Below are 110,563 nucleotides of genomic sequence, written 5' to 3' on the forward strand. Positions count from 1 at the left end.
TGGAACTGAACCTAAAGGGCGATTTCTTTAGCAACATCTAGGACGCTGCTGTCTTCTCCCTCACTGCCCCATGGACTCCGCGAAGGACCACGTCTATCCTCATCACTTTATCCTCAGCACTAGCGCTTTGTTAAAGCACACAATAAGCGTTGGTATAATTTTTGAATCTCCAAGAATGAGTATTTCAGTGCATCAGAAATGGAAGAGAGCCGAATGGCGGTGAGCTGCCTTGTGAGGGCTGCCGTACAAAAGAGCAGTGCCTCTCTGCCCTTGGTGAGCGGCCAAGAACTAGAATCCGGGTGCGACTCCTGGGAACCACGGGTGATCGCCGGCGCTGGCCTCTCCTCCGCGGCGGTAGGAGGCGCTGTGTCCAGACGCGGCTGCCCAATCCGCGCAGCGCCGCTCTCTGGGCGGGGTGGAGGAGTCGACGTAAGGACCTGTGTGGACCTGTTTCGCTGCTCCACTGCCCTGGTGTCCCTGGGCGTCTGGAGGTGCGCGCAGTCCAGCACCATGGGGAAGAGGGATAACCGCGTGGTGAGTATCTGGCGGGGAAAACAATGGGCGGACGCCGGGCCCGCGGCAGAAGACGCCAGACCATTCGCTCTTCCCGGCCCGGCCTGAGGGTCGGTTGCGGGCCTGAGGGACCTGGAGCCTCGAGCCCCAGCTGTTCCCCCACCCCCACGCCGGCCCTAGATGCGCTTGCGCCGTGTACGCCGTTGGCGCCTTTGGATGGGCCCCGCATTCTCCGTTCGTTCCTGTCCCCTTTTTTTCTCTGCCACCCCCAATCGTGCCGCACCTTTTGGCAGTGCTCCCAGGCTCTTATCCCGTCTGTACTGGGGTCCACAGTGCCTTTTTTATTTTTATTTTTTTAAAGAACTGTAAGAGCCCAGGGAGACCTGTCCTCTCCAGTATGTTAGCAGAAAGGCTGAGGCCCGTGGAGGCGCCGCGACTCGCCCCGTCCTCGAGGTCTCGCATCCCACCTCTTGAGCTCCTCTCGTGCGCACCTAGGTGTGGTGGAGGCGTCCAACGCGGTCCCTGCCCCCGGGAGCCTACAGCACCCACAGTTCAAGGGCAGACATACTCCCGTTTGAGGACCAGGGTCGAAGCATTTGGCTCACTGTCCGCAACGCCCAGCACTGCCTGGCACCTCGTAGGCCCATGAAGGAATGAATGGCATGAAAATAGTTGACTTTGGGGTCAGCTTGGAACGTTGACTGTTTGGGATGTCAGTTTTGGTCCCTCGGGAGTTGCCTTTCCCTGAGCCTCAGTTTCTTCTGTAAAAGATCAGTGTTATCCTCAACCTAGTTGAGACACAGAAAGGAAGATGTGCAGACGAGTGCTTGGCTTGAAAGTTGTTACTATTCTGGTAAGTGAGATAAAGGAGATACATAAATAATAGAGTAAAAAGTGGTATCTGATAGAGATTTGAGGTACTGAGGGCATTCGAAAGAGAAGGGACTTTCGACAAGTGGAGATGGGAGATGACTACTCGGTAGGTTGGTTTGGAAAACCCAGGTTATGCATCAGTTGGATGGGCCATAAACTTAAAAGATTAGCAGTTAACTTAGGTGGCAGCCTCACAGTTCTGGGTTTACCTGTTGTGAGTTTTGACCACCGAGCAGCACAATGAACAAATGCAATTGAATGAACTAGCTTTTTCTTGACGATTATTTCCTTTGCTCATTTTTGGGGGGTGAAGAGTGCTAAATTATCTTTGATTTTATGAAATGATGACATTTTACATCTTCAAAACATTCGTTTTAATTTTACGTAGTCTTCATAAGTCAGAGCTGTCTAGGAACAACTGTAGTGAACCTTGATTACAAGGTTAAGGAATGTTCTTTTCTCCTGCTTCCGTGGCCGTGCGTCAGAGCTTGTTGTGGTTTCTGATTCTCAGAGTTGAAAACGTGTTCTGTTGGGACATTCTTAGGCTTGAAATGTTAAGAATGTTTTGGCTCTTTAATGTGATTGGGCTTTAGAAATTATCAGGCCTTAGGTGCAGTTTCATACAAAGGCCTGAGATGTTTTGTTTAATTGGAGAAGAGTGTTAATTTAAAGCATCCCCTTAAAACATTTGAAAAACTTTTCAAGTGAGCTTTGTTTACCCTGGAGCATTTTGATAACTCGGGGCTCTAATTATTCGGTATGGTGTCTTGGCACAGAGTGTTCCAGTGACATACTGTTCGCGCTAAAAGGGTTGTGAGAATGAAAACAGAAAAATAGGAGGTAGGATACAGTTTGTCAAATTCCGTTTCCCCATTGTATGAGGGAGGAGATGGAACTGTTAAAACTGGGACCCAGATTTGGTTTACCTGCACTTAGTTCACTACATCATAATTCTTGACTGTCAATAACAAAAAGAACATATTGGCATTTTTTTCTTACCTTGATGAAATTATAGTTTTAAAGATGACAGTTGCTTTTTAAAAAGACATTAAATTTCGGGTCAAGTTGCTTTTTTTTTTTTTTTTATGACTATTTTAGAGCAGTTTTAGGTTCACAGCAAGATTGAGCAAGAAGTAGAGTTCCCATGCACTCCCTGCCCCGACATGTACACAGCCTCTCCATTATCCACATCCTGCTGCAGAATGGTACAGTTACAGTTGATGAACCCACATTGATAGACCATTTTCACCCAAAATCCAGGGTTTCATTAGGGTTCACTTTGGTATTGAGCATTCTTGAACAGGTTGATTGGTTGGTTGGTTGGTTGGTTTTTAACTGAACATTTTAAATCTCTAGATTTGTGAAGGTCCCTTAAAATCATGGTCACCCTTTGTGCCCATTGTTTTCCAAAAGCTTCTTTCATGTTTTTTTCTGTTACTTTGTGCTCTCGAAATAGATGTATCCTAGAGTCTAGATAAAAATAGGTAATCAAAGTAGCAAACGAAGTTCTGCACATTTTGTCCTTAGCAGTTTTACTGCATTGTTCTTTCCAACCTGCCCACTTACATTCCTTTGAGCCCAGTTTGCTACCCTGATTTTAAAAAACAAATTTTCTATTACTCAAACTCATGCAGAAGTTTGAAGCCACAGACAATTCTAGTTAATATGAAAATGAGCATTTGACAGTATTTAAAGTGATTAAGTGATAGATGTTCCTAGAAATTGCACAGTTTCTTTAACTGATTCCTAACGGCTCACTCCCTTAATGTTTTTCACACTGATGTGCAGTAAGTGAAAAAGCTTTACCTTTGTAAGATAGGTTTTTTTTAACTTTCTGTTGTACATAGTACAAGCATTGCTGCCTAACAATTACGAGGACAAGCTATCAAGTGTTTTGCAAGGAGTCTAGCACTTTAGATGCATTTATTAAATAACTGAAATAAATAATGGAGATATTTGGAGTATACTGAAGCACACTGAGGGTAGTATTTGTGGTCAGAAGTTTGAAAGTTAAATTTATTACATGATAATCTGATGTAATTTTACAATAAATTGTATATAATAGTCCTAGCATGTGAATATAGTACTCTACTGTTCTATTTTCATGTGAAAAATAAGCAAGATAAGTTGGTATGTACTTTGGGAAACCAGTTTCACAGTAGATATTAAGACAGCCAAATGCTAATGTACTTTCAAGGTAAATTGAAGACTGTAAAACATGGTAAATGTGTTACAATTTGTTAAAATTAGAATGAAAAATTACCATTGCACTCTGTGAATTTTCACTTGAAGACAGTGGCTCTCTGAATTGCAGTGGCAGTATTGTGATTGAATTTTTCACATTTGTTTACCATTAATATTATGATAATGTTTGTGTGCAAATTGTTTGGTTTTGTTTTTCTTTTGTAAAGGTGATTTTTTTTTTAATTTCTCCAGTGTATGAAATGATGAAAAGTGGATACCTCCCTTTACATTTTGGTGCATATGCATGTAGGTTTTTAAAATTAGATAGCTATATATCAATATGGTATCTTATTTTAGGGCAACTTGGTTTTGCTTTTCCCTTGAGAAATCATGAACATCTTTTTATCTCACTATAGATCTGTTTCTTTTTAATGGCTACATAGTATTTTATTTTGGGTTATACTTTAATATACTTAATGAATCTTACTTTGGTAGCTGGTTGTGTATTTTTATTTTTGCCTATTTTAGTAATTTAGTTTTGAACATCCTTGTGTATATTTTCATTCTTTGGAAATAAACAGTTTTTAGTTTTAAACTTAAAATATTTTACCATTGGGTACTGCTAAAATTATGACGTGATACCCCTGTTTTAAAATGATGAACTTAACTTACACATTGTACTTGCTTCTGGTTAGGGTTGTCTGTGTCATTAACAGGGCCATTAATTCCACGATTGCAGCCGCTTTTGGTTGTCATATTTCCACACAAACTGAAATCCTAAGCAAAGGCAGTTGAATGAAATATTTGAGGGCATAACAGTTGATATCAAAAATACTATATGGCACTGTCTTTAATGTTACATTTGATATCCACATTTAGCCCTTACTCTGTAACATCTCTGACAATAGGAGCATTCATTTGTGCCTGTAAGGACAGTATGGTGAAGGTTTAACTTTTTCATCTCAAGTAATCAGGCAGTGTCCAGTCGAATGGAAACAGTTCTCAGTCTGTTGTTTATAGTGGTTTTATACTATTTACTCTGGCAGAGAAATCTAGAAATATATAACTACTGTTATGAAGGTGGAAAATATTGGTCATTTTTACAAGTTTTGTTAAGTAAATGCAACAAATATGTTGTCTCCTTTCATTTCTTTTGGGATGTTATGTATTAGGTTTAAGGCCTTAAAATCAACCTTGAAAATAGTCACTTTCAACCAAAAATCTTTTTATTTAAAAATAGAAGAGCTTTTATAAACTTTTGTTGACTTGAGTTAAATTTGGAAAACTGAACGTATGGACCAAGAGGTGGAGACTGAATTAATAACAGATTTTATACCAAGAACAAAGTCAACTTTAATAAAACAATATCTCTTTGCTAAACACTGTAATTTTAAAAACCTGCTTTATTTTGTCTCAGTATGTCTTTGAAAAATGTGTCCAAAAATGTGTTCTGCAATAGTGAGTACAGTATACAGAGCATAATTTAATTTTTTATAAATTTTTTTATTGAGCTAAAATAAAAATAAAGTTCACTGTTTTAAACATTTTTAGGTGTATAATTCAGTGGCATTAAGTACTTTCTCAGTGTTGTACACCTATCACAATATCCATTTCCAGAACTTTTTTTTTATCCTCACCCAAAGGTATGTTTATCAATTTTGGAGAGAGAGAGAAACACAGATTTTTTGCCTGCCATACACACTGCAACTGGGGATCAAATTCTCAAGCTAGGCATGTGCCTTGGCTGGGCATTGGACCCTATCCTTTCAATTGTGCAGGGATGACGCTCCCACCAACTGAGCCATCCTGCCAGGGCCATTTCCAGAACTCTCCCATAATTCCAAACGAGAAGCTTTGTACCTTTCCAAACTCCCAATCGCCTCTCCACCCCAATTCCTAGTAACCTCTACTTACTTTCTGTTGCTATGAATTTGCTTGTTGTAGGTATTTCATGTGAGTGGAATTCATGCAATATCTGTCCTTTTGTGTCTGCTGCATTTCACTTGGCATGTTACTAGGGTTTATCTGCATTGTAGCATGTAGCAATTACATTCCTTTCTGAGGCCGGGTAACATTCCACTGTATATACTCTCGTATATACCACATTTTATTTATCCATTCTTCTGTAGATGGACACTTGAATTGTTTCTACCTTTTGGCTATTGTGAATAATGCTGCCATGAGTGTGGTATAAAGTATGTTTGAGTCCCTGCTTTCAGTTCTTTTTCTGTTCCCATTTAGAGGTGGAATTGCCAGGTCATATGGTAATTATGTTTAACTGTCTTTGGAACCACCAAACTTATCCACAAGAGCTGCACCATTTTATATTCCCACCAGCAGTTTCAAAGGGTTCCATTTTCTGTGTCCTTGACAACACTTGTTATTTTCTATGTGTTTGATAATAGCCATCCTGATGGGTATGATGAGGTGACATATTGTAATTTTGATTCCACTTCCCTAATGACTAGCGATGTTAAACATCTTTTCATGCTATACTTATTGAACATTTGTATATCTTCTTTGGAGACATGTTTGTTCAGATCCTTTGTGTGTTTTAAAATTGAGTTGTTTGGGTTTTTTATTGTAAGATTTCTTTATTCATTTGGGATATTAATCCATTATCATATATATGACTTGAAAATACATTTTCCCATTCTGGGGATTGTGTTTCCACTCCCTTGACAGTGCACATTGTTGTGTGCATCAATCTTGAAGAAGCCCTATTTTTTCTTTTCCTTCCTGTGTATAATTTAATTTTTGATAACGATTTGTAAATAAAATTGTATTTTATATGGCACAATACTTCCTGAGATAAAAGATTTAGTAGACTAAGCAGTGAGTTTCGAGTCAGATCATCTTGACCGTCTTTGGAACTGAGTTTCATTTGCTGGAGAGCAGTGTCATCACCCTCACGGGGTCACTGGGATTTAGGTGGCAGTGTAAAGCCGCCTCACAGTAAGAAAGAGGTGTCATTACTGTTTTCATCAGATCTCTTGTAAAAACACATTTTTCATGAAAGCACAATGTTATTCATCTCCCAAACTTGAGACGCTTAATAATGAGCAGTAAATTTATTTTTTGTAATGAAAACTTGATTAGTCAGATTGTTCATGCTTGCTTGGACATATTATGCACTTATTTAATAAAAATTGATAAGTAAGTGAGCTTTTGAGTTTCTAATGGTTATTTTAATGGAGTAAATTTTTGTTCTTTCCTCAAGGCCTATATGAACCCAATAGCAATGGCCAGATCAAGGGGTCCAGTCCAGTCTTCAGGGCCAACGATCCAAGATTATCTGAATCGACCAAGGCCTACCTGGTATTTGTGAAATACTTTACCTATTTATAAAGTCCTCATAAATTTTTAAAAGGTTACTATTACAAATTTTATTGATTGCAAAGCAGTTGCCAGATATGTAATTTTTGAAGTAATATTTGATGTGTGTTTTTCGAATGTATGAAACATGCATGAGTATAGAGCGAACATTTGAGAACCCAACACCCAGAATAGCTAATGCACTACCAGGTATCCTTTTCATACCAGTCTCTTCTCTATCCCCTAAAAATGAACTTAACCTTGCATTGTTCTGTTCTGTTTAGAAATGGTAGATTTGAGTAATCACATCCTTTGCTGAGGTGTAACTAGGTGTTAGGAAAGATAATGTTAGGTCGTGTTTCTAGTTTTATCTGCTGGTTTTTCAGTGTTAGGATTCCCCATTCTTAGCTTTTTGTTTTAAGTTAATGTTTTTTGCTCTTGTTGGATGGTGCTGATCTTTTGTAAATGAAGCTCATAGCACTGGCCTTATTCTCTTTCTTATTATTAAATATCGTACTCCTGAGGTAACATATGACAAGTTTCAGAGTTGAGTTTCAGACGGCTCCTAAGTGCCTCTGAAAGCTGGGCAGCGGTAGTTGAAAGTTGTGCTTACACACAATAGAACCCTTCCTTTGACTTAAATAGGAAGTAAGCTTGTCCGCCTCTAACAGTGGCCATGAGTGCTATTGTTGACTGTTGCAGCATACCAGAAAATAAGTTATTCCAAAACAAAGTATATTTTGTCTTTAAAATTGAGGAGAAGGAATGAACTTTATAGGGGATGTGCTCAAGTAAGTATATTACATGTGTGTGAGTGGTCCCCAAGAAAACTCTGAGGTTAAGTAATTTACCAGGTCTTACAGGTAGTTGTACTCATGGATAAGGTTTATTGCAGTGAAAGGATACCAGCCACAGTTCACAGAGAAAATGCACATGGGTGGAGTCTCAGGGAGGCTGGGTGCTGGCTTCCAAGGCTTCCTCTCCTGTGCAGTCACACAGGATGCATTTAATTCCCTTCACATGAGTTGTGATAACACATGTGAGATGTTGCCATCCAGGGGAGTTCATAGAGAGTCTGTGCCCAGGGTTTTTTCTTGGGACTGGCCAGCCTCTACCTATTAGGTACCAAAATTCAAGCTCTCAGAAGGAGTGTATATGTTCAGCCTAAACTATAATGTTTGTACAAGTAGGCACAGTGAACCACTCTTATCAGAGATTAGTAAGGACTGTTAAATCCCAAGTTCCCAGAAACAGCCAGGGCCAGTCTTGTAAGCAGGCCTCTCTAAGAATAAAGTCAGGGGCGCTGTGTTCTCTCTTCTGCTCATGTGTGAGATACATTACAAGGTGGGTGATTTAGTAGTAGAATATAGTAGTCTAGGGAAATACACTTTTGTTACTAAGACTTTATCACTTTAGGCAGTTTTCTTACCTTCCCCAAGCTACAGCTTTTATCTGTAAAGTAATACTACTTTTTCTCAGGATTGTGGTGAGGGTTAAAGGAAAATGTATTTAAAACAGTGCCCGTAGGATGTATGTGCTCTTATGTTTCCTCTATTAGCATTTATAATCCAGGTTTAGAAAGGGAATGATTAGTGTTATCTGCTAGGCTTTATTATGATCATTGATTTACAATGATGTGAACACAAATTTGAAATGTATCAACACTGGAATGGAGGTTTACTAGAATATTGAAGAATTTGCTTATGAAATTTTATTGTATTGTTTGTAAGCATCCATCTCTAATTTGGATTGCTTGAAAACATTTTTTACATTTTACTTTTTAAGGGAAGAAGTGAAAGAACAACTAGAAAAGAAAAAGAAAGGCTCCAAGGCTTTGGCTGAATTTGAAGAAAAAATGAATGAGGTTTGTAAATAGTACCTTTTAAAAAAAAAGACTTAATACTTATTATAGGAAGAATGAAATAACTGTTTAATAAATCAAGATTTGGGCTTAGCTCCTTAGGTTAAAGGGGTCTGTATTTTATAGGTGTTTTTGTTAAATTGAGTACAGGTTTGTATGTAAATACATGATTTTAAAAAATGGAGAAAAATCACCTTAGAATAATTTATATCATCTGGAAGTTTTCTAAATGTTAGGTTCTTTACCTTATCTCCCATCCCCCGTCACCATTTTACCCTGAGATTTCTATAGTGGTATTTGCTTGTTTTTGATGATGAACATATATGCACTATTTCAGCCATAGTATAGATTAATTTAACTTACACTGTTTGGAAAAGAGAATCTAACCATCTATGTTAGAAAAAAATTCCTCAGCCTCAGTAATAATACTCTCTTTTTATTAAAAAAATTATAGTTTATTGATTATGCTATTACAGTTGTCCAGATTTTCCCCCTTTGCCCCCCTCTACTCAGCACCCTGCACTCCCTCAGGCAGTTCCCACACCACTGTTCATTCCATGGCTCCTGCATATAAGGCCTTTGGCTACTATGTTCTCTCTACCGTTCTTTATATCCTCATGGCTATTCTGTAACTACCTATTCGTACTTCTTAATCCCCTGACCATTTCACCCCTTCCCCCAGTTACACCCCCAGAACGTCTCTCCCCCCCCCCCCCCCCGCTCCCCGCTCCACTCTGGCAGTACACCCCCCTCCTATCTGGCAACCATCAAAACACTCTCTGTTTCCATGAATCTGTCTCTGTTCTTGTTTGCTTTGTTTTTTAGATTCAATTATTGATACGTATTTTTGCCATCTTATTATTCATAGTTTTGATCTTCTATTTCTTAAGTAAGTCCCTTAACATTTCATGAAATAATGGTTTGGTGATGATTAACTCCCTTAGTTTTTTCTTGTCTGGAAAGCTCTTTATCTGCCCTTTGATTCTAAATGACATCTTTGTTGGGTAGAGCAGTATTGGCTGTAGGTCCCTGCTTTTCGTGACTTCAATATTTCTTGCCAACCTCTTCTAGCCTGCAAAGTTTCTTTTGAGAAATCAGCTGGCAGTTTTATGGGAACTCCCCTGTAGGTAACTAACTGCTTTTCTCTTGCTGCTTTTAAGATTCTCTTTTATCTTTAACCTTTGGCATTGTAATTATGATGTGTCTTGGAGTAGGCATCTTTGATTCCATCTTGTTTGGGACTCCCTGTGCTTCCTGGACTTGCATGTTTGTGATGGTTCTGAGTGATGGTTGTTGTATATTTTAGTTGTGATTTTGATAATAGTACCTACTCTCAATATACAGGATATACAGTGGAGAATTCTCATCCCCTTATTATCCTCTTTGAAAAGAGCTGGTAGAGGTTCTTTTGGTGATAGAGTAGAGGATTCCAGCACTTGGAATATATTTTGTGTTTTGAGGCTGGGATGGATGAGAGGATGGAAGAAAGGAAACAATGGTTGTCTTATACTCTTATATTAGGTGTATTGGAAGGGGATAGATGTCCTTTCATGGTGTTTATAACCTTTTTGCAGAACTGGAAGAAAGAACTAGAAAAACACAGGGAGAAATTATTAAGTGGAAGTGAGAGCTCATCCAAAAAAAGACAGGTAATACTATTTTTACTTTACTGCTATCCTTAATCTCACAGTTGGGTTTTTATAATACTCCTTTGTACTATTATTAATATATATTTCAAAATTCACATCTGCTTACTTAGATTTGTACTTTTTTTTTGTTTGTTTGCTGTTAGAGAAAGAAAAAAGAAAAGAAGAAATCTGGTAGGGTGAGTAAAACTTTCCCATTTTTCTAAATGTTACAATTAAGAGCCTGCCAGAAAAGAAAGAATCATTTATGTAGCATGTTTGCTAAATCTAGATAGGTCAAAGAGCCCAGGGGTCCTTTGGTAGTTGTTGGGTGGTTATGTTGGGTGTATATTTATTTCTGATATAAAAGACAGGTGCCAACCTCCTTTTATAACCTAGTAACTGCTGCATTGCTATTAGAGAGGGAAATTGACTGCCATTACTTCGTTGACCCTTTTTTTTCTTCTTTTTTTTTCCTTTTTTTTTTTTGCGGGGGGAGAGGTGAGGAAATGTAACAGTTGACATTTTAATATTTAAGTCTTATGAAGATGGTACCTCTTTCAAGACCCAAGATTGATTTTGTTAAGTATTTGAGAGATCTAGTAAAGGAAAAATTCCTGCATCTCACAAGCTTTAATTGTTTTGTGCTTGGTCAAGTATTCATCCTCTTCTTCATCAAGCTCTGATTCTTCCAGCAGTTCTTCAGATTCTGAAGACGAGGTAAGGTTTGCCTTTAACGATACATGAAATACATGTAATTTCTTTAGGAAATACCAGTTAAAAATGTTTACTTCCAGTTTTTTATTAGTTATCTATAGCTGAGAGCACTGATACAAATAAATACCTAAATAGTTAAATATTGGTTTATCTATTTTTTAGGCTTCTGAATTTGTCTTGTTCATTTAAAAATATCTAGAAGAAATGGCTTTGAAAAATCTAAAATGCTATTTGACTAGTTGCTAGGAACTATGTGGGACTCAAATCACTTGACTTTTTATTTTTTTATTAAACAAGAAAAGCGATATGTTACATTTAAAATATTAAGTGAAACATGTTTATTAGCTGGTCCTTTGGTTAACTTTTGTTTGTTGATAAAAGATTTGATATTAATAAAAATGCAGCAATTATATTTTTGAAACAGAAAGCAAATGTTTCTAAAAATGTTTTACATAGGATAAGAAACAAGGAAAAAGGAAAAAGAAAAAGAAGAACCGTTCACATAAATCTTCTGGGAGCTCTCTGTCAGAGACTGAATCAGATAGTAAGGTAAAAAAATTTAAATTAGCAACACTTTGGATAGCAAAAACATGTAATTAGGTTTTTCCTATCTTAAATTGCTCTCAGTTTAAAAATGAGATACTGTTTTTTATATACTGTGATGTTTTGTGCCACTTAATGTCCTACATGTTGCATTTAATTGTTCTCTAAACACTTTCACACATATGTCTCTGTCAACATTTCCATAACAGCTTTATGATAAGTCTGGCAGACATTTTTTTTTCTATTTTCATAAAGCAGCCATAGTTCAGAGAAAAAAAAAATCTTACTTAAATTTATACAGCTAGTACTAGAATTTGGAGTTGAAATCTGTCTTCTATTAGCTGGTCCAGTGTCTTTACTACTATGCCTAACTCTGTTCTGTACTACCCAGAATTGTCTGGCACCATTTACTCTCAAATATAAGTGATCATAAGAAATATATGCACGTTGCAATAAAAATGAAGATTCTCGGGCATCATTTTCAGAGCCTGATTAGGCTCAAAAGTCTGCATTCTTAACAGATAGAGTCAGTGATTCTGACACAGGGATGTCCATGGACCACAATTGAACAAACGAATGTCCGAAGGTCCCAGGAGAACAAAGCAACTGTCTTGTTGTGGGGCAGATATCTACTCCCCTAGTGAGATTTCTTCCTGACAAAATGCCTAGTGTCTAGGAAATACTCAGTAAATGTTGGGTTTTTTTCATTTTTTGTTAAAGCAGAAGAGCCAGTCTAATGATTCTGATAGCTAACATTTATTGAATGCCTACTACATGTTATGCACAGTTCTAAGCACTTGACATATTAACTCAGTTCTCTTAACAACCGTATGAAGTAGTTACTTATTACCCCCACTTTATGGATGTGAAAGGCTCAGGGATGTTAATAGCTAGAACTGAGGGAGACAAAAGCAAAAATTCTTACCTCCCCTCCTTAAAAGGAGAGTAGGGAAATCACATTGGTGGATGTCTGAGCTCAGAGGGAGTTGAACACCAGTGCTTATGACCACCACAGGCAAAAATAGGTAGTGGCATAAAGTCATATTAAGACAGGTTGGGTAGTTATTACAGATGATGTCATTTTAGGTACACATAGATTTGATATACAGTCAGATAAGAAGCCTCATTTTCTTACAAGTATATATGTATACACAACATACATTTCTTCTGTATTTTTAAAATAAAATTCTGATATTGAAGTAAACTTTTCTCAGAAAACAAATCACCTTTTTTGATATTTTTGTCTTTATAGTATTATGCTGTATCTTTTACATTTAAAACTGATACATACATATATTTGTTTAGGATAGCTTGAAAAAGAAAAAGAAGTCAAAGGATTCAACTGAGAAAGAAAAGGTAATTATAATTTTATATTGCCTTAAGAGTCATACAATACTTCATTCACTTCAAGAAAGAAACAATAATGTGTTCTCCTTTTTAACTTGAGATTGATTTATTTGCTTTTATGGCATTTTGTTTGATTTAAGGAATTCATTATTGAAGGTAAAAGGCAAAGGAGTATTCCTGCAGAAAGTTTGAATTCGTGTAGTTTAATGCATTATCTCAGATAAAAATTCAAAGTAATGGAGATTAAACATTTCTTTTGTTTCCTCAAGTCATTTTAAGAGGAGGCACTTTTAATTAAAGAACACAGTCTTCTGGTTCAAATTCAGTATACCATGGATAGATTTTGAAAAAAACTTTTACTGCTGTTAAGTAGATATTTTATCCTGTGATTTAGCTATAATTAATGCTAAATTTATCTCTGCCCATGTTTCTGATTTACATTTTAAAATCTTATTCTAATTATTAAAAATAAAGCAATTACTAATAAAACTATGAACTAGTGTCACTATATTTTACTATCTTTTTATATTATTTTTAAAAATGGAGGTGAAAATCACATAATCTATTAATCATCTTAAAGTTACAATTTGATGGGATTTAGTGTATATACAGTGTTGTACAACAACTGCCTCCCTGTAGTTCCAAAACTTTTTCATCATCCTGTTTAAAACAACCTGTTAAGTAATCAGTTCCCATTGTCCCTTCTTGCCATCCCTAGGTACCCTCTAACCTGCTTGCTTTCTTTCTGGATTTGCATGTTCTGGATATATCGTATAAAAGCAATCCTACAGTATGTCACCTTTTGTTCTGGCTATTTTCCATTTAGTTTAATGTTTTCAAGGTTCATATCAAGTTGTAGCATGCGTGAGGGGGGACCCAAAAAACACTGAAATTTATTTATAAAACATTATATACTTATTCATACCTGTTTAAAACTTCACTCACCTACAAAGTACTCTCCATTTGATACAATATACCTACCAAGACTTTTTTCCACTGCTCAGTTTTTTAATTTGTCAATTTTGACGAACTAGTGTTTCTGCCATTTTTTTTTTCACCTCTTCCACATCGGTAAAACGTTTCCCTTGGGTGACTTTTTCATCCAGAGAAACAAAAAAAGTCACTCTGGCGGGATCACATGAATAGGGAGGATTGGGCATGGGGGTCCTGCCATTTTTGTCAAAAACTGCTGAACGCTCAGTGCAGTGTAGGCAGGTGCACTCATAAATAAATCATCTATCATGAAATGGGCAGATGCATTGAGTCTTCAAAAAAAACTCACTGAAACCGATGCAGCCTCTCACAACAGTGCCAGCTCCCACACTGATAGAGATAGGTTCCTGTGTCCACTATGAAGCTTTAATAAATCTTAACATTTTTTATTTCTTAAAATGTAAATCCCTAAATACTCTCTCTGCCATTGTCACTCTGAGACCGTCTCCTTCCCTAGAGTCAGACATTTTTTCATTATTAAAAATAGAGATTTTTTTAATATGAATTTAATACTTAATGCACTGAAGGAATTACTGTGTACAGATCCTTTTAGATCATCACAAATAATTACCCTTTGATTTTTCTTTTCTGCAGCACTAGGCCTGTCTGATCCAATATTGGGTAGAAACAAGAATTAGAATGCAAAGGATAAGCCATATACCATCTATATGGTTCCTTTTAACTTTTTAAAATCCTAAGGATGATAGTGTATCTATAGGGATATGTGGTTATTTCTTTTCAGGTTATTTAATAAAGGTATTACTTTATTGGAATTAAAGACTGAATCCTGGTAAATGTCACCAAAATTAAATATCTCTAAAAATGGAAATGGATAATTTTTATAATATTTTTAAGAATTGTTAAAGGAGCCCTGACTGGTGTGACTCAGATGGTTGGGCATAGTCCTGCAAAACAAAAGGTCACCAGTTCTTTTTCTTTTTTTTCTCTCTGCTTTATTCCCCTCGACTTTCACCACCCCTCTCCTCAGCATTTCCCTCCTTAGTTCATGTCCATGGGTCGAATGTGTAAGTTCTTTGGCTTCTTCATTTCCTATGCTATTCTTAAGCTCCTCCTACCTATTTTGTACCTACTATTTATGCTACTTATCCCTGTACCGTTTCCCCCATTCTTTGCTGTTCCCTCTGACATTTCTGTGATTCTTTTCCTATTCTAGTTGTTTGCTTAATTTGTTTTTGTTTTTGTTTTTTTGGTTCAGTTGTTGGTAGTTGTGAGTTTGTTGTCATTTTACTGTTCATAGTTTTTGATCATCATCTTTTTCTTAGATAAATCCCTTTGGCATTTTATATAATAAGCCTTGGTGACGATGAACTCCTGTAATTTGACCTTATCTGGGAAGCACTTTATCTGCCCTTCCATTCTAAATGATAGCTTTGCTGGATAGAGGAATCTAGGTTGTAGGTCCTTGTGTTTCATGACTTTGAATACTCCTTGCCAGCCCTGTTGCTTGATTTCTTTTGAGAAATCAGCTGATAGTCTTATGGGAACTCCTTTGTAGGTAACTTGTCTCCTTTCTCTTACTGCTTTTAAGATTCTCTCCTTATCTTTAATCTTGAGTAATATAATTATGAGGTGCCTTGGTGTGTGCTTCCTTGGGTCCAACTTCTTTGGGACTCTGAACTTGTTGGATCTCCTGGCAGTCTGTTTCCTTTGCCAGATTGGGGAAGTTCTCCTTCATTGTTTTTTCAACTAAGTTTTCAATTTCTTGCTCTTCCTCTTCTCATTCTGGCACCCCTATGATTTGGATGTTGGAACGTTTAAAGTTGTCCCACAGGTTCCTAAGACTCGCCTCATTTTTTGAATCCTTGTTTCTTCATTCTGTTCTGGTTGAATGTTTATCTCTTCCTTCTGCTCCCAATTGCTGGTATGAGTCCTGGTTTCCTTCCCTGCACTGTTGGTTTCCTGTATATTTTTCTTTATTTCACTTTGCGAAGCCTTCACTTTTTCCTCCATTTTGTGACCATACTCAACCAATCCAGTGAGCACCCAGATTAGTGTTTTGAACTGTGCATCTGATAGGTTGGCTATCTCTTTGTGGCATAGTTCTGTTTTTGGAGCTTTGACCTGTTGTTCCATTTGGCCCCTATTTCTGTGTCTCAGCTCACCTGTTACCTTGGAAGGTGCAGAGCCTTAGGTATTCACCAGGGTGGGGCAACCCTGGTTGCTGTGCTGTGAGGCTGTGTGTGGGGGAGGGGTCCGAGAAGGAACACTGCTTTGCTGAGCTTTCAGTCATTTCCCCTGCCACCCACAAGAAAATTGGGTCCTTCTGGTGCTGATTCCCGGGTTTGTATATGATCTTGGACCACCTGGGTCTCTCCGATGGGCTCTCCTGTGAGGCTGGGAGTTTCTTCTGCCCCAGCAACCCCCACAGGTTTTACCTCCAGAGGTTCTGAGGCTTTCTTTTCCCACACTAGAACCCTGGATTGTGCAGTCTGTCTCACTCCACAGCTGTTCCTCCGGTTTATCCACACGCAAATGTGGGACCGCTTGGTCTGCCAGCCACCTCCTTGCCTGCCTGGCCCTCAAGCAGCCGCCTTGCTGTGTGTCCTCTCCACTCCAGCTACCCCTCCCCGCCCCCTATTACCAGTCTGGATGAATGTTTCTTCTTTAGCTCCTTGGTTGCTGGACTTCCATACAGTTTGATTTTCTGGCCATTCTACTTATTTTTTGTTTTGAAATTTGTTGTTGTCCTTTTGGTTGTGCAAGGAGGCAAAGTGTCTCTACCTATACCTCCATCTTAGCCGGAAGTGCAAAAGCGCCCAAAAGGTCACTAGTTCATTTCCAGGTTGGGGCATACACGTGGGTTTCAGTCCAGGTCCCTGGTTGGGCCATGCAAGAGGCAGCCACTTGGTGTTTCTCCCCCTCTTTCACCCTTCCCCTTTCTCTAAAAATAAATAATAAATAAATTTTATTTTAATGTTGATAGAGCCCTGGCTGGTGTGGCTCAGTGGATTGCATGCCAGCCTGGGAACCAAAGAGTTGCTGGTTTGATTCCCAGTCAGTGCATATGCCTGGGTTGCGGGCCAGGTCCCCAGTAGGGGGCATGCGAGATGCAACCACACATTGATGTTTCTCTCCCTTTCTTTCTCCTTCCCTTCCCCTCTCTCTCTGAAGATAAATAAATAAAAATCTTTAAAAAGAAATGTTGATAGAATGTGGGAAAAAAATTCATGTGGTATAGTACTGTATCTTTTTGAGTCATGATACGTGTATTTTTTTTTTTAAATAGGACATTAAAGGACTGAGCAAAAAGAGAAAGATGTATCCTGAAGATAAACCTTTATCATCTGAGTCCTTATCAGAATCAGATTATATTGAGGAGGTACGTATATGATGAGACCTGTTTTCTTTACCTTGAAATGTTCAGTTATTTAATTTAAATAAACGTTAATTGAAAAAGAGATACTTTATAAGTATTGGATTTACTTTTCTAGTATGTACTATGAAAAGGAAAGGAAGTTGTTCCATTTCAGAATAAGTTGTATTTTTCATAAGATAATTATATTGGTATTATTTTGATAATTAGCCATATTCCCACATAACTTTCCAATCTGAATAAGTGTATTATTTTTACTCTTCTAATACTCTCTTTTATAAATTTTTTAATCTTTATTGTATTTTTTCATTACCATTTAACCCCTTCATACTCCCCACCCTCCAGCAATCTTCTAGTATTTTCTTTTTATTATACTATTATTTTGACTACCTGAAAGATGCTGTATGACGTATAGTGTATTAAAACCAAAGATTTCCTGTTTTTTGTTTGGAACTCCTATTTGGGGAGTAGAGAGACGAGGAGGCTGAGTGGTAATGTTGGCGAGAACTCAGTTTTTCTATCTAAACAGTGAAGGAATAGGATGAGATCATCTGTACAGTCCTTTTCATCTCTGTTATCTCTGTCTTAGATTTTGTGCTCTGTTGGATTTAGAATCCATTCTTACTTAGTTTTAGGCCTGTAAGTTATCGTTTGTTAAAGTATTTCCTGGAATTGGTTTCCTTGTTTTAAAATAGGGCCTATTGCTGTCATTACATAGTACTATTTTGTAATGCCCCTGAAATGAACTTGTAGCTTTTATATAAATACACATTTATAAATATAAAACCTACACAATATTATATTATATTTTATATTACTACCCCTGATAAAAATAGAAAAAATAAAAAGCATAATTTTTATTAAATTATATTTCAGTATGTAAATTATTGAGTATATCTTAAAACCCTGTACAAAATACTTCATGTTCCTAGTACAGTAAATTTAGCTTCTGTATTATAAATGTCTAGTGGGCTACTTAGAAGTCATGTCAGGGCTGTCGGGAATATCGCGCGACCGCATCTTCTGTCTTGGCCTGCAAGTGTGTATGCAACAGAGCCACTACCACTCCAGTCATTGTTGTGCCAAGGATAACAAAAAATAATTTCCTAAGTGCTCTCTAGACCACTTGCCTTAATATAAAATATGTTACATTTGGAGTTAACATTAAATACACATAAGCTTTACCAACTTTGGATTTAATCATTTGGTTTATACCGAGTACATTATATGTATAGCTATTATTTATTGAACACCGCAGAGTTAGAGAAATACCCACTTTATTCCAGGCACTTCCCCTGCCATTGTACAGGTGATGAAACTGAGGGTAACACATAACAGAGGTAGGATTCAGAGCTTGGTTGGTTGGTTGGTTTCATAGCTCATGTTTTTTATCCATTGGACCTCACTGCTTTTCTTAGGGTGCTGAAAGGGAATATAAGAGAAGCCCTTTAGAGATTTAAAATATTAATTTCCCTCCTTTAAATGTTTTTTATTTAATTCTCATTGTGATGTAACAGGTTTACGGTAAACAAGGCACTTAAAAATTTTTTTGGCTGTCAAAGTGTTTTTACGTATAAATTTTAAAGATACAAAGTATATTAGGGAATGAAAAGAAATGCCGTAAGTGCAAATTACATATTTGTCTTCTGTTCTCCACCAAACTTAAATTTTTTAGGTACGAGCAAAAAAGAAGAAAAGCAGTGAAGACAGAGAGAAAGCAACAGCAAGTATCATTTATGTTTCTACATGACAACAGTGTAGCTATTTTTATTTAATATAAAATGAGTCATGGGTTAAAAAAAAAAGTGATTGCATTGACTAGGAAAATATTTACTCTGATGTTTGGCAGTTTCACTTAATGGGCTGGAGAAAAACCGGCTCAGGAAAAAAGAAGAATTCCCTGGTAGCAAACATGTTCTGTTTCCATTTCAGTATTTTACTGTTAGAAATATAAGGTCAAACTTTTGCTTGACTTTTCCTAAGGTGTAATATGAAATAGGATATTAAGGTATGATGATTCCCTCTATCTTCAATAGTAGTTACTTCCAGATCATCCACACCTGGTCTGAACAGAAAAAGCCTCTCTAAACACAAGCTGCAGTGAATAATAAGCTGGAATATGACAACATAAATGATTTTACTAATAAAGATTATTCTTTTGATCATTGCTAAAGCCAGCTCTACTATTACGCAGATGGAGAAGTAGGAAGGGAGATGGAAGAGGAAGAAAAAGAAAATGGAAGTGGTATTTAAATGAGAAGTAGACTAACCTAGAGAAAGTGAATACAGATTATCAAAGAGTAATGTGGACCTTATCTGCAAAGTAACTTAGTACCAGTATGGACTTTGGCCTTTAAAGGCATTTTCTTAGGGAGAGGTAAAATAAAAATGAGAACCACATCATTTGTAGATTTGAGGGTAATTCTTATAATTTCCCTAGCTCTTAAAATGACTGTTCTTCTCTGATAAGAAGGTTCACTTGATAATGTATGATTTGATTCAGAATTAACCTTTTATATGCCTTCAAGTCCAAGGTGACATTTAAAAGACTTTTGAATGGAAAAAATAATTTGGGTGAAGACTGTTTGGTCTTTGGCTCAGATTTATTAATTAATTAAAATATAAGATTGCCATTTTGGATAATTCTGGTTTGTATTTGCGTACTTCACTGTTTTGTGCGTTTAGCTAGTATGTGTTTATTAAGCTCTGTGCAGGCACTGTTTCAGGTCTTGATAGATCTGTTATAATAGAGCACAAGAAAAAAGGCTGTTATGTGAGAGAGTGACTTCAGGGAGTGAAAGCCTCTCTGAGGAAGTAAAATTAGAAATCCAATTTTCAAGAAAGAGTCAACCATGTGAAGGTCAAAGGAGGAATATCTAGACAGAGAGAAGAGCTGAAGATCTATATGGGAATGAGTTTGAGGACCTGAAAGAGGTTAAGTTTGGCTTTTACTTAGTAGGCAGAGAGAAGTAGTATACAGTGAGGTTGGGAAGCAAGCAGAACTCAAATACCATAACAGAGTGTTGGGTTTTAATCAGAATGTAATGTAATGCTGTTTTGAGGGTTTTGAGTAAAGAGGTGACCCGAATCAACTTTACTTTTTAATTTTAGTTATTTTTTAAAATATTTATTTATTTTTAGAGAGAGGGGAAGGGAGGGAGAAAGAAAGGGAGAGAAACATCAGTGTGTGGTTGCCTCTCACACTCCCCCTACTGGTGACCTGGCCTGCAACCCAGGCACGTGCCCTGACTGGGAAGTGAACCAGCGACCCTTTGGTTTGCAGGCCTTCACTCAGTCAACTGAGCCACACCAGCCAGGGCTCAAGTTTACTTTTTTAAAAAAATGCTTTGGCAGAGGAGCTGAATGGACAGAGGTGAGGAATGTGCTGGTATTAACAGTGATGATCATGGAGAGGGACTGGCGTGATGGATTTGAGATGTGTTCTGGACTTAAGTGGTAGAACTTACTTGGTGCTCTGGATGTGAAGAATAGAGTTAAAGCACGAAGTAGAGTCAAAGATAGCTTATATTCTTTGACTAAAGTAAAATGTCAAATTAGTGATGCCATTTACTAAGGTGGGTAAGAGGATTTAGAGAGAAAAATTAAACATTTTTATGGTAATTTAGATATGCCTATTATATAGACAGGTGGAGGCGTTAATGAGGCATTTGCAGTCTTAAGTTCAGAGTGATGGACTGGATATAAAGATTTGGTATGTAAGTGGCATTTAAAGTATGTGACTGGGAGAGCAAGCGCAAGAAAAGGGAAGGAGGCCCTGAGAGGTTGAGCAGAGGACAAACCAGCGAAGGACATGAAGAGCTCCTTGTGACAGGAAAAAAGCAGAGTGAGGTCATCATGGAAGCCAAGAAGAGAAGTATTTTAAGGAGACAGTGGTCACCTGTCCTTTGATGAAAAAGAAATCTAGATGCAAAACTTACCTCTAAAAGCCCAAATACAAGAGTTTGGCTTGGGCTTGTAATGAAAAGAATGATGAAAGTTAGCTTAGAGCCACAAAATGGTAGAAGCCTTAGAGAGAGGAGGGAGGCCTGTAGAAAGCTCTAATAGATAAAGAAGTAGATAGGAAACTTTGCTTTTACTACCATTATGTCTTCTTTATTGCCTTTTATTTTCTTCCCTTGAACATCAACAACTGGTCTATCATTTGATACCACCTTTCCAAATATCTGTTCTAAAAGTTCTGCTTTCTCTTCTGTATCTGAAACAGTCGCTAGATTCAGAAATCAGTAAAATTCTAGCTCCCTTTGCCCAATGACAGTTGGACTACTTTTACTAGGCTTCAGTGTCATTTTTCTCTGACAGTGAGGTGTTTGTCTTACTAAGCTAAGAAGACTTTCCAACTACACATAGTATTTTGTACCAGTTAGTTGTTAACTAAATGCTCCCTGTCTAAGCAGTATGTAATATCTGTGTTTCTGTTTACTTAAAAATAGCAGATTTAATGTATCTGTCCTCTGAAAACTATCACTTTGCAAAAGTCATTGTTTTGCTGTAGTATAGGGATTCCTTTGCAGTAACTACAGTTATTTTACCTTCAGAAATTAAATAAATGAGATACAGCAATTGGTGCCATGATTCAGTTGAATTTGTTTTCTACATGAAATTTTGTTAAAAGCTACATTAATGTGCTAGTGACTTTAAGCTTTTCCTTATCATTTTGAAAATCAATAAGCACTGTTCATCCTCATGATATTGATGATTGAGACTTTTCAAGAAACCTTTTGAGGACCTTACTTGTCTTTGTGGATTGCTTGAAATAACTATGCAGGAGCTCAGAAGTACCATGGTAAACTGGTTGTTTTTAATTTGGCTGTTTTCATGTAGAAATGTCTAACATGGAACTATCTTTACAGGAAAAACCAAAAAAGAAAAAGAAGCATAAGAAACACAGTAAGAAAAAGAAAAAGAAGGCTGCTAGTTCGAGTCCTGACTCACCATGACATTAGGAAAAATCAGGATTCCCTTATAAAGTGCAATGTCCGAGGAGATCTTAACTGTGAAAATGACATATTTACTAAAATGCATGAATATTGTTGTTTCTATAATTATTCCTGGACTGTTCAGTAGCCCCTCAGAATGCCGCTGTGTGAAAGGGCCACAAATAGCTGCCTGCTGCCTGAACATCTGTCTTTTTCTCTTCCATTGCTTACTGACTTTGGGAGATTATACACTGCAGTCATACTAGTGGTTGTTATGTGGGGATAAAGTTAATATTTTTGACTAGAAGTATCTAATGATAAACCAACAGATAATTGAGTCTGGATGCGTCATTAACATGTAAACAGAAATGACCAGATGACTCTAGTTAACATTTTTGAAGGAGGGATTGCATTGATATTTCCGTATCCTTACTCTGTAGATAAGTGTATTTTAATTTTTTTCCCCTTGTATACTTTTATTATTTACCTGGGGAAGGAGCTTTTAGGGATGGGGGTGGTTTGCTATTTCCTTTAGCAGAATAGTGTGCCTTTTATCCTCATAATTCCTATTTTTGTGGACACAGTAGCCATGCTTCATGGGAAGGTCAGAGCTGGGTGCGGCAGTCTTGCGCTTTACTGAGGTTAGGAACATCCTTGGCCTCCGCCGTATGCTGCTTTGAGTGAACTAGAGAAATGGCCTTTTGCAGCACGAGAAAGCCCCGGAAGCTCTGGGATTTACCTCCACTTCGATAATACTGAATGATTTTTAGTATTAGAATGTGTTATAACATTTGAATTAATTTTGACTACACTTTGGCTTTGGAGAGGAGTCATTTCAAGTAGACACTGGTACTTTTTGAACTTGATAGCTAAAGATTCTAAGATGCATGTTTTATACTGTTAAGTTTTAACCAGTCAGGAAAATTTTATGTAACCAGTGATAGTTATTTTTTGTATGAATTTTGTTTAGGCTGTAACGTTTAGCTTTTATTAACTTTTTATTCTTGCTATCTTGAATTCCTTACTGCATTTAATGGCGTTCTTGCCAAGATATTTAGCATGTGAGAAGCAGGTTTTTGGTTTTGTTTTGTCTTGTTTGTAACAGCTTCATATTGAAGCTGAGACTCACCATATACAAGTTGAATGGCAAGCCTGTTATGCTGTGTCTTGTTACATAAAGCTCTTGCCAGAATCTTAGTAAATATAACATTTTAAAAGTTTGTCTTTGTATATTCATAAAAAAATTATGACAAGTTAAACTTAAGTGAGAATTACATTATTGCTCTTTCTGTGTCATTTTACTAAGATTTTGTGCCTCATATCTCCTGCTGGATTGTTTACTAGTTATGTTAAAAGGGATTGATAAGTCATTTTCACTTTACATTTTTATATAATCAGGTAACAAAATATAATTTGATGTATAATTTTGCTTGTGTGATAATTATAGTGTTATATGCACAAAACATTTTGGCATGACAAGAGGCTGAATAAATAGCTATTTTACTTAAAAATAGCCAAGTTCTTACCAGCTCCCTTTGAGTCACAAGTGAAGTTATAATGATTAAGAAACAGTACTAGGTGTTAAATGGTAGGAGGAGAAGACATGTCTTCAAGTTTTTAGCTGTAAAAATAACACGTTTCTTGGTTAGTTTCCTTAAATTTTATGCTTAAAGCTTCATACACTTACCTAAGAAAAGATATCTATATGCTAGTTTGAGCCCTGACTCACCATGACATTAGGAAAAAATCAGGATTCCCTTAAAAAGTGCAGTGTCTAAGGGGATCTCAACTGTGAAAATAAGGACATATTTACTAAAATGCTTGAGTACACGGCAAGTTTGAGGGACATTTTGTATCCAAAAAGAAGTTTCTCAGAATTAGTCATGAAAATGCTAAAAGATAAGTTTTATCAAGTTATTTGTTCATCAGTTTTGCTGTGAGCATAAAAGTGTACCTTTGCAGACCAGCCCAGTATACAATGATTGTGTTCCACTAGAGGCAACTGCTTGTTTTATAGACTGGAGAAGAGAGAGATTTGGCAAAAAAAAAAATTTAAAAAAAAAATTGTACTCTTTCCATACTATTGACCATCTGGGAGATAACCTCTTTCACTGTTTTTCTTATGGTAGCCTTACCCTTCTCCTAATAAGGTATGGGAAGGAAACGTGACTTGTGATGTTTTGTGCAAGTCAACATCTCTGACTTCCTCCGTTCACCAAATCACCCCTTTCAACACAGGACATGTTATTTGGGTAATTACGCCAAGGCAGCTGCAATGAAATTGATGAGTGTCTGGATTTAAAAAGAAGAAGAAGAATTTACAGCAGTGCTACCTCTTTCTGGTTGTTTTGGATTTATTTGGTTGTCCTTAATATATTTAGGTGTTTTAAATTCATAAGAGTGTCCTGAATTTATTTTATCAAGAATATGGGTTCATACATAGTACTATCAGTCAAGCTATGCTAAAAGCCTGTTGCCTAATTTTCTTTCATTTTGTGGAGAACAGTAGACTAATCTCAAAGAACCTGAGAACAGTTATTCTGCAGACTTATGTGACAGGTTTCACTTTTTAAAAATTGCCAGTTTTGAACTTAAAATCTATAGAAAAGTTTTGAGAAAGCTTTTTGTTCCCCAGTTGTATTTGCCTTATTTTAAAATTTTATATTTCATTAAAAAATTAGAATTTAGTGTCCTAAATTCTAAAAATTATTTTAGTACATTATGTTTTTTGCCTTAACCACAGTGAAGACCAGCAGACAAACCAGAAGCTATTTGTTTTCTATTCTAGTATTTGACAATAGGACTTAAAACAGTTGTTTTTTGGCCACCTTTGGCATAGTTACATGTTTTCCTACCAGTTTGAGATAAGTTGGAGGGATGAAAGTGGGTTTAATATTCCTCTAGGGGCTCCCAGGTTGAAGCCTCTTTTTGAGTATCATGAGAATGTACTTGGTTTGAGTTTTCAAATGAAGTTATAACCCTTGAAGAAACTTGTATGGCCTGGGAAATTATTTTATTTCTACTAAAGATTAACGCCTTTATAATCTTAGTTTTAATTAGGTTCAAATAGGAGGGAAAATTTTTCAACTGTACAATTTATGTTGAGGAAATATGACAATAATATCAAGTGCCACTTTAACTGGTGTTTAGTTAGACCCAAACAAAAGAAATGATAGACTTGCTGCAATATTTGAGATCACACTAACATTCATGAAATCACTGCGTCAGTACTGAGTGGTAACAATCATTGTTGAGTGTGTTTCCAGTTGCTTGAGAACTTTCTGTGTTTGATTGCTGGAATGTTGCCATGGTGACATTCTCTGTGGGGTACGGCAGAGTGAACTGTGGAATCAGTGGCATCCCAGGCTGCCCAGACTTGGAGCTAGGCTATCTGACAAGTCTGCAGTGTGTTGAAGCCACATTCAACATGAACCAGCTGAGGAGGCTGGTGGAATCCATCAGTAAAACTGTCAAGAGCTGTAAGTACTGACCATACATTCAGCACTGCCTGAGCATTTTTACTCAAATAGAAACATTGGTAGCCCTGGCTGGTGTGGCTCTGGATTGAGCACCGGCCTGTGAACCAAAGGTTTGCTGGTTCAATTCCCAGTCAGGGCACATGTCTGGATTGAAGGCCCGGTCCCCAGTGGGGGGTGCCCAAGAGACAACCACATGTTGATGTTTCTCCCTCCCTTCCCCTCTCTCTGAAAATAAATGTTTAACAACAACAACAAAAACATTGGTAGACATACTAGTTGGACATTAACAAGTGCTTTGGAACTTTCAAAATAGAGTTCCTTTGTTTTCTGTATATTTTGGTTACTGTAAAAGATAACAGGTGAACAATTATCCCTGCACTTGTGCTGAAAATAATTATCAGGTTTCCTAAAATATATTTGTGTATGTGGGAAAAAGCTTGAGAATTTGGCACATAAGTGCCAAAGGACTATCTGCCAACCAAGGACTGATTTTATTATAATACAAAATTTAATAAGATTTCAAAATACAAAGGTTTACTTTGACAGTTCCCTGAGTTCCTGGCACAAAATCCATAGAAGCAGATGATTGCTCTACCTCAGCGGATTGAGAGAGATACATAAGATACTATGGATGTTGAAACAGCATGGTGCTTTAAACATGGCAAGTGTTGATTAAAACTAATGTAACAGATTTGGGGGTTCCTTGCCCTGACCTTAAAAAACAATCTTGTGAATGGTTTTTTTGTCAGGCATGACCACATACTATCTTAACAATTTTGAGGGTGTTTTTAGAATTTGAGGAAGTTACGTTTCCTTCGGCCACTTTTACAGCCTCCTTATTGGGCACTTCCACTTTCACTTGTGTGTCCTCCCTTGTTAGGTTCCACCTTTCTATGCATCTCACTGTGCCTGGTTGGGGTATCCAGTCAGGGTGCATACAAGAGGCAACCCATCAATGTTCTCTCTCTCCTCCCTCCCTTCTCCCCTCTGTAAAGAAAAAAGAAGGAAAAAGAAAATGTGGGTACCTGGGTACCACCCTAGGTATATATAAAACTCTGGAAGTGGGGCCAGACACCCAGACACTAAATTCCTGACCAGAATCGTCTTTTCCAGGTGAAACTAACTTTGTCAGCCTAATGTCAGTTTCAATTGATAGTAAGTTGGAAATTGACCCAGTCTTTCACATGCATTGTTGTACCATAATTTTTCACTTAAATAGATACATGAACGTTTTTTTAAGGACCTGTGTGAAGAATTTTCAAACCTCTAGTGATTTCATGTTGTCTGATTCAGCTGATCATTTTGGCATGTAGATGCTACTGACTCATCCAGCATATTCTGTAACTTCTCCAATTTCCAAGTGGTTGATGATTATTTAGTGAACATTTGAGAGCCAACCATCTGCTCTGTAGGCTACTGAGTAGGTACTAATATTATAATGGTAAGAAATTCTGTCACGTGCCTGTTAAAATCGAAATACTTTGTGTACTGCATTTCTCTGTTCCACTCCTACCAAGAGGAGAAATAAATCTAGCGTGACTTGCCCTTTTGAATTCATGAGTCTCCTCCCCAGAATGTTCATGAGTTTTTAATGCAATCGTTCCTTCTGGCACTTAGCCCAGGGCCACCTCCAGGCCCACTAGTCCGGTATTTGGTTTCACTTCATTTGTGAGACATACAGTGGGTGTGCCTACATAGGTTAGTAGACATACTTCCTAGCTATGTCTGCTGAGAGGGTTTAGGGATATTAATACCCCAGTAGCCACAGGCACACCAGGTACCTAAACCTTGGTTTTGAAATAGCAATGTCCAATTTAAAAACAATAACAGGATTCCTTGACAGAGTAGCTAAAGAGTGTAGAGGAAAAGCCTGCGCTACTTTCTGTTTCTCTTTGACACGAGTGCCACACATGCGCGTCTGTCACTTCTACTGTTGAGGTTTCTCCCTAGTAGGAATTCTCTGACGCTACCTGGAGAGAGGAGATCTCACAGGTTAAGAGTTCAGTGCTGCCTCCCCCACTTCACATGCCAATTACAAGTCCAGGTGATTCCCTGTGCCACAGATTCTGACCAGCTGGTTGTAAATCTAAGGTTCCCACAACCCCTTCCTGGGATTCAATTAATTTGCTAGAGTGGCTCACAGAAACTTACAGAAACAGTTTACTTCCTAGATGAACAATTTACTATAAAAAGATACAGTCAGGAATAGCCAGATGGAAGAGATGCAAGGAACAAGGGCATGAGGGGAGGAATGCAGAGCTGCTTTGCTTGCTTTTAAGCACCTTTGTGTTCACCAGCACAGAATGTCCCCAAACCCTGTATTTTGACAGTTTTCATGGAGACTTCATCACATGGGAATGACCATTAATTAATTCGATTTCTAGCGCCTCTGAAGGATGGTGGGTGGGGCTCAAAGTTCCAGTGTTTTAATCATGGCCTCGTCTTTCCATGACCAGGAGCCACCAACAGTCACCTCATGAGAACAAAAGACATTCCTATCACCCAGGAAATTTCTAAGGGATTTAGGAGCTTTGTCCACAACTTGAGCCAAAGGCAAAAAAGATGCTCCTAGTGCACATGTCACTTAGAAAACCACAAAGGTTTTAGGAGCTCGGCTCTGGAGGCAGAGACCAAGAATCTTTTTCTTGTTGTCTCACAGGGATGATACCAATGAGCCTGGCACGTAGTGCCAGAAAGCAAGGAAGTGTGGAAAAAGCAGAAGGATGGGGACATGCAAGATAGGAACCAGCCTGAAAACTCCCAATGGCGGAGCTGGAGCAATTTGAGAACAAAGTAACAGTATTGCTATAAACTGCATGTAACACCATAGTGACATAATAAATGGGAAAGAGACATCTTACGAAAGAATTCTGAATCATAGCATAGACACCCTGTTCCAAGTTAGTGGCACCTCACTCCCTTTTCTTTGAGAGACTGGACTGTAAAGACTAGATTGTGGAAAAGGAAAACAGTAATTACTATGGAGAAACCAAGTAATTGAGACTGCATGTATGTCCCTGAAGTGTGATGACAAGAATTGCACTTTATCTTGTAGTCTTCCCCAAAACACATAACCACAGTCTAATTATGAGAAGAATATTAGACAAAACTAAATTAAGGAACATTCTTAAAAAAAGGTCGTGAAAAGCAAGGAACACGGAAAACTCAGATTGGAGGAAACGTGACAGCCAAAGGAATCCTGGAATAAAAAAGCAGAACATTAGTGGGGAACCTGGTAAAGCTGTAATTTAGTTGATAATGTGCCTGAGTTAGTGTATTACTTTTGCCAGATGTCCCATGGTTATGTAAGCTGTCAACATCAGGGGGAAACAGTGAAGAGTTCATGGGAACTCTCAATGCATGCCTTTTAAATCTAAAATTATTCTAAACTAAGAAATTGAATAACCTGGGTCAATCTCCAGCATCTCAACACCATTCTCACTATCCATGACTTCTCAAATATCACAAATTGTTCCTTGTCCATGTGTATGATAAGGGCTGTAGATATAATGACATGTGAGCCAGATGGGTAAACTCAGAAAAAGTCACCCACTGGAGATTGATTGCTTTGTTGGGTGACTCAGAGCAGCTTAACCCTCACTTTGTTCACGGATCAATTTAATTCACGCTACTCTTGCTGTAACATTCCCACTCAGGTAATAATTCTCCATCAGAATTGAGCAGGATAAGTGCCTATTACTAATGCACTCTGTAGAGTGTATCCATATCGGAGCTTCCTTTTTCTTCATATTCCCAAAAAAATAAAGTCCAAGTATTTGCCCTCAGAGCAATTGCATCCCTTTCTACCATGTAACCTTGAAAAGTCTCATCACCTGATTTCCACTGTACACTTAACCTGGTTGAAAGGAAACCGACACAAAAGTACTAGTTTCAAGTGAGGGAGACGGGCGCCATCTCCCCGAGGCTGAAATATCAAAGTCACATTGTAAGAAGAGCATATGGGGTGTGGTAGATTGTTTCAATGGTCTTTGGGAAAATAATAACCTGCCACATCTGTATTCACCACTCATAAGGTAGTTTCAAAAACCTGCCAAAGTGATCCTCCTTAGATGTAAATCTGATCCAGTTAACCTGCCAAAATTGTTCCGGAAGCTCCCCCATTGTCTGTAAACGTAAGCAGCTAGGCCCTTAGCCAACACTAAACCATCTGCAGCTCTCAGAACACGCCTCCGTGCATTCAAGCTTTCTCCTCCGCTAACACTTACTCCTTTGGCAGGCCCTAGCTGGCGACACCCCCTCTTTCTTAATGACTTACCCCCTATCTCCCCAATTCCTTCCTTTGGGTCACCTCCAACCACCATCAGTCATAGTGCTTATACTATGATTTATTGCACTTCCTTATCTCCACCAAAGTGAAACAATTTTGAGGGCAGGAACCATGGAGTAATCGTATCCTGGTTCATGGAAGACCCTTAATAAGTGCTTACCAGATGGATTAAAAAAGACCTTTGTTTCATATATCGGGGCTAATAGCTACAGTGTGAAGCTTGGGGATCTAATTCAGTTCATAAAATAATATTATTAGGTACCTTTGTAATTGCTTATTATCTTAGTTTTGTCAGTCATTGTCCTAAGAATCAAGTTGTTTTGACCACAGTGGAAACCCTATTGTTGTAAATGGCATATGTGCTATATATTGTCATTAATTTCTCTTGGGTTACCTAAAATCATCTCAAAGACAGCATCTAAAATAACTTTTTTTCTCCCCACCATCCCCATCAAAAAAAAAAAAAAAAAGAAAGAAAGAAAGAAAGAAAAGAGGGCGGACAAGGAAGAGAAAAAGTAGTAACCAGCTTTCTCCGCTCTTTTAGTTCTCTCAATCTTTGATTCAAAGTATTAGACTTTCAAAAACTTAAGGACTCTCTGAGATCATCTGGACAGACAACACTTAATTTATTTAGCTGAGGATTCTGAAGAATAAGGTACTATATGTCTTGTCTGTCTCTCAGCTATTTAGTCTCTCAGGAATGGGAGTAGAACCCAAATGCGTAAGTCTAGTACGCCCAACCCACAAAGTCTAATCCCTAAGTTCTCGAGCCTGCTGGTGCATTAGAATCACCTATTCACTTTTTGACTCTACCATTAGTTTTCTAAGCCTAGAGTAAGATCCAGGCATATGAGTGTTAAAAAGTTTTGGTTTGAAAATCAGTCACCAAGCCCTACCGATTTTTGGCAGTATCTCAGGCTCGCTCCCCACTTTGACCTCATTTCCACCTCCCAAGCCCCATCACTCTGAGCCTGCCCCCTGTGTCTTCAATACAGCCACTTTCTCAAGTCTTAGGGCATAGAAGAGTCAACATAGCTCTTGTTTAAAAGCTAACTCCTGGGCCCACTGTTAGCGATTCTAAGGTAAGTCTTGGGCAAGGCCTGGGAATTTGCATGTTTACGCCATGGTGAAGGGTTTGACTCTCATACAGATGGTCCAAAGATGACACCATGAGAAACACTTCCAGTAAAATAAATGTTAATCCTCTGACCAGGCATTCAGGACCCTCGGCCATCAGGCCATTCTCTTCAGTCTTATTTTTCACTTCTTTCCAACTTGCTGGCTCCCCCCATTCTACCTCTTTAGAGGCAGGAGGATGCATAAAAATGCTATGCATCCTTCAAGGCCCAATTCCAAGTCCATGCCCATGAAAATGGCCCAGCTCCTCTCTCAGAGTGAGACCCGTATTAACTGTGTAAGCTCTTAAGTAACAAGTCCATGTCATGCTTTAAAACTCACTAGGGCATCTAGCATCATAGGAAAAATAGCTTTTTAGTCAAATATTTTTAATTAGATTGGAGAACTCAATGAGAAACTCATATGTATTTATATTTTCACTTTACAGTCACAAAAAGTGAAGTAGAGTGTCTGATAATACTTTTTCATGGCTTGATGGAAAGAGCTGATGTGAGATTTGGTAATGTTGGACTAGACCGTAATACATTCCGAACAGCCCTCCACAGCTTATTTGGGATGACGGATGAGAAGCTAATGAATAGGGGTAAGAAGTCATAATAGACTGAAATGGGCCAAGCAGAGATGGCAAACATATATATGTATATAAATATATGGCAAGTATATACTTAATTTTCATCAAAGACTTTGAATGTTTTAATGCCAAACTAAAAAGACAATTCTGGTAGTGCTGACATGTCAGTAGTTGATTTTATTGTCAAGATGGTTTTTAGTATAAACTTGCCCAGGACTTATCTCTTAACTGTACCACTTTGAGAGGTAACCAGTAATGGTCTAATTAAGAGAGCGTTGTTTTTCAAAGATAAGCATGTGGCTTTTAATCACGATGAGTATGGATTCATATGCTACATTTTTAAATGACTTCTTTTTCCTCATAAAAATGAAAAATGTATCAGTACCAAAAAATGATATTCATTATACTGAAAGAAATCAAAGATCATTTATTTATTGTAAAATAGGAAGTCATTTAATGTGATCCATTTTCACTAACAGGTTTTTAGTGTTCAATCTGGGAAGTTTTGACATATATATGTACACCCTTGAAACTATAACCATAATCAAAATAATTAACATACCCACCACTCCCAAGAGTTGATAATATTTTATTCGCTTTGGGATAAACTAAGATTTCATTGGTAATTTTAAAATAATGTATTATATTGGTGATTTGCCTTTAGGCATTGTACAAACTCTTTAGAACAGAATTTTGCCACTTTTTAAGAATGAAAATAACCATATTGATTGGCTCCATCTTTGGACTCCTTGACTTGCAGTAACTACAAAATATCGCGAGTGAAGCTCATTGTTGATCATGGAGGAGAATGACACTTCTCTTCCTATAAAAATCTGGGGGGGACATATAAGAGTGATTTTGACTCTTTCAAGAAAGATTGTGGCAAAATCCTTTTTCTCCCCTCTGTGAGGAAATTTTTAAACATCTATTCTTACATACATGCATACATACTCTTGAATTATAGCTATAAATTATAATACACTTATATATTCTTTTTTCAGTATTTTTTGCATTTGACAAAGACAATGATAACTGCGTAAACGTAAATGAGTGGGTTGAAGGATTATCAGTGTTTCTTCGAGGGACTTTTGAAGAAAAGCTGAAATGTAAGGATTCTGTATGGGTTACTGGCTTAGCAGTATATACTGCCAGTTTGGTATTTAGTGAATGTTTAATATTTTTTAAAAATATAAAACTAGTGTTCTTTATAGCAACCTTGCAAAGATAGTTCATGACAACTTTAAAAAATAAAACCAGATGAAATGGGTGGCTTATTTCATAGGAGCGTCCCTAGTCCCTAATCCCCAAACACCTCATTCACTGGCTCTGTCAGCTCACCGGGTGGGCCTTTGGCTTAGGCCCAGGCTAGTGACAGAGGCCAAGGGTCAGGGCTTGTGCCAACTCTAATCAGCTTGCAAGGTGGAGGCTTCAGAGGCTGCCTCTGGGCTCAGCAGCAGATGGACCTTGATGTGGGACAGTACACACATCACAGTAGGGCCATTGCGTGTTTGTTTTTTTTTTTAAAAAAAGGTCTTAGAAATAGACACAAAACGAGGTAAAACACACATTAAAACACCAGATGTCAATGCTCCAGTGTTAGTGTAGGTGAATGTAAAGAGGGGAACGCTGAAGGACAGCGGAAGCCCAAAGCGGGGAGGACTATAAAGAGAGCTTCTTGCAGAAGAGAAACAAAAGCCTCCCCGTTCACAATTCTGTCTAGAAATAAGTCTGGTCTCACCTCATCTTAGCATTGGTGTGATGTGTATTTCCTATGTTTTACACCTTTGGTGCCAGGATTTGGGGGTGAGAAATCCTGGAAAGAGAGTTTTAAACAATTTTAAATAGCAGTTTTCAAGGAAACATTGCTTAGTGTCAAATTGCTTAAGAGAAGACTACAGTGTTTTAGGACGTAAGCAAATGTCTTATCCCTCCTTATCTTCCACTTGAATTCGGAGTTGGAATGTTCAAGAGAAGATCTCTTAATTAAACACATTTTTAAAGTGATAATATTTTTTTTAAATTGTCAATTTTCTGACATTTATTGTTTCTAGTTTTGTTTTTATTTTCTTCAGTCTAATTTTTTACCAGATAACATTTAAATATAGTTGCCATTTAAGCTTGTTGCCACATTCCTATTCAAAAGTCTTGCTGAAAAGTGAAGAGATAAGTTTCTTGGATGTAAATTCTTGCAGTAATTCTAATACCCGATGAAAGCAGTTGTGATGTTGAAAGTAGCTGTACGTGATAGAATAGCATCACACGGTCAAAAAAATTTTCCTCCTCTAACCTCTCTTCCTAAAAATATTTCATATATACTTCAAGGTATATTAATTTGGGGGAAAATACCACTTTAGTAAGGTTGTGATGCAAATTCATGTGTGCAACGGATTAGGAGAAACTCAAAAAGACAAAGCTAATCTGATAACTCTGGAGTTTTATACGTGTTTCTGTTGCTTTTGCTAAAACATTTAACTGGATTACAAAAGGCACGCGCGCTCTTTCACGGCTGTATTCCCGGGACCTGAGTAAGTCACCCGGGGATGAATGGATGAACTGTGATAGCTCTTAGTTCATGAGATGCAAGTCACTCCAGGGAGAGAGGGATCATATTGGACAGTGCGGATGGACAGGCCCAAGAAGAGGACAGACTCACAACAAAAACGTGCTGATGTTGTCAGTGACATAGCAATGTGTGTGCTTATTTTGTACTCTGCGTAAGAAGAGAATCATAACGATGAGATTTTATACACATATGTACTATGTATTATATGACCAAAGATTTAAAAATATGTATACCCTTTATTGCAGCTTCATAGCATTGTTAAACCCTCTATTTCAAAATCCTGAAGTTATAAGTCTTTCTTTTCACATTCCAAGGGGTACTTATTCTTGTGGAAAGAAATATAATAAAGGGCGCTTTATTTTAAAATCTCTCCCCTAGAGACCAACAATAGTAGGTTGTATAAATTGTTTTTATTCTTTTATATTATATATTGAAATAACTAAGATTAATGACACTGTAACTGTCCTTAGCCAAGTCTTTAAACTTCTTATGCTTTGAAAAGTCTGTTTTGAAGTTTATTACTTGAATGGTGATGATGGTTACATTTCTCGAGAGGGGATATTTGACCTGTTGAGGAACAGTCTACACCAACTGTCATCTGAGGAAGAGGCTGATGAAGGAATAAAAGAGCTGGTAGATATAACACTGAAGAAAATGGTAAGATGAAAAACTGTAACTCTTTATATCCAGTCAAGTGGCTGTTGAGTAAAGCTAAAGATGAAGAAACTATTTCCCTCCATAATAAATGTAACCTTTACAAGGGCAGGAGCTTTGTGAGCTTTGTTTTTCTCTGCTCTACCCTTTGCCTAGAACGGTGCCTGGCTGATAGCGGGCGCTCAGTGAATGTCTGTGGAATTGCTGGGTAATTAAGTGAATCGCTATACCAAATTAATGTTAATTTTGTATTTTAAAATATTTGAGTATCAGTAAAGTCCCATTAATTAATGGGGGGGTAGGCAGCAGCTTTAATTTGTACAAAACTGGATGCTATTCCAGTCTGTCTTCATAACCTTAGCCTTCCAATTCATCTAAACACTTAACTATAACAAAACAACATAATAATAAAAATAGTTGTTCCTTATAGAGTGCTTACTATATGCCAGGCCCTTCATAGAACTTTAATATATGAACTCATTTTACCCTCAAAATAACCCCGTGAAGTACAAATTATTATCTGAATTTTGCAGGTGAGAAAACTGAAGTACCAATAGGTGTACTCAGGGTTACACTAGAAAACCGGGTGCAGAATTCATCTTTCAATGGAACCAATAATATTGATTTATTATGGACCTAGTAATTTCTCTCCTTTTTCTAACCATGACCCTAAACTGGGTACCAGTGAGATTTGTGACCTTAAGGCAGCCTGGGACCCGTTACTCTGGAGTTCAAGAAAGGAACGAGTGACGTGGACAGCCGGGTCTCAGACTCAGCTAACACAGACTCGGGGGTCCTCTTCCACGAAACTGTTCTCACCAGACCCTGCCAGGGCTCCGTGCGGACTTCTTGAGAGACAGTATATTCCCTCATACCAAACCCACCCCCTCCTTTTTGAAAAGAAATGTCACAGAGTGAGACATCTTCTGACAAATTATTCCTACCTTTCTCTAGGTTAGACTTTCAACAACCCTGATTTAGTTATGGTCAGAAGTGAAGAAAACCATCAAATCAAATCCAAATTTAAGCATTAAAGGCATTCATAATCTACACACACGCTACCCCCGTGACTTGATCACCCACAGTCCCTGTCATCCATGCCCCACTCCAGGCAGGTCTCTCTCCTTCCCGACTCACTCTCCTGCTCACTCTTGTAATTCAGGTCGGGCTGTTCTGCATTCCCTCCCTGTGCCTCTGCACCTGTCTCGATGCCGTCCTCAAAGGTCTACATGGCTCTCGTCCACCTGGAACTGTCAGGGCTCTAACTCCCGGGGCCTTGCTCCTTAACTGAGGAGCTTGACTTTTATCCTTTTTATTGAATACATAATCGGCTTCCAAGTACAAGATCCTTTGAGGAACAAGTTCTACTTTGGAAAACCAAGCTTGAGAATTTTTGCCCTATGGCACTCATTTTATCACAAAAATAGCAATGTAATATTGGGCTTTCTCTAATTTTTTGTCTTATTTGTCTACTTAGAGTACAGGGCTACATTTGATATAAGGTAACTCAGGTGTTTATCTGCTTGGGCTGCTATAAAAAATATATATATGTGTGTATATATATACACGCATATAACCAGCTCTAGCCGGTGTGGCTCAGTGGACTGAGTGCCGGCCTGCAAACCAAAGGGTCGCCAGTTCTATTCCTAGTGTAGGGCACATGCCCAGCAGGGGGGCATGTGAAATGCAACCACATATTGATATTTCTCTCCCTCTCTTCCTCTCTAAAAATAAATAAAAATCTTAAAAAAAAAAAAACTTACCATACACTGGGTGGCTTACACAACAGGAATTTATTCCTCACAGTTCTAGAGACTGGGAAGTCCAAGATCAAGGTGCCAGGTGATTCACTTCCCTGCTGAGGGCTCTCTTTCTGGGTTGCAGCCACCTACCTCCTCAATATGTCCTGACACAGCAGAGAGAGGGAGCTCTAATCTGTTTCTCTACTTAAAAGAACACTAATTACATCACGACTGCATCTAAACATAATTACCTTGCAAAAGCCCCACCTCTAAATATCATCACATTGGGGGTTTAAAACACATGAATTTCAGGATGGGGGAGCACATTCAGTCCATAATACCAGGAATACCTATTCAGTTAATAGGAATTAAGTGGCCTCCTTAAATACTTTTTTAAAATTTATTGATTTGAGAGATACATCAGTTTTGTTCCATTTATTTATGCTCATTGGTTCATTCTTGTATGCGCCCTGACCAGGAATCAGGCATATTGGGATGACCCATTTTAGAGCCCTGTACTCTAAGTAGACAAATAAGACAAAAAATTAGAGAAAATCAACTGAGCTACCCAGCCAGGGCCAATAAGCACTTTTTATGTAGGTAGTGCCTAAAGAATATTAACTTAGTTTTACTTGGTATAACCTTTCATTCTGGCCGGTTATTTTCCATGCAAAGTTATAAACTACTCAGTCATTTATCACGAAATCATCTTCCCATCTAGGATTATGACAATGATGGCAAGATATCTTTTGCAGACTTTGAAAAAGCAGTGAAAGAAGAGAGACTTTTGTTGGAGGTGTTTGGACAGTGTTTACCAGAAGCAAAGGTACAGTGCCAACAGCCCAAATTGGTTGAGAGAACATTATTAAAGGATCTGAAAATAACACTTGCTAGACACTTTACCTTCAGCTCCCTGTAAGTGTAGGCAACCACGAAGGGCCCACCTAGCCCCATCCTAGTATTGTGGGAGCCAAAACAGTAGTGACTATTTAAGTAATTATATTCCAGACTTTTTTTTTTTTTGGAGCTTGTAACCTCAACTATACTCAAGTCCTGATTTCCTAAAATACTTGTTTGTTAATATTTTCCCAAAGAAATTCAACAGACTTTTATCATTGAGCTTGTAACTTCAGCTCTACTCATCCTGATTTCCTGTATGTTAATATTTTCCCAAAGAAAACCAGGGTATATTGATCTTGCTTAAGGGACAGACTGTGAATACAAAGAGTGGATTCAGCAAGAAATGCTAGGAGAAAACTTGATCTCTTTCAACCCAAATGTTGCCAATGAGAATAAATTTTTTAAAAATTTTGGACACATATATAGCACTTTACAGTGTTTTGTGGCCATAAAGGTTTTTTTCATGTTTGAATTTGACCCAGGTTTTCTGAGCTCTAAGAGCCAGCCTAAAAATCTGACTCATTAACATTTCCTTTAATTCCACCTTTGATCAACCATGCTTTGCAAACATGATATATGAAGACACTTTTTTCTGAAATTTTTTATTCTCTGGTAATTTAATGATTTTTGTGAATGAGCTTGAATGATGTTAAACTATCCTTAGCCATCTCAGCCCTTTTATCCCACCAGTTTATTCCCACATTTAGAAAAAATCTTTACCAGAGGATATGTTTATTGATTTGAGGAGAGACATGGATTGGCTGCCTTCTGTACACGCTCTAACTGGGGATCAAACCTGGAAACTAGGTTATGTGCCCTGACTGGGAATTGAACCCACCACCTTTTGATGTATGGGATGATAGTCCAGCCAACTGAGCTACCCAGCCAGGGCTATTCCCAAATTTCTACTGTCTGGAAATGTTGGTAAAAGGCAATGTGTGAAAGGCAGACTTCTCATTTTAAGAGACTGATGGGTGAAACACTCTAGAATAACATACTAAGTGGAGTAACCATTTAGGTCTGGACGCAACACCAGTAGTTCTTCGGTTGCTCCCAGAGAGTGTAGCCCAGCCATCTAGAGCCTCGCTACTCAGAGGATGCATCAGTGCAAAGGGATCACCTAAGTTATGGGAGGTACAGAATCTTGAACCCCACCCTAAACATAGTGAATCAATCTTTTTTGGGGTGATTTCTTCAGTTATTTTTAACAGTAAAAATATGGAAACAGCCTAGATATAACTGGATTTCCATTATGTGGTCTGATAAAAGGAAAAAATAAATGGGTGTGCTAAAAGTAGTGGTATGAGTCTAGTATTTACTAATTCTCATTTGTTTCTGCCTTGCATCAAGTAAATTCTTCTTACAAGTTAAGCATGTAAGCTTCTAATTTCAGCTTCGTTCTAATAGTGTATTAATTTCTTTACTTTACAGATTTGTCTTGATTTTGAAGCCCTGGCATTCAGACACCTAGACACATCCTGACTTCTAGTTTTTGAATGAGAATCACTCAATACTTGTATTAAAATAAAAAACAGATCCTGGTTGCCTATATTTATTTCCTTCAACTAATTCACATATACTTATTGCAGTGTGAGAGGTAATGTTGTAAGAACAGTTTCTGTATTAAGTGTGGATCAAAACATCTATAATCGGTAACGGTAAGCTAATTTTATGTATTTAAGTTAGCTAGTAACGTTGGATCTTGTGGCAAACATTGAGAGTCAGGCACTCCCAACCCCCTCTTCTCTTGCTTCCTCAACCACAGGAGTTGGAAACCTAAACATTCACTATTCCAGTCTCCTCAGTTAGGAACAGTCATGGGCCCAGTTCTAGCCAGTAAGATGTAAGCAAAGGCACTGGGTGGAGTTTCTGGAAAAGTTTTATTAAAGGAAACAGTTGGCTGGCATGTATTTTGCCCATGATAAACAAATTTTAAAAGATGAAACTAAATTAGACAAGTAACTTGAATGAAATTACAAAGAGGAATGCATTGAAAAAAATACCAACAATCCAATCTCTTCAAGAATTAAAATGACAGGCTAAAAGTAAAAAATAGATTACTCCCTTAGAAAATATTAATTTGCTACTAGTAATCTTATATTCTTCTTCTTTGTTTTAATGGATGACTTATATGCACAGCTTCCGACTTGTCCTCTGGAGGCTTTGGCACAGGGGAAGCCACCTAGTTTAAAAAAAAAGAGAACCAGCAAATCTTAATTTTTATAGTACACGAGTAAATAAACTATCAGAAGAGGCAGGATGGATATCCAGTATTCAAACTTTGCCATCACATTTGAAGTAGAGCTAGCCCAAGTGCAAGGTTCAGCCTGCAATCTAGGCACAAAGCAAAGTTTTCTGTCCACACATTGATGGGAGTAAAATTTCTACAGAAATTTAACAGGAAAAAAAGTTGAGGGGAGAAAAGTAAACATATGCTCTACTTTACCATTCCTTTATAGATCTGAAGTCACCTGTTATTTTATGGTACAGATACATAGCCTGGTTGTGCATAACCTGAAAGAGCGATAATGTCTGCTATATTTAGAGACATGGAGGCTTGGCGGAGGTCAATGAAAAATTTAAAGAAATAATCAGAAATGTCCTTAATTTTTTAGGGAAAATGAAATTAAACATCATGAGAAAAAGAGTAGATAATAAATTAAAGCAGAGTAAAATAGTCTTCACTTAAAATAGAAAATTATTAGAAACTGTGATAAATATATTTAGTATTTCTCCTTTTTGTTGCTCTACTTATTATACAAGTATTTTAGAAATTAAAATTAAACACCGAATAAAAGGACAGAATTTCTTCACAACTCTGTCACATCAACAAATCAAATGTGGTTTTTTTTAAGTTTTTTTTTATTTTTTAGAGAGGGGAAGGGAGGGAGAAAAAGAGGGAGAGAAGTTTCAATGTGTGGTTGCTTCTCATGTGCCTCCTACTGGGGACCTGGTCCACAACCGAGGCATATGCCCTGACTGGGAATTGAACAGGTGACCCTTTTGTTCGCAGACAGGCACGCAATCACTGAGCCACACCAGCCAGGGCAACAAATCAAATGTTTTAATTTTCCATTATTCTTTTGAAGCCTTGACAATATGTGGATAAAATTTTTAACATAGTAAACATAGTGTATACATGGTTTATTCCTTCATTCCCTAAATATTTATTAAGTGCCAATGTTATTTTAGGAGTTTGGGATCTATCAGTCCAAAAAAAATCTCTGCTTTCATGAACATTAAATTCTGGGAGACTAAAGACTGACAATAAAAAAGAAATATGTTCTATTACTATTGGAAGGTGATGAGTACTTGGGTTAAAAAAAGAGAAGGTATGGGGTTGGGGTGTCACGAGTGGCCGGGCAGGGGGATGTCGTTCTCCTATTCCTATACCTCAGCTTTGGACCTAACACGTTTTTCTTAAAAGCACAGTCAGCACTGGCTGAGCCAGCCTATGTATCTGTACTGATGCTTTAGATCAGCTGTATGTGAAGAAAGGAACAGTGCCAGTACAAACTAAAAAATTTAAAGAGGATTAAACATAGAAATTGTGTTCATGGATTCTTTTTTTTAAATCCTCACCCAAGGATATATTTTCATTGCTTCTTTTTTTTTTTTTTTTTTTTTAATTTTAGAGAGAGAGGAAGGACAAGAGAAGCCCAGATTGGTTGCCCCCTTACGCACCGGACCGGAAATCACATGTACCCGTGCCTGGACCAGGGAACAATCTGCAACCTCGATATGTGCCCTGGGTGGGAATCAAACCTACAACGCCTTTGGCGACCAGATGACGCTTCAACCAACTGAGCCACATCGGCCAGGGCTGCATCGATGGATTTTTATTACTATAAAACAAACCCTTATCCTTAATCAGATAATAATTTTCAGGTAAAAAAAATACATAAAATTAATTAAGTTACCTTAGCCCCCTCCTTAATCACATTATAAAACATTATGTATAACTATGTGAAAAGCACTTTCTGAACCTAAGAGAATGGCCTCTCTCCCTCAGTTTATGATTTTGAAGTCTTGCCCCAAAATACAGTATTTCAAAAGCAAACTAAAACATTAACTTTTTTATTTGTGCTCAGGAAGTGAAAAGTGAGTATGTAAATAATGTAAAAAAAATTACTAAGTAGCACAATCTAGTTCTAATATATTTAAGAAATTTACATTTGAAATGCAAACCTTAAGGATTAATATTTAGAAGCCTCACCTTCTTCTAAGGCCACCTCCATCAAAGAAGCAAGTAAGCGTTTTTTAATTTAGTGTAACGTAAAATAACTTAGAATTCATGAAAAATAAATTATAGTAATTTTCCTTCAATATAGTAGTTCCCTACTTTGGCTCATATTAAAATTATTGTGGGGGGGAGCTTTAATAAAAAGGGGAGGGCCAGGGCTCTGCTCCCACAAGTTGATCTTACTGACAGAAACCACTGCTTATATATTTTATTGAGAGAGGGATATAAAATATATAGGGTGGGGCAAAAGTAGGTTTCCAGTTCGTATGGAAAATAATACAGTAATTAATAAATACTACAAGAATAAACTCAGTGTTTTGTGTACTCACAACTGGAAGCCTACTTTTGCCCCGTCCTGTATTCTGTTTAATGTTTAAGATAAGGATTAATGGTATTAAAGCATATACATTTGTTAGTCAAATTCAGTTAATTTAACAGAGAATTATAGGAAAACACATCAAAAAATTACAAATGAAATATTAATGGCAATACTACAGTTCTCATAAATAATTCTCCATTTAGTGTTAGTTCTATAACCAACTCATCTCATAGAAGTTTTCTTTTTCTTTCAATATTTTTTTTAAAAGATATTTGAGAGGGGAAGGAAGAGAGGGAGAAAAACGTCAATGTGTGGTTGCCTCTCACATGCCTCCAACTGGGGACCTGGCCAGCAACCCAGGCATGTGCCCTGACTGGGAATGGAACCAGTGACCCTTTGGTTCACAGGGCGGTGCTCAATCCACTGAGCCACACCAGCCAGGGCTCACAGAAGTTTTCTTTAAGTGATCTTACCTCTTTAAGTTTATTCCGAATTAAATCTGCTGTTGTATTCAATGAGTCGTCATGCATATCAACTTTAGGTATGTCTGGTAGCAGAGGCCCAATCAGAACCTCATTACTGCTCATGCCTGTTTCCAGAAAAGTTCCAAGCTTACGATCATCTTCTCTTCTTCTTTTCCGCTCCTGGAGCTGTGTTGTCCTAGGCATAAATCTGTCAACGGCCTCTGAAGGAGTAATAGCCTTCTGAGCAACAGGGCAGGCCACTGGTTTTTTAAAAGTTTTCACTTGCATTTTCTGCAAAGAGTCATTGTGGTTACAATGCCCCACTGTTTCATCGTGGTTTCTACCATCCTGAAAGGAGTTTGATGCTCTGTCCACGTACTCTCCCGATGAACACATACATTTTGAGGAGAAATAGCATAAAGGTAATTCACAAGAATAAGGAAGACAAGCATCTGAGTTCCCAGCCGAAGTGTTCAAAGCAGATTCACAAAATTCAGATTTCTTTGAATGGAAGTCCTGTCTAAAATCTTTTGTGTCTTTATGCTCTGGAACCAGTTTCTTCTTTGTCATGAAATGATCTTTGTATTACAGTTTAGAAAGTGAGAGAAAGGGAAACAGAAATGGTTCACTTACATTTATCATTCAGAAAAGCATTATTCTGAAAACAAACATTACTTTAAAATGTTAACAAACACTACCTAAAATGTTTATTTCTTGAGCAGGCAGTATATTCATGTGGTTTAAAGGCTAAAAAGGATAAAAAGGTAGTAATGCAAAGCTATACTCTTTCTTTGCTCCCTGTACGCCTGGTTTCCACCCCAAGTAATCACTATTTTTATCTTATTTTTCTGTCCAGAATGTCTTACTTTTCTCCTTTTCCACCTCCCCCTTCCTCTCCTTTAATACCCATTTCTCTGCATCTTGCGTTTTCCGGTTAACTATAGATCTTGGAGAGTTTTTCCATGTTGTTACGTACAAAGCTTCTTTTTTTTTTTCTTTATAGTTTCAGGATATTCTACTACATGAGTGTATATGACACTTAGTTTGTGTTAGTTTAAGGGAGGCAATATGCTGGGCCCGTATTTAGTAATTCCCTTTGCCACTCGTAGACACATACAAGTTTGCATGTAGCTAGGTAATTTACTTATCCCACAGGTTAAAATTTGGTGTCTAAAAATGACCAGGGACTTTCAACAGCTCTCTTGACAAATTTTCAGGTAAGTCTTCCGAGAGTTTTCCCCCGGATTTCTCTCTTTACCACTGCCACACGCCCATTCCCCAGTCAGCCATAAACTCACCGTATTCCACAGCTGTATGGACACTGACTTTTTCTTTCAACCAAAGGGTGGAAACTTAAGTAATCTGAGCCTCTAGTAGTATTCAGATTTCAGAATGCATCCTCTATTTTAATCCAGTCCTGACTGCTCTAGTCTTCTAAGCCACATAACAGATCCCTGTGACTCCATTCCAAGCATCTGGAATTTGTGTTCAGGGAAACTCAGCTGGGCATATGGGGCATCTGGCCAGCTGCTGGTCAAAGGTGAAACGTTTCCACTTTTAGCAGTTTTAGATTAGCAGTTGTTAACTGGTCTGCAAACCCTAACTGTTTCTCACTGCCTTTAGGTTAGAATTTTAAATCCTGGCATGGGACACGAGACTTCCCACCATTCACTTGCTGTCCATTTCTGTAATCTTCTCTTTCACTGAAGCCCCTGTGAGTGGTTATCCCGTATTAGTCACAGTTCCTTAAGATTCACGGTGCATATTTATTCCTCTGGGCCTTTAAACATGCTACCCGGCCCACCTTTCCATTTCTTCCTCTCCATTTCTGAGTAATGTCTACTTATCCTTCAAAACTCAGCCACCTCTCTTATCCTGTAGGAAGTCTTCCACGAACAAACATCTCTGTCTTCCCAGCCCAGATATGCTGAGTGATACCAAACCCTGGTGCACTTACTAAATATTGTTATTTACTTGCCTCTCTTCCCACTAGACTGAGCGCTCCATGATGCTATACCCAGCAGAATGCCTGACACATAGCTGTTTAGTAACAGGCTTTCCATACCTTTATTCTTAGTAACTCTTGCAATATAAGCCTTCCTCTCTTGTAGTTTTTTTCTAGTTTCTTCAATTGTCTCAAATTCTGGAGCATAGCACACATGAAGCAAACCACCAAAGAAACTCTGTTCATCCATTTTTCTCTTCGCTATCCTAAACAGAAATAAAAGATAGTATGGTTTATGAATCTAGATTTACTTAGGATGAAAGTTTGACTAGTATATAATGCACTGATCTAAAGAACAGAGTCCAGCTTTTGCTATGTGTGTGTACATCCTATGGTTTGGAAATTAAGATGCTGTGCTTATGGATGGAATTGGCCTTAGTGAATCAGTGCATAATACTCCTAGCATTTCCTCCCCTCTTCCCACAATGTAAAAAGGGTTTGAGCTAAGTCATCCGCACATATCAAGAGTCCCTTTAATCTACTTAGAATCCAGTTGGCTGGCCTAAGGTACGTATCTGTGGTCATAAAATAGATTTTCTCCACATTGGGTTAAATCGTCTCTGAGAATTAGCTCATACCCAACTTAACCTTTTTTGGCACAATGTGTTCCTATAATGGGATTCATATTATTTAAAAACTTAATAAAATAATTGTAATACCTTCAATAATTGAGGAAATACTGAACATGTGGTAACAAGTAATCAATGAGAGGATGGTATCATTTAACAAATACTTATTAAAAATCTTTGACTGGTCAAGCATTAATATAGTAAATATTTAAGTACCTCTGTGCCCAGGGATAATAAGAAATACTGAGATTTTACCATATGCCAGGCAGTATCCTAAGTGCTTCACCTGAATTAACACTTCGCAACAACCCCATGATGAGTGAGGCCTAGGGAGATTCATTACTTGGCCATGCTCGCATTGGTTAGTGGAGCTAGAATTCAAATCCCCATGTCAAACTCCAAGGCCTGTTGTATTAGCTGCTGTGTAAAACGCAAAAACTCTAGAAAATATCCTTCCCTAATGAGGAGTTGGCAAGTTAGGTAAGTGAGATTACATATGAGAGCAACCTGAGAACAATACCTGACCCCATCAACTAAGTGCTTTATGGCAGACTGCAAGTGCTATTCGTAACACAGAGAAGAAAACATGAAGCATTAAGAACCAGGGACAGAGAGTTCTTGGAACAAATTAGCAGGGGGTCACATTAAAATAGGTAGGGCGTTTCACATTACAGTCTTTCTGGAGCAGAGTTTATGCTACATAGAAGGCTGGAATAGACGGGGGTCAACTCACACAGGTGCATAACAGTAAGAATCTCAACAGCTAAAGTTTGCTGCATTCTGAACAGAAGGTGCTATTCTAAGCCCTTTAGGTGGATTACCTCATTTCATCCTCACAAACCTCAATAAGCAGGTCCTTTCATCACATGGATTTTACAGAATAGGAAAAACAGGCTTAATAGGGTTAAATAACTTGTCCAAGGTCATGATGTTAGTAAGCAGTGGAACTGGATAACCCTACACCCAACCCAATTTTTAACCTAAGTGACAAAACTGTTAAACATGGGAATAATGTGATGGAAAGTATTTTGGTAAGGCTAACATTTAAAAAGACTGCAGGAAGAAAAGAGTAACACAAGGCCGTGTTAGGTTATTGGTAATTCAGGTATGAATGGGGGCAAGCTGGAGCCAAAATAACAATGGGAATGGAGGCAGATAAGACGGTACTTAACTTGCACATTACCTTGCACTTTGTAAATTCATAAATTTAATAAGATAAACTTCTGTAAAGTCTTCTGCTGGGTATTCATCTAGAGCATTATATTGTTCAATTGCACCATATAGAGCAAATCGCTCAACTAATTCCTTCATTGCGCCCACTGCAGGAACTCCTTGTATTAATAAGTACCGAGATTCCAAATTAATTGTATATACCTAGAAGAAATGTAAACAAGGTAAATGTATTTCATAAATAGGCCTAGACAAACTGCTTTAAAAAAAAAAAAAAGACAGGTTTGAAAACAAGAAATACTCTTCAACCAGTCTGCAGAAAACAGAAAATCAAATAATTTGCTCTTCTAATAATTCATCCCCACGTGAATTCACCTAACTAAAGCACAAAATAGACTACCTTAAATTAACATGTTTTTCAGAGTTGGCTTGGTAGAAGTTATTGCAAAGAGTTAAACACTGAATGCTTACCATGTCCCAAGTAACACCATACACACGTAAGATAAAATGATTAAAACAAAGACGTCTATTTTTCATAGGGCCGACGTCCTCTTACTACCAAAAGGGTCGTGAGAGTTTTTGACATCTGATTACCAGGGTTCCTCATACCCGTCTGCAACGAATAATGGCCCTGACGACAACCTTTAAAGGCTTTATTTACATAGGCTGGGTGTGTGGAGCTACAACTCACATAAAGCTACCGAGGATAACAAATGAAACCAAAATCACTTTACCCTGACAGCGCGAGGCCGTCGCCCCTCCCGATACTTGGCCCGTGTATCACAAACAGTCCTTTGGACGTGGTGGTCGAAGAAGCCGCCCAGTTCCCCACCACTGGACGCCATGTTGCCGGGTTTGGCCCTCGCAGCAACGACAACATCCGCCGGGCTGCCCTCCAGTTTACCCAATAAGAGAGAGGGATGGGTCAAGACGTGCCCGGATTGGCTGGAGAATCGACATCGTCGGCCATCGTTTCCTGCAGACGAGAATTCTGTGAAGGAGGTGCCGCCCTCTAGCGGCGCGGAGGAGACACCAGGAGGGAGGGAGAAGACTGGTTTACCCCTCCCCCTACAGGCCCGGGGAGGTGCCACAGAAAAGGGGGTGGGGTCGTAGGGGGCGTGGTTAATCGATGTAATCCAGCTCCGACGCCCTGAGCCTGAGAGGTTGGCTTGGGTCCGCTAGGGTGGGCGGTGGGGGCGTTCGCGTTGGCCGAGGATGTGGGGCAGCGAACGCCTGGTGGGTGCGGGGGAAAGTGGGGCTGTCGTAACTGTGGCCTTCACCAACGCTCGCGACTGCTTCCTCCGTTTGCCTCGGCGGCTCGTGTCCCAGATGCACCTGCTGCAGGTAACGCGCCGGCCCCGGACGGGGCTTCCAGCCCGGAAATGGGACGTCTGGTCCGTAGTCTGGAGTTTGGCGGGCGGAGGCCTTCGAGGGCCGCGGGGGCCGCGGGGACCGCGCAGGCCTCTCCGGCCGTCTGGGCACGGGCTCTTTGCTGGTGCCGCCCAGTGGTGCCGAGTCGAGACTTAGGGCCCCTAGAGGGTAGGGCCGGTAGGGGGCCGTGTCTGCAGCCCACACCACGTCTGCTACAGCCCCGGCCTCTAAGTGAACTGGCCAGGGCCTTTTACGCGATGAAACTGGGCTTTCAAACATCTTTACAGTCAACTTTTGCATTTAAATATTACTTCAGGTTGGAAAACTCTTGAGAAGTCGTTTCTTTTGTTGTTTGTGCTTGTTTTTTAAAAAAATGTTCTCCCGCCAGCGATTTCCAGATGTCTTCCGGCTGCGGTCCGGGCCTCCAGAGAGGAGACTTGGTTTGTTGGCTGAGTAGCTTAACAGGGACTGAGCGCCGTGTCCCACGAGCGGGACAGGTTGATAAAATGAAGGTCCTTCGCTGCGTCCCGCGGCTCGGAACACCGCCGAGGTGCGCCCGGAGTGTGCAGTGGATTCTGCATACTTGGACGTGTGCAGCAGTTGGGATTATTGGAACCAGTGCTGTCCGTTGCCCTCTAGAGGTTGTGATTGTGGTTCATGGCTCTAACCATGGGCAAAGGTACAGCATCCCGATTTTCACAAATAAAAACAGAGGCACCTGGCCTACGAGTTTGCGTCTGCTGTTGAGGGCAGAAGGCTAGAATACAGGCATACCTCATTGGTTCAGTTCCAGACCACTACAATTAAAGACTATAGCAATAAAGCCAGTGGAGGGTCTTGCTTTTAATTTGTAAAAACTGCTAACATCTGTGAAGCACAATAAAGCAAAGGCCAATGCAAAGATATATATCTGTATTTGAAATCCTCGAAAGCCCTGGATGTGTGGTAGCCACCACTGGCTAATCCATGCAGGAAATATGTAAAAGTGTGCAATAATTTCAAGTATCCCGCCTTTCCACTTTAGCTACTTCTCGGTATATATTTCTCTAGATCAGCAATTTTAAACTGGTTCGCCGCAATGATTTTTAATACATGTAATACCTGCCTATTTAGTCAAGGGCAGTGACCTTTTTTCTCTTAGATTGTAAAATTAAAAAATGAGGACATGCGCTGGCTGAGTAGCTCAGTTGGTTAGAGCATTGTCCCTATATACCAAGGCTGCAGGTTCACTCTCCAGTCAGGCAAATACGAAAAGCAACCAATGAAGGCATGAACAAATGCAAAAACAAATTGATGTCTCTCTCCCCTCCCTTCCTCCTTCCCTTCTCCCCTCCCTCCCTCCCTCTTGAAAGAATTTTTTAAAGAATGACAACCAACAGAACAGTAGCCATTGCTTTTGAATGAATCAAAATTTGACCTTTTTTTTTTTTTTTGTCAGATCAGCCAAAAAATTTTTTGCTGTGCTGCCAGGAGGTTTGGACAAAAGCAGGCAGGCAATCATTTGTTGGTTGATTAAACGGCAAAGGGCTCCTTTCTCTTCAGTCTGTCCTTTTATTTTCTCCCTGAGTTCCCAAGGGCTCTGTGGTCCAAGTGAAAAGCTTTTGACATAAAAATGAACTCAGAACATTAGTCTGCAAAGTTTACTAAATTCAGCTGAACATAAAATATGACCTTATGGAGCTGGTTACTACATTCTGACCAAATGAATAATTGAAGTATTTTTCCTTTTTAATAAAGTTGATTTTACCCTTTTCCAGTGAGTTGGTAGAATTCTCCTTTTTGATATTTCAGGGCATATTTTACATTTCCTTATTTAATATCTCTGGTTTTAAAAGTTACTGCATGTGAAATAGGGGAATTGATCTGGGTTATATGTCACTGACTGATGAAACTCCACAGAAAGCATCCGGGGCATCGGTCAACTTTACTCTTGTTACCTGTCAGGTCCCACAGTTCCTGCTGATGGAGCAACTTAGGACTTTTGACTCCAAATCTAGGGCTCTTTCTGCTTGATCACACGGTGCTCAGTGGAAAGACTTTGGACAGCCAGAGCCCGTGGACTGTCCTGTGAAGAATCGAGAGAAAAATTACACAACTGAGTGATAGACAATGATTTTTTAAATGATTTTATTTATTTTTAGAGAGAGGGGAAGGAAGGGAGAAAGAGAGGGAGAGAAACAACTCCCACACCCCAACTGGGGACCTGGCCCGCCACCCAGGCACGTGCCCTGACCAGGAATCGAACTAGCCACCTTTTGGTTGACAGGCCGGCACTCAGTCCACTGAGCCACACCAGCCAGGGTGATTTTTTTTATACAAAGTTTTAATAACATGGTTAACTTAAAGTATATTATATTACCTCAGAAGTGTCTCCAGTACCCTTGGAAATTTGTTCTGCTGAAAGAAACACAATAAACAGACTATAACTTGTTTTGAAGTAGTAAAAAATATATATGAATGGATTTGTTTAATAATTTAATGAATTTATTTTAATATTAACATATTAATTCAATACTACTAAAACTTCCTAATATGTTGTCTCAGTGGCTATGAATGAAATTCTTTTTATTAAGAAATGATAGGTGTTTGTGATACAGTGTAAAGTGGGAAAAAAGTATACTAAATCATGACTATATTATACAACTATGTAAGAAATTAACTTGTTACCAGAGGGGAAGGAGTGTGGGGAGGACAATAAAGGGTGAAGGCGGGGGTGTCGAATACATGCTGACTGAGGGGAACTAGACTTCAGGCGGTGAGCACAAAATGAGCATGCAGGTGTCGAGTTACAAAGTTATAGTACACCTGAAATTTATATAATGTTATTAGCTAATGGTACCCCAATATATTTCATTTTAAAAATTAATTAATTAAAACAATTAATTCATGCATAGAAAAAAAGGATTAGCTGGAAATCAAAATTGTTCACAAGGTGGTCTTTTAATGGAAGAAATATCTATAATTCTTGTTTTTCCTTCCAAATTTATATATTTTCTAAGGTTTCTTTAATGAGTTTGTAATTCTTTAATCATGGAAAACATTGTTTTAATTCATAGCCACAAACTTACATATTTTGTATAAATGCTCTTAATGATAATAAATGTTATTTTGCTATTTTTTAACTTATAAATATGTTTTCATAGTTATAGAGCTTTAAAATTTTATTTAAGAAGCTGCATAATATAAAATTTCTGGAAGTGTACATAAGAAACCATTAACAGTGAGGGACCTACCCTCACATTTTATGCTTTTGTACTTTTACTGTGTGTATTTATTATTCTTCTAATAAATAAGTAGTTATATTTTTAATGATCATCATATGTTGCTATTGACTCATACTTTACTAAAATAGTAAATTTATAGCTTATTTAATAATTTCCCTATGGTAGACACTTAAGCCAGTCCTAAGTTTTCATTGTTAAAGAAAATACTGCAGAGATATATTCTGCTGTAGTTTCTTTTCCTCTTCTAATCATTAATTCAGAATATGTATATCATACCATTGGCTACCTGTTGCCATGGTATGATTCTGGAATGGTTGGATCAATTTATAATGCCATCGTAGAAATGTAAGTGTGTTGGTTTCACCCAAAGTATCACCAGTGTTGAGTGTTGGACATGATTATAACTTTTTAAAAGCTGTAACAGAGAGCAATCAACTATTTGTAGAACTGTTTTTGTGTTTGTAGATTACAGTAATAGTTTTATCATTTATGTGAATCCAGAAAAGCATGTAAAAACTTTCAAAACCTCTCTCCCCTGTTTTTTATTTCTTGAATAAATAGAATCAAGCTATAGAAGTAACCTGGGGTCACCAGCTTGCATTCTTGAGCTGGGTGGAAGGCAGGCTTTTTTGTGATCAAGGTGAAAATATGGCTGAAATTAACAGACACGTTGGTCAAAAACTTGGACTCTCAAATGGGGAACAGGTAAGCACAAAAGGAGATGAGTGTGACTTTCTTATAATATCACATAATATAGTGATGGAAATAAAATTTAGAGTTCAGTGTTTGTTTTTTTAAAGGAGGAGAGATGACACCTAACCTGTATGCTACTGTAATAAGTCCAGGATACTCAACTTAACCCTGTATACCATTGTTAAATCATTATCTTGTAGTCTACCATGCTCTCTATTCCAGGTTTCCTAATTTTGTTATTGTGTGATTATTTTTGCGTTATAAATTATCTCACTTTATTTTCTATTATTTAACCTCATTTTATTTGTTTCTGACAAATTTCCCAACCTTCCGTGGTTACCGTTGATTTTTAAAAATCTGTCCTACAGCCCTGGCTGGTGTGGCTCAGCAGATTAAGCACTGGCCTGCTAACTGAATCTGGTTTGATTGAGGGCACAAGCCTGGGTTGCGGGCCAGGTCCCCAGTTGGAGACATGCTAGAGGCAGCTGATCAATGTATCTACCTCTTGCACATTGCTGTTTCTCTCCTTCTCTTTCTCCCACACTTCCCCTCTCTATAAAAGTAAATAAATAAAACCTTTTAAAAAAAAGAATTGAACTTAAAAAAATAAAAACCTATCCTACAAAAGAGGGTTATTATTTTCCATTTTTGTCTTGCAGTGAATTTAATGTGCTTAGATTGTAAACTCCAAACTTTAAGAACTCATGTCTATGTTATTATTTTCTTATTTTCATCAATTTATCCTGTTTAGAATATTTTAAACGACAGAAGAAATACCATATTTATTGCAAATACTTTACAACTGAAAGTAAAAAATGTTTTCCCTTTCTCTAACCCCAGCCTCAGAAAAAATGTGTACCGTACGTTGGGATCTCACTAGACCTTTAGGACTTAAAGAATGAGGTCATACATACTTTCTGCAATGTTTCCCACAGACTGTCAGAGACACCTTTCCATGTATTACAAACAGTATGCATTGAATGTCTCTGTATATATGGAATAAAATAGTAAAAATTGAATTGCCAAGTCTAGAGGGCTGCACATTTAAAAATCTGATAGAGCTAACTTGCTTTCTATTACCAGTTTCCATGAACAGTACTACTAACAGTACACAAGAGTGTCATATCTTTTTAACTTGTTTTGAACACATGGATCTTTTTTATAATGAGAATAGACCACTGACAAGAAATCGTAGGCCTAGCACTAGTCCTTTGCTTATCCTAAATTTTTGCTAGAATCTTAAACCTTTAGCACCAGAGTGACCTTAGAAATGGTGCCTACCTTTAGTGCCTCGCTCTACAAACCTAGAGAGGCGGGATATTTTGCCCAGGATTTCATCGCAAGTTACAGTTCTGCTCTTTTTGAGTATGTGCCACTTCCCTGTTGAGAACATCAACTTTCCATTGCTAATCCTGATGTCTCATCAGCATACTGAACAGTCCTGCTTGTTTTTAACTCCTACTGGCTTCAAAGTGAACTGTTTTTTTGTAGATACCCTGTATTGGAGCAATACCATTAAAGCGACATCACCCAAAGAGTCATTGATAGGAACAGGAAATGGACTAGTGTGGTCCAGACTGACTTCTTGGTGGTCAGGAGCTGCTTTGTGCTTCCGCAGAATCATCCCTTTCAAATAGGGCATATGGGAAATACTGAAGGGAAATTCACTGAGGAGTCCTGTGAGGCATGGGGGGAATTTTGCTCCAATCCACAGAAGCAGAGAAGGAAGGGCTTGGTCACTTGGAACATTTAATAGTTAGTGGCTTTGGATTTTAGTCCTCCAATCTCTAGAAATGCTAACAGAAGAGGAAAGAAAGATGGTAGATTCCGCCTTCTTGCGACATGCTAGCATTTCATGGATATCAATGGACTGGAATGAGGGGGTATTTGTTTCACTTTACTTTTAGCTGGGAATGATTATAATTCCAAATTTAAATAATTGGCTGTTATCTCTATTTCAGTGTGTTTTTTAGTTTTGTAGAAATAGAAGCAGCATGGCTTGATGTTAGTTATAAAACTAATAGCTACAAAACTAGAAATAATGGCATTTATATACTGGATCAAACCATGACTTGATGGCAGTGTTGTTTCTTACTTTTTTTTTTAACTTACATTAATTTTTTAAGTGGCTATTTTTATTTTATATTTTGTTTTTAAAAATGTGCTAGGATGTATTTCCCTTTTTGCTATAATTTATTATGAAATAATTTCTCCTAGAATGTTGTGTATATCAAGGCCTAGCTAAATAGGAATAATTATCAAGTAGGACCACACACACATAAACACAAACATACGCTCACATTTAATTACATACCTAAAGAGAAAACTTATTTTTCAGGGATACAAAAGTCTTTTAAAAGTAGTATTAGCCCCGACTGTTGTGGCTCAGTTGGCTGGGCACCATCCCGCAAAGCGAAGGGTTGCTGGTTTGATTCCCACTCAGGGCACATGCCTATGTTGCACATTTGGTCCCCAGTCCAGACTCATGTAAGAGGCAACAGATAGGTCCCTCCCCATCTCTTTAAAAATTAAAAACTTTAACATTTGAAAATGTTTTTCAGGTGTTCCTCAAGCCGTGTTCGCATGTGGTGTCTTGTCAGCAAGTGGAGGTGGAACCCCTCTCAGCAGATGATTGGGAGATCCTGGTAAAGAAAATGAAATAAGAACTATTCTTGTTTAAGATTAAAATACTTAAAAATGTCAGTGCCTTTAGATTTCTCTTCTCTGAGCTTCATCATATATATTCTGAGTTGGTTTGAGTTACAAGAATGACTTGAGATTCTTCAAACACATGGCATGGACAAAACGTAAAGTGAATTGATTTTTTTGTTGTTGGTTCTAGGAACTGCATGCGGCTTCCCTGGAACAGCATCTTCTAGATCAAATTCGAATAGTTTTTCCAAAAGCCGTTTTTCCTGTTTGGGTTGATCAACAAACTTACATATTTATCCAAATTGGTAGGTGACATTGTAATATTTGCCATCATACTGTATGACACAGCACTGAGTCCAAAGCAGAGGCAAATGTGCATTAATGAGCTTTATTTTGTACACAGTTGCACTAATACCAACAGCTACTTATGGAAGGTTGGAGACTGACACCAAACTCCTTGTTCAGCCAAAGACCCGCCCAGCCAAAGAGAATACATTTTCAAAAGCAGATAATGCGCACGGAACATTTCATAATTACGGAAGAGACCAAAAGGGATTGGTAAAAGAACTCCAAACCAAGCAACGTCAGTCAAATACTGTAAGAGTTACTGGGTCTGGTGAAACTGATTCAGAGGATACAATTGACTCACCGTCAATACCAAGCTTATGGACTATGATAGGAAGTATTTTTTCTTTTGGGTCTGAAAAGAAGCAAGAGACATCCTGGGGTATAACTGAAATCAATGCATTCAAAAATATGCAGTCAACAGTTGTTCCTGTAGACAATATTTTCAGAGTATGCAAGTCTCAGCCTCCCAGTATATGCAATGCAGTAGCAACTTCTGTATTTCACAAACACTATGCCATTCATGTATTTCCATGGGACCAGGAATATTTTGATGTGGAGCCCAGCTTTACGGTGACCTATGGAAAGATAGTTCAGCTACTTTCTCCAAAGCAGCAGCAAAGTAAAACAAAGCAAAATGTCCTGTCCTCTGAAAAAGAAAAGCAGATGTCAGAACCATTAGATCAAAAACAAATTAGCCTATACCATAGTCAAGAAGCTGGTAAGGCCTGTGTGCTAAAGGTAGTCTGGAATGGACTTGAGGAATTGAAGAATGCCATAAAATACACCAAAAATGTAGAAGCTCTCCATCTTGGGAAAGTCTGGGTGAGTATAAATTTTATAATTAGGGATGAAATAATTTTGTTGCTTGAACTCCCTCAAATTATGAATTAAAATAATTTATATATAAATTAAAAGCCAATATAATAAGAAATTATATCTAAAATCACTGCGGGAACACATTTCAGATTGTAAGGTAAAGTTCTTGTTTAGGTAAAAATTGTGTATTTTCTGCCTAAGTAAACTTCGACAGTATAATCTTAGGTACAGGCCTAGAGAGGTCAAAATTACTTGGCAGGGATTAAATAGCTAGTATGTAGAACTAGGAGTCAAACCCAGGCAGGGTGACTCTAGAGTTCAAGGTTAGCTTGGGGTGCCCTACAGAGCTTCACATCTTTAATACCTGCAGAAGGTTTGTTTCCAAGTTCTTGAAAGCACAGGAAGGGTTGGCTGGGTATTGGGGGAAGTGCCCTGTGTAGGGAGAGGCGTGCGGCTCCCTCTGGTGGCCCCTGGATTGGAATGCGCCCAGAAACTGCTTACCTTGCTGGTGTCAGCTCTTTAACTTGTGTGTAACTGGGAGAGGAAGCAAAAAGAACAGCTAGTGTTCCACCCTCTCATCCTGGCTTCCAATATGAATACTACACTTATGTGAGGTGAGTCACCAGCCCCATTTTCTTGAACCTAATTTTGAACTGTGAAGTGAAACGTCATGATGAGAAAGGAAAGAAATTGTTAAGATAGTGAAGAAAAATAGGAAGGGATGAGGATTTTCTTTGTAGATTTCTTCTATTCTCACAGTTTAACCTATGACTTTCATGTAGGTGACATACAAAGTTTTATTTTCTTTGGCCTACATCATCTTCTAAAGCTCTGGACCATGACATCATTGTTTTCTGTTAGCTCTAAACTCAGTTTAGGAGATCCCACTGCATTGTCTAACACAAACTTCTTGTGACTTAACCTCCTTTATTAATGGTTCTGCCGTTAGGCATGAATACCCTTTTATTTCCTTGAAATTGTGTGGTGAGGACAGGGTGAGGAAGTGATGATGGTGAAGTCTCGGGGACCACATAAGGTAGCAATGAGGAGTCTGCACTTCCCACTCTACTCTAAAGGTGGGAGCCATGGCCAGTGAGGAATGGCAGCAGTTGCCATCAGGTACTCAGAAAGGCTTGACTTGATAGATCAACATTGATCACATTCTGAAGAGGATGTTAAAGAAATACAGGGGGAAAATTGAAATGTTTGTGATACAACAATACCAGAACATCCATCTGTTTATACTATGAATCATGGTAACTTATATAATTCCACCTGAATTCATGGAAGTTGCTATGAATATCTGTGCAATGGAATATTTTTTAACCAAGCATTGAACATAATTATATTTTTCATTTATTTCTAAATTCCAGATTCCAGATGACTTGAGAAAGAGACTGAATATAGAAATGCATGCAGTAGTCAGAATAACTCCTGTGGAAATTACCCCTAAAATTCCAAGATCTCTAAAATTACAACCTAGAGAAAACTTAGTAAGTTCAAATTTATATGTTATGTCAGTTATTTTACATGTATTATTACATTTCTAGTTGCTTTAGTGAAGTAATAATAATAGAGTACACCTTTTTGTTAGAAGGGCAAAGAAGTATTTTTTCCCTTTAATGTAGTAAAATATGTGTAACATAAAAACGCTGTTTTAATCTATTTTAGGTGTACAAATAATTGGCATTAATTCCGTTCATAAAGTTGTACAACTATCTTTGCTATCTATTTCTCAAACGTTTCCATCACTCCAACAGAAATTCTGTGCTCATTAAGCAATAACGCCATACCCTCAACTCCCCCAGACCCCGGTAACCTGTAATTTATGGTCTCTGAATTTGCTTATTTCAGATGTATCATATAAAAGGAATCATACAATATTTGTCCTGTGTGTCTAGCTTAGTTCCCTTAACATGTTTTCAGGGTTCATCCATGTGATATGTAGCACGTCTCAGAACTTCATCCCTTTTTAATGGCTGAATAATATTCCATTTTATATATACCACATTTGGTTTATCCATTGATCATTTGATGGACACTTGGGTTGTTTCCACTTTCTTGGCTATTGTGAATAATGCTATTGTGAATGTTGGTGTACAAGTACCTGTTTTAGTCCCTGCTTTCCATTCTTTTGGTAGAGACTTAGGAGTTGAATAGCTAGATCATTTGGTAATTCTGTGTGTAACTTCTTGAGAAACCAAGAAGTCTTTAATAAGCAATACACTTTATATTTGTATGTGTGTGTGCCCACACACACACACACACACACACACACACACACGGTGCCAATACAAATATGGAGAGTTTTTGCTTTTAAAAAGTTGATATTTTTGCCATAGTTAATCTAATTTTTAAACTTTTCTCCCATGTTCTTTTAGTATTAATATTGCAGGTTAAAAGAGTGGTAGACTGTTTTACTTTGCTACTCCGTTAATTCTTTAGAAACTGGTGTGGTCAGAAAATGAGGTGTTGAACTTAATTGTAAAATCTTTTTAATAGAGTATTATCATCTGTACCAGTTTGGTTACCAGTTCTCAGGGAATTATAATGCAGGAAAATTATTGTATTATATTGGGTTGACCATAGAGCCCACATGGTTTATTCCATAAAATAAAGGACACATTTTTCATTTTCACCAATAACTGTATTGATTTGATAATTTTGAGTATGTTGGCTATCTCCCACATGGTATAACATTGATTGTTCTCAATTAACATCTCTATTTGATTGCTCTCAACTCAACTGGCCTACCCAAGCATGACCATCAATCCAGCAAGAAATCTCCCCCACAGACTACTTTTGACATGTTCAGTCAGTCACCTTCTCCATACATTGCACAAATTTATTTTTTGCATTTCAGTTGCGTTTTTACCTTTCTTGAAATAATAAAGCATAATATGCCGTAAATGTTATTTTCTTCCATCAAATTTAAAATAACTACACAAAAGTTCACCAATTTTAATAAGTTTTTTTTAAATGCACACTGATATGACAGCTGTTCCAATACAGTCTAACGAAATTGTCCAAAATGAAGTTAAAGACAACTAAATGCTACTAGAGCCACCTTATGGAAAAAGCCAAATGAACTTTTTGGCCAACCCATTATGTTTAAAAAAATTCCTTCTCTGATAATTCAGATGGTACTTTAGGATCCTCAGGATCATGATGGTCATTATGTCATGAAAGAATCAATTTGATAGAACTTTCTAGTTGATGAAACACCAGATAAGATAGCTTATATTATATGACTGGAGAAGAGGAAAACAAATAGAATAAATGCCATTTTCATAACAGTATGTAACTGAGCACTTCACACATTGGCTCAACAGTACACAGTGGTTTGTTTTGTTTTAACATTTTGGTTATTGACTTTGGTATTTTTCAAAAGTTAGATCTGTTATGTATGAAAATCATTAGCCACTGTTCATGAGAAATTTTTTTGGGGGGGCTCAGTGGTGGAATATTACTACAAAACACTTTTCTTATCCTAAGTTGTATATTTTAGAGGAAGCTTTATGACCTTGGCAGGTCTCTCTGGGCTATGATTATATCATTTGGGACATAAAGATGTTTGATTCTAGAGGAACTGTGAGTTACTTTCTGATTTTAAAAGTCTTGCTTTTAAATAGTTATTTTTATTTCATGACTTTGTTTAGGTGTTTAATCCCATTGCCCAATAACATCCAAAGAAGTAACTGTTTATGTAATACTTTAGGAAAGTGATATCTTAGTTTAGACTCTTTTTGGTGGTAGTCAAGTTTTGAATTGAGCTTACTCAGCAGGTCAGTGCTTGACTTTGGATAAAGCGAGAGAGTATACTAGTGGAGATATGGTAGAATATAGGTTTTATTTTCCTAGGCAGATACTAATCATCTTTCCTATGTGAGTTTTGTTTTTCTTGTTTTTAATTTCAAATAGATTTTTAAAACTTAATAATTTTAATTTAAAAGACTTAAAATTAGCAGTGATTTTCTCAGAATTTTTTCATAGCTTTTGAACACTTTATTAACACTTCTTGTTGAGTATATCGGCACTGCAGCCAGCTTAACAGAAAAAAGGAAAAGAAAGTGACTTTGAACATATAAAGAGTTTATTTTTCTCAGGTACAGAGACGTTTAGAGGAGCTCTAGATTGTTAAACCGTGTCATCAAGCATCTGTGCTCCTTTGATCTTTCTCTTTTGCCATTCTTAACCTGTGACTTTCCTCCTCTTAGAAGCAAGATGTGTGCTGTAGTAGGCATCACATCTGCACTACAGGCAGCAGAAGGAAAGGCACAAGGCAAGAGCCCTTTCCTTACTAGGTTTCCCTACCATTTACTTAGGAAGAGAAGTCCTTCCCAAGGATTGCTGATTGCATGCTATTGGCCAGCTGGCCAGAGTTCAGCCACATGCACATGTATGAATACGCACACCCCGCATCCCACACACACCAGCCCCACCTCCAAGCTAAGAATCCAAGCTAAGAGCTTGCTTTCTCACCTGTATAGTAGAGAGAGGCAAGAGAGAATGGGGTTGGAATGGTTATCCAGTAAGCCAAATTATGGCATGTGTGTCGCTGGACATAGAGAAAAAGTTGAAAACTGCCACTTTGTAATGTTTCTTCAGGGGACATTGTACTCGTTGCACTGACTGTAATGTCACATCCTAAGTCTGTGCCTGTAGAATGTGAACATCTTTATGGTTTTGTTCAGCAAGGTTTACATTTTACTAGCAAGTTACATTTTGTTCAGCGAGGCATTAAAATAAGTATGTTAAGGTTGCGATCAGATATTAGGATAATTTATTGCTGTTCTTTCATTTTCTTTGGCAGCCTAAGGATGTAACTGAAGAAAACATAAAAAATGTATTCTATTCATGGCTTCAGCAGTCTTCTACAACCACACTCCCTTTGATAATATCAGAGGAAGAATATATTAAGCTGGAAATTAAAGATGGTGTGTAAATTTTATTTGTTGTTTTGATGTTTTTTTTCTATTGAAGAAGTCATAAAATTTTTCATTGTTTTTCCAGTTGTGACATGTGGAACAGGAACCAGAAACATAACAGTGATAATTAAACAGATTTTACACACCGAAGAATGCCTTTATTTAAATTTAAATACATTTGATATTTAAAATCTTAAAATTTCATCTCAGTTTCAGTACTATTCATTTATTACTTTCTTTTCAATAGGGGTGAAGGAGTTTTCTCTGAATATAGTTCATTCTTGGGAAAAAGAAAAAGAAAATATTTTTCTGTTGAGTACCAATCTGCTGCAGAAGATCACAATACAAGTAATTACATGCCATTGAATATTCAATGAAATAATATTTGTCAGATGTGATTGATAATAAAGTATGAATTCACCTGTAATACCTTGCATCCTAACATGTATTAGAAACTCAAATGATAAGAGTAAGGAATAACTTGATTTAAAATATTTTATTCTGTAATCTCTTTAATTTACCTAAACAAATTGTTGATTTATCCTGACTTTAAAGTTAGTGCCTCAGCACAGTTAGGTTTCAGGAATATGGTATTGATTCTGTTAACTGGCAAAAGAAGCATGACTTAAAATTCTTCCTTTTATTGAAACAAAGGAAAACTTAGCTTTAGCAGTTTGAGTTTTAAAATTCAGATTTTTACTTGCAGTTTTGTTGCACAACCTATATTATTTTGTCAATTCTTAAATTTTCAGCTCTCTATAAATATTGTATCACTTCAGAAGTATTTTTAAAGTGGTTATTTTAGTTTTTTTCATTGATTTTAGAGGCAGAGAGAGAAACATCAATTTGTCGGCCCATTCGCTTATGCAGTCACTGGTTGACTCTTGTATGTGCCCTGACCTGGGATTGAACCCACAATCTTAGTGTGTCAGGATGATGTTCTAACCACCTGAGCTACCTGGCCAAGGCCAAAAGTGGTTAATTTAGAATATAATGTTTTAGTTAGGATATTTATTCTTGTCATTGTAAAATTAAAGATGCTCTAGTCTTTCAGAATATCAGTGGTTTGGAACTAGACATTGTTTTTCGACTTTTAAAATTTAATTGAAGGAATACCATTCAGTGAAAATACAAATGTAAGACTTGTGGAAAGAATGTGGGACACAAATCAAAATTGCAAATAAAGATCTATAACATGCATTCAGGGGATGATATTCTTTACTGCTTGTTGTTCATAAATATTTGTGTTCCTCAGATGAGTAAATTATTATTGGCAAGGCTATTTTATGTATTGATCTTGCATGCACAAATGTATCTTTTTTATCTGTGACTGTGGGGTGACAATCAGCAATTCAGTTTTCTGTGACCCGAGAAAAACAGACAAAAGATACAACTTTGAAATGTAAAACTGATTTTTCCTTGCTACTATAGGTCCTTCTAGATCCTATGCTAAAAGAAGAAAACAATGAGGAAATTGACTTTATTCTTCCTTTTTTAAAGCTGAACTGCTTGGGGTAAGAAGTTATGGCCAAACTAGAATGTTTAGAGATGTGTTCCCCGTTATCTCTGGCAGGGTTTTTATGTGTAGATACTAAAGTAGATGTTAATGTCATTGAATACTCTTACTAATGCACTAGTGAATACTACTGCAAGTTTCTGTTTTCACTCCTAGCTTAGTAATTTGCCGTGTCTTAGATAACAAAGTGTGAAGCTTAGAAATTTTACTCTTGAGATTTGATTTGTGAGAAGAAAGCAACTAGATATGAACTGGATCATATGTGCTTGAATGAAACAATAATTCTTAAAACTAATTTGTTTTTGAAGTTAAATCTAAAAACATTACTTGAATGTTTAAAAATATTTCAAATTAAGTTATTCCTTCAGCATCTTATTAATGTATTAATTGGGATTATTTATGTTTCCCCCAACTTGTAGACAATCAAATCTGAAAGAACCTCTTAATTTTAGATATCTCATACATCATGAAATCTCATGTTACGTTACCACTTAGAATTCTTCATAGAGGCTTTCAGAGAGATAGTAGTAGTGATTTGATTTCCTGTAATAATGTAGTCTGTGAATTTTTATTAAAGCAATTAAATCATAAAGTAACTGTCTACAGCATAGTATTCATATATAAAGTAAAATCTCTTCAGTTCAGACTCTAATTTTAGGATTTTCTGATATTAAGAGAAGTAAATTGGCAGTCAAAGCCAGGAAGTAGGTTGAACTTCATGTTTGCATAATCTACAGGTTGCAACTGGATTTCAAAGGCAGTTTTTAAGAGGAAATTAGTCTTCAATTATCCTAATATTTTAAAAGCACTCATTTATTATTATGCTGATTACCACACTGAAAAGCATGTTGAGGCTGGTGTTTGTATATGTTAAGACAGATCCCTTAAGGAATCCTATTTGAAGGAAACTTTTAGTTACTGCACATGTTTGAAAGTAAATTAGTTATGAAGCTGTGACTCAGATTTGGCATTAATTCAACATACTTGTAAGTAAGGAAGAGTTTCTAAGATTTTGCTCTTTTAAAAATCATTAGTTTGGGAAGGAAAGTTTCAGAAATTTTTATAGCTAGATCTTAATTCTGCTTCGGTGTTTTACTATGCAGCAATTCATGTATTTTGCAGAGGAGTGAATTCCTGGGGTGTACCCTCTGTGGAGCACATCACTCATAGCCTCCTGGGACGCCCTCTGTCTCGGCAGCTCATGTCTCTTGTGGCAGGACTTAGGAATGGAGCCCTTTTACTCACAGGAGCAAAGGTATGAGGTTAAAGGGTGCTCATTTTCAGTAACAACTTTTCATTTGTCTCTGAGTTTTGATCACGTTATATAGGGTTATTAATACAAGATATGGAAAACATTCATTCACTAATATTTTTGAGTGCCTGCCATTAGATACTGGGGAAGTTGTGATGAATCAGGTGATGTTCCCCCTGTCCTTTTTCTGTATCAGTTGATACAATGGTATGATTTTTGTTTTTTAGGATATTGATAGGATGTGTTGATAGGGTTGATGGATTTTTAAATGTTGAATCAGCTTTATTTTTATATATTGCTAAATTCTTTCAGCTAATATTCTTTTGAAGATTTTTGCTTCTATGTTCATGAGAGATAGCCTATAGTTTTCTGTTTCCGTACTCTTTTTTGTTTGGTTTTGCTGTCAGGGTAATAAAGAGTTGAGAGGTGTTCGCTACTGTCCTGTTTCCTGGGAGAGAATATATAAAATTGGTATTCATTCTTCTTAAAATGGTAAAAGTGAAACCGTCTGGGCTTGGAGATGGTTTTATTGTTAACTTTTTAATTAATTCAGTTTTCTTATTTGTCTATTTTATCTTGGCAGATATTTGGTAGTTTGTAGTTTTTGAGGAATTGTTCTGTTTCTTTTAAGTTGTCAAATTTATGAGCATAAAATGGTTTGTAGTGTTTTCTAATTATCCTTTTAAAGACTGTGGAATCTGTTGTGAAGTCTTATTTCCTGATATTGGTGATTTGTGTCTCTCTTTAAACTCTGTCAGTCTTGCTAGAGGTTACCTGACCTTTGAAAGGGCTTATAGTTTTATTCTCTACTAGTGTTGTTGCTGGGGGTGTAGTGTGGTCTTTGTGCATCTCTGTGCTTTTTAAATGTTTGTTTATTGATTTTAGAGGCGGGGGTGAGGGGAAGAGATCGCTTTGTTTTTTCACTTATTTATGCATTCATTGTTTGTTTCTTGTATGTTGTATGTGCCCTGGCAGGGGAATGAACCCACAACCTTGGTGTATGGGGACAGTGCTCTTACCAGTTGAGCTAGCTGGTCAGGGCTTCTTTGTACTTCTTTTCAATTCAAAATTTTAACGGTTTTAAAATTTCTGTTCACTTTTAACTCCAACATAATAACTTTTTATTTTCCTGTACTAGCCCAGTTGCTTTCTTCTGATTTTTGTTGTTAAAAAGGATATATAGCAACTACTCCAATAGTCTCAGTTTCCACATTGGGAGGCTAGAGAAAGAATAACAAATTAAACCCAGTGTAAACAGAAGAAAAGAAATATTTGGTTGGCCAAAAACTTTGTTTAATTTTTTCTGTATGGTGGCTCTAGTAGTGCTTAGTTGCCTTAACTTCGTTTGAAACAATAAATAAGGTTAGATTGTATTGTGACAGCTGTCATTTCACTGTGCATTTTTTAAAAAGCATCAAATTTGGTGAGTTTTTGTGCAGCCGCTTTAATATTGAAGACAGAAGGAAATAAGCAACATTTTTGGTGTAATATGCTTTATTATTTCAAGAAAGGTAAAAACACAACTGAAACATAAAGATTTTTGCAGTGTACGGAGAAGGTGTTGTGACTGCTCGAATGTGTCAAAGTTGTTTGCAAAGTTTCTTGGTACCGTTGACATTTTGGCCAAATAATTCTTTGCTGTGCAGCTGTCTTATGCATTGGAAGATGTTTAGCAGCACCCCTGGCTACTGTCCACTAAAGCCAATAGCAGGAGACAGCGACATACTCAGAATATCCAAATTAATGAAGTTATGGGTGAAAATGAAAAATGTGTCTTTTATGGAAAAAACTAAACGGACTTTTTGGCCAACCGAATAATAATAATAATTAGAGCCGAAATCAATGAATTAAAAACAAGTAATCAATGGAGAAAGGATGTAAAACTAATATCTGGATCTCTGAAAATATCAAGGAAATTGATAAGCTTGTAGCCAAGCTAAGAAAAAAAAAAAAGAGAAGATCTAATGTTCAGCATGGTGATTACAGCTAACTGCATTATATATTTAAAAGTTACTAAGAGAGGAGATCTTAAATGTTTTTACCACAAAAAGAAATGGTAGTTTTGTGAGGTGATGGAAGCATTGCTTAATTAACTCTATTATGGTCAGTTTGCAGTGTCTAAGTGTATCCAATCATTGTTGTAAATCTTAAACTTACCCAAAATCCTTATATGACAATTTTAGCCCAATAAACCTGGGGAAAACAGAAAAAGAATTTTGAATTTATCATAAGAGGCCATGATAGAGTTTGCATTACTTTATTTTTAATTTTTAAGTTGACATGGAGCACTCAAGTAACAAAATGCACAAAATGTAAACCAAATGGATTGTTACAAAGTAAACCCCTCGTGAAAGAGAGGGAACACAGTATCTGAAGTGAAAGAGGGAAGAAAGCAATATATAAGAACTATAAAAGCCTACCAATGTTTAGCCTGTCTAGGGGGCACTATAGCAATACATAGCAAAATTTTAAATATGTAAAAACAAAAGGTTTTGATGTAATTCTACTTCTAGAAATTATTCTAAAGGTGTAATTCTGACAAGTAAACTTATATGTATGTGTATGTTTATTTTAGCTTTACTTATAATAGTTAAAAATTGGAAGCAGAAATAGATACACACTTAGGAAAGGGCTTTTTGAATGTTATTGTCTAATACGTCCCACAGTGGCATTGTACTGGGGAGCAGACTCAGCTCCTCACTTGTTGATAAAGAGGCAGGGGTTTACTGTGAACCTGCATAAATACTGTGATCCCGTCGTTCTGAATGTGCATAGGATGTCTGTGGAGTGCCTGTTAGGGTGATACATCTAAACAATTGACAGAGGTTACTTCTGTGCAGTGGAATGATTACAGAAGTCTTTTACCTTTCTTTAGTAAGTATTTACAAATTATTATGTATTTTTTAATTAATTATGCTATTACAGTGGCCCCAGTTTTTCCCCTTTTGCCCCCCTCCATCCAGCAACCCCACTCCATCCCGCAATCCTTTGTTCATGGGTCTCGCATGTAAGTTCTTTGGCAACTCTATTTCCTATACTTGCTGTTAACATCCCTCTGTCTGTTCGGCAACTACCAATTTGTACTTCTTAATATCTTCACCTTTTCCGCAATTCTCCCAGACCCCTATCCCCACTGACCACCATCCCAATGTTCTCCATAATCTGTGATTCTGTCTATTCTTCTTGTTCGCTTAGTTTTTTAAATTCAGTTGTTGATAGTTGTGTATTTATTGCCATTTTAATGTTCATAGTTTTGATCTTCTTTTCCTTAAGTAATTCCCTTTAACATTTCATATAATAATGGTTTGGTGATAATGAACTCCTTTAACTTTACCATGTCTGGGAAGAATTTTATTGGCCCTTTGATTCTAAATGATAACTTTGCTAGATAGAGTAATCTAAGTTGTAGGTCCTTGCCTTTTGTGACTTTGAATACTCCTTGCCAGCCCCTTCTAGCCTGCCAAGTTTCTTTTGAGAAATCAGCTTACAGTCTTATGGGAACTTCTTTGTAGGTAACTATCTGCTTTTCTCTTGCTGCTTTTAAGATTCTCTCTTTATCTTTAACCTTTGGCATTTTAATTATGATGTATCTTGGTGTGGTCCTCTTTGTGTCCATCTTGTTTGGTACTCTCTGTGCTTCCTGGACTCATAAGTCTATTTCTATCACCAAATTAGATAAGGTTTCTTATATTGTTTTTTCAAATAGGTTTCCAATTTCTTGATCTTTTCTCTTCTCCTTCTGGCCCCCGCCCCCTCCATAATGTGAATGATCACTTGAAGTTGTCCCAGAGGCTCTTGACACTATCCTCAATTTTTTGGATTATTTTTTTCTTTTTGCTATACTGATTGGATATCTTTTTCTTCCTTATGTTCCAAATTATTGATTTGATTCTTGGCTTCATCCACTTCACTGTTGATTCCGTGTAAATTGGTCTTTATTTCAGTTAGTATATCCTTCATTTCTGCCTGGGTCTTTTTTATGCTGTTGAAGTCCCCACTGAGTTCCTTGAGCATCCTAATAGCCAGTGTTTTGAACTCTGCACCTGGTAGTTTGCTCATCTCCCTTTTGTTTAGTTCTTTTTCTGGAGTTTTGATCTGTTCTTTCATTTGGGCCATGTTTCTTTGTCTCCTCGTTTTGGCGCCTTCCCTGTGTTTATTCGCATGTATTAGGTAGAGCTGCTTTGACTCCATGTCTTGGTTGTTAGGGGGTCAGTGACGTGACCGTGAAAGAATTCACAGAGAGAAGAAAGTTCAGAAAGCAGAGTTTTATCTTACTTTCCCAAGAGAGGGAAAGGGCCAGGTGCAGAGATATGTACCAGCACTGAGGGGTGGGGGCTTTGAGCTTTTATTGCATTATAATTGGATTATAAGAGGGTGAGGGGGTTGCTGTTATGTGCCTCCTGGGCTGTTGGGGTTGTTGCAGCACAGGAGGTTTTGGGTGGTTTTGCATAAGCTGCAATTTGCTCCAATGTTGTCTTCTGCCTGCATTGTAGGTGGTGGTTACACGTTCTGTTCTTGCTTTCCAGTAATACTCAGTCCTGAGGACATAAGCTCCGAAGGGTAAAATGGTAGTCTTCTTTAATAAGGTCATTGACCTGCTCAGCAAATGGTGCCACAATAGCAAATGGCGCCGGTTTTATCCTTTCATTGGTAGTGTGGCTTAATGTAGTAGGTGTCCTATAGGTCCAGCGGCACAGCCTCCCCTATAATACAAGCTATGTCCTCGAGATGTTCCCTCCATATTGGTTGAGTATTCCCTCATCTTGCAGATGAGTCTTGGTTGCTGTCAGCAGGTCAGTGGGAGGACTAGAAAGAATGGGAGGCAGCTGGTAGGACTGGCCATGACCCCTGGCCAGCCACTGCCTCCTGCTGTGGCTTGTGAATGTGGTTAGGTGGTGCTCCCACGTGGTCGACCTGGTCTGTAACTATCTGCGGGGTGCACAGGCTCTGGGGTTTCCTGGGTGGTGCAGGCCAAATTGAGCTTCCACCTGTGTTCTGTGTGGGGCCCCTTCGCATAAGCTATGAAGCAGGCTGCGGGTGGCTGCTGCTAGTGCTGGACCTGGGGTCACTCAGGGAGGCGGGGCTGGTAGAACTGGGCTTAGCTGCTGCTTGTTTGAGCAGATTTATGAAGGTGTGAAGCCTGGGCCTAGCCTAGCTCTTCATATGGAAAAGCCACTGTTACTGGGGTGGGAGGGTTGCCTGTGTGGGCCAGTAAGTTGGATGGGGCAGACCCTTAGGTAATCGTCAGGGCGGGACTTACCACGTGAGCCAGCTTGAAGGAGATTCAGAAATGGTGCCACTGCGCTGTGGCTCTGTTTGTGTGAGGGCTCAGAACAGGTACAGTGGCTGCTGTCTGCAGTGCTGTCTGGGAGGAAGCTGTGCCCCAGCAGTCACCTTGATGCCAGACACTTCAGTTTCTCCCCGTTCGCCACTGGTGACCTTCAAGCTGCTATCTCGGTGCTGGAGCCCAGAGGGAGTGAGTCTGTGTAAGTTCGGGTGCAGTGTGAGGCCCTTTAGGAGGAGAGGCCTGAAAATCCTGCAGTTTCTTCCACCACCCCAACCCTCGCTGGTTTTTACAGCCAGAAGTTATAGGGACTTAACTTCCTGGCACTGGAACCGTGGGCTGGGTTGTCTGATATGAGGCTGAGATCCCTTGCTCCGGAGATATCCCTCCATTTTATACCCACCACACATGGGTTTGGGACCAGCCGGTTCTGCATGTCTGCATCTCCGCCCCTCTGTCCTTCCTATCCGTCTGAATGAATGTGGTTTCTTTAATTCCTTAGTTGTCTGACATCCATAGGGCTCAATTTTCTGATGGTTCTGAGTGATGGTGGTTCTATGTTTTAGTTGTAATTTTGTTGCAGTTGTGCAAGGAGGCGAGCCACCTTTTCCTACACCTCCATCTTGACTGGAAGAGAATATGTATTTTTTACAAATTATTTTATAATTAGGAAAAATTAAGCTTTTACTTGAAAAATAAAAATGCACATGGGAACAAAACCCTATATAATTTGGAGTTACTTAATGTAAAAATAAACGGGTCTACCAACCTTAATAGTCTCTGCAGGCTTCATGGTGCACTTAAGGTGGTCAAGTTATACTGTAAGTCACCAAGAAACTGAATTAAAATTACAGTTAAGATAATAAAGAAGTAGCTAATATTTTTCCATTAAAAATAATTGAAATTAAATAGGAATAAGTTTCATTTATCTAGAATACATCATATTTTTCCCTTCTAGTAACATATAATGAAGCATTACCTGTTTTTAAAGATAAAAGATTTAAGTATTAGTGATTGTTTTAACAAGTTGTGAAAACCAAATACGACGTTTATTTGCCATGTAGGCACTGTAATGAACATAGGCTACATCTAGTTCCTAGCAGCTTAAAAGAAAAGCCCTATTTTAGTAACCCCTGCCTGTCTCGCCCAGCGGCTCCACTGGTGTGCACTTTTTTATAAACTTCTTTTTCAAAGCAATTTATCATTTTTAGTATTCGTACAAATCAAGGTTGGAGTTGGGGTGGGGAAATGCCCCTTTTATTGATGTTTATGTTCCTGACATTGTGTTGTCATCTGTTCGCCTTTAGTACGGTTATAGAATACGTGAATTTTGCTTTTAATGCTAAGAAGATGGAACCTCCTGGTTTTTTGTAGAATATTATATGTTTTCTTGGCTAGACTTGAGTACTTAGGAGGTAGTTTTTTCCCACTTATCCTGTAGTGCTCTCTTACAACTTCCTGAATCCAGATTTTCACTCCTTGATGTTAATTTACTTTATGTTAAATGTCACTCACCATAATGTGACTCTAGAGTTCCAGCGATGTGGGATTCCCCCAGCTCTGTTGAGCTATAATTGTCATATAACATTATGTAGTGTATATTTGATGAGGCTTTATCTTTGTGGTTGCCATAGTGACAGGAACTATTTCTGTGATTGAATATATTGAGCATTCTTATGAATTAATTACTTTTTAGGGGAGTGGCAAATCAACTTTAGCGAAGGCAGTCTGTAAAGAAGCATTTGATACATTGGATGCCCACGTGGAGATAGTTGACTGTGAAGCTCTGCGAGGTATGAATATGGTAACACATTTCGTAACTCCCTTTTTTGGTAGAAAGACAGAAGTGTTATTACTTAATGCTGTTAATTTAATAAATATAAATATGTAATTTGGAATTCCTTGGAAATTTCTCATTGGCTGGCTTTCTCGTGTTTTAATAATTTTTTTTAAACTCTCTATATTTAATGGAGGCCTGTTTTTTCCTAGCCAAAATTCTTTGTAGCCTGTATTCCTGGAAATGCCACTCGGAGAAGGTTAGAATTTAGAATACACTCTAATGGATATAAGTTATCCCGGAACTGCTGTGGGAAACGGGCAGAGGGGCGCCTCGGGGGGGGGGCAGTGACTGGGCACAGACAGCAAAAAGGAGGATTCCACTTCCCATATGCGCTTCTGTGCTTTTAAAAGTTGTTAATATTATCGATGCAATTAAGAAAATGATGGGAAAGATTTTACTTTGAGTATTTTTTTTTCCCTTGGTTACCACTACCATATCATTCCTACTCATCATTTTACGTGCAGTTTTTGTTATTGTTAAATCTAGTGTATGATAAGAAACTAAGAAATGGCCTTGGAAATGCCAGTATTTCATATGCTATTAAGGTGATTTTGGAGAGATTGCCCATCTCTCAGTCCTGTTTGAAGCCCATGAGAATATTTTGTTTTAGAGCTAAGTAACAGGAATTCTTTACATTGGCTTATGAATTGGTATGTTTTCTGTTCTTTGAAAATTAAAACTCTGTAATTCACCAGGAAATTTAAAGCCAAATTTATGACTCAAATATAGCAACCCCAGGATCATTTGTATTTGATTTATTCTGACTCTTGATCCCCTATTCCCATTTACATTTTCCCACAACCTGCTTTTGTTCTATTTTGTAGGAGACCACCTGAAATTCTGTATGGACTGAGGCTGGGCATAGATAAATACACACGTACAGAAATTGTGGTAGCATATTCCCTTTTTCAGTTTTATAAATTCAGTACTGAGTCCTTTGATGTGGTATTAACAAAACCATGTCAGCGATTAACATATTTTAATGATTGGTATATTAACAAACTATGGATCGAGTTTTCATAGTTAAGTCAATATTGAGCTTTTCCAATGCTTTCAAAAGGTCAGCCTGAACTTTCCCAACCCTGAAATAACATTAGACCACTTGATATCCTCTGTCTTAAGGAAAAAGGCTCGAAAACATACAAAAAACCCTGGAGGTGGCTTTCGCAGAGGCAGCGTGGAGGCAGCCTGCGGTCGTTCTGCTGGACGACCTGGATCTCCTGGTCGGCCTGCCGGCCCCGCCGGAACACGAGCACGGGCCTGAGGCGGTGCAGAGCCAGCGGCTGGCACACGGTAATGGCAGCTCCCTCTCACTGACTTCAGGCCTGTCTTTTATCAGGCAGCATTTTTAGTCTTAGTGGTAAACCTGCTCTCTTCAGAGAGTAGGGTATATCTATGTTATATGTTGCTTTTGAGCTTCTGGTAGCATTCTACCATTGCTTTGTATTAGCGAAATTGGTAGAATAAGACCAGTGTGAAGATTCTGCAACTTCATGATCAGTGTTTGGGGCCTTTTCATTCTCTTGTACTGATTAGAAATTGCTTAATTGTACAGATTTATTCCTGCTTTGTTCATTTGACAAATATTTGTCTACCGCTTGTGCCCATTCTCTATTTTCAAAGTCTTAGGAGAAGAAAGAAAAATAAACAGACAATTTTAGTCCAGAATATTGATGATGATAATGATAGCTGCCATGTGTTGAGTGCCCTTTCTGGGCTAGGGAGTTGCTTTGTACTGTACATACAAACGTTCTTCCAGTTTTACAGGTGGGTAAATAGAAATTCAAAGAATAGGTAATTTGAGCAGGATGACACAAGTAGGAGGCTAGGAGGTGGTCAGACATGCTCTGCTTGGAGTATTACAGGCCACTGTGGGAGCACATGCCCCAAATTGGGGGTGAGATGGGGGTTGAGTTATCAGGGAAGGCTTCTTGGAGGAGTTGATAGTTGAGATGAATTATGATGGAGGGGTAGAAATTAGCATGAAACAGTTTCGTGCTAATGAAGAACCAAGTGGTCCACAGGCAAAGGCACAAAGGTACAAGAATCCTGCTGTGTTATGGAATAACTCGTGACTGGAGCTGCAAATTCAAGGAGAGGCCTGGGGCAGGGGCACTGGAAGATTTGGCAACATTCAGCTGCTTCAAGGTTCTTGAGAGCGAAAAGAGATACAAAATGCAACCACAGTGGCTTGGGTTATTCTAAACTAGTGAGGGTCTCACAGTTTGAATTCTGTAGCGTTTGCAGGCCTTGTTTGTGTAGTGTTTAAGGGGATGCTGCAAAGGTCCAGATCAGGACTCAAAAATATGTTACTAAGGCCTGGCTCTGTTCTGACCTCATACTAACCAAACTTCAAGACTTGGGGTAGAAGGAGATTGTTCAGGAAGTCAGGAATATGAGCTGTATTTTGCTTTATTAACAATGCAATGTGGAAATTTATTATCCTTCCATAATATTTATTTCAGAGACTCCTTTTCATTTACTTTATAAGATCCAGAAGTCAGGAACCTCACTAGGCATTGTTCTAAGCATACGTCCTGGGCTGCCTCGGTTTGGTTAGAGCCTGGCCAAAACTTTTAGGTCCTTAATAAATGAATGAGTAAATGAATGAAAGAAAGATTTAATTTTTAAAAGGTATGAAGGAGCCTAACTATTCATACTCTGCCTTAAAGCATGACTTTAGGTTATTATTTTTAATGACTATATAATATAATTTAAAATTTTTATGTTTATGTTTACTAAGCTTTTACACTATATTGCTTAATTCTAGCTTTGAACAATATTTTGAAAGAGTTTATTTCCATGGGAAGTTTGGTTGCAGTGATCGCCACAAGCCAGTCTCAACATTCTCTACATCCCTCACTTGTTTCAGCTCAAGGAATTCACATATTTCAGTGTGTCCAACATATTCAACCTCCTAATCAGGTAACATACAGCTTGTAAGGATTGTTGAAATATATTCTTTATGTAAATTATTTTTCAATTTTATTAATGATTTTTGGCTTTAAACTTATGCTTATGTTAACGATCTTAAGAATATTTTAAAAAGTGGCATTTGGTGCATATTGTGTTTAGAAACAATTTTCATTCATAATTGTCTGAAATGTTATTGTGTACTTTCTGAGGAAATAGCTTTTTTGGAAACAGCATTTCTTGTTTTTTTAAACTAAAGTTTTCTCTTTTTTAAATGCATTTAAAAAGAAACAAAAATCCTAAAAATTCTGAACTGCTTCAGTTTTCGTTGGTGAAATCTGCACATACATCATGGAAATTAGAATTTTTTCAGCCTTATTGAGGTATAATTGATAAAATTGTATGTCGTTAAAGTATAAAACATGATGATTTGATAAATATTGTGAAATACTACAGTCATCTTAATTAACACATTCATCATCTCACATAATTACCTTTGTTTTTAAATATTTTATTTTGCTTTTTATTTTAGAGAGAGGGGAAGGGAGGGAGGGAGAGGGTGAGGAGCATTGACCTGAGGGAAAAACGGCAATTGGTTGCCTTCCGGATGCGCCCAGGGGATGGGAGCCTGCAACCCAGCCTTGTGCCCTGACGGGAGTCAGACTGGAACCTTTCAGTTCACAGACCGCGCTCCAACCAAATGAGCCACACTGGCCCGGGCCATAATGATCTTAATTTTTTAAGCATTTTTTTCTTAATGAGAAAGAGCAGTGAGAATGCAAATAGATGTATTTTAAAAATTCAATTAACTAAACTTTTTTTTTCGTTACGAGCACTAATCATCTGTACCCACTGCGTATCCAGCATCCAGTTCCAACATAGTCTTTCCCTCTCACCACTAAGCAATTCTTGGACACAAGCTGGGTGTCCTACAGTTCAACTCAATTTTTTTTTTCTTTGGGATTTTATTTAATCATTATTGTGGGGGGTTTTCTTTTCGGGCGGGGGGGTTGTTTTGTTTTTGCATTACCTTTTAGTCACCTTTTACCACCCTCCCCGCCCCAGCAGTCAGCACACTCAACTCTAATACAGCCTGTTTGGAGATGGCTCAGATGCCAGAGGCTAAGGGCTCAGTCCCGCCAGACAGCCCTCCACCTCAGACAGCAAGCTTCTAACTGGGTAAATCAGAGGTTCCCACAACCCTCTCCTTAGGTTTGACTAATTTGGTAGAGCAGCTCACACAATTCAGGAAACTAGTTTACTCACTAGACTACCAGTATATTACAAAGGATGTTAAAGGATAGAGATCAACAGCCAGATGAAGAGATGCATAGGGTGAGGCCCTGTCCTCATAAAAGAGCTTCTGTGCTATGGAGTTTGGGGCCCAGCACCTTGGCACATGAAGTATCTGGTTCACCAACTTAGAAGCTCTCTGAACACCCTCCTTTGGATTTTTCTGGAGGCTTCATTACATTGGCATGACGGATTAAATCATTGACCATTGGCAATTAATTCAGCCTCCAGCCCCTCTTCCGTCTGGGAAGTCAGGAGGTGGGTCTCAACTCTCAAGTTTCAACTCTCTGTTTATGGTTGGTTCCCCTGGCAACCAGCCCCCATCCTTAAGTGCTTTCCAAAGTTACCTCATTAACAAGCTCAGGTGTGATTGAAAGGGGTTTGTTATTATAATATCAAGACACCTTTACCATTCTTATCACTTAGGAAATTCTAAGGGTTTTAGGAAATTTGTGCCAGAAGCAGAGACAAAGACGAAATATTTGTTTCATATGATAAATCACAGTTTCACAAATACATATGGCACATTGTCCGCTTTAGGGACTCAAGGTCATGATGGTTTTAGTGGCAATGGTTCAGCTGGGACTGGCAAGCACATTTTGACTTATTTAAAATTCTTGCCTAGCATCTACCCTAAATACTTAGACCCTGTGCTAATTAACTGTTACTGAAGAATAAAAGTATTATACCTGTTACTAACCATAATAGAATGATAATAGTATAGTGGTATTGATCATTGAACATTTTTAGAAATAAGTTTTATAGGCACACACACAAAAAACTTATAAAGGAACCAGATTTTATTAAAAAGGCTTCTTCCTGGAGAAGGAAATAGCAGTCATATATCAGTTATTTTTTTATAACTTATTGAAGAGTAATAGAAGAAAAACTCATTATTATAAAATGTACAATTCGATCTGTTCTAACATATGTATATACCATGACACCATCACCACAGCGAGGGCAGCAAACATCTCCATCACTCCCAGAGGTGTCCTAGTGCCCCTCTGCGGTCCCTGCCTCCCTCCCTCCCCCCTCTGCCCACAGACAGCCAGTGTGCTTTCTGGCACTGTAGATTATGCCGGCCTGATAGTTCTCAAAACCTGTGCACTGAAGCTTACAGGTGAGGAAAATTAGAAGTTGGAATTTTGTTTTTTCTTCAGGAACAAAGATGTGAAATTCTGCATAACGTAATAAAAAATAAACTGGACTGTGATATAAACAAGTTCACTGATCTTGACCTGCAACGTATAGCTAAAGAGACTGAAGGGTTTGTGGCTAGAGATTTTACGATGCTTGTGGATCGAGCCATACATTCTCGCCTCTCTTATCAGAGTATATCCACCAGGGAAGGTATGTTTTACTATTCAAACCAAAATTTGGACTCTTCTTTTTATGATGTAGAAATGTAATTGTAATAAGACAAGAATTAAATATATTTCATTCTAGTATTCAAATACATAGTTATTTGAGTAGAAAATTGGCATTGCTACCTAAGTTGATCAGCATATTTTGAAAATTCATATGCAGATAGACTGCCAAAAGAATTTTTGTTCATTTTTAAACAGAATTAGTTCTAACAACACTGGACTTCCAAAAGGCTCTCCAAGGATTTGTTCCTGCATCTCTTAGAAACGTCAACCTGCATAAACCTCAGGACCTGGGCTGGGATAAGATTGGTGGATTACATGAAGTTCGGCAGATACTGATGGATACTATCCAGTTACCAGCCAAGGTACTTAAAAAAGTCAAGTACTTACTCCCAGAAGAACCACAGAATCATTGGCTTTGGCTTTATGTTTGGCCTGCCCAATCTCAGTTTGATTCAACAGGTGTCTACTTAAGTTAACCAAAGAAATGTCCAGTGCTGTTTTTGGGACACTAACAGATTTTTAAAATATTGGTAATACTCCTTGCACATAAGAAGCTTATAAATAAAGCTGCAGTGATATTTATAGTAAATACATTTTGATGTGAATTTCATAATTTTTATATTTTGCTTGATGCATTCAGGTTGTACTAAAGCAAAACGATCTGTCAGCTGGGATTTGAACAGATATAGATAGGAAAAAGCTGGGAGGTGGAAGAGTCATCTCGGCCACAGAACAGGTGGATGAAGCCAGATTTCCAGACTCTGGGTGTCAGTCCTGGGAAGGCAGAGTTATTAGGAGGTATAGACCAGGCAGATGGCAGGATACAGGGAGCAAATACAGGGAGATTGTTCTTTAGACCAGAGGGTCGAGTCTAGGGGACAGTGTGTTTGAATTGGAAACCTGAGAGACGAGGATGGTTGCGTGAGACCAGGGAGCCATGCAAAGAGGAGAAAAGTGGGTAAGGACTTCCGTGTAATTAGATGGAAGATTTTACTATTATCATTACACAAGCTTTTCTACTCTTTTCTTTCTTTGAATATACTTAGCTGTCATATGAACCATACAAATGGAAGGCAGTGTCCTTGTTAAAAGAGTGGCTTTTATTTTATTAATGCAGTACTTTTATCATGTTAATTACACAGGAAAAAATGGGAAAAATTCGATGCAGCTACGTGGATTTTATGTAGTATGTGTACAGTGGTCCAGTTGGGAAAAATCTAAGGTAGTTCCTTTGAGTTCATTTTCTATCATTGCTCTGTTTTATAATAAAGGTGGCAGTTACCACCATCGGAATACTTTTTTCAGTACATTGATCTTTGGCTGCTGCTTAGTCATTTATTTTGGATCTGAGCTCTTTGTCATATTTTTGTATTTTTCAGTACCCAGAATTATTTGCAAACTTGCCCATACGGCAGAGAACGGGAGTGCTGTTGTACGGCCCCCCCGGAACAGGGAAAACCTTGCTAGCTGGAGTGATTGCTCGAGAGAGTGGGATGAATTTTATTAGTGTCAAGGTATGTTTTGCACTTACCTTTCCTTTTTCTTTTTCTTAGGTAAAATTTATGTAGCATTAATTAACTATTTTAAAGGTGTGCGATTCAGAGGCATTTAGTGCAGTCACAGTGCTGTGTAACTACCCTTTTTTTCTAGTTTCAAAACTTTTTCATCCCATTCCCCATTTCTTCCTTCCCCTGGCAGCCACTAATCTGCTTTCTGTCTCTATGGATTTGCCTGTTCTGGACATGTCCTATAAAAGGAATTATGAAAAATGTCACACAACAGGCTTGTTTGATTTAACATAATGTTTTCAACATTCATCCGAGTTGTACCATGTACTTTAGTCCTTTTATGCCTGACTGATGTTCCATTGTTTGGATGTGGCACAAATTGTTTATCTATCCATCATAGGTAGACATTTGGGTTGTTTTCACCTTTTGAGTATTATAAATAATGCTGTTATAAATTGTGTACAAATTTCTGTGTAGACTTATTTTCATCTCTCTTGAATATAGACACCTTGGAGTATAATTGCTGGGTGATATGGTAATTCTATGTGTAATTGGAATTCCTCTTTTTGGGGAACCACCAACCTATTTTTCACAGTGATTGCACCATTTTACGTTCTCACCAGCACGTACGGGGTCTCTCCACATTCTTGGCAACGCCATTTATGTTTCTTGATGGTGGGTTAGCCTCATATTTGGAAGGCTAGTAAGAGCAGTGACCCATTTATTAGTTAAAGCTGTGAGGCACATTGAATAATGCGCCACCTCTGTTGTAGGGCTTATCATGTTCTTGCTTAAGGCAAATCTTCATGCATTATAAATAGTATTATACATAAATAATCAAAGATCAGAGAGCACACTGTGCCTGAAGGGAGAAGAAAACCTGGAAGACTAGCAGCTGGAGACCCCCCTGAGGCAGGAAGCTGAGTTTTTATGGTTCCGTTTTTGTTGGCTGTATTTCACCTTTGCCTGTTTCACACTAGGTCTAAGATTTTTCAGACCGCAGGTGAGTGTGGTGATTAAGGAGCAATGCGAGCATGCCTCGTAGTCTGCCAGTCTGGGGTCTGATACCTTAGTTGTACAGTTTCAGGGTCCAGTAGTACTAGTTTACCAAGAGTGATTAGATTTCAGGCATACACTGTAACTTGATTCATTTATAATCTGAAAGCCAGTTTAGTAAATTCACAAAATTGAGTTAACGCCTACCCTTCTTTCATCACATGAATTTTGTGAGCTGGTTTCATGGGTACTCAGGCAGTAATGGAGAAACACTACGACGTTTACATTTCCCTGTCTCCTTTTTCTCTGGGTTCTGGAATAACTGTGACCATGATCTTCTTTTTGACTTGTCACTAGAATATGGTTTCACTATTTTTTAAAAAACAATTTTCAAGATTAAATCTTGTGATAATTGTTGTATTTTGGATTGTTCCATCAGGGAGGACATCGCACCCCTTTAGTAAATCCTCAAATCACCATTCGCGGTGAGTTCTCTAAGGGAAGGGTTCAGGAGCCAGCTCGTCCTCTCTGGGGGCGGCCAGGGTCAGTCCTTGGAGGCCTGCCCCAGGGACAGTCCTCTCACTGACCCCAGCGCGCTGCCTAGTCCCTCATATTTGGCCTCAGTTGTTTCTTGTTCTGTCCTCTCTAGTTCTCTGATTGTGTTAAGGAAATCTAATCAAATGCTAGTATATTAAAAGATGCCTAGATGGCTTTGTATTCTATCTTTTATTTTGGTCACATAACCTGATCCATATATGGTCTTTTTGAGGTGATAATTTTTCACTGGAGATCACTTTAGGGACTATTCACCTTTTTTTTTTTTTTTTTTTTTTAAAGATCCCAATTTAAAATACTGTCCTCATTATTGATTTTGTTATATGTTATAAAGTTTGTTTTAAATTACATATTCTTCAACTTCTGTACAAATAAACTGGTCTCAGTTATTGAAGATGCTGATTAAAGTAATTCATCTCATATATTTTTTAGAATATCCAAAGATTTGATTCAGATGGAACATTTTCCTGTTGTAAACCATTCATTATTTCACTGAACAAATAATTCCTCAGTACTTACTATGTGGCAGGCACTATTTTTGTCAGTGGGGATTTAGGAGTGAACAAAACTGCCTTTTTGGAGCTTAGGTTCTACTAATAGTGAGAGACAGTCAATAGACACATTCAGTGTGTAATACACTATCGGGTGGTAGCAGATACTATTTAGGAAGATGACAGCATCAGACGATGCAGAATCACTGGAGTGGGTCATAGATGGGGCTGTTGGATGAGGCCTTTCTGAGGTGGTGGCATTTGCTCATAGATCTAAATGAAACAAAGCAACGGGCCATGAGACTATCTGGGGACAAGTGTTCTGGGCAGGGGAAACAGCAAGTGTAGAACTTGTGGTATGATATTTATTCTAGCCACATAATTTTAAATGTGTTTAAGAGACATTTATTTAATCATACTAAAATTTTTTCGTGACTGCATTTAGACTTAGTCATAAACAAAAATTATATTTTGTTTTTAAATAATCTTATTCTAATTTAATTTTATTTTGTCCAATAGGGGCCAGAGTTACTCAGTAAATATATTGGAGCGAGTGAACAAGCTGTTCGGGATATTTTTATTAGGTTGGTTACCTATTAAGTGCTTTTTAAGTCGCTGATTCTGTCGTTATTTATGAGTCAATGCTTTTTGGTTTTCAGTTGTTTTTTGTTTGTGGTTTTGTTGGGTTTTTTTTAGAACTGATGTTTGAGACCTGTGATTTATGTGGACAACAAAGATTCTGTTCCACCAAATACCACTTAAATATAAAACATTTTCAGTATGAAGTTTTGGAAATTATTCGGTTTTATGTTTACAATAGAAATATTTCTGAAATGCTGAAAGTGGAATCATAAGTGGTTACTCAAAGAAATCTCAAAGTAGATCCTTATATGAACCACATAATCACTGTAGTTTATCTTTTTTTAAATTAAGATTCCAAGTGGCCAACTTAATTAGAATAGAGGATAGCTATTGCTGCCATTTATATAAAATACATATGAATAAGAAGCTAATATTTAAGAATCAAAATAATTATTAACTGTAAGTGGACTATAGGGAGTTTTCAGATTAAAAAGCTTTGTTTCATCTAAAATTTTATTATAAAGTAAGCCATTAGAAGAATATATGTAATATACATACACATTTTTAAGAAGAATAATAAAATGAACTCTTGTATATTTACCACCTAATTTAAGAAATGGAACATTGTCAGGAAAGCATTATTATAGATAAAGACGGTCACCACATATTAACAAAAGGGTCAGTTTACCAGGAAGATAGTACAATTCTAAAATTGTTTGTATCTAATACTATAGCTTCAAAATATTTAAGGCAAAAATTGACAGAACTGCAAAGAGAAATTAACAAATCCACCTTTATAGTAGGATGTTAACACAGGTCTCAGTAGTTAGGTTGAGATTTTTTAAATAGTAAAAATTTAGACGCTTTGAAGAAAGTATTCAACAAGATTGATCTAAGCATATTCAGAACATGTACCCAGCAGCTAGAGACTGTGCATTCTTTTCAAGCACACCCAGAGCACACTCGAAAACTGGCCAGATGCCATTCCAAATATAGCAACAGCAATAAGTTTCAAAGAAACAGTATCATACAAATTCTACTTTCTGAAAATACAAGTTAAAAGGATAATCCCCTCCCATTCATTTAGATATTTAAAAAAACACACTCTTCTAAATAATTCACGGGTTAAAAAGGAAATGGAAGATACTTGGCACTATTAAATAATAATGAAAATCATATTTATTAAAATTATCTGATGCTGCATAATTTATTTCAAGGAAAATTTATAGTCTTAAATTTTTATATTAAAAAAAATGTTGAAAGTTGATTAGTAGGTATCCATTTCATGAAATTAGGAAAGTATAGATATAAACTAAAAATAAAAGGAAATAATAAAGATAAGAGGAAAAATTAATGAAATAGAAAAATTCAGTAGAGAAGTTCACAAACCCAAATATTTTTTGAAAGCCTGGTACAATTGATAGATCTCCAGGAAGATTGATAGAAAGAAAGAGTATGAATAAACAGTGTGTATTATGGATAAAGGAAGGACATAACAAAAGATACACTAGAAATGTAAAAGATAAGGGGAAATTGTGAAATAATATTATGAACTTTATGCCAATACCTTTGAAACTTGGGTGAAGTAGACAAAAAGATAATTGGCCAAAATCACAGAAAGCAGAAACAAAATCTGAATAGTCCTAATAACCGTAGGAAGAAATTAAGTCACTTATTAAAACTCTTTACAAAAATCAAATATCAGACCCAGTTGGTTTTCTAGGAGAGTTTTGACAGTCATTCAGTGAGCAGCGAATCATTCCAGTCTCTTGATGGCCCAAGAAGATTTATCTTGTTTGTCATGCATTTAACACTGCGGAGGTCACGGCTGATCTAAGAGATACAAACTGTTAAGTATTGTTACATATATCGGGTACACAGGTTCAAGGTCATGACTAGCTGCGCGTTTGTATGTGACTAACGTTAAGCCACAATGTTTAAGCCATCAGTTTGGTTATAACACGTGTCTCGTAAGAGTTTGTGATATTCATTAATAAATTGTATTTGAGAGATACTGTGAACTCCAAAGTCAGTGTTGGTGGTTTTTTCGTGATCTTCGAAGTCAGTGTTGTGTTGTGTTTTGTTTTTTTTTCATTTACCACTGAAAATGTCTGGAAAATATATTGATTGAGTAATCTAAGATATGGCCCTGGCTGGTGTGGCTCACTGGATTGAGCACCGGCCTATGAACTGAAGGGTTGCCAGTTCGATTCCCTGTCAGGGCACATGCGTGGGTTGCGGGCCAGGTCCCCAGTTATGGGTGTGCGAGAGGCAGCCGATCGATGTTTCTCTCCCTCTTTCTCCTTTCTCTGAAAATAAATAAAATCTTTTAAAAAATAATGATAATCCAAGATATGTTGAAGAACTTGAGCGACTGCTACTCAAGTTGCTTATCAAAATATTTTTGCAAATGTTTGTGAAACTATGCCTTGAGCATAGTAATATTGTTTGTGATGACTGTAACAAACATTTTGCAATGCCAACTATTGAAGATTCTGATTGAGTAATGTTAAAGACATTTCATGGTTGCGTTTTTTAGCAATATCCATGTTTTCATTATTTGAAAAGAAAATTACTTTTTTCTTTAATTTTACATTGTAACTGAAAATAAATCATGTGTTTTATTATATAAATATAATAAATGCAAATTTACAGTGTTTTTATTTTTATTTTTTGCATTTCAGTCCATACTAGTACTGAATGTATCTCCTTGGATACACCCAACTTTTCCAGGGTTAATAATAAGTTGTTTGTTGGGCTTTTTTTTAATAATCAGCATGACAAGTGTTTTGTATTATGGGCAATTCTTCAGACATCTAATCCAGCCTATTACTAGAGATGAAATTTGTCATGTCTTTTTAATTAAAACAAAATTAGTTAAAAGTCAAAGTTCAAATTAGAAAAAAAGGTAATATATATAACCAAAATATACTTTATAGAGAGTTCTTGGAAAACTATGAAAATAATGAGGTTGCCAAATTTTGAATGGAAGAAGAATGAATAGGCATTTCACAAAAGAAATAAAGGTGGCCAATAGGCATATAAAAAAAATGTTTACTTATATAAAGAATCAGTGAAGCATTTCACTTCCTGAATAAGACTTTGGTTTTTGTTTTAGTCCCTGTCCAGAAGGCCTCAGTCTTAGGCAAACACCTTCACCTCTCTAACACCCAGTTTACTGACAACTAGGATAATTGCATATGCCTTTCCTTTTTCAAGAATTCATTGTGAAGATTTAAATAAATACATAACATGTGTGCATCTGTATGTAAAATTACTTTGCAAATTCTGAAGCCTCACTCAGCTACGAACCGTGGTTGGCTTTTCCCAGAGCACAGGCTGCAAAGCCCTGCATTCTTTTCTTCGATGAATTTGAATCCATTGCTCCGCGCCGAGGCCATGATAATACAGGCGTCACAGACCGTGTCGTCAATCAATTGCTGACTCAGCTAGATGGAGTAGAAGGCTTACAGGGTAATAATTGTAAATACTGAAGTATTTTATTATAACAAAATCTGGCTAGGATTTAGTGAACAACATCTGTTTCCTTCCCCCAGGTGTTTACGTGTTGGCTGCTACCAGTCGCCCTGACTTGATTGACCCCGCCCTGCTTAGGCCTGGCCGACTGGATAAATGTGTATACTGTCCTCCTCCTGATCAGGTGACAGTTTCATGTTTAGAGTCCAAAACCCAACAAACGCTACACTTTTTCCTTGTGAACTTGACTCTGCCAGGTAATAGCAGTTGTCCTCAGAAGACCAGCTTTAGGCAAAGGTCTTAGTCACTGTTTGCTCACAGCATAAAAAGATCCTGAGTTATGTTCAGAGCCTCTCTTTGGCCCAGCCATTTTCATGGAAATCTGAAAATTTTATGATCTTTCACTGTTGGCCAGCTGGGGGGAAAAAAGGAAGGAAACCTCGAGTATTGCATGTCCACATTCCCTGTATTTAAAGATCCCATTTTCCCAACAAAAGACTGATACAGGATCAAGCATGTGACTCATAAGCATGTAAGCAGGTTACAGAGAGATAGGAATTTTAACTGTTCTTAGTCCTGTGTTGTTCCAACTCTTGTTCCCAAGAGTTAGAAACTAAACTCTTTAGTTAGAAACTAAAGAATAAATTAGTCAAAGGTATAAAATATCTAAATATATGTCACATATAGCTATTATTTAAATTTTCCTTTCAAAATACTCTCAGCACTTTTGTCCAAATCTAGAAAATAAGCACTGTCTGAATGAGAAATGATTTACACTGAATAGTTAGGAATGTTGATTTTCATTCATTTTCTCCCCTGTGTTAGGGAAAGTCCCAAGGAAGATAGATAGTAGAAAGGTGGTACATTTTTTCAACTTACTTGTAAAACTTATTAGATATGTAAAATTAATTTCTAAAAAAATCTTAAAATACACAGTTTAAAGTAATATTTAATTTTATGTTTTATCAGTTAAATTAGTTTTTCTCCCTTCAGGTGTCACGTCTTGAAATTTTAAACGTCCTCAGTGACTCTCTACCTCTGGCAGAGGACGTGGACCTTCAGCATGTGGCCTCAGTAACCGACTCCTTCACGGGAGCAGATCTGAAAGCTTTGCTTTACAATGCCCAGCTGGAGGCCCTGCATGGAAGGCTCCTGTCCTTTGGGCTCCCGGTAAGTTCTATGAGGGGGTCATTCTAAGGTGTTTCATGAGCAGTAAGGGAAGTTCAATATCAAAATCTCAGCCTTGAAGAAATCTTGTTTTTTAGCAACTTTGGTAAACTGTATAGAAATTTACCTTTAGTCAAATGTTCCCTAGTTGGAATATTAGCTTTGCAGAGAATATGTAATTTTGAAGAGTCTGGTGTCTTTTTAACATTACCTACTATTGGAAAAGTACGTTGGTGTGTGGAAGGATATTTTAATTGGGATATCATGAATTAGATAATATGGGCAGAAAAATATTTTATACTTAAAAAAAACGGTATTTATTTTGACACTCAAATTGTCCCAGATCTGGTCAATAGGAGCTGCTTTTGGATGGCTTCCGTGCCCTTTGATATGTCCTCTCATTCTTTGGTCACTTACCTTACTTCCCGATACAACAAACTGTTCTAAGTTTATCTTGTATTGCTTTCTGTATGCCAGCCTTTTAATTAAGGGTAGTATTTTGATTTTGATTTTTATTGCAGATAATTTGAACTCTGCTACATTGTGGACTTGACCTCACATTTCCTAGGAAGGGCTTTCCTGCATACTCCTCTTCCCTACATTTTATTGGAGATTCTTGCAGGGCCTAGCATCCCTAAATCAGACACTACTAAGTTTTTGCTGTTAATTTTGGTTAGCCATTGAAGTTCTTTCTTTTCCACTTTTATTATCAGAAAAGGCTTGTATCTGTAAAGCACTGTATAACGTGGTTGACTTGTCATTTCAAAGTAGAAAAATATGAGTTGAACAAATAGGAATTTTTATGTCTTTGATTGAAATATGACCTTTGTTTAACCATACAGGCTTCTTGCAATTGTGTCTGTAGTGACTTAGTCTGAGACCCACAGGCTAAGGACCAACTCAAATAATGACTTTCCTGTTCTTTAAATATACCCACTGAAATATGAAAGACAAACATAAAACCAGACATCTGACTCCTAGGTTTGTTTCAGAATTTTGGGACAGGTGGTTAGCACATTATCTACACATCCATTGCGTCTATAAAAATTTTAATAGTTAAATTTTTATTATGTCTTCAGAACCATTGGAGAATAAGTTTTGCTTTGTTTTGTTTTCAATGCCTCAAATTTCCTTATACTGATCTGTTAGAATGTTTTGTGTTATTTCTGAGTTGTGGATTATTCAGATTTTTACAACTGGTTGTCCTTTTGTGTATTTCAGGATGGAAGTTCCAGTTCCGACAGTGATCTCAGTCTGTCTTCAATGGTTTTTCTGAACCACAGCAGTGGCTCTGATGATTCAGCTGGAGATGGAGAGTGTGGCTTAGAGCAGTCCCTTGTTTCTCTAGAGATGTCTGAGATGCTTCCAGATGAGTCAAAATTCAACATTTACCGGCTCTACTTTGGGAGCTCTTACGAATCAGACCTTGGAAACGGAACCTCTTCTGATCTGGTATGCTGTGCAGTGGCCACTGGACATTTCTGAGATATGAAGCCGTACACTGATGTAAAGTTGGACAGTGGTTTGTCTCCCAGGCCGCCCCACATGTCCTTTCGGACTGGTTGGTTCTTCATGAATTAGATAATATGGACAGAAAAATATTTTGATTATACTAATTTTGCATATGCTTATGGCATATACTTATTTTGATTATACTAACTAGTTAGTTTCATTCCCTGGTCCAAAGAACTTGAAGACAGAGCTGACAGCCAGGGGGAGCCAAAGTAGCCAGTTGGTTTCTTTCAGGTTTATTTATCTCCCTTCATCAGTGGTCCTCATACACCTTTAGTAGCAGATCCATTTTATATTAAACTGAAATTCTATTATTAGAACATTTGAGGATAATGAGGAATTTGGTAAAAATAATGTCAAAAATTTTTGACAACAACATGGTATCTATTTGTAACGCTTTTGGTAGAAAACATAAGCACAGTAAAAATGTTATAAGTAGTAATGTTTCAACAAGGAAAATGTTTAGATTAATTTTTTTAAAAATGATATTGCATATATTTAAAGTAGCAATCAACACATACCCCCCCAAAATTAACAGTAGTTCACTGTTACTTTATTGGCACAGTTACATTTTTGTATATATTATATTTTTCTTGGTTTTTGTAACTTGCCTTATTCAGGTTTTAAGAAAATATAAAAGTGGCCAATTTTTAGTCCCACGAGTAATAAGCTATTGTTTTAATTCCAGTCTTTAATTCCGTTTTTCATTTCCTAACTATGACATAGTGATGTCCCAGAACATTATATTTGTTGAAAACTAAGACTAAGGCTCATTCGGAACCACCCCTAGGGCATCCATGCAGTGGATTTAATAACAAAGCATTGGAAGGACCTTGTGCTGTGGCAGTTTTCATTCTGTGGTGGTTCAACAACATAGATATAAATGACCTTCACAGAATATGAACAATGTGCCTAACTTCAGTTAATTAAAATACAAACTGATCCATGTTAAGGTTTTAGTGCTTAAAATTTAAAATTTTATCTTTGATAAACACATACTTTTCTTGTATCCCTCTTTTTCCTTCCTTCTCTCATCACTGTACCCGACCCTGCAGAGCTCACAGTGCCTGTCTGCACCAAGCTCCATGACTCAGGATTTCCCTGGAGTTCCTGGGAAAGAGCCATTGTTCTCAAAACCTCCGATGTTCAGAACGGCTTCACAAGAAGGTTACCAAGAACTTACACAGGAACAGAGAGAGCAACTGAGAGCAGATATCAGTATTATCAAAAGCAGATACCGGAGCCAAAGTGGAGTATGGCTTTTCTCTTCCCACCATTATAATTGTAACAACTTTCTAAAAATTGTTTCCTTTTTTGATAACATATATTTATTTGATTTGTAAATGGGCTATATTTATAAACAGGGGAATGAAACACAATGAGCAAATTGTTAGGTGCTTCCTGCTTTCAAACAAGTTTTAGTAAACTTACTGGAAAGGGAATGCATAGTCTCCTAAAAAAAAAATGACAAAAAGAGATAACACTTAGACTGCTGCTCTTTAATCATGTCCGTAAGTTAACTTGTCATTTTCTTTATTTAAGGAGGATGACTCCCTGAACCAGCCAGGACCAATGAAAACCAGTCCGGCCATTAGTCAGTCTCATTTAATGACTGCACTTGGTCGCACCCGGCCATCTATTGGTGAGGATGACTGGAAGAGTTTTGCTGAGCTGTAAGTAACAGATTCTGATTCATAAGTATGTATTATTCGAGGTGACAGTTATTCACTTGAGCTTTTAAAGTTCTGATTTAAAATTATTATATTTTGAATATTTCAAAATCAATTCAGAAATGTGATTAGTAGATATGCATGTAAACACCTAAAAACTCAAATCGTATAGAAGTCAAAAATAATTTCATTTACAGATTCATTTGATTTTATTTGAATTAATGAATGATTTAATTTTAAAAAGCTTTGAAGAAATAAAAGGAAAATAGAAGCGCAAAATGATTCCAATACATACCTTGCAAAAATGTTAGGAAAAATATACCTGTTTCACTTTCAATATAATTTGTATTTTATTAACCTCGAGAACATTCTAGTACATTCAGGTTTACTCATTTGTACACATTTGGATTTACAGGCTTCTTGCAATTGTGTCTGTAGTGACTTAGCCTGAGACCCAGAGACTAGGGACCAACTCAAGAAATGACTTTTCCTGTTCTTTGGAAGTTACAACTCTTTCTTTGGGGTATGCATGTGCATGTACATTGTAAGGGCAGAAAATTTTTCTCTTTTTTTCTCTTCTGTTCTTTGTTCTTTGGCTGATCTAATAACATAACACAGATTTACAAAAAAACTTAATTGCACACTTACAGAGCCCTGTAAAAATAAAAGACTCAAAGGCAGTTAGACAGTTGAGGCTTATGTATCAATACTGTCCTGAGCTCAGGAAAGGCACAGAGGAAGGGAAGGTGAGAAGAGCAGCTGTGTGGCAGTCAGATGTTTGTGCTGCCATGCAGGTAAGTCTTTCAGATAAAGAAAAGTTACGTCTGGGCCCTAGCCAGGTGGGTCACTTGGTTAGAGCATTGTCCAGCTGTGCCTGTGTTGTGCAGGCAGTCCAAGTTCTATGGAAACGGAAAAAACAAAGGTTAATGATTAGAGCAGACCATAACCCAAGTCTGAGATCTGAGGACCGCCAGCTGAGATTTCTAGATGTCAGATGAAAGCACCTTTTGCACGTTGAATGTCTCTGACGATATTATTAGGTGATCAGGTAAAATTGCTGAGGGGCCCACACAGCAACAGGACCAAAGATTGTCCACACATAAGCAGTTGTGATTTGTGGAAAGTTTGTATCAAGTTGTTCACATTCAGTTTTCCGGGGATTCAGAAAAGGGGCAGTTTTTGAAATTTTTTGTTTGTTTTTATTTGAGATAGACATTGATTTGTTGTTCCACTTACTTCTGCATTCATTGGTTGATTCTTGTATGTGCCCTTTCTGGTTATGGGGATCAAACCCACAACCTTGGCACATTGGGACAACGCTTGAGGCAACTGAGCATTTAGGCACCCAGGGCCAAAAAGGGCAATTTTTGTTCACAGTGTTTCCAAGTCAAAAGAGTGGGACAATTTAGAAATGTTAATTTGGAGAGTTGTAGCCAAGTACTGGATGAAAGGAAAAGAATTCAGGAACCAGTCCAGTTTACAGGTAGAAAAGGAAACATAAAAGGCAATTAACAGCACTAGAATCTGATATCCACAAAGGTGTATTACTGAAACATAATTTCTTACTCTCTCTCTATTCACTCCCATTTTTATCAAAGATAACCACAGTAAGACAATCTGTTTGCAAAAAAAAAAAGGTGTAGTTTCAATAAGCTTGGCCTGATTATTTATATAAGTATAGCTCTTTCAAATCTGCTTTACTGGAACTTTTCATAAGGAATATCAGGTTGAACTTTTAAAAGCCTCTTGAGTCAGGGACTTAATTATCAGAGTTTGCTTGCAGCACACACGTATGTATGTGAGGTTATTCCTCTCTTCTTGAGGTCCCCAAGATATCCTGAGGTTTCTGCATCTGCTAGGAAGTGGTGTTCGTTACTCACCTGAAAAGGCTACTGGGAACCCTGTAAACAGAGGTATACAGGCTGGTTTTCCAATGTGCTCTATGGCTCCATAACATCAACCTGAGTTCCTCCTGTGTGCAATTCTCAAATATGACATTGCAGTTCAAGCCTTTGAAGTATCATCAGTGTTTCCAATTGTCCTGTTACAAGAAGAAAAGATTCTTATTAAACTTATGCAAATAACTATATTGTCAAGAAAATAAGAATATTCAGTAGGAGTTTCTGAGTTCTGGAGGGATCAGGTAGGGAGAAAAAATATTTCATCTTTGTTTACAAAGATCTATTGTACCAAGTTGCTGATAGCCCAAAAGAAGGTTTCCTTAAAATTGGAAAAACCCATAAAAAGAACCAGTGTTTCAAACAAAGAAATTACAAAAATTATAGTCACCTTCATCAATTCATTCAGTTCTATGTAATTCTTGTTGATCTTGCTCTTTTGTTAGCGGTTTTTTGCAGCCATCAGTTTCTCCGTTAGAGGTCTGCAAATTCTTGCCCAGTTTGGTGGCACAATCCGAGAGTTACCAGAAACCTGTACTTGTTAGAATCTCCTTCCCATGAGTCCCCTTGAAGATGAATAACTTTTGCAGAAACATTTTTGCAAAAGCATCAAAGTAAAACAGTAACTATCTGTAAATGACAGGAAAGGCCATGGTTAAAGATCTGACACGAGTTCATTACAATTCAGTTGACAAGGTAATTTGGTTATTTCTGTAACACATTTTTAAGGATGATGCTTAGAATTATACTCATACCATTATCAGATTTTTAGAAATTTGATATAGTTTCTGAAACACATTACATATATCCATACAGATAGAACTGAAAGATTTAGTACTACTTCTGGTTTGTGTTAGTAAGTACACTCCATTACGTTCCGCGAAACTACAGATTTGTCTAATGACACATTTCTCAGTATATCCTCATCTTTAAATGTGGTGCATGAATATATATCAAATAAGCCTAATTAGTTCTCTCTTTCGTGTAAGGAGAGAACAAGTCTTTTGAGGTGTTCCATGGGTTTCTTAAAAATTCCAAAGTGAGTTTGAGGTCAAAAAGACTTTCATGTAGAATTTGATTTGGGGGACATTTGTCAAAAATATTGAAAGATTTTAAAACAATCAAATAGAATTGTATGTCACTGTGAAACAATATATAGTTATCCATTTAACTAAAGTGACAAAAACTCAGGCAAATAAAAAAAGTTACGTAGTTGTAAAACAAAACTGACTCTTGTCTATTAAAAGAGTTAAGTAATCAAACATGAACCATGGAATAATTTGTCCTTTTAACAGATGAAAGAAATTTATACAGATGAAAGAAATTTGTTTCATATATGTACACTATTGTTGTAAAAGTTTACTTTTTCAAACAGACTTGTAATAAATTTATTCCATTTTAGTCAGCTTGACTACACCAAATAAAACTCACTCTCCAACTTTCTACGTCCATTTAGTTGGTCCTTTATTAACCTTTATCCAATTCTGAAACATTGAGTTGTTTTACTTTATGATAAAAATTATTTTTCCCTTAACAAAAATCCATTTCTAAACTTTATACCTTTTTACATAACAAACCTACTTTCCTTGTATACAGTTTTACTCATTTCTCATAGTTTTAATTACATACACTAATTAGAATTCTTAACCCTTGAAAAATCTTAATTTTTAGTAATTATGAAATGTTACACCAGCATTCTGTAGATTGGCAAATCTGTGAATATATTTCATCATTTCTAGAAGCATACCTCTCTTATTAATAGCACAATTTTTCACTGTAGCATAGGATATGTATATTTACTAGTTTCTCTGTAATAAGAAACCAATAGTATATAAACCTATGTTCAGTACTGTTTCAGTATTTTATCTTATTTAAAAATGATCTAGATATTCAATGAACTTCCATTATTTAAATTAGCAAAACTCTTAAGAGTGTAAGTTACCAAAGAGATTTGATATTCAAGTAGACCCCATATAATTGTTGAAAAGTTTACTTAAGAACTTAAATTTTTACTTAAAAACTTTTATTTTTTCTTAATATTTAGATTACTTATAAAAATTTCATGAAACAAAGTAGCTAGCCATTATAAGAATTTTTTTTAATTTATCGGGGTGATACTGGTTGACAGAATTCTACAGGCCTCGGCCACAGCGCATCCGCACACCGCACTGTGCTCACCAGCCGCCGTCAAGTCTCCGCCCATCACCATTTTATTCCCCCTGTACCCTCCCCTCCACATTATGGGAAATTTTGTGACAAATAAAACAACATGAGCTTATTTGACTAAGAAACCCAGGTAGAATAAAAGTTGTATGTCTACATTATATTTATTAAATGCTGGTAACTCTGAAAACATGCCTATTGTAAATAAACCAGCAAACTTAAATTACCCTTTTTTTTTTAACCAAAGATTATTCCGGATCACATAAATTTTTAAGACATTTAGGTAAGTTTCTGTTATATTTCTAATAGTTTAGAAATATTTAATAAGTGGTTATTTTTCTTTGGCTAAAAAGTTCGTTTGGTGTTTTTTTTTTCCCCCATAAGATGGCTCTAGTAGTGCTTAGTTGTCTTGAACTCCAGTCGGAACAGTTTTGTTAGATTGTATTGTGACAGCTGTCATATCAGTGTGCTTTAAAAAACAACTTATCAAAATTGGTGAATTTTTTTTAATTGGTAAATTTTTGTGTAGCCATTTTAATATTGAAGGTGGAAGAAAATAAGCGACATTTTCAGTATATTGTGCTTTTATTATTTCAAGAAAGGTAAAAACTCAGTGGAAACACAAAAAAAGATTTGTGCAGTGTATGGAGAAGGTGCTGTGACTGACTGAACGTGTCAAAAGTGGTTTGCGAAGTTTCTTTACTATTGACATTTTAGCCAAGTAGTTCTTTGCTGTGGGGGCTGCCTTATGCATTGGAAGGTGTTTAGCAGCATCCCTGGCCTCTACACATTAGAAGCCAATAGCGGGAGACAGCCGGCAAGCTCAAAAATAATTCAAATTAATAAAGTTATTGGTGGAAATAAAAAATGTCTATTTTACAGAAAAAGCTAAATGGGCTTTTTGGCCAACCCAATATATAGAGCTTTTTTAGAAATTAATTTTGGCAACACCATCTAGATGGAGGAGAATATTACATATATGTAACATATCCACAGACATATATAAACACACAGACACACACACCCTGTAGCTTCCCTTCCAAAATTTGAGCCACAAATCAAGTACAACAATATGAATCTCATTAGTTTGTAAATAACAGTTGAATCCAAATTGTGTCTCTGGTGGAACAAGTTAAGATTATTTTTGTGCCCTGGCTGGTGTGGCTCAGTTGATTGAATGCCAGCCTGCGAAGCAAAGGGTCACTGGTTTGATTCCCAGTCAGGGCACATGCCTGGGTTGTGGGTCAGGTCCTCAGTAGGGGGCGCACTACAGGCAACCACATTGATGTTTCTCTCCCACTCTTCCTTTCTCTCTCTCAAAATAAATAAATAAATAAATATATATATAAAAACCTTTTTAAGAAAAGGTCTGTGGAGAAGACTTCTAAGATTTGTATTTCTCCTTGAGCTGAGGCTGGGAGCCCGTAAGAGAAACTCCCTGAGAGCTGGCACATCAGACAGACAGAGTACGGCTAGTGTCTCAGGTCCTGAGTCCATCCGCTGGCTGCCAGGTACACACCAATACTTGCACCTTCTAGCTGACAGAGGCCTGAGAGAATATTCTCATCAGCCACAAAGCCAAGCTCTCAAGACACAGGATAAGAGGAGACGAAAACCTCATTTGGTTTTTTTCTGTTGGGGACCCACAGCAGTCTGTCTGAACAGGTGCAAGTCAGGGAGACCTGTGAAGTCACCAGTTTGTGAGGCTTGCGCGAACCTTGGGCTTACAGGACCTATGTCTGCCTTCTACCCCATGATTTTCCTCCTTACAACAAATGACACAAGAGAGAACAACTGTCTCTGGCAGGAAAGGATCACTAGAAAATGAGTACTCGTAACAAGTCTTTGCCAGAGTCGCTGTACCCAAGGAGCTGGGTCATACAATAGCTTTTCCTGTGATCCACATTTCGAAAAAGGAAAAGGACTCTCACCACTCACGTCCACCGGGCCCTGCTGGCAGGGCTCCAGGAGGCCGACGCGGCCACAGTTCTTACCTTCAGCTGGCGGCTGTGCTCCGAGGCCCAGAATCTCACTGCAGCAGCCACTGGGGAGCTCCTGTGGGCACCAGCCAGACTGTAGAGGTAGAAATTTTTTCCATTACGCCCTTCTAGGGTTCTTTGGCTGCCTGAATTAAATTGACAAAAGACAGGTGAACAGGAGAAAAACATTTAATCTTGTACCTATATGGGAGCCCCATAAAAATATGAAACTCCAAGGTAGTCAGGCAGTTGAAGCTTAGGTGCCCCTCTGAGCTAAGGAAAGGGACGGGGCGGGGCTCCAGGAAGGGGAGGGGGAGGCCACCCGCAGCAGGAAGACCGGAGCGGACTCGGCTCATTTGTTCTGCCACGCCAGCCTATGAGGCTTTCAGGTGCAGCTCCCTTTCTGGTACAGACCTCACATCCTAATTCTTACCAACAGCTAAGGGAGCCAGAAAGCTTCTGAGTCTGCTGCATCTTGATTCCCTTCAGCTCAAAATGATCCACCTGCCAAAGCAGCACATCTTGGGATGGCAGATTCTGCTCTGCCTCAATATACGTTAGTAATATTTACTCACTGTAGAAAAAACAAATTTCCTTTAATCCCTCTGCCTCCCAAAGCATGTTTATCTGTGTGTGCAGATGTTTCTTTCTCACTAAACCAAGACACACCACGCACATGGCTGTGGAGCAGTTCCCCTTTCATCTGTCCATAGCTCTTGAACATTCCTTCACTTTTTAAATATGTTACTACTATATGGCTTTTAGCACATTTTACAATATATTTGTCCCACATATCCAGTTTTGGGACATTTGTTTGCAGCTTTTCACTTGTAAACAATGTGATAATCAACATCCTTGGAGCGGAGTGGTTGCTAATTACTCGGCTGGGGGAGAGGTAGCGCACTCACGTTGACAGCTTTTGGAATTCATTGCTTCTGTGTTTAAAAATGTACATTTCTTTGATTAAAACTATAAAGGTTATGTTTTTATATTAATCATTGCCATTTTTATTTTATCTTTTCTAAATTGTACATCCCTTTTACTCTCTTTTCTAGTGAGATGCTTAACTTTTGAAAATATATTTGTAAGAACTTTAATTTCTGTTATGAACACTTTTTTCCTTGTTTCTTAAAATATAACTGTTTGCAAACAGTGCATTGACTTTTGTAATTTTAGCTTGTACATATATTATCTCTCACATTTATTTGTTTATTTTTTAGGTATGAAAACTTTCAAAATCCAAAGAAGAGGAAAAATCAAAGTGGAACAATGTTTCGACCAGGACAGAAAGTAACTCTAGCATAAAGTATACTTCTGTTTTTTTTTTTCCTTTGGTGACTTGTCCCTATATTGTAATAGTAAAAATGGCGTCTGCAAATTTTTTTAATTTAAGAAATTAACTTAAGCTATAAAATCACAGATTTGTAAACCTGTGGTTATGTAAAGATCAAGTTTACTTGAGAGTAATACTGTATAATAAATTGGGATATTTATAATAGATTCTGTATTTTATTTCCTATAAATCTATATTAAACCCTTAATGAAATAATACTGGCCAAACTGTAATTTTTTTTCTCCTTTGAAGAAAATATAATAAAGAATGTAATTAAGTACATTTCTTGGAACTCATAATTGCATACTCAACATCTTCCTTGCATTTGACAAGTTTTATGCTTAGCAACCTCTTGACTGTTTTGGAAATAAAATATCCTATTATTTACAAATCCAATTTTTTTCTTCTTATATCAGCAAATGTGGCATTTTTACAAAATTCAAATAAACAATTTATCCATTAACCAGAAATGAGATCCCACTCCCCTAAAATATATATCCAGCTCCAAGACCAGGACCTTGATGGATGTCCACTCCTTCCCCAGCTTTGTCATGATTGTATCTTGATGTTCTTTACGCTATGAACCACACTGTAAAGTCAGCCACCCTCAACACAAATCATGTACTGTAATGCAGTGGGGGGAAGGAGAAAGTAAGGTAAACTATACGTGCAAGTATTGTAACATGAGATGGATGAGATGGCAAAGAAAAATGTAGAGGCAGCAACCAGTGCCCTTTCTGTAGCTAATCATGAGGCTGTGGCTGGTCATTTTTACTTCTGTCTCCCATTACTTATTACATGTTCCCAGATTCCAGCCAACACATGAGTGGCTTAGAGGCCTTTACAAGGTGAGATGGTCTAATCCTTTGTTCCCATCTGAGCCACTGGCGGCCATGGAAGACCACAGAAGTCTTCCATGAGACTGTGCCCTAAGCATTCAGCATTACCACAGGTTTCCACCCCTGCTTCTCGCATCCCCCAGGCGCTGTTCGCTCGGCCAACGTCGTCGCCCTCCCCGTCTAAACCACTGGCATCATCAGTGTCCCCCTTGCAGAAGCACTTCTGCGCCCACCTCTAAGTCAACAAAGCCCAGAATCATGGGATACAGGCAAGGGTTTGGGGGTCACTGCTCCATAGTAGGTGAAAAGTGCCATTTCCCCTTGTGCTCTGGGTCCCAGGGCCTGGTGTTAAGGCCACGGTCACTGGTTCACAGCATATACTAAGTGCACCGCATCTTGCAGAACAGTACCGCAGCTTCACAAAAAGTCCCCCCAAAAGGCCAGCTGTTTCAGGGTGGTTGGTGTTTAAGTCCCACGAATTCCAAGAGTAGAATTCCACCGCCTTACTCTTCACTGGAAAGGAAGTTGCATGATCAGAAGCAAGTATCATAGGACAGCGTAAGTGTAGTAAGTCCATGAAAGATGGTATGGGCAGAAGTTGGAAGGACAGACAAAGCAAATCCAGTACCAGAAAGTGCCCCCTGTAGGGAAGACACATCGCTGCCTCCTCTCTGAAGATGAACAGACACACTCAACCTCCCACTCGGCACAGGCCGGTCTCCCCTGATGACATGGTTGGTCACTGCTGCTGACAAGTCAGCTGTCAAGACAGATGGGCAGCCAGGTCAGCCTTGATGAATGGAAATCCACACGCCCCTGCCCCCATCTCTGTGGCCACTCTGCTTATGGATCTACTCAACAAGCTGAGGGTGGCTGGAGGTGAAGGCTGGCTGGCATCTGGAGAGAGGTCACCCAGCACACCTGATGTTAAAAGCACAGAGGACTCTTCGCTGAGTGTTCACATAGGACACGGTCTCGCTCTCTGAGCCGAGCATGAGAACTCTGGCTACACCTTTCCCCCAGACCTCCTCGTGGCTCCTTCCAGTCACGCGCCTTCTGAATCCCTGACCCAGTCATTAGCCATTGCCTAGGAATCAGCATAGATTTTCTATCAGACACCTCTACCTCTTGGCAAAATGGAAGAGACACGTTGCTCAGAAAATCTGCTCCCTTGGAGGATTCCCTATCTCCACTGGTTCTCAGGGCTATCCCCAGAGCAGAATGCCTTCACTCTGACGTCCAGGGATTAACATTAGTGCAGACCCAGTGCCTCCGATAATCCCCAGAATGTCTGGTTATTTCTCTGGATACTGGGAAATGGCCTGGTTGAGTGGCTTCGGGGCCTTTTTTTTTTTTTTTGAAGATTTTACTTATTTTTAGAGAAAGGGGAAGGGAGAGATCAAGCAAGGAAGAGAAACATCTATGTGCAAGAGGTACATCCATTGGTTGCCTCTCACTTGCCCCCAGCTGGGGACCTGGGCCACAACCCAGGCATGTGCCCTGACTAGGAATCAAACTGGCAAGCTTTTGGTTCGCAGGCTGGTGCTCAATCCACTGAGCCACCCCAGCCAGGGCCTTTGGGTCCTTTTGGGGAGACTCAGAGGAAGGAAGATCCCTAGCAAGTACTCATGACATTGTCAAGGGACACTTTGCCTAGACACCTGACTTCTTCATTCTTGGTCTGATCTAGACCTGAGAACTGGGTGAGGGGTCATGACTATTGTGATAAATCAAACCTCTGTTTACTAACGGAGATTTTTAAATTAAAAGAATCAAGTAGGGCCATCTATTTTGGTCTTAAGAACCCCACAATTAGGCAGCAAAAGATCCCTGCAGGTCAGACCTTGGTAATTAATGCTCTGGCTTTGCTGCCGAATACAGAAGCCACATTCTGGTCTCTCACATGGCAGCTACTCGACCGCTCCTGCCCCAGGATTTACGCATCACCACTGAAATCAGAGAGCTCATTTCTACTGCAACATCTCCCACTTGCATCCCCACCAGCTGTTGCAGATGCTATAGACTGACTCATTCAACATCCATTTCAACACTGTCTCCCTTGTCTTCCTGTGCTCCCTAGAAAGTGAATTATGGAGTCTCATGATCCCCACTGCAGCCATGCACGATTATGTGACATGGTTCTGGACAAGAGTGTAGGTTGGTGAAATCCCTCGGGTGGGCCCCTTTCCTGGAATGAGGGCACAACGTCTACAGATGCAGCAACCATCTTGCAAACCCGAGGGTGAAAACCACAGGCAACTGATGGCAGAGCAAAAAGCAGGAGTGGGCTTCCCTGATCTGAGCTGTTGGCCCTGGACATCCTACTTGTGGGCTTTCACCCCCAGACAAACCCTTTGTTTACTTCTCTGAGCGGGGTTCCTATTATGGCCAAAACCAATCCTAACAAACACACCAATTTATTTCTTAATATTTATTTAATTTTTTAGAGAGTGGGGAAGGGAGAGAGAAAGAAAAGGAACATTGATGTGAGAAACAATGAGTGGTTGCCTCTCACATGCACCCAAATCCACAACCCAGGCATGTGCCCTAACCGGGAATTGAACCAGTGACCTTTCGCTTTGCAGGACGATGCCCAACACACTGAGCCACACAGGTCACAGCAACACCAATTTATTTCTTAAGGCCTTGTTGAAGGAGTGTTTTCTCACATCCTCTCAACCTTGGGGGACAGAGCTGGGTGGGGGTAAGTTGGCAAGTTGTACACAATGCATTCAGTCAACAAACCTACCTCACAAAGCCTTTGGATTTCTTTCTTTATATTATACCAAGATATTGGCGGCATCTTGCCTTTATTCAGTGTCAGTCTCTGAGTTTGAGTCCCTGCCACCCAGCCATGGTGTCAACTAGAACACCCCCCATGCTGATGCAGCCCCTGAATCAAAAATTAAGTATGTTAATAAAAAGTTAGATATATTAATGCATTAAACTTGACCAATAATTGTTTTTCCTAATGTAAATAATAACATAAACAGAACCATTTTAAAATGGAGTCAGAGCTGCCATCTCAGAGGAACTGCCTTGCAGGTCTCGCCCCCTCCAACCTCTGGAAGGTTAAAACTGAGCCTAAAGTGGCCCTGTGTCCCCAACAACTGTGTGCAAAGATAACAAGGAAGCAGACAGCCTGACGTGGACTGCAAATTACAGACGTCCTTTAGAATCAGCATCACCATGTTGGCTTACCTGCACCTGTAGAGATTCCTTCCATCTATTCGTGTAATTGTTCCCCTTCCCTTTCTCATCGGTACCCCTTGCCTTCACCTCCGAATCAGAACATTTTGGGGTCTCTTTCTGAATCAGTGCTGACATAATAGCTATTCTTTTGAATCTCACCTATAACTGTTGCCTCTCAATTTGGCCTTTTATTTTTAGGTTAACACCTACTTAGCCTAGCATCCACACACATGTTAATTACATCTCTACACATATTCTTCAGATTTAAAAAAAGCAAAATATTGTAGTTCCTCGCTCCCTGGGACTTGCTGGGATCTGACAGCGGATGGGTTGGAACGCATGGGTCAACTTCCTCTGCAGGACTGATCCCCCACAGATGTGGGCATTTCAGGGCCTTTGAGCAAGAGACACAGGGGCTGCTCCACAATCAAGATAAATTCAAACGGGGTCGGGGTCCGGTTCCTTCCATGTGTCCCCATCCCAGCTATCAGCAGTTCGCCCTTTGCCTTAAATGTCCCGCAAGAGATCTGATGGGGCTGTGAACCCAATGGTCGGCGCAGTCCAGCAAGCTGCGGGGCCGAACTGTGCACCCGATTTTCAGCGCTCAGTCTCAGGGCTCTGAGAGATGAGGTACACTCGCAGCAGTCATATGTATCCCTAATTTTCGGTCTATACCTTGAGCTGAAAATATGAACATCTGAGCTTGTCTTGCTCTTTTGTTAAGCTCTCTAACGCTGTAGTCAGCTCACCTATTTGAAATCCTCGTGTGTTTCGCACTGTTCTGTAGCAGCAACTTCTTGGTGGGCATGTCCTTCCTGGGACTGATTTGTGATGCTGTGATAGCTTCACAAATGTATGGCACTGCATGCTGTGGACTCCCACATTCAGTCCGGGGACATGGACGGCATTTTCCTGGCCTTCGGCCTTTACTAGTCCCAAATTCTTTCTTATTTTCTTGGAAGTGTGTTGCCTGCGACCACTTTTGGTACTGATTTCTGCCCATAAGAGTATTTCGTTGTAAGCAGCAGAAACCAACACTAGCTTTTTCAAGGAGAAAAGGAATTTGTCAAAAGCTTATTGGGGCTAGAAAGCAAAGAGATGCAGAGAGACTCCTGCAGTCATGTCTCCGGTCTTTGTGTGACATGGGAACTGGCTTAAAGGAGCCCCCACTCCAAACCAATCTCACCTAAAAGACCACACGGTGGATGACATCACCCCCTTCACCTCCCTCAAAGCCTGCCCATTCCTGACCGTGCGGCTTCCCGAAACCAACACCCCCGCCTCCCCGCCCGCGACCAAGGTCAGCAAGCTGCGTGTTCTGCCAAAGAGACCTGGGCCTGAGCAGCCCGGCACAGGAACACTACAGTAAATGAAACATTCGGCTTTATATTTTTATTTCAAACATTGAGAGAAGGTCTTATGATCCTTTGATATTTCCCTAGTAAGTATTAATAACTCCTAACCTGAAATCTAGTCGTCTATTAAGAGTCTGACTGGGAGAACACTGAGTGGGAGTACCGACTATTAATTTGCAGTTTGTTTTTAAAATACCATCTCCATTGTCTCTGCGCTGTATTCAAAATTCCCCAGCAGGTGGGGTTTTCATGCACCTTGCTCCCTGCTGTAATCTAGAACCGTGCCTTGTACTGGGTATCACTCAGTAATTGATAAGACTTGTGAATGAATTGTTCCTATTTCTCAACTGAAATTGGAATAATCCTCCTTTGAATAAATAAAGGGGGAAAGGAAAAACAAAACAGAATCTAATAATTCAGTTCTTAACTTCTTTTTTAGATTAGAGCAGATATCATTGATTAGGAATCAGTTTTCACTATAAAAGCAAAGGAAATTGGCCATCTATGACAGTTTCAGGAGACATTAGAAGCATGGATTCTTTAAATAAATGAGCATCTTTCCTACAGAACAATACTCAGTGCTCACAAGTGTAAAGAAGAAAAAATAAAAATGTAAAATGTAAAATCCTGCACAACAATGTTAATCCACAGAGTTTGCAAGTTTTCTACATAACCTGATATTTTAGGGAGTATAGGACTCAACCTCTCAGGAAGTTTCCAAGAATCAAACCAACAACTAAAAGCAAAGGAGTATTCCAGGATAACAAATATCATCAACCACATATCGACAGAGAAATTCTGTGCACAGTTTTAGACAGGAAACTGAAATGAGTCATTTTGGCCTAGATATTTGTTCTGGCTCATCACTCAGCAACGTCGGGGGAATCAGTATCAATTAAAGGGATGATACAGCTTCTCCACACAATTTAAAATGCTGGGGTCTAAACCACTGGTTTTCAAAATGCTTGAACCACAATCCAGACAACACATTTTACCCATGATCCAGCTCATACGTGCACACCACTGAAACAAGTTCCATAAGACAACACCGACTCTTACACACACGATGGTTTCTGATGCTTTCTATTGTCTCTTATTCTGTTTTATTATTTCTTATTTTATTGTATTTTATAGAAATAACTCCAGTTTTGACCCTCCATGGCTTGAAACTTGCAAATTGAAAAATACTGGCCTAAATAGGAATAAAGTACTGAAATATAGAATTGTTTTATGTTTTATGATCATATATGTATGTATGTATATTGAATACACACACACACACACCAGAAAAAATCCACTTTAAACCTACTGCTTTCTCAGCAAAGTAGAATCCATCTAAGTAAAAGCACACCCTCGTATTACAAAAGTATTATAAAATTCTACAGTAGGTTGAATTTTTTTTTTGTCTTTGGTGCAACTTTTATTCAGTGTTGAAAACTCTCATGTTCTCCAGTAAATTTGGATAAGTGGACTCATCATTAAACCAATCCTACCACAAAATTATTTGGATCAATTATCAAATTAGTTCACCTTTCCCAATTTTGAAGAGATTACAGAATTTTAAAAATCATCCCACGTGTAAATCAAGCAAATAGTCCCTAACCTTTTGAGTTCATGTCTTTTCCTTTCCAAGGAAACTGTGACAAAACAAACAAGTAGAGTCAGGTGACAGCATCTAAGGATGGACTGGTCAGTCCAACAGAGGCGTAAAGCGTTAACACAAGTTTTCCTGTGGTTTGAGGATGGTGAATATTTCAACCATATTTCATAAGTTTTAGGGCAGAACTTTGCTTGGTTGGATATAGATCCAACCTCCACTATGGCCTTTAATCAGCCTCTTCCTGGCAGCTCAGGAACATCTGCGGCAGCAGCTGGCCAGGCCAGGGAGCCTTGGCTTCGAGGATGATGAGCCCCGAGGTCAATGGTGCGGTACAGCAGAGGTGGGGTTGGGGATCTTCCCTCTGGGGCCCCCTTGGTGTCGGATGGAGAGGGAGGCCAGAGGCTGCGGGGATGCCCTCCTGCATCGGAGAATATGAGCAGTGCGTGTTGGTCCTAAGGCAGAGGACGGGGGGAGAGGGACTGACACTGCAACCCACAGCCGCCACTGGGGAGAGTCCTCAGAACAAGCCCGTGGGAACTAGCAGGGTTTCCTATTTTACTTCCTTTCACAGATGAGTAAGAAGCGGCAGCTGAACTGGAATGGCCACCACCTGACTGGAATGGCATCACCAGGTACTCCATCTTCTACTTAAAATCCAGCCTGTATGTTACACTTAACTGGACTTTCTAAAATGTAAACAGTAACATTATTGAGCATTTACTATGGGCCAGGTATTGTGCCTAATCACCTTACACATATTGCCACATTTCATCTCCTCAATTACCTGAGAAAGTATGTAACTTGTCCAAGATTATTTCAGTGCCCTTGTATTTAACACTGGCTGTCTGAGTGCAAAACCCACGGCCTTACAGTGTTCCACCCTGTCCACTTAGTTCTATTTCTTTGTTGGTCAAGGAGAACACTCCTCACATGCAAGATTTCTGAAGCCCTCTATTGTGTCCAACCCAGGTAAGATAGAACCTTAGGAAGACACAAATGAATGGAAAGCTATTCCATGCTCATGGATTGGAAGAATATTGTTAAAAATACCTAAATACCCAAAGCAATCTGCAAAACCAATGCAATCCCTATTAAAATTCCAATGACAGCCCTGGCTGGTGTGGGTCAGTGAGTTGAGCACTGGCCTGCTAAACGAAAGGTCACCAGTTCGATTCCTGGTTGCAGGCCAGATCCTTGTTTCTGTTGCACATCAATATTTCTCTCTGTTTCTTTCTCTCTCCCTAAAAATAAATAAATAAAATCTTAAAAATAATAAAATTCCAATGACATTTTTAACAAAAATAGAGCAAACAATCCTAAAATTTGTATAGAGCCACAAAAGACCCTGAATAGCCAAAGCAATTTGAAAAAAAGAACAAAGCTGGAGGTATCACACGTCCTGATTTTAAACTATATTACGAACCTGTACTAATCAAAACTGTATGATATTGGCATAAAAACAGACATATAGATCAATGAAACAGATTAATGAAATTAAGAATACACACACACACACACACACACATATATATATGGACAATTAAGTTATGAAAAGGAGCCAAGAATAAACAATGAAAAAAGGACAGTCTCTTCAATATATTGCTCTAGGAAACCTGGACAGCCACATGCTAAGGAATAAAACTAGATCACTATCATTTACCATACACCAAGATTAACTCAAAACGGATTAAAGACATGAATGTAAGACCTGAAACCATAAAATTCCTAGAAAATAACATGGGCAGTAAGCTCCTTGACACTGGTCTTAGTAGATGTTTTCGTGGACCTAAAAGACTTAAAAGTCCGGCTTTTTAATCTTGGGACAGAAGAACAAAGCTGGGGCCCTGGCCGGGTGGCTCAGTTGGTTTGAGCGTTGCCCTGTGCACAAAAAGGTTGAGGGTTTGATTCCAGGTCAGGGCGTGTATGGGAGGCAATGGATCAATGTTTCTCTCTGTCTCTCTCTCTCTGATTAACAAACATATCCTTGGGTGAGGAAAAAAGAAAAAAGAACAAAGTTGGAATCATGCTACCTGATATCAAACTACACTACTGTAGAAGGCCATCATAATCAAAACAGCATGGAACTGGCACAAAAACACACACATTAAGGGACCAGAATAGAGAGCCCAGAAATAAACCCATGCCTATATGATCAAGTAATCTACGACAAAGGAGGCAAGAATATACAACGGGGTAAAGACAGTCCCTTTAGTAAATGGTGTTGGAAAAACTGGACAGATAAACGCACACACAAAAAAAAAAAAAAAAAGGAAAGAAAATAGACCACTTTCTTAAAACATATAAAATGAACTTAAAAATAAAGACTTTATAAATATAAGGCCTAAAACCATTAAACTCCTAGTAGTAACTCTTTAATATTGTTCTTAGTAATTTTTTTTGGATAGGTCTCTTTGAGCAAGGAAACAAAAAAAAAAATTAACAAATGGAGCTATGACAAACTAAAATGTTTTTGCACAGCAAAAGAAACCATCAACAAAATGAAAAGAACCACTTAATGGAAGAAGCTATTTTACAGTGATACATCTGATAAGGGGTTAATATCCAAAATATATAAGGAACTCATACAACTTAACACCAAAAACAATAATACAAAAACAAACAATCTGATTTAAAAATGGGCAGAGGACCTGAACAAACATTTCTCCAAAAACGTCATAGATATGAAAAGATGTTCAATGTCACTAACGATCAGAGAAATGCAAATTAAAATGAGTCGTTATCTCCCACCAGTCAGAATGGCTGTCATCAATAAATCAACAAACAACAAGAGCTGGCGAGGATGTGGAGAAAGGGGAACGCTAGTGCACTGTTGGTGGGAATGCAGATTAGTGCAGCCACTGTGGAAAGAGTATGGAGATACTTCAAAAATTATAAATGGAACAACCTTTTGACCCAGCGATTCCACTTCTGGGAATATATCCAAAGAAACCCAAAATGTTAATTCAAAAAGATGTATACCCCCACATTCACTGTGGCATTATTTACAATAGCCAAGCTATGGAATCAACCCATGTGTCCATTAATACGTGAATGGATAAAGAAGCGGTGCATATACTACAATGGAATATCACCTGGCCCTAAAAGAGAATGAAATCTTGCCATTTGCAACAGCATGGATGGAACTAGAGGGTATTATGCTAAATAAAATAAGTCGGAGAAAGACAAATACCATATGACTTCACTTACTTGTGGACTCTAAGAAACAATATAAATGAACAAATAAAATAGAAACAAACTCATAGATATAGAAAACAAACTGATGGTTGCCAGATGGGAGGTGCATTTGGAGGCTGGATGAAAAAGGGGAAGAGGTTAAGACGCACAAATTGGCAGTTATAAAAAAGTCATGGGAATGTAAAAGTACAATGTAGGGAATATAGTCAATAATACCGTAATAGCTATGTATGGTGCCGGGTGGGTACGAGACTACGAAGCTTATGGGGGGGGGGTCACTTTGTAATTACATAAATATCTCATCACTGTGTTGTACACCTGATACTAATATATCTTGTATGCCAACTATAATTGAAAAAAAGTCAGGCTTTCAGTAGTGTGACTTGCATCTACTTCGATTTTGATGTGCCCCTGGTCAAAACTGTCTGAATTTCCTAATTTATTTCCCCGAGCTCCCAGCAGTGCATGCTAACTTAGCAGGAGATTTCAGTGAGTCCGCTAACGGCGCTCTCTGGCTTCCCTCAGGTTGAGCGCTCCCCTGGATGAAACACGCTGCCCTACCTCAGCCGGACTTGCTGTTTCCGGCCGCCGCTGCACAGTTCCTGCGGCCTGTCAGGGCCTTGTAGATGAGGTCGGCCCCACACCCAAATGTTGTGGCCCCCGGAGTCTAACCGTGAAAAATCTAGGGTGTCGCACACCCCAATTTTACACCTGGAAAGATTAGGACAAACAAACCCGAAGAGCTCAGAACGCACGGTACGCGGAGCTCAATCCGGGAGAAGCTCACCCGCGACCCGGCGAGCGGAGGGCTCCGTGGGTTCCGAGCAGGCCCGGGATCCTCAGCACCGGACCTCGGTACCATCCTGTCGCCACGACTTTCAACGGACAAAACAAGAACAATTGAGTTAACATTGCGATGGCCTCCACCCTGGAGAAACAAGCCTTGGACTGCGGGAGCCGGACTCCCAGGCAGCCCAGGCCGAGGGTCGCTGGCGGGGGCCGCAGGGTTGGCAGGCGGACGGCCGGCCGGCCGCGAGGCGCTGCTGCGGGGGCCGGGGGAAGGCCTGCAGCCGAGCGGGAGGGCCGTGCCTGACACACAGCAGGTGCCCAGGACAGGTGTTTCCCCTCAGTCCAGGCTGCCTCAGGGCAGGCTTAGACTGATTACGCGAGCCTCCATTTTGTGGGCCCCTACGTACGGATTGAGAGCTAGTTGGTATAAACAGGCTTTAGATTATCTTTCTAAACTGTCCCAAAGCAGAATACTATCGGAGCGCCTTCTTCCTTTGTAGAAATTAAAGCTTTTATCAGCTGAACTTTATATACTAAAAAAAACTAGCCAAAACAATGGTTCTCATTTTTGGTGGCCTCTGAAATTTTAAACTTTTTTTTTTAATGTATTTTTAGGTTTTACTAGATTCTTTGGCACCTAGGGAGGCCCCAGTCTCCCTCTCATTTTAATTTAATTGGTTTCTGTGGAAACCTTTGAGCCGCAGATGTCTTTTTGTTGTTTTTTTGAAGCTCCAGAGGTTATTCCAATGTGTTTGTGATTCGCTGGTACAAAGGTGAGGGAGGGGAGTGGAATCTAAACGCGTGTTCAAAATGCCTAAGATTAAGTATTGAAATATAAAGCGGGATCATTAAATGAGATGTTTGCGACCTTGCTGGGTACGAATCACAGGCAAGTGCTCATGGAGGACACTGAGTAGAAAATGAATTTTCCTCCAGCCCAGGATTACGCTTTTGGCCTCTGTAAATGCAGAACCTCTTAGACCTGGTAACACAGCCCTGCCAGCCGTGAGGACCGGACGGCCAGGTGCGGTTGCGCGGAGGGGCACCTGAGAAGGGAATCCAGCCCTGGGTCTCTACCCAAACCCTGAGGCGGCCTCCGCCTTGAAGCTCTTGCCCAGGTACAAGTAGAAGCCCTGACAAGCGGCCCCCTCCTCTCCCAAATTTAGGGCGTGCACTGGGAGGGCAAATACGGCGTGTGAAATAAAGAGGCTTAATCCTCCGCTGTGAAAAATAAGGGAAGGGATTTTCCTCCCTCCTCTTTTGTCAGAATATTTACCTTAGAAAACTTGTAAATACAAGTATTTTCTCAGCCTCTTGGAAATGTGTCTTTTTAGAAACTGAATAAGCCTCTGTCAGCTTTGTGACTTAGGAATGTCTTTCTCAAAGACCTGGCAGCCACCTCTCTGAAAAGCAGCAGGAAGGAGCACCACGTCCCCCAGTTTCTGTGGGGGCAACGGTGCCATCAGGTTCTCTTAGTTAAACAGCTCGTTGTTGTTTATCTTGGGACCAGTAGGCAATGGGTTGCATCCCTTGGCTATAGAAAAGGTTGAGACTTCTGTTTTTGCCATCACTGTCTTGGCCAACTGCCTGCGATAAGCATTATATTTCTGGTTTAATGCTTAGTTGATAATAAACGTGTTTTCTTTCCCCAAATCTCTGAGCTGAGAGATCTGGGTTTAAAAAATTTATATTTCCCCAGGAGCAACTTCACCCTTTATTCTAAAGTTACTGTCTTTGTTACTCATGCCTTCCAAGTCTGTGGGGAGAAGTACTTAAGGTACATTAAGGAGGTTTTTGTTATAAACCTCCTCTCTTCTACCCAGCTTCTAACACAGAATTTAGAGTAATTTGAAATAGTGATGTTATCAAAAATTGAGGTTATGATTGTACTTTTTCTGCTTGTGGTTGAGTAATTACATACCCATCTGTTATGTTGAATGAGAAGTACGAGTTAATGATTCCCATTTGTTTAACAGAAAAAATAAAAAGAAGAGAGTTGTTTGCTTTTTAATTTTGTGTACACATTTTTGACAGGTAGAAATTAATTTTTTTATAATACAATCTGTTCATCTTTATGTGATCTCCTTCATTACTGTTCTTTTTAAAAAATTTATCCAAGTGGCCCTGGCTGGGTGGCTCAGTTGGTTGGAGCATCGTCCCAACATGCTCAGGTTGTGGATTCACTCCCCAGTCAGGGCACATACGACAATTAACCAATGAATGCATAGATAAGTGGAACAACAAATCCATGTTTCCTTTCTCTCTCTCTTTCAAATCAATAAATAAAAATTTTAAAAAATTATCAAAGTAATACATGTACATAGTTTTTTAAAGGACAAATAATTCTACATAGCTTATAGTGAAAAACAGCAGGGCCTTGGCTTATCCACCAGTGTCTCACACCCAGGACCTGCTCAGAGAGATACAACACGAGGGATGGCACAGGCCAGGGAGCTGTGACAGAGGTTTTACCTGACACAATTGTGGCTGCCTGTTGAATGGCCTGTGTGAGGCTTTTGCTTCTGCGTCTGGGGCTGGGGCCTAAACTCAGCAAGGTAGGCAGCCTGGAAAGGAAGAGACTTGAAGTGGAGGAGGAGGACAAACTTGAACGTGCATCAGTCTCTCGCCCTTGGATGACTCAGGTGCCCTTCAGCAGAGCTGAATGTGCTCCTGGCCCAGGGGCTGATGAGGCTGAAATGTAGCATCTGAGCTCTTTCCTAGAATCACTAATATATGAAATTAACTAAATCCCTGAATTTATTTCCTTGACATGTCATCTATCTCCCTTGCAAGGGTTTAAAAACTATTTATTAAATGTCCTGTATACTTATGGTGATTCCTTGCCACAGTTGGGCAGTCTGAAAGCAAATATGTGTCTCTTTATGTACGCTCATTGTAGAAAAGTTGGAAAATACCTAAACGTGTAAGGAAAAATGCACATAAATGCGCTCCGACTCACTTAGGTATCCCCCCGTTTGTCATTCAGGTTCCTTCTTGTTTCTCCCTAGAGCTGACCTCTTAGCTTATAGTTTTTGGGATTGTAGGAGATACATCCTCCTACACAAGGTATGGTTTACATATCTGGTATGAAGTAAAAAACGCAGTTCCTAAAATGTGCCCAGGGTAGCAAAACAAAATCCACAAAATGCCCCTCTTATTTCTGGTCCGTGACAGAACATTGTTCTGAGTTACGTGTACTATATCTATGAATTTAGGTACACACACACACATACGTATGTAAAATAATTATATATTTTTTTATTCCAGTGTCCTTATGATTTCACCTACTTATGGCTGAAATGCAATTGCAATTCAAACTTCTCCATGAAAAACTTAGTTCTGGAAAAGCCTTTCACAGCCTAGAACATGAGTGACTTGGGATAATTTGTTTTTAGCTACTCATAAGATTTATTTGTGTAAGAGAAATGGTTAAAGGGCATCTTTAAAACATGGTGTTAAAACAATCTAACCTAATCTAGAATAATTTGAAATTCTACTTGAGTTGTCTGTTTACAAGAGAATTTGAAGTTTAAGCCAAAGTTAGTATGAACTAGCATTAATTAAAATACTGACAGGCATCTTAAGAGGATCTAACTTAAACTCTACACTAAGCAGCTACCATAAGCCAGGACCTGGGTTAGGAGCAGTGGGAGTTACAAAGGCAAGGAAATAAAACACACCACTCTGCCCTCCAGGAAACACAGGGGCGGGGGTGGGGCTAACAGAAGCAGAAACAAATGCAATAGCAATAAAATAGAGATTGATTTCAAGGAGCCATGGGAATCCAGAAAGGTCTCATGGAGAGATATAATTTGAGGGCCTTAAGCAAGCCACAACAGTTAAAAACAAGGACATAAAAAAAAGTTTTGGATGGTATCTGTTTCTGAAAAAAAAAACAAAACAAAGAAACAGTTCAGCAGGTTGATGAGTAAATTCTAACTCACTCATCTACAGAAAGAGCAAGATGCCAGATGAGTCCTCAGGCCTATTTGTGGAGTTGGAGAAAACAGTATGAACAAGAACTGAGAGCCAGGAAAATGAGAAGGAAATCAGGGGGAAATATTTCAATTGTGGTAAGAAGCGGGAGACAAGGCGGGAATAAAGATAGACTAGGCAGGACTTTGACAACAGGAAAAAAGGTACAAATCTACCCTGTAAACTGCGGGAGCCACTGGTATTTATGGAGGAAGAAAGTGAAAACTCAATCTATTTTAAAAGATGTTACACAAGTATCTACCAATTTATAAACAAATGGTCAGTATATGCTCTGGTTTTAAAATATTTCCTCATTTCAGACCCTGGCCAGGTAGCAGTTGGTTAGAGCGTCATCCCAATACACCAAGGTTGCAGGTTCGATCCCTGGTCAGAGTATATACAGGAATGAACCAGTGAATGCGCAAATAAGTGGGACAA

General features: G+C 38.3%; 4 protein-coding genes across 5 annotated transcripts; 3 read left to right on the forward strand and 1 right to left on the reverse strand.

Moving 5' to 3' along the window:
* The first annotated feature begins 414 nt into the window (after positions 1-414).
* On the forward strand, positions 415-24,614 carry FAM133B (family with sequence similarity 133 member B). Its single transcript, XM_054563856.1, has 11 exons — positions 415-534; positions 6,791-6,888; positions 8,671-8,749; positions 10,321-10,395; positions 10,539-10,571; positions 11,029-11,091; positions 11,545-11,637; positions 12,937-12,987; positions 17,219-17,311; positions 18,981-19,028; positions 22,177-24,614. The coding sequence occupies exons 1-11, from the start codon at positions 511-513 to the stop codon at positions 22,261-22,263; spliced, it is 744 nt and encodes a 247-aa protein (XP_054419831.1). The 5' UTR covers positions 415-510; the 3' UTR covers positions 22,264-24,614.
* A 6,391-nt stretch (positions 24,615-31,005) lies between these two features.
* LOC129063140 (calaxin-like) lies at positions 31,006-37,595 on the forward strand. The gene is made up of 4 exons (XM_054564189.1): positions 31,006-31,729; positions 32,719-32,823; positions 34,783-34,937; positions 37,398-37,595. Exons 1-4 carry the CDS (start codon positions 31,549-31,551, stop codon positions 37,593-37,595), a joined length of 639 nt encoding a protein of 212 aa, XP_054420164.1. The 5' UTR covers positions 31,006-31,548.
* A 1,834-nt stretch (positions 37,596-39,429) lies between these two features.
* Positions 39,430-47,275, reverse strand: RBM48 (RNA binding motif protein 48). Its single transcript, XM_054564008.1, has 5 exons — positions 47,081-47,275; positions 46,360-46,550; positions 44,668-44,813; positions 42,612-43,180; positions 39,430-39,758 (listed from the first exon to the last, which is right to left on the reverse strand). Exons 1-5 carry the CDS (start codon positions 47,189-47,191, stop codon positions 39,672-39,674), a joined length of 1,104 nt encoding a protein of 367 aa, XP_054419983.1. The 5' UTR covers positions 47,192-47,275; the 3' UTR covers positions 39,430-39,671.
* Positions 47,276-47,561: 286 nt separating this feature from the next.
* On the forward strand, positions 47,562-95,401 carry PEX1 (peroxisomal biogenesis factor 1). 2 transcript variants are annotated; one of them, XM_054564570.1, is made up of 24 exons: positions 47,562-47,690; positions 51,503-51,646; positions 54,196-54,279; positions 54,477-54,591; positions 54,690-55,456; positions 56,824-56,943; positions 60,264-60,387; positions 60,626-60,726; positions 61,810-61,892; positions 63,017-63,149; positions 70,127-70,223; positions 71,393-71,563; positions 73,041-73,195; positions 75,640-75,829; positions 76,045-76,211; positions 77,229-77,363; positions 79,919-79,983; positions 83,313-83,455; positions 83,539-83,642; positions 84,452-84,628; positions 85,847-86,077; positions 87,193-87,390; positions 87,680-87,810; positions 95,068-95,401. In XM_054564570.1, the coding sequence occupies exons 1-24, from the start codon at positions 47,562-47,564 to the stop codon at positions 95,150-95,152; spliced, it is 3,849 nt and encodes a 1,282-aa protein (XP_054420545.1). In that variant the 3' UTR covers positions 95,153-95,401. The 2 variants fall into 2 exon arrangements, with proteins under 2 accessions (XP_054420545.1, XP_054420546.1); XM_054564571.1 differs by lacking the exon at positions 77,229-77,363.
* Positions 95,402-110,563: the final 15,162 nt, after the last annotated feature.

The sequence above is a fragment of the Pteronotus mesoamericanus genome, unplaced genomic scaffold, assembly GCF_021234165.1.
Source record: "Pteronotus mesoamericanus isolate MK-2021 breed Mesoamerican mustached bat unplaced genomic scaffold, CSHL_Meso_final scaffold_85, whole genome shotgun sequence".
Taxonomy (NCBI): domain Eukaryota; kingdom Metazoa; phylum Chordata; class Mammalia; order Chiroptera; family Mormoopidae; genus Pteronotus; species Pteronotus mesoamericanus.

What these genes read in the sequence shown, in the direction of transcription:
- FAM133B (XM_054563856.1), top strand. Translation starts at nt 511, where the DNA reads ATGGGGAAGAGGGATAACCGCGTG. An exon ending in CTTCAGATTCTGAAGACGAG is followed by an intron (nt 11,092 to 11,544) that starts GTAAGGTTTGCC and finishes TGTTTTACATAG; the next exon opens with GATAAGAAACAAGGAAAAAG. An exon ending in AATCAGATTATATTGAGGAG is followed by an intron (nt 17,312 to 18,980) that starts GTACGTATATGA and finishes TAAATTTTTTAG; the next exon opens with GTACGAGCAAAAAAGAAGAA.
- LOC129063140 (XM_054564189.1), top strand. Translation starts at nt 31,549, where the DNA reads ATGTATTTATATTTTCACTTTACAGTCACAAAAAGTGAAGTAGAGTGT. An exon ending in TTTTGAAGAAAAGCTGAAAT is followed by an intron (nt 32,824 to 34,782) that starts GTAAGGATTCTG and finishes TGCTTTGAAAAG; the next exon opens with TCTGTTTTGAAGTTTATTAC. An exon ending in ATATAACACTGAAGAAAATG is followed by an intron (nt 34,938 to 37,397) that starts GTAAGATGAAAA and finishes CTTCCCATCTAG; the next exon opens with GATTATGACAATGATGGCAA.
- RBM48 (XM_054564008.1), bottom strand. Translation starts at nt 47,191, where the DNA reads ATGGCGTCCAGTGGTGGGGAACTGGGCGGCTTCTTCGACCACCACGTC. An exon ending in GACGGCCTCGCGCTGTCAGG is followed by an intron (nt 46,551 to 47,080) that starts GTAAAGTGATTT and finishes CATTTCTTCTAG; the next exon opens with GTATATACAATTAATTTGGA. An exon ending in TTCGGAATAAACTTAAAGAG is followed by an intron (nt 39,759 to 42,611) that starts GTAAGATCACTT and finishes TTTTTAAACTAG; the next exon opens with GTGGCTTCCCCTGTGCCAAA.
- PEX1 (XM_054564570.1), top strand. Translation starts at nt 47,562, where the DNA reads ATGTGGGGCAGCGAACGCCTGGTGGGTGCGGGGGAAAGTGGGGCTGTC. An exon ending in CAGATGATTGGGAGATCCTG is followed by an intron (nt 54,280 to 54,476) that starts GTAAAGAAAATG and finishes TGTTGGTTCTAG; the next exon opens with GAACTGCATGCGGCTTCCCT. An exon ending in TGACTGTGAAGCTCTGCGAG is followed by an intron (nt 70,224 to 71,392) that starts GTATGAATATGG and finishes CTCTGTCTTAAG; the next exon opens with GAAAAAGGCTCGAAAACATA.